The 144,179-nt window shown below is 44.9% G+C and overlaps 4 protein-coding genes across 4 annotated transcripts; 2 read left to right on the top strand and 2 right to left on the bottom strand.

Annotated features, from left to right (window-relative positions):
* Positions 1-12,790: 12,790 nt before the first annotated feature.
* LOC121838159 (ATP-binding cassette sub-family C member 3-like) lies at positions 12,791-16,682 on the top strand. The gene is made up of 4 exons (XM_042294242.1): positions 12,791-12,979; positions 13,674-13,928; positions 15,873-15,938; positions 16,461-16,682. Exons 1-4 carry the CDS (start codon positions 12,791-12,793, stop codon positions 16,680-16,682), a joined length of 732 nt encoding a protein of 243 aa, XP_042150176.1.
* Positions 16,683-40,054: 23,372 nt separating this feature from the next.
* LOC8028288 (ATP-binding cassette sub-family C member 2) lies at positions 40,055-60,824 on the top strand. Its single transcript, XM_040505274.2, has 6 exons — positions 40,055-40,265; positions 51,049-51,192; positions 51,785-51,943; positions 53,073-53,239; positions 54,549-54,743; positions 60,478-60,824. The coding sequence occupies exons 1-6, from the start codon at positions 40,125-40,127 to the stop codon at positions 60,635-60,637; spliced, it is 966 nt and encodes a 321-aa protein (XP_040361208.2). The 5' UTR covers positions 40,055-40,124; the 3' UTR covers positions 60,638-60,824.
* Positions 60,825-70,938: 10,114 nt separating this feature from the next.
* Positions 70,939-100,083, bottom strand: LOC8028287 (methylcrotonoyl-CoA carboxylase subunit alpha, mitochondrial). The gene is made up of 15 exons (XM_029985445.2): positions 100,022-100,083; positions 99,560-99,603; positions 98,778-98,947; positions 95,978-96,195; positions 95,212-95,359; positions 94,229-94,350; positions 91,982-92,093; positions 89,818-90,027; positions 88,440-88,623; positions 84,928-85,245; positions 81,021-81,107; positions 78,109-78,296; positions 75,515-75,694; positions 73,206-73,340; positions 70,939-72,166 (listed from the first exon to the last, which is right to left on the bottom strand). Exons 1-14 carry the CDS (start codon positions 100,060-100,062, stop codon positions 73,206-73,208), a joined length of 2,157 nt encoding a protein of 718 aa, XP_029841305.2. The 5' UTR covers positions 100,063-100,083; the 3' UTR covers positions 70,939-72,166.
* An 11,409-nt stretch (positions 100,084-111,492) lies between these two features.
* LOC8028285 (sushi, von Willebrand factor type A, EGF and pentraxin domain-containing protein 1-like) lies at positions 111,493-128,626 on the bottom strand. Its single transcript, XM_029985451.2, has 9 exons — positions 128,575-128,626; positions 123,206-123,502; positions 122,227-122,394; positions 121,621-121,740; positions 120,295-120,720; positions 115,713-115,874; positions 114,924-115,058; positions 113,426-113,626; positions 111,493-111,971 (listed from the first exon to the last, which is right to left on the bottom strand). The coding sequence occupies exons 1-9, from the start codon at positions 128,624-128,626 to the stop codon at positions 111,493-111,495; spliced, it is 2,040 nt and encodes a 679-aa protein (XP_029841311.2).
* Between the last annotated feature and the right edge of the window lie 15,553 nt (positions 128,627-144,179).

Here is a 144,179-nt window from a genome sequence, read left to right as displayed (position 1 = left end):
GCGGAATAAATACGCAGAACAAATGGGTTTTGAAATTGCAGTCTGTGGGCAGGCGAACTGGTGGAAGTTTCCCATAATGATTTTAACCCGAGATGATTTTAACCCAGGTGTGCGCGCGACCTTGAAAAATGATGTTCGACAGTTCCGTGGAGGTGGTGTTTCTGTATTTAAGGAGGGTTGTTTAATAAAATTATCAGCTGAGTTAGAGATGTCGTTTGTTTCTGTTACTTTCTCTTCCACTGTAATTTTTTTTTTCCTTCTTCTGCCCAGTCTCGGGTTAAAATCACCATGGAAAATGGCCCTGTCGTTATACGCGCGTCGCGCGCACGTCCTTCATGCAGACGCTAAGTAAACTTATCTTCTTGCTCCAGGGACAAGAAAGGTTTCAGGAATGTTCACCCTTCCGAAAAGTGCTGGGAGGCCGCATTCACCACGTTTTGTTATGTATAACCGCCGCGCGGAATGCCAAAGCATTTCTTCGAGAACCAGCGTTGCGACGACAGCAGCGAGTTCGGCCATTTTTATTTCAAATTATCTTTGAAATACAACTATACTCCGAACCCAATAGGTTGAGTAGTTGCTGAGAAGAAGGACCATAATTGCCATAGAAAATGCATGGGCCCATCTTCTGTGATATCCTCCCACGTCTAGGCGCAGCCGACGCTACGAGGTAATGGAACCAATTAAGCAGCATGAAAAGCGCAATTCAGTCTGCCTTTTTTGTTTAAGATTGGTTCAGCGATGATTGGACACGCACAGGAATATGACGAACACCGTGATGGTGGACTTATGACGCTGTCGGATGGGTCCCCTCAGCTCGTAGGGTTGGATTGCGCCTGCACTTACGGTAAAACAAGGTATACAGCGTAGTTTCCTGCATGGGACGACGCGTGATTAGACGTCCATTGGGCAAATTACATTCATCGAGCGGCTTAATGCAAGTGTCTGAAAGAATCAGTGCATTGAAGTAGAAAAAATGGATGACTAGAGATGTTGAGATAGAACCCAACATGTAGGAACTTCGATCGTGGAACGGCTTTCGCAGTTTCCCCAAAACTCGAGCGAATTCGGCAACGACGATGCCCCGCCGCTGTCTCCCTGTCTTCGGGGCACCTTGCTCTCGTGGATGCCTTGCAGCTACCTATGGCTCGCCGGTCCGATCGAGTTCTACCGGCTATCATGCTCCGAAGCGCCAAAACTTCCCTGGACGCTGATCAGCGGCTGCAAACTGGTGTGTTCTCTCTTCTTTCTGCAAGCAACGTGTATTAAGACTGTAGAGTGTTAGTACTAAGGCTGCTCTGGGCGTTCGCATCACAGGCGCTTTCAGCAGTCATGGTGGCTCTTCACTTGTACCTACTGATGCACGAGAACTTCTTTAGGGAAGAGCACATGGGCACCCTGGTCAAGCTGCTGACGCTGGTAACTGTTTTCCGTCATTTTTTTTTTTTTTTTTTACTTACGCGTATAGTCATTGGCATGTTAATGAACACGGGGATTGACCTGAGCACCTTATTATCGCAGCCAATGAGGCTGCGGCGTCATTCAGAACGCCGAAGAATGAACCCAGAAGCAAGAAACGTTACCATAATAAGTCACGCTCTAAAGCTGTCATTTACTACGCGGAAAGCAAGTTCCTGTCTGCTTGTTGCGCACGGGTAATGGTGACGACAGAGCGCTGAGTCCCGATTGACTCCGATTGGAAGGATAGTATAGGTAGACCTCAATGCAGCTATCACTGCCGTCTACACCCACTACCCTTCCTGCAAAGCCAATCGGAGCTCGACGTTATGACGTCACTGCAACCCCTGCACATCTAAGCAGACGAACTTACGTTCCGCATAGTCTCTTGCAACCCAAGAACTGCGGAAGAATCTACGCGCAGAAAAAAACCAACGTTCTGGCCAATGGCCAATGCACCCAGGCACTTGAGGCAGTTGGACAGAGCTTCGATTTTAAGAGCTCCATCCTTGGAAAGGATGGAGTCCAGGGTGTAAGATAGACAGGTGGGGAAACGAGAGTCAAATGAGCGACCGGATTGTGTCCCCCTCGGTTTTCTTTTTTTCTGTGGCGCCATGTATGTGGAGCACCGCGAACTCTCACTCCGGCTGGACGACCGGTGGCGACCGGCTAAACTGACGTTGATGGTTTCTCGTGTATTTTCAATGGAGGAGTGTCGTGCTCTTGGTTTATTTTGAGCACACTCCCATAGAGTTCCATGCAAATCCGATTCCGATTTTTTTCTTCTAGCCGCAGCGCCATCTGTCGCAAATCGGGGGTACCCTCAAGCAGACGAGTACACAATCCGGCCACGGCGCTGCGGTAGGCTTCTATGGGCCGTTTCCCCACCTGTCTATCTTACACCCTGCTTTTGACGCTGTTTGATTGGATCCATCGGAGTGCAGGGTCGGCTGCGGTCAGACTTAAAGTAAAAAGGAGTATACCCCTTGTTCATATAGACATGCCATGTTGTAGCCGGCGAGCGATGCGCAAGCGCACAAAGGATTGAATGCGTGTTCGGCATGCCTCCAAGTAGCGCTCTTCAAATCTTCCTCTAAAGCCGCGGGGCCGCACTGCTCATACCGTCACACAAAAGACAGTCTGCAAACACGAGTCGACGCAATATCTGTGGTTCGAATGCCACGCGCCCAAGTTTTCTCCTTCAGCTCGCTGCCATGCGGCCTTCGAAGTACGGATCTCGCGGTTACTCGGGTTCGAATCTGTTTGTAGACTTTCTTACAATGAAGCTGGCTATAGCTAGGTTCTGGCGGATCTTCGCCGGCGACAGATCGAGCGGAGACCAACGATTTTCAAACGCAACGATATATGCCCCCCTTTAAACTCCTCTTCACTGCCGCTGCCTCTTTCCCGAGTCGTGAATACCCCTCGCCACGCGCGGCGGCTCTCTCCTCCCTGACTTTGCGCAATGACGCGCGCTCTTCGGCGGCCACCTGTGCTGCACACTATACCCGTTTTCACCTCAAGAAAAAAGCAAGTTTTGCGCATTGTTCATACGCGGCGCGAAGTAGTTCTTCCGAGATTTGGTTGTCAGGGGAAAAAGCGATGCTTTTAGCATGCTAAACGCTTACGTCTTGGTAAGACAGCATATATGTAATCTAAAATTCACCTACATATATCTTAATTATGAAGATAAAGAGGGAAATTAGTAATGCTCCGCGAGGAGCCGGACTTTTTTTACTATGGTTCTTGAGGTGGCGAGGCTCCCGTGGTTGGCAGCCTCGCTATAATGAAATGTCATTGTTTCCACCAGCGTGCCAGCTTCCCCGGACTTTCCCCTTCACGGGGTGGAAGAGCTCTCGATTTTTGCACGATGCATAAGCATGTGTGACCCCGGTTTAACGCCTCCTAGTTAAAGGGCTCGTGGTGCTGAATGATTTACGTCACCTATAGGAAGACAGTACGGGGGCCGCAGTGTTCGGCTGGGACTTGTGTTCAATCGGTGAGAATACCACCCTCAGCCGACGCAGCATTTTTCTCCAATTTAAACCAGACCTCCAAAAATTTCCATCGAAAAACCTCTACTACAGCATGTTGAGGTTGGACTGGGCCACGCAACCAACCGTCTTTATTCCCGTGTGGATGCTTTGCTTTCTTTACAGCTGCTGGCGACGATGCTGCACTCCCTAACAAGGCTGGCCGGCATGTCTTCGTCGGCCATTCAATTCGGCTTCTGGCTGCTGTTCACAGCTAGCGCCGCTGTGTCGTCTGTGAGCGTATTCCGGGAAAACGCGGTGAGATCTGCGGCTATTCTTAAGTTGACCAATATTTCTTGACGTAAAGAAGACACCAAGCGGCGAAAGCTTGAAGTGTGATTGGCGTCCGGAAGAGGAGTTGTGCCATCTCTTCTGTCTCCTTCGCAACTGATCTTTGTTCTGCGCATGCTCAGGTTTTTTTCATGTAGCGGCGGAAACTCGAAATATGGTTTGTGTCCGAAAAAACAATTTAAATACCTCGCCTTTTTTTAATGGTCAGGATGTAGGAGAGGTATAGCGCAGGCTTTCCATTCGGCCGTAGTTCGAGCTTTTGCCGCTGCATGAAGAGAACCTGCTCATGTGCAGAACTTTTCTTGATAAAGGTTCACTGAAACCAGCTCGTGGTGGCTGATATACTTACACGTTTATTCGGCCACAGTAAACGACCCAATACGCCTATTGCAAAACGTGGAGCGTCCTACGCAGTGGCGAAATGAATTCTGGGAACTGGCTGTAGCAGACGACGGAGGCAACAGTTGGCTACACACTCTCCGTCTCTCTCTTTCTCTCTCTTTGTCTCTCTCTCTCTCTTGCTCGCTCGCTTTCTCGCTCGCTCTCTTCAATGTCACGTAGTGTAGCTGCCAAGTGAGCAAGAATAAGTGTACAGGACGTTTTCACATTATATTGCGCGTCTGGCCAACACCATTTGATATAATCAAAGCCCGGGCTCCAATTCGACGTCATCACACTAAAATCTAGAGCAGACACAAATTGAACCCGGGTGCTGCGTCAGTGCTTAGCTGGGCCTCGTGGCCCCGTCGTGACGTCAAAAGAGGGGCTCGCGCTCAATTGCTGAGTTGGCTCCATTGGAGTGTTTTGACGTTATCTGGATGGAGGGAGAGGATTCTGTAGTAGGGGACACTGCGTGCGGCCTCTTGAGATTTTCTCAACTGGTCTAACACAAACCTAGATGTATATGCGGAGAATGAAAAAAATTTTTTTTCTGATGAGTATGTTTTATCTGCAGGCCAACTTGACGTGGGCTGCCAATGACGACTCTCACGCGGCCCGACGCGCCTGGACAGAGGCTGGGTCCTCGCTGCAAACAACCGGAGCATTCCTTTCGGCAGTAATGCTCGTACTATCCTGCCTGGCAGACCGTAAACGTAGACATATTCAGGTGGGAATCTTTCTTTCTTTCTCTTTATTTCTCGTTGTTCTTTTGCCAGGATATGTTACTAGGAAATACACCTTGCTCCACGAAAATCCAATGGCCTTGGTGGCGCTGACAGCTCTTGCATATAGTTGGAACGGCTGGACGCACGCGGAGCCTCGGAGTCCCCGTCAATCCCCCCCTACCCCACTCTTTGAATTTGGACGGGTGGCTGCTGCCATCTATCGTCGCGGAAACGCGTCAATAGGCAGCGTTGAGAGTCGTCTTTACTACCCGAAAAAGCAAAAGGAATCCGGTATCGGGTGCGTCGTCGGTAGCCCTCTCCTTCGGCATAACGCGAAAGCGCAACAGCGTAGATAGTGCGATGCGCGTGCATTCTCTCAAACACGGGGTTTCCACTCCGGAGGATATGGCGCTGTAGGCGCGCTGCCCCTGACAAGGAAGCGGAGTAGAATGTATTCTCGTAACATTTTTTTTTTTTTTTTTGTTTCGCCAACACCACTGTTGCTTTTGCTATACTTCGAGTGTAGCCGATGTTAAGAGCCGATGATGCCGATAAAGCAGCGCTATAAACGCATTGTTACTGTGTGCTTTTGTCATTTTTCTGTGTGTCTTATCTCACCGGCTAAACCAATAAAGCGTAGCAACTGCGCCTTGACCTTCAGTTGTTAGTATGTGTGTCTCTGTTTGTAAATACTCTAGCTTTCGACTACGCGCTGATTTAAGCTGAAAGGATCTGTAAGCTTCTTTCTTTTTTTTTTATCTTTTTTTGTTTCGCGGGTTCGCCGCGTAGGGGGCAAACCCGCGAAAGATTTCGTCCAAAAATCATCTTTCTACCGGGAAAAAAAAAAAAAAAACTAAGACCTTTTGGCTTAAGAAAGATGGAGCTAATATGTCAATATTTACCAAAAAAAAAAGACTAACACTAGTAGATGCATAGCTACCTACAGCGAGAAATCAATTTCTTAACAGATTGCGTTGTGATTTCGCAAATAAATAAAGCAAGAGTTCATCTGGGTAAAATTTATAAAGACATTTTATTTATGCGCGAAGCCTATCACTGGCATGAAACTATCAAAGACATGGCGGGCCAGTGGGGCGTTTAGCGACAAAATGAAGGAAATAAAACGTAATCCGCATTTCTTTCCTTTGCCCTCTATCCGTATTTGTCTTATAATAAAGGCTCCAATGGTTCACAATGCTATTTGGTTGTTTCACAAAAACGTGGTTTACCGCACATTCGTCCATGGGTTTTTTTTTTTTTTCTCCCCCTCTTGCGATTCAAGTCCCCTATAATTTTCATAATTTTAAAATTACGAATGTGCCATCTATACACCGTTCACCCTTCAGCTGAGACTAGAAGCCCTGCTTTCAGAGCGAGCTTTCTGCCCTTGCTAACACAAGTATGAACGCGTAGGCATGAGCAACCAAAGCACTGCGGACTTCAGCGAGCTCACGCTGAAGGTGGGGCTTCTAGTCTCAGTTAAAGGGTGAACGGTGTATAGGGGTACCTTTGTTGTATTGCACGGAGCAATACGTTAAGTAACCAATTTCTGCGGTTCCCTCAAAAGGTTTTCTGAACGCGTTCTGGTTGCTCCTTCATAAAAAAAACTCGTCGGCGTTCGTCTCAACGCTAAATCTTTGAACCTGCTCACAGACGGCTGCTATGCATTGATTTGCAAACGCAGACCTTCCATGAAAAGATTTCGGCCCATGCGCAGATCCTTCTCATGCAGCGGCGAAAGCTCGAACTACTGGGTGACCCAGGAAGAGGCTAGGTTATTTAAATCGACCGCAAAATTCGTTTCTTAACCTATCGCGCTACGATTTTGTGCAGCCTTGCCCACAGCTGGCGCTTTTTTTTTGTAAAATTTGCAAAGACCAAACTTACCCAAGGAAAAAGTAAAAAAAAAAAAAAAGAAAGGCTCAGCTACTATGGAAACGCAACAAAGCCTCCGGTCTTCAAACCAAACGGCGCCGCTTCGCACGGGAGACTAGAGATGGCGCAAGCGGTCGCGATGCCAACTGCCGCCAACGAACGAGCATACAGCGCCGAGAGCCGGCGTCCTTAGCAGACGATCGTTTCGACTCAAAAGCGGCGTGAATTCCGCAGGCGGCGACAATTGCAGAAACGAAAACAGGCGCGGTAACAACAAGGAACTGCAAAGCAGACGACATCAGTACCCCGAAAAAACAGTCAAAATATCCCGACAAACTATTTTTTATAGATTATCTGTCCATTCAATATGTTTTATTAGTAAGGATGATAAAATAATACATTGGCAACTGATATCAGAAAAGCTCGAGCCGCTTTTAAGTCGAAACGATCGTCTGCTAAAGACGCCGGCTCTCGGCGCCGTATGCTCTTTCATTGGCGGCAGTTGGCATCGCGACCGCTTGCGCCATCTCTTGGTCTCCCTTGCGAAGCGGCGCCGTTCCGTTTGAAGACTGGTGGCTTGGCTGCGTCTCCATAGGAGCTGAGCCTTTTTCTTTCTTTACTTTTTCCTCAAATAAATTTGCTCTTTGCAAATTGCACAAATAAAAAATGCACCATCTGTGGGCAACGCTGCACAAAATCGTAGCGCGATTGGGAAACCGAATTTCGCGGTCGAGTTAAAGGGCCTGACCGCTCCTTGGGTTACCCCGTACAGTTGGCTTCGAGAAGGAGAGTTGCACTCCCTCTTTTGTCTCCTTCAAGAACTCAGATCTTCGTCGCGGAGGAGGCAGGCGTGGTAGTGCAACTCTCCTTTCGGACGCGCTAATCGTTCTTTGAGCTTCCACCGCTTGGTGTCGTCTTTATGTGTAAAAAGGTCCATTTCTCTCCCTATTTGATGCTTCGTCATCCCCAAAGAGTATCGCCTCGTAATTGTTTCGTTAAAATTCAAACCAGCTTAGCAAAAGCTTGTCTTGTAGAGGCATTCCGAACGTCCTCAAGTTGAAACCTCAAGGTAAACATATATGGAACTAAATATAGTGGACCGACCAACAAAACTTCTTGTTTTGTTTTTGTTTTTCCAGGAAAAGTGCTCGCCCGTGGTGCACAGCCCATTCTTGTCGAGGTTAACGTTCCACTGGATGAACCCGTGAGTCCAAAATGGCGCTTACCCGAAGGCTGGTTCACACATTTGCGTTTGAGCGTCATCAGCTGCGTAACAACCGCTCCCAACCGCTTATGACTATAGAATACCAGAGAGCCTAGAATGAAGAGAAGGGTTCATCAGCTCAAAACCACGGAGAGCGTTTGCAACCTAACGGCGGACACCTCCCGCGCCAATTGATCGCCAGGGCGCATGCGCTGCGTTTTCGCGCGGGAGGAAGAACGCAGGCAGAAAAGAGCAAACGTTTGCAGACGATCAAAGCTTCAGGCACCCCGCTGTAGGAATCCCAAAAAACCGCTAAAAACTGCAAAATTTTAGGCGCACACTTATTACTGCTATGGTTAGTTTAAAAAAAAAAACTACAATAAATTACGTTGTTCGATGCAGATCTCTTCCATGCACGGAGCGATGTCCATCGCATGATCTTACTGTTACCAGGCGTTACCAAGTGTTACCAGGGGTGTTGCCTGTCATGCCTGCCGACATACATACATCCTCTTTCTTATTTTTAGTGCACTATTTTGTGGCAGTTCAAAACTTCAGTGAAGAAATACTCCATGCTTTGCAAGAAGCGATATGTCCCAGTAGTTGTATCTGACTCGTCTAACGTCGCTCCCACTCAAAGCTTAGAACCCTATTTCCCCCGCGTTTTCTTAATTTTTGTGCAGTTTACGTGACCCATTTCATCTGGAAGACTCAGAAACGAATTCATGCATTCCCGCACAAATCAGTTGAAGGCACGTTTCGAGGTTTTTTGCTGTAATATCTCAATGGCGTCGCGTGCGTTGCCCTCGCTAACAACAATTTTGCTGCCAGTAGGCAAAAATGACGACCCCACGGCTTTAACTTACTACAGAAACTAAGTTATGTATGATTCATACATGTAATAACTTAATTTATGATTCATAAATTAAGTTATTCATGATTCACAATTTTAAATTCGTGAACATTTAAGAACGCCAGAAAAAACAAAAACGCTAACGAAACCGCTAGAAATCTCGCCACCCGCAAAACGGCCATTTATTCTGCTAGACGACTCAGAAAACCACTATATTTAGCGGTAAAACCACTAAATTGGCAACGTTGTTCTGTAATATAGTAGGCTTTCTAGAGAATACACTGCCACGCTATCAGGTAGTCTTAGAACACTTCCGATCTAAGTATAACTACATAGACTAAACGGCTTGCAGTATTTGCGAGATCGAATCTACGTACTAACTACGAGGAAGTTAATAGTCATACAATTTTCAGAATTGTTTCAAGCCTAAGGAGAAAGAATTGTGCGCGAAAAAGTACCCAGAGAGGAAGTGCTGCAGGAGTAAACGATAGATGCTGCCACTGCACTCTATCGTTGTAAGCGGCCACAAAAGTTGGAAACGCAGTCGATCACGCTCAAACGCGAATGCGTGAACCAGCTTTGAACGTTGAGACTCCGGCATCTCGCCATCCTTTGACTCTTATAGCTGGCCTGTCATCTCCTTCCGCAGCCTCATCCTGAAAGGCTTCAAGTCTACCCTTAAAGCGGGGGACATCCCTCCGAGTCTGGAAGAAATGAACCCGGCCGTCTGCTACAAAGAAATGACGCGGCACTGGAGGTAAGTTTCTTTGTTTCGTAATGCTCACGTCCAAAAAGAAAAAGAAATACTTGTATGCATAAAAAAAAACATTTATTTCTCTTTTTTCCTTGGATAACCCAAAGGTGCTCAAAATGTATGGCATTTATGGGTCTTTTGAGACGTCATAGTGTCAGGTGACGTCATGGTTTACCTGACGTCACAGTCACGTAAAAAAGACCCGAAAGTTTCCTTTTTTGTAGCGTGAGCTACACTGGCCGAGGTTGAGCAGTTTCGCGTGGCTCGCATAATGGAGCCGTGCTCCGTGCTGCGCAAGCGCGAGGAGCAGTGACATCACACGGCGCACAGCTGGCGTGCCGGAGCCGCCGCCGCCGCGGGCTCCGCCGCCACCGCGCGCGCCTCGCCGATCTTCGCATTCCAGAGTGACGCCATAGCCACAGCAGACGCACTGGCGCCGCCGCGTGCCCAGTTGTCTGCCTTCGTTGCGCAGTAGCCAAGTCTGACGCTGCACCGGAGCTGCTTAATCGCCCTTTTCATTTTGTGCGCATAAGTTCACGCTACGTATATCCTGGCATAGCCGAGCTAAGCCACCGCAATTTTTATGACTTGTCCCCGCTTTAACTCCACGGTCAGACAGACACTGTTGTGAGCACTGTGACATCATCATCGTGTGAGAGCGGAATTGGTGAACTTTACATGAATTATCGGTTCGAGGAGAAATGCAATGAACGGAATGGCAATACGTGTTTCTGAACTATGAGTTGCTGTGGTACATCACATGGAAAAAAACACATTCGGTTAATTTTGCGCCTGTTGGATAATAATGGCAGACCAAAATTGCGTTTTAAAGCGGGAAACTCTACTTTCAGAAAAGAAATGGTTTAGTATAAATCGGGCAGCCTTGTTTTGAACTGACTCTAATTTAGGAGTCATGTCATTTTTATGTTGATGCCATATAATGCTCGCATATTCTAGTTTAGGTCGAAATATTGTTCTATAGACCGGTAATTTAGTTGCTGTGGGGGCCAGATATACGATCCGCCTTAAAAAAATAGTGATTTTAGTGAGCTGTTGATTATGCGGCTTTTGTTTTGACTATATGCTTTGGACATCATGCTAAATGCACTAAAATGAGAATTTCAACCGAACAACAACAAACATCGCAATGTTCCCCGAAAATATTTTAGATGACAGTCATTAAATATTATTAAGCAGTCATTAAACTTTTCGACGGGTGTAGGTTTCATTCCACGGCTCTATAGTTTCTTTGCTTCGAATCCTGTTGGCCACATTCACGAAATTATCATTTCTGTTTGTTTTTTTTATAAAATATTGTAATGTTCTCGAGCATTGTAATAGCCCGTGTATCACTAAACGTCAATCAATCAAAATTTTGATATTTTGTTGAAAACTTTTTATTGCACGGATTGTCCCAGCAAGTTGACCATGCGTAAGGTCGGCCTGCCTTTGTGATGCGGCGACACTGGCTTGAGAGATTTAGCCAGTGGATAGTACCACTGGTAGTCTGGTTTCTTTAACGTGCATCGGGCAGTAGTGATACACGGCCGCACGCGGCTTGTCCTCTTTATGTTTATTTTATCTGTGTTCTTTTAACAAACATTTTACCACGAGGTCCAGACACTCAGAGTGCTTTCGTCGATCGTTTCTGGTCAAGTAGGGTCCTCTCCGCATGCGATACGGTGTTCCACTTTAGGGAATGATTGTCTGTACTCGTGCACTGTTGAATCCCATTCCCTTGTCTGATGTTTGTGCGGTGCGTATGTCTATAGAACCGGAAGTTAGCCAGCCCCAGTGGGCGTCCGGTGTCTTCGCTGTAGATGAGAAATTTAGCCAGTGACCACTGTTAGCCTGGGTCCTTTAGCATGCGTCACACAGTAGTTATATACACGTTCACACGCCGGTAAAAGGCTGATCCAGATCGAAAGAGGCAGGTTGAACCAACACTACCTAGAATAGTCGAGGCTTACGAAGACCTCTTCCTCCATGTGACGTCATCACAGTCGTATGGCGTCAACTCGGCAATTTGAACCGAGCACGATACCGAGCGTCCTTCGGCACGTTAATTGGACACGAGGACCAGACGAATGCTGAAGCAGCACTCGCGTCCAATCAGCGTCTTTGCTCGATCTCACTGTGATGACGTCAGAATTCTATTGCACAAGCTTTGATTATTTTAGGTAGCTTCGGTTGAACGTAAGATTTTTCGGTTCTGCAGAGCGAGCCTCTCGTTCCTGGTGCTCCGAGTTGCAATGTGTGTTAACGCAGTCAATCACCACCCCCCCCCCCCCTTCCCCTCTTTGTCAAATGAGGAAAAATGACACAGAAATAAAAGGCTTGCTCGGTTTGTGCAGAGTCGGCGGCGGCGATGCCGTCCAAGGAGCGGGTTTGTCGTCCAGCTCCCTATTTTGGGCCCTGCTGAAGTGTTATCCGGGACCGCTGTTGCTGATCGGTTTCCTGGAGACGATATTCTGCCTCAGCGTCATCTTGCCCATCTACTTGCTGGAGTAAGAAAGGCTGCAACCGAGGGGTTCGAGTCGAAGACTCGATGACGCTTTACTGGCGGGAACCTCTGAAAGATGTTACGCGCATAGAGTATCACCACCTTGTTTCCCTGCTGTCTGGTTGGCGCCGTCATTTCGGTAGAGTGAGGGTGCAACTGGACATAGTTACCATTCGAAACTGAGATTTTCTGAGATTTAGATATGGCGTTAAAAAGCTCAGAGCATTTTTTTGTAGCTTGTTTTAACTTTGTTGTAGGATGAAAAAGCGTTTTCTGTAATTTCAGATAAAAATTTAAAAAAAACGGCAACAATTATTTTAAAGAACCACGATGAGTAAAGTGTCGTTACTAGTTTATCAGTGGCTCTAGCAGGCAAGGTACCTTGAACGCATTTCTGACTGGTGGATTCAGCATCCTTTATATACGACAACCTGGATTAGTTTTGTGTAGCCATTCTGAGTTACGCCTAATTTTGCGACTAGGAGTTTATACTTTTCTCGGTAATAAAGGCATTACAACCTTTCTATGTGTTCAGTTTTACCGTGATAAAAATGATTCCAGCAAAACCCTTATTAAATAGGGCGTGAATCTAACATAAAACGTGACAACACCATAACCATAGGGCTTTGTCCGTAAAGCAACTGGAGCAGCAACGGGAACGGGGTACGAAAGTGAGAGCGAACGATGAAAGGTGCTTCTGCTTCTGACGAGAGATGGTACTCCGCAGGGTGATGATTCAGTTTGTCGGCGGGAACGAGCCCTACTGGAAAGGCTACAGCTGCGCCCTCTTGCTGGCCGCCTCCAGCATAGCTGCGAACCTCCTCTACTCCCAGATCTACTACTTCTCGGTTCGCCTGGCGCTCAGCGTCAAAACCACGCTCATCGCCTGCCTCTACAGGAAGGTACGAACCGCTTCGCGTTTATTATGAAATTTTCATGGAACGTACGTAAAAGCTTTACGCTGCATGAGCTCGTGTCATCGCTTGGAGCACGGACTAAGCACGCGCTCACAGGCCCCGCGACCCGTAGAAACGTTACAAGATCAAAGTCAGTTGACAAGGTTCCTAGAACGCCTGGAGCCTTTACGTGGCGCGTCCGCTCTGTTAAAGCCCCTTTATGTTTCAAAAGTAGCGATGCAAGAGGCACGTGCAGCGTGCAGCCCTTGGAAGATCATGGCGGCACAGCGCAGCACTGAGCTAGATTTTAGATGCTATGTTCTTCCTAAAAGATGAGCGCGGCACGTGTCTCGACCATTTCCACAACGATGAATTGTCAGCCAATCCCTTTGCGAGGATCGGTCTGCCTGGTGATCGTTGGGGGCAGAAAATTGGTTTAGAAGAATCAGAGAAATGATACGTATGTTTTTTTAGACTTAAGCTAGGTGGCGCAAGCTTAAAATAGGGTATAAAAATTAACATTCATCCATCCATCCATCTATATGTTAGTGTCTGTTTGTGTCCGGCTAGCAGGCAGAGAAGGCAATGCCGCTAAATTCCTGCAGGATACAGCGACTTCACTTTGACCCAAAGGTTCGCCTCCCGCCTTTCGAAGCGCCTGGCGACTTCGTTGGTGGAGATGTTTCTTCTTTTTGTACAGGTGCTGACCGCTTGGAGTACTGGCGGGGACCAGATGACCGCCGGAGAAGTGATCAACAGCATCACATTGGACACAGACAAGGTGGCCCAGACGTTCGTCGTCGTCGGCGATATGTGGGGTGCACCCCTGCGTCTGCTGTTTACCATGGCGATGCTTTGGCAGTACTTAGGACCCTCCAGCCTCGTCGCCATTCTTGTGGTGGTGATTGTGCTGATCGCGTCATTCGCCCTCGCGCGCCGAGTGCAGGCGGTTCAGGTGAGGCGATGCGGTGTCCCGGCGAAATCTTTTGGTGGCGCCCTCCTGTGGTTCCCTCTCATGACGTCATTACCTTGCGAACTACAAGTTCGATGGTGTTTTTAATGCGGAGAGAAAGTCATCTGCTTCTAGCACAGGAGTTTCTGTGACGTCAGAACGACGCCGAGCTTTGACTTTGATTGAAAGGATAGTGGGTAGACCTCAATGCTAGACGCCCTGAGGTCTACACACTATTTTTTTTTTCAATCAGCCAATAGGAGCTTGTTGTTCTGACATCAAAGAAGCAGACGAACTTGTGCTTCGCGTTAGCATGGTATAAATTTGAAATCATTGCGCTTTGAAACGAAGATTGCCAACATTGTCAAAATTGAAGTGCTTACATAACACTTATTTCCGTCGGTAAGAAATCTTTTGCTGACGTTATGGTAATCATTTAGTAATTGTGGAAGGCTGACCACAGGGGCGCTTTCGATCGCGCACGTCGCCAATACCCGCAGTGTTGTTTGATCCCAGAATCTGTTCTAGGGCTGAGTTTGATGGAAAAAAAACACGAACCGTTACGCTTGATTGTTACGCTCGCCCGTTGCGCTCAACCGACACACAGGTCAAGCAGTGTAGCCCCGTAAGGGCTCTATTGCTAATATGGCCTTTACGTCATGGGGTCACGGGACACAGTGAGTCACGTGGCACCGTGACATCACGTGATTTAACGTCAAGTCCAGGTGTTACGCGGCGTCCTAACATCACGCTATATCATGACGTCACGCGACACTGGCACCATGACGCCACACACACATACACAGCATGCGCCCAGCACATTTGCACCAAATTCTGTGAGTCTTCGCGTGTTTATCAGATATATTCAAAGCATGTTTAACATTTATACACGTCACGCGTCTTTGTTGCAACAAACCCGACCTCCCATATTGTGGTAAAGAAAACAACATAAAACGAGTTTGTCTGCACATACAATAGGCTTAAGAAGCAAGAGAAAAATAAGTAAGCGCAGGGCTCGACGTTTATGTGCACAATATCGCCGTTTATTAATTGAAGAATGCAAGTCATCTAGGGAAGCTTCATTAAACAATCCTGATAGAGACTGACCGCAGCTTTAATAAAGCGTAATTTATTTATACCGCTTATATCTAGGATTCCGTGTTTTCGGAGTTTATTTCTCGTGAAAGTTTGAGGGTGTTTTTCGGAGTTTATTTTTCCCTGGGGATTCAGGGTTTATCGGAGTTTATTTTGGTAGATTCTAATCTTCAAAATGGGAGTTTATTTTACTGGGTAAAATTTAAAGATTCGAAAACAAATAAATAAGGTCCGGGTACCATGACCCGGCATTGTCCTGAAGGAACCTCAACGTGCTAAAAAGCAAACCTCTTTTTGTCAGTATTTCCGAATTTCAGGAAACTGAAGTGGAATCTCCTCATGACCACTGACCTCCTGCTCGTATAAAGTTTAGTTGTGAAACTCCGTCTTTTTTGTTGTTTATTGTGTCGCTGTGACCTCGAAATTCGGAGTTTTTTCAGATAAATCCGAATTAACGGAAAATTTACCGGCGAGTCTTTTTCGAATTTATTCGGATTTATCCCAAAACACGGAACCCTACTTATATCACTCTACTAAAGGACACCTTTTTCTGGCATTTCTACATAAGATAAGACCTCCCGAGCACAGCTGCGATCGGCGCTCAATATGCGCGAGCGCATGGGTACCTATAGTTTTTGCTTCATTGGGAAGAAAAGTTGTCCTCAAGTACAAGTAGCTGGTACGTACTAGAATAGAACTGATCATGAAGAACAACTTGTGTTGAGCTCAAGTTAAACGCGAGCTAGTCGGCGCAGCGGGGACTAAGTAGCGATGGTGACAAAGACGAAACAGCGAATGCCTCATCTTCTGGGGGTTTTAACAGTCTATCTCTATCACAATCTTCCCTTGCAGACCGATCAGATGGCGACCAAGGATCTTCGCATCAAACATGTCAATGAACTTCTCAGCGGGATTAAGGTCAGTATTCCTGTCATTTTAATGCATAATTGTATTCTTACATAAGCTAACTCAGATTTTGCAAGCGTGCAAGGCCGCGGGTTGTGGCCCATTAGAAGGCGCCAGAGTTGGCCAGATGCCAGAATCTTTGAAATACTATAACACCAACAACAACAAAGAAGGGAAGGTGTAGAAAGAAGAACGAAGCGTATCTTCGAAAATACTTTGTCAGTTTCCAAAAGCTTCGGAAAGAAAACTTACAAAACTCAATAAAGAGGAAATAAGAAGAAGGTTATACGCTTTCAAAAAAGCCAGGGGCGCGTGCAGGAAGGCTGAGACTGGACGTAAACGTGGGCTGTGTTTCTCATAGAACACAATTATGCGTACAACGATTCTATCGATAAACAAAAATGCATCTGTAAATTCTTTTATGGAAAATTTTATCGAGACAAAGTGTTTTTGTGTACGCAAGATGATAAAAAAAAAGTTATGTACTCAATGACTGGCAAGAGGACATGGATCTCCCCTTGCTTTCCACGCCAGATATTGAAGCTGAACGCCTGGGAGCGGCCGTTCGAAGAACGCGTCGTCAACTCCCGCAAGAAGGAAGTCCAGATGCTGCACAACATCGTCCACTTGTACAGCGTCATGAACTTTGTCTGGAACTGCATCTCCTTCCTCGTGCGTAAATTGTTTTATAAAACTAAACTCATATTTGCGAGAAACCAAAACGGTCGTGACATGGCGATTCTTGCGCGGTTCTAGATTTACGCGTAGGACGCCGAACTCTGACCATCATTAAACGCACTAAGTGGTTTGTTGTCTCCAAATGTGATGCCTAAATAATCGCAAGTTTTTAGAATGACAGCTAGCCAATTTTTTAATATTGCTTCAGCGATGATAGAACACGTACAGGAACACGACAAACACCATAATGGTGCGCCTTGGACGCAGTCTGATAGGTACCATCAGCTCGTAGCGTCGGCTGCTTCTGGACCTAAGGTGAAAGGAAGTACAGTGTCGCCTAAATTATGGTTCATGATGCCTTCACGCAGGTGTCGCTAGTCACCTTCATGACATACCTGATAGTCAGCAGCAAGACACTGGACCCTGTCACGGCCTTTGTGTCCCTGGCACTGTTCAACACCCTCCGATTTTCCCTGTTGCTCATTCCAGACCTGGTTGTTCAAGCCGTGGTGGTGAGCCCCGACCACATATGAAGATCAGTTGCATGTCCAGCCATTATTCAAAATCGTTCCAGAAATGTTTTTTCGCTGCTGTCATCCCTTATGATGGGGCGTTGCTTGATGCTAGCTCCCACCGCTTGGTGGAGTGACATGCTTGCGCTGTAGGAATGGGCCCAACGCACGCTGGGTTGTTACTCTTTAATGAACAGGAAACTTGTTCATTGTCACTGACAGCTTTGGAACGACAGGAAGGCTTCTAAATACACCGATTTCACTAAGCGTTCGGCGCATGCGTGACGCCGCCATAACTTTACATCACAGATGGCAGACAAGCGTGCTTGTAAGGGCCCGTGCCGTCTCGTGCTCTACACACGCAGAGCTCCAGCGAAGTTGTCGCACGTGTAGAAAGACTAAAGTTCCCTCAATGCATTGCGGCTGAGGTGGCGTAGTCAAACTGACTGGTGAGATCGGTCTATTGTCTTCAACGGAAGCTTTGTACCTTTATTGGCGATCTGGAACTTCGTGAAATCGCAAAACGTTTGTACAGTCTGAGCAATAAAAAAACAGCATGTTTTTACTGGAGAAAAGACGGAGGATGAACACTTCTGTAGGTCAAGAGCTGTCAATGGCTAAAACACTTTTAATTTTTTTTCTTGTAGTTCATGCCGCTCTCATTGTTTTTCAGCTTCACCTAACAAACATTTAACTCCCTGTGTCAGGCAAAGACTTAACTCGTATGGACGAGCTGTCGAAGGTGGGCTGCTTGTTTGCAGTGTGCAGTCGCCACCGGTCGCATGAGGAAGTTTCTGCAGAGCGAGGACCTGGACCGTAGCCAAGTTGGACGTCAACCAGATCCAGGTTAGCGAACGAGACATTCTTCGCATACTGAAAGTAGCTATACGCACCAAGCTTAGTAAAGCCAAGGTTGTGAAGTAAACCTCTCCGGACATGAACAACCTCTGTGTAATCAAAGTAGAAAAAAAAAATGCGGGCCTGTGTTTCTTCGGTGCTTCGCTGCAGGCTACGTCGAAATGCAGGCTACGTCGAAATGCGATTAGCATTGCTTGTGTTCCCTGAAGGCTATATTTTGCCGATTAAATAGCGCCGAAACCAAAAAAAAAGGTCACTAAACCCGAAATGTCCGGCCATGTTCATTCAATAAAGGTGGTCATGCTCAGCACATCGCCACTTATGTTCAGCTATCTCCTTTTCAGTCTGCTCTTTCCTCTTGCGAGGCGTCGTGAAGGCTGCAGCTTGCACATCCAGGGAGCGCCTCGTCTCGTGACAGAAACAAAATCCTTTTTGGCACAGTGAATGAGCGTCGGGTCACAGGATCTGGGGTCCTGGGTTTGGTTCTTCTTGAGGGACGTTCAGAATTTTATTTTTCTTCTCAATTTATTCCCTTATCAGTCTCCAACGCATGCACATGTTAGCATTTTCCCGGAGAGGCTGCTTAAAGGGCAACTCCCCTCAATATTTTCAAATTTGGGGTTACGACTGTTTTTAGCTCAGTCAGTGTCCTGAATTACAAGGTACAATCTTGTTTTCCGATATCGTGTGTAGTTTATAAATATCCCTGCTCAAAGTTCGGTTTCGGGCGTCAACGGCAAAACAAAAACTCTCTGCTACAGAGGCATAGCAACACTGATCATCGGCTCTACGGCCACTGGGAAGTCTTTTATTGTGTGAGGCGAGAACGGGAGTTTTGAGGACAAGGACGTATAGGACTAAATTTCTGGAGACAGTCGCATTGTTTGACGCATGACATAATGAGAGTGAGACACTAGAGCATTCGGTTCTGAAGCGCTCGGGGCTGCCCTCTCTGAGGGGGTAACGGACTTGGCCGGGTCCCTGGGGTTTGATGGCGAGGACGGAAGGACGCAAGAAATATGGATTAGAGTCACAAAAGACGATTGGAAGATGGTGAAAATTTTCGAGGGAAAATTGAATGGTGCACAATTAGCTGGCACAGCTGGGAACAGGTGGGACAGAGGAAAATTGGGACTCTCTCCCGCGTGGCTCCGGCCCAAAATCTCAACCTTGTCTACTAGTGGGCCCAGTGTTGGAGTAACGCCGATTAGGTTTGATCAGGGGAAAATTGCCGACTCCCTCGCCGGGAGAAGGAGGGGGCGGGGGGTCGGAGGTGATGCTTTAGTTTCTTTTTTGGTCTGATCCCACAAAGGTCATCCTGGCAGGGGCGTAGCCGGGGGGGGGGGGGGGGGGGGGGGTGGCTTGCGGGACTTGAGCTCCCCCCCCCCCCTCCCGAAATTCAGCCGATCCTATAATATACACATAGATTTTGACCCCCCTTCCCTCTTTCCGCACTCCAAGTCATGGACATCCCAGCCACCTCAGCCACCTCAGCTCCCTCCTCCCCCCCCCCCCCCCCCCCCCGAAAAAACTTCCTGGCTACACCACTGCATCCTGGTGACAGTAAGGGAGGAAATTGGCTTAGAATGGGCAGGGGGAATCATATGTATGTGTTTTAAAACTTAATCCGGGGTCACACTGTTTATACATCATACGAAAGACAGTCTGCAAACAGATTCGAACTCAAGTCACCAGGCGATCCGTGCTTCGAATGCCGCATGGCAACGAATTCAAAAAGAAACTTGGCACGCGGCATTCAAACCGTGGATATATCGGTGACTGATGTTTGCAGACTGTCTTTTGTATAATGTATAAGCAATGTGACCCCGACTTAAGGCTAGGTGTCGCGAGCTACCGCCCGCTACGAAGGGTACAGTCGGGTTAAATAAAATGCGAACAGGGGAGCGCGTGGCCGTCCGTACATGCTGCGCCTCCTGGAGGCCTCTTGGAACTGATAAAACTGCTGGTTGGAGAGTATGGCGCTGCGAGGCATGGTGCGTCCTACTCCATTCCTATGTGTTTGACCCTCGCCCAGCGCAACCCAAGCTTCGACGCTGCGCCGGTAATGCGCTGGAAGTTCTGTCACATCCACTCACTTTTTGTAGAACCCCTGCCAAACATCATTTAGAATAATCAAAGCCCCAGCATGGCATTTTGACATCCTCGCAGTGGAATCGAGTGTAGACAAAGATTGATCAGAAGTGCTGCGTCAGCGTTCGGCTGGGTTTCGTGACCAATCAATGCGTCGAAGGACGCTCGGCGTCGGGCTCGGGTCCAATCGCCAAGTTGGCGCCATCCTAGTGTAATGACGTCACGTAGAGGTAGTTGAGACCTTTTCAAAGGCTTAGGCTATACTAGGTTGGGTTTCCTTGTCGCGCCAAGATGTTATTTTTGTAGCATTGCAAATGAGCCTGATGACCACATCATTTTTGTCACAGTTCCTAGGCTTCTTAAAAGTATAATAGGTTCATTAGTCATAGTTATTTGCGTGCGGTTCCAGGCGACGCAGTGACGATTCGTCAGGCGACGTTCAGCTGGCACAGGGACAAACGCTTCGTGCTGAAGGACCTGGACCTGCACGTGCCTCAGGGAAAGCTGGTGGCCATCGTGGGTCACGTGGGCTCGGGAAAGACCTCGCTGCTGTCGGCCGTTCTCGGCGAACTGCGCTGCGTTCAGGGTTCCATAGATAGAAAGGCGAGTTCTTCAAAGATTCCCCACAGTCTCTGACAACAGAAACTAACCATTAGACGAGGCAGTTCTAGGCGGGCATACGCAATTCGCTTTGGCGAGGCCAAAATTGCTTGGAGTAAGGAGATAAACAAAAATGTACTTGTTCTATTCCCTCTAAAAAAAAAAAAAATTCCTCTGGCCGAAGCGTGCTCAATTCCACCGCATGTACGACCTCGGTGAATGGGTCATTAATTTTGTGCAAGACTGTACTTTTTGCGACTTACTTGTCAGTGCCCGCGTTCTGGAAGTCTACGAAATGCCAAGCTTTCTAGAATGGTAGACTAGAAGTCACATATTGTTTTTAAACACCTCGCGAGTTACTTAGAAAAAAATTCTTTTTTCTTTTCAAATCAACATGGTTTCCGTCATGGCCTTTCTACTACGACTCAGTTACTTGAAACAGTCCATGATTTCGCAAATATCCTGAATCGATCCAAACAAATTTACGTCATATTCCTAGATCTTTCTAAAGCTTTTGATAGAGTATCACATAGTAAACTTCTCCTTAAACTTAAATCAATTGTTCAAAACGAAGGTATCTTTCGCTGGCTCGAGAACTACTTACAGGACAGAAAGCAGTATGTACAGATCAACTCGAGTGAATCATCATTAGTCCCTGTTTTATCGGGTGTTCCGCAAGGGTCGGTCCTGGGGCCATTACTGTTCTCAATTTTTATAAACGATTTAACCGCTAGTATTCCAGTACGTGTTCGACTGTTTGCAGACGATGTGGTTTTATTTACAGAAGTCAATGAAATAAGTGACCAGATTCTACTAAACACCTGCTTGTCCAAGATGGCGCACTGGTGCGACTCGTGGCAGATGTCATTGAATGTCAAGAAGTGTGTTCGAATGCATATAACTCGTAAATTAAGTCATCTTTCTTTCGATTATTCCATTAATAGTACTTCACTAGCCGAAGTTACTTCTTATAAATACTTGGGTGTTATTATATCGAATGACCTACGCTGGAACACTCATATCATGTCTACTGCGCGCAAAGCACTATCCAAATTATGGTACTTAAGACGAAATTTAAAACATGCCTCTTCCGACGTTAAATTGACAGCCTATAAAACTTTCATATTACCCATCCTAGAATACGCTTCGGTGGTTTGGGATCCGTTCACAAGTACCAACATAAACGTCCTCGAAAATGTTCAAAGAAAAAGTTTTCGCTTCATTCATAATAAATTCCAGCGAAAATATCCCGTCTCTGAACTGTACGCCCTTTCTGGGGTGAACTTACTAAAGCATAGACGCATGTTTACGAGAATAAAGTTTCTATTTGATTTATTAAACAACCGGTTCAAAATCGATATCTCTAAATATATTTCACCCGCACCTCAAGATTATCCCATGCGAAGTTATCATTGCAAAACGCTCAAAGAATTCAACTGTCGGATTAATGCATTTAAGTACTCTTTTTTCCCAAGGACTGTTCACGACTGGAACTCCTTGCCAGGCGATATAATAACAGCATCACCAGAGTCCTCCTTTTTTAATAAACTCCGAGATTTTTGTGATTCTTGTATCTGATGCTCATTTATTAATTTGTTGTTTTTTTTTTTGTTTTTTTTTTGTTTTTTTTGCGATGAATAGTTTTTGTATAACGCTGTTGGTGTTTTTGGATCAGCTAGAACGAATATCCTTGTGCTTGTTACCTGCTGTTTTTTTTTTATTATTGTTTTTGTGTACACATATGTTGTAAACCACTCCTACCACGTCTCCTGAAATAGGAGACAGTAGTATTAATAAACAAACAAACAAACAAACATCCGTCTAGATTTCATTGTAGTTGCATATTTTAACTACATATTTCGAGAGGTGCTGATACAGGTGGGCTTCCGAAAAGAATTCTAGTGTTCCAGAAAGTAATAAAGTGAGCCCGTTTGGTGCATGACCGTTGGCGAGCCCTTTGTACAACGCCACCTAAACAAACCCCACCGTGATGACAGCGGAGTTACGAGAACAATAAAACATAGTGTGCACAATTTAGACAAGCAAACATATACAAAGTCGATAGTTTTGAGGAGCACTTAGATTGCACCTGTGGACGCGCAGAAGACACTGAAGGCCTCGCGCTCATTGCTACGTAATAACTTTGAGTACGTCAGAGCGCTTATTTTTTTTTTTTCTCGTTTTTTCTCATTATTCTGATTTTGAGGCTAAATGTTAAAGTACATTTGTTTCGACAAAATGCGCCTGCCTCAGAATTACCCCCCCCCTCCCCTCTTCTTCTTCCCTCCAAAATAATAATAATAATAATAAATACATCAACTTTTTTTCTCATACTGAAAAAAAAAAAAAAAAAAACGAAGATATATTTTTTATACGAAACGTTTTGAACTCCTCGATGTTTTTTTGAAGACGGTGCTGATTCCCTTCCTGCGTTGCGCCATTTCTAGGGCAAGTTGGCGTACGTAGCCCAGCAGGCCTGGATCCAGAACGCGACCCTTCAGCAGAACATCCTCCTCAAGCGTGGCCTGCGCCCCTGCTTCTATCAGCGCGTGGTGCGAGCTTGCCAGTTGCAGGCCGACCTGGAAGCATTGCCCGCTGGCGACCAGACGGAGATTGGTGGTCGCGGGGCCAACCTCAGCGGAGGTCAGAAACAGCGCATCAGCCTCGCCAGGGCGGTCTACCAGAACGCAGACTTGTACGTCATGGACGACCCGCTGAGCGCCGTCGATGCTCAGGTCGGCGCTGCACTCTTCCACGGGGTCATCGGTAGGAGGGGTCTACTGCGAAACAAGGTGCGTCGGCGCGTTGATTGGTTTGACTTTCTTTAGGGACATTCTACAAAACCTCACACTGTCCGGGGAAGCGGCACCACAAAGCATTTTCAGTTTTCGATCTAATTTCAGACGCGAGTCCTCTCGACCAACAACCTGTCGTTGTTGTCGCAAATGGACATGGTGGTGATCCTGCACGAAGGTTTCGTCCGGGAAGTGCACACGGCACCCTTTGGACAGCACTTTGACCAGGTGACTCAGGCAGCGTTGTTATAGCAGTTGAATCAAACCATGGTAATATAGAGCCACTTCGCTCAATGCTGTTTCAATTGAATTTTAACGCTCAACGTGTATATTCACTCATCTCTACGTAAGAAAAAAAAATGTAACGCTCGATTGCCAAGCTCGACTGTCACACTTTGGTTAAAATAGGCCCATAGGGACCAAAATTAAAACACGATTACAAGAATGCTACCAACAGAAATTAAGTTGGGACCAATTGTGATTCCGAGTCAGACACTGTATATCCACTGATCTAGTGCGGCCAGCTAACGGTTGGATTATGAAGTAAAAACAAAATGCACTAGCTTGGCCCTGCTCACAAACGCCAGAGGATACAGATAGTGGTGAACTACAATACACGTGAAGTATGTGGACGCACTAGCCTTGCATACTTCAGTCTCGGCCCCCATCGCAGACCGTCAGCATGCGCAACTGACACTTCATGTTTATGGTGTCTCAACACATTGTGTCCCTGTTTTTATCATTATCAGCATGATCGAGATAGTTTAAATTTTGATATTCCTAATATAGGCGACAAGTCCCCACAAATCGAATGTGGTTGAAGCTAAAAGAAGTTATGCAGCTCCTGGAACCGTCAAAGTGGCAGTTCATGAAGAAACTAAGTCCCCTATCAAAGCATCGTCCATAAACTTTGACGACTCCAGGAGCGCCGTTTTTATAATTCAGAAAATGCGCACTATACATGTTCATTTTTTTTATTTATTTTCGCGCTACCTACAATGAAAGCAAAAACGGTATAATTTTTCGCTAGCTGGATTATGGAACTGGAAATCTAACCGGGTTTCTTGCTGGAAACCTGAAACCCAGTTTGCAAACAAAAGGTTATACTGTTTTTTTGTGTTTTTTTTTTGGTAGGGTAGTGATTTAGTGAGGAAAATATTGAGGGACCGCCGAGAAGCGTTACTCCACTCACGTCGAGTAAACGCGGGTACATGTTCTAACGAAACTTTGGCGTAATACGATTATTATCCATCTGCATCGTGGTGAACCCCAACTTGCAAATCCAATAGGTTGCTGCCCTGGATGTTTTGCCGCAGCCGTCGCCACCATTTCAGGTCGAAGCCGCCGTCGCACGGACCCACATAAGAAGCATCTATGACGAGCTGTATGTATCATCTCTGTCTGCCATCCACGCTCGAACTACAACTCCCGTATGGTGTTCTCGTCGAACGAACACATATTGAGTGATTCGCAGTCAAACGTTAAACAAGCTGCAGCCAGCAACCCCAATGCTATGTTGGTGTCATAAGTATAGTCAATGACAGGATTAGAACGGTAGAGAGGTCCTTCAGGTGTCCGCTCTTCCTCCAGGCCGAGTGTCCTGTCTTCGATGACGCTTCGGTGTCTCCAGAGCTTCGAGATTTTACGCTCATTCAAAGCACTATACAGATGGCAATGAGCGTGCATGCTGGAGGCCTGGCGTCGGAAAGAGACGCCCTGCCTTTGTTGTATCATATCTGTGATGTCACGTGACGTAGTCGCTTGTTATGACTCGACGTCACAGAGAGAGCCACTGCTCACAGATTGCACCTCGCGACTCATGCATAACCACACTCTAAAAATATTGGTTCTTGAAAAGATTTTTCGGCTCCCAAAAGCTCTTTCAGTTCGTGGAAGAACGGTTTTGCCTCAAACACTATCGCCCCCTGGCCCAATATAGAAAGGCAAATGGGCAATGAAGAACTTTTTCGCATCAAAAAAGGAGCTCAAAAGAGCCCTTTTTACATATTTCGTGAAGAACTCTTTATGGAGTTGTTAAAATAACTTTTTGGGTGCAAAATAGGGACAAGCCGAAAGAACTTTCACGACTAGACTTTTTTAGAGTGAGTTTTAGAGTGAGCCTTACTGCTTGCTCGCGGTACAGTTCTTATCCGCGCCAACGCTTCTCTGTTATTTCGTACACACTATAAGAGAGAAAGAGAGAGTACTATTAATTTCGCATGCGCAATAACTTTACAGGTCGTTCGAAATGACGGCCGGCGAGATGTCATCACTGTCCATGACGATGGCCAAGCGGCACTCTCGACCGCAGCCCAGCGTCGGCTTACCGAAGCCAGGACAGTTGATCGAAGATGAGGCCTTTCGCATCGGAAAGGTAAACACGCAATATTGCAGTCCCGCATGCAGAGCGGGGCGGCATAATTTCTTCCGTAGAATTATAATTTTTGTTGTGCGTGTTCATATCAGTCCGCAGCCAGAAAAAAGGGAAAGGTATTTTTCGTATACCGTGGGTTTCACCGAATGTCGGTCAAACGTTTCCACAAAGAAAAGCGATTGGTGTCGTATTGGTCACTGAGGGTTGGTCCATTTACAAAGGTTCATGGCGTTACAGGCATTTAGGGTTTTAATTAGCCTTGCGCAATCAACTCTCATGTAAGGAAAAACAAACAAATGATTCCAATTGAAAAATGGATGAGCGTCATCGAAAAACACAAGTCAGTGTTTTTTTTATTATTATTATTATTTTAAAGACTCGGAGAGCATTGGAAGCCTGGAGATGCGCAAACGTTACCGGTTTGTGCTAGAGGCGCAAGACTGATGGAACAAAAATGTGAATTGTAAGAAAAAGAACGCGCAGGCGAGTCAAAGTTGCAAGCATTTTTGGGACCCACAAAAACGAAGAACACGCCCCAGATATATTTAAAATTAGTTCATTTATAATTATCAATGACGCCTATCATTTTTGTTTTTGTTTAATTGAAAATACTTGTGCATTAAAAAACACGATGTACAATCCAATGCCTGCGAAGCGCCACGGCGCAGTAGCGCAGACTCTCACGCAGGGATGGGCAGTATTTCATAAGCAAGCATTGGAAATATGTATTTAATATGCTTTGAGTACCTTATATTTCGTATTTAATTACATACCAGTGTTGTACACGTTCCTCAAAAAAAGGAACGAAAGCTCGTTCCTCGTTCCTTCTGATTTTGGGAACGCGTTCCCGTTACGAGTTCTATCTGTGAAAAAGGAACTCGTTCCCGTTACAGTTAAGAAAATGGAACGTATCGTTACATATACGTTACATTTGTATTTTTTGCTAATTACCATATTTAGTTAAATCAGAGTTTTTTTTTTTTTTTATCCTTCTCATTAATAGTCAACATACGAGTTTGTATGTCGTTATGGAAGGGCACCAGGAGTAGAAAACACGCGGAAGTAGGGTTTCATTTGTTGATATATTCATGTTAAAAATCTCAGCTATTAACCATGTCCATGCTGGTAGTGGACAATTCAGACGAGCCAAATGTACTTTTACCCAAGATTGCACGAACGTTTTACAACAACCTCACACGCTTCAATTTAACAGAGTCCCGTGTTAGAACTTAACAACAGTTGCTTCTCGATGTTGCTGTCCCCAAGACGAGCAAGTAAAGGAGAGGGTAGGGCTTTTGGAAAGTCAGTTTTGAAAGCTACAAATACTTCGCTGCGAAGGTTGGATTAGTTGTTCAGTTTGAAGGTGGGGGACAAGAGAAGGAATAAAGATTATTCTTTGTGTATCTTTTAAGTGAATAATGTTCGGGATGCAAGCGTGAGTCCAATATCTGGCAATCTGTGATCTTGTTGTAATTGTAGGTCTCGTTATTGAAGTTCAAAAATGGCTGTAGTCGGAATAAGGTTTCTGGGTGTATGAGGATTCGTGAAACCAAAGAAAGTAGCTGAGTTTGAAACAACCCTCCTCTGTCTTTTCCTACGACTAAAAGTTTGCTTTTTGTACCGCAGTTTCGGGCACTCAAAAAAATATCAATGCCCACAAGCTCTCCTGCACCCGAAACTGTTAGCAAGCGGGGACCACACAAAATAATCCATAAGATTAGTAGCCACAAAGTTAAAGAGATCCTGCACTTCGTAAAGATATTGTTTTTGTAATTTCATACTTTCCCTGTTACCCTGTTAGAAACAAAATAAAAATGATTATAATGCAATTAAATGCAAAGGTGCAAGCGAGCTGGACAAGAGTGATGAAAATAAACCCTGGAGAAGGGGAACAAGGGGGACAAAATGACCCCACTGGACGAAAAAAAGGAACGCCGTTACTCTTTCCGTTCCAGTAAAAATGTAACGCGTTCCCGTTCCAGTTCCAGCGATGAAAAATGGAACGGCGGCGTTCCTTCGTTCCTCCTAAAAGGAACGCGTTCCAGGAACGCCGTTCCTTGGAACGCCGTTTCGTACAACACTGTTACATACTGGGGACTGTATTTGTCAACTGTATTTAAATTCTTGAAATTGAGTATATGAAATACAGTGCTTAATACAATTGTTTTGGTGCACTGTTCTTCGTAATCAAAAGTGATAGTGCATGGGCACCCTACGCGAAGGGAGTCATATGCAAAGAGGATGAAACTTGCTGCACATTAAGCAGAATAAACGCTAAAGAAAAAATAAAGAGTAGAACAAGGAATGAATTAGATTAATGAAATTATTGCTTTTTTTGTTTGATGGTTTAATTTTTTTAAAGCAATTAACAAGGTTATGTTTGAAAAGGAATTGATGCAACTCAGCCTCTTAAAGTAATCTTACACTGAATACATTGTTTTCCCTTATGTTGTATCCGCCTATTTCATTTAATTCCATTTACCTCACAAGCAGCTGATGATGATGGAGACAGCAAAAAGGGGGGAATAGTCATAATAGTAACGTACACAAAAGTAAAAAAAAAAAAAACAGAAGCGAACAGTGCATATAAAAATTCTCCAACGACAGACAACTAAAACCCAAACTTCAAGATGGATATACTAAGACTTCTCAGATAAGGCAATACAACGATGAGCACAGTACTAGAGTATAAGTTGAATGGCCAAGCTGTGATTGGCGTTAGGATAAAAACAAATCAACTAAACAAATTTACGCAGCTTTTATTACATCCCATAAGGTCGGGTTGAGTCCCTACGTGTGGGGAGAGACTGTTCCAGTCTTTTATACATAATGATAGCGTAAAGAACATAAACAAGTTAGTATGTGATTTAATTGGTTCAACGTTTTATGTGCGATGAAGCCTGAGAGATATGGACCAGGCAGGTAAACAGAACGATGTCCGGGAAAGTGGTTCACTGTAGTAAATTTGAAGGAAAAAGCATAAACGAGAAATCTTACGTTGATATTCTAAAGAGGATAGTTCCAGGTTTCCCTTCAGCTCTTAGACACGTGTTAGGGTAGCGCGCTCCCTGCAGATGAAACGCGTGGCCTTGTTTAGTAATTCTTCTAACTTAGGGTTAAATATTTTGATGAGGATTTCATATCATGCTGGCATGTTTGAGTTTAGGAAAGATAATTGACTTATAATCTAGAAGTTTAGTTTCCTGGTAGCGGAATAAATGTTCCTTTAAAAAAAAATCTAGCAAAGCAAAAGCAAATTCTTGTGAGTTTGTTTATACAGCCGGAAGTTAGTCTGCCTCAGTGAGCGTCTGGTGTCTCAGCTGCAGATGAGCAATTTAGCCAGCACAACCGCTAACCTTGGGTTTTTAACGTGCACCACGCAGTAGTGATACACGACCACATGCCGGTACGATGCTGGTCCAGGTCGAAACGGGCAGGGGTGGGGATTGAGGCCAGGATCCCTGGGTTCTGCGGTGCGAGCTTTCGCTCCACGTGCTCTGGTGTGCGTTAGCCCACTCGGCCACCCATCCTCCCAAAACCTAGCTTACGGGACTCATTATTCACTATACTATCTATATGCGCATTCTAAGACAAGTTGTTGGTGAAATTAACTTCCAAGTATTTATATGATGTCACGCGTTCCATTTCTTGGTTTAAAAGGGAGTATGAAAAGATGATTTTTTTCTTATTTGAGGCATTTACTCGAATTCATTTTCATTTTACACGTAACACACAATTGACTGATTTGATTAAGATCATTTCGAAAGATGACATGATATGTTGGAGATGAAAATTACCGGTAAAGCCCACAATTGTCAGCAAAGAGTCTAATGGTCGATTGAATGTTTGATGGGAGGTCATGAATATACTATATCAAAAATAGTAGTGGTTCGAGCACGCTCTCCTGGGGTACTCTAGAAATCACTAGTACCCGGGGGGAAACGGCATTGTTTTTATTTACGGATTGAGTTCTGTCGGTGGGGAAGGCTGAAATCCAATTTACTATGAATGGGTCAATTTGGAGGCGAGATAGCTTTAATGTTAATCATTCATGAGGTAACGTATCAAATGCCTTGGCGAAATCAGTAAACATAATATCCACCTGTACTCGTGCGTGAGTATTAATATGCAAATCATAGACAAATTCAAAGAGCTGGGTGTTACAAAAGTAGTTTGTTCTGAAACCGTGTTGATTAGAGAAAAAAAAAGAAGCTGATCTGATCCAAGTGTGACAAGACCTTTAGGCGGGTTTGATTTGTCCCCTGATTTGAAGATTGGTTTAACAATGGCGGAACGCCAATTGAGTGAGACACTTCCCGGGTGAAGGCTTTGTTTAAATAGTTTAGAGAGAGTGGGTGACATAAAACGTTTTATTAGCTTCAGAAACGTTCTTGATAAGAGATCCTCTCCCGGAGCGCTGCGAAGCGTTTCTATTAATTTTTTTATGGCGTCGCTATTGGATTTGATGTGGGGCCAGGTAATAACAGGGAAGTCAGGATACGGAGGGAGAGGGAAGTCTTTCTCTTTAAATATGCCCGAAAAAAAAAAGTTAAGAAAATCTGATGCATCTTTGTCATTAATTTGACGATTATCAATTACTACAAGCACATGGTCATTCCGAGCATGACTCGGATTGTTGGCCTTCCAAAACTTACGAGGGTGAAGTTATGACGAAGCTTTTCTTTAGAGCTGCGACATTGCTTCTAAGCACTTGATTCTTAGTGTATATAAACTGCATTCTCTCTTTCAGCATGGTCTTTAATACCTGGGTTAAATTTAAGTCTAAGATGACGGTTTTTCAGAACGAAATGTATTTAACAAAGTATTTTAAGATCATGAGATACGCTCGTCGTATTTGGACCTTCTATTGAAATACTTTTCTAAAAAGTGTAATTAAATTTTTAATTAAAAAGGAAGATAAAATAAATGAAGGTAGTGAAGAGATTGTGTAATTAAATACATTGTTATATAAGTATTTTGTATTTTGCCCATCCTTGCCCTGAGGTTATCCACTCGTTTAGACGCTTTGACCACGTATGCCCGGGGAAGCTAGCCTCTGTCTAAAAGTTGTTGACTGTTTCTCTCTTGCGCTGGGAAGGTGAATGTGTAAAAAATGCTTAGCGTAGTGCGAAATTTTCCAAGGCACCGTATCCGGCCAGTGATTAAAGAAACTGCATCTAGGAATATCTTTTATTTTTTTTTTAGAAAATATTCAATTAGTACGGTGCGCACTTAATGCGTCCAAACTCTTATTGTAACTATGAGCTTATTTGCAACGTCAATGTTATGTTAACATGTCAATGTTTTCTTCTCTTTCATTTTCTAGGGGGGGGGGGGGGCGTTATATTTGTGCGCGGTGTTCAAGGGGATGCGCTGACCTATCTGTTAAGGGCTACAATATTCGTGGAGTTGAATGCACGTTACGGGAGCGTTGTGGAAGCACATCGCAAGCTCACGCTCAGCAGCACCGGACTTAATTATGGACGCCAATGAAAACTACTAATTGTTTGGTATTGCATTGCATTGTACTGTTGTATTTTATTGTGGCATTTTACTTCACTGTATTATATGTTTGCTCTTCTGTAATATAACATATCGATGTATGATATTGTGTTAAAAAAACGATACTTCGTGCAGTCTCAAAAGTAGTACAGCGTGTACCCCCAAAAAATGTTTACAGTGCAGTTTTCATTGCAAAAATAAAGTACGCATCGCCGAATGCTCACTCTTCACCCAAATGTAGCGCTAATGGTCCGAACCAGGTGCCAAAGTTTGGGCACTAACCATTATTTTATTCGGGAGTGATGGAATTTTCTGAAATTTTAGTCTGAAAAGTAGGGTCCTTTTTTTTTTGTTTTTGGTTACTGGTTGTTCTATGTATTCGAGAGCCCTGTCGGCCACCATTTTCCCATTACATTTTTTTAAAGTGATATTAATCTTTGTGGGCACACTTTGCAGAGACTTCGACCTCGTCCGTTGCCGTCGCCACGCGCGCGAAGAAAAGAAAAACCTTTTATTATTTCCGCTCTTGGCGCGAAGCCAGGGAAGTCAGGTTTTCCCGTCGGCCGTGCAGCGCGCAAAGTGAAGAGCGGAAAATCCCGGTAGCGACGCGACGAAGGGAGAGTCTTGCTGTCGTCCGCTTGAAAGATTTGTTTTCAAACATTACTCGTGTTACGTAAAATCACGCTTTGGCAGTATCCAGTTGCTACGCGTAATGTTGGATGGTTTAGAAACTTTCACCGCGCTTACCCACTTACTTAACGAATCACCGAGTTCTCGTGGCGGTCGTCCGTGGCATCCATGATGCCAACCACGACGGCAATGAGATGTAACCACGTAGAACCTTCGTTTTCAGTAACGTGATGGCACCACTCCACCCGCATGGCGCGACCGTGCTGCAGCTTTCGCTTTCCTTTCTTTGCACATTGTGTGCAAAAAAATACGACTATTTTGTTTTTATCGCAGAACTTTTGAATAAAATAACAGTTAGTGCTAAAACTTTGGCGCCTGGTTTGAACCGCGTAGCGCTACATTTTGGCAAAGAATGAGCATTCGGCGATGCGTAGTTTATTTTTGTTGTGAAAAACTGTTTGTTTGTTTGTAAGCTGTTTATCTTTTTTTTTTTTTTTTTGGGGGGGGGGGGGGCATTTTGTATAACGTAACCGCTGTGCTCAATCCTTGCTTTCCCAGATGGATCCCAGGGTTTACCGGGACTACATCCAGCGTTTCGGCCCAATCATGGTCGTCCTCATGCTGATTCTATATTTCGGTTGTAGGGCCTTTGACGTGCGTGGGACATTTCTATTTTTGTGACTACTCTGAAAAATTTAGACGCATGACAGTACAGCACTTGACTGGTGTTTAGCTTTAATAGTTATGGTCTTCTTTTTTTTGACGTCGGTTTGCTGGCACTATACACAATCGTAGGTATACCAACCGAAATCTCTCTTTTTCAATGTTGACACGAGTTTCATTACAAGTTGCATTGCTTCTAAACGTACGCTCACTTCACCAAGTTAAGATTGTCATGCACCGTTCCGCTGACATAACCTCAGATTGTCCTTGCAGTATTTCTAAATATGATGTTAAACAAAATAGAGCACTAAAGTGCGTTTTGAGATCTTGTTTTGTGGTCCCAACTCAATCTACGAGCTCTAAGCATTTAAAAAAAATACACGAAATTACATTCATGTGTGGCCGATAATCGACCACGCACAAATGTAATTTCGTTGTTTGTTTGTCTTTTTTTTTTGTATAATGTTTAGAGCTTGTAGATTGAGTTAAGACAATTAAACGAGGACCTCAAAAATCAGATCAATGCCCCTTTGCTTTCAGAACCGATTATAAAGCAGAGTAGATAACGTCGTGCCTGAAGTTGAGAGAAACGCCTAAAAAAAATTCAATGAAAACGTCTTCATATCCAAGCCATCAGTTGTCCCGCCTCCAGTGCGAGCTTCCCAGCTCCAACAACAGCGCCGCCTCGGGCACCTTGAAAGCGTGCGCTCAGCCAGAGCACGGCGGTTGCCATGGCGCGCGTGCTGGAGGTTTTCATTCTGTCAGTGACTGTACGGTAGAGTTCCACTTTCCCTTCCGTGCGCAGTGTAAAAACGTTGAAGTGTAACGCGTCTTCACGAAATGGCCGCGTCCCACGAGGATGACGAACAAAAATCACTGTTTTGACGACATGCCTGGCGCTGCCAACCTTTCGCTCCGTTGAGCTGATACAGCAACAACAAATTTGTGAAATGGCACGTCTGTTGGAAATCAACCGGGTCCCCAGAGAACTGATTTGCTTACGTTGGCCATAACTGTCTGTTGTTCGTTTGCCTTTTGTGCATAAGACAGAACTTTTACGTGTGCACCGACGAAAATTGTAACCACGGCGCACGAGAAAAAGAAACGGTTTTTGGAAACTCGCAGCAAAAGGATATGGACGCTTTTATTGTGCGACATCTTTCTTTGGTGTACCTTTCCTGTTATTGCAGAGGTGAGCCGCTAACACTAAATTATTTTTTCAACAAAGTTGACAGCACCCTACCATTTTTTTTATATTCGTGCTTTCCGCTTTGGCAAAATCAGATCCTTGCTAGCCTTTGTTTACATGTCAGAATGATAACCTTTTCTGCGAGAGTTACCAAGGAATTAGGAAGTAGCCAAACAAGCCGTAAATGCAAATGTTTTCATAATTCATCTTTTTACGTAACGAATAACGAGTTTATTTTACTTCTTAATGAAATCTCTATGTCGATTTGCTTTGTCGTCTTCCCGGCAGATGCTTTCGTCACTCTGGATCAGCAGCTGGAGTGAAGACCCTGCCAGCGGGAGTGACTTTTCCAACACGGCGCAGAGAAACTGGAGGCTCGCCGTCTACGCCTTCTTCGGTGTCTGCCAAGGTCTGTCCAAACTATTTTCTTTTTGTCATTCAAGCCTCCAAAAGAAAGCGCCTTATGGATGGCGGCAGTGTGTTCGCTACTTGTAAGTGGCCACAAGGAAACAAATCGCACTCCGAGTCCACTCGCACGCAACCACACTGTTGGCAAGGGTGGCACGTGCGAGGCTCTATGCGAGGCTACCCGCGCGTGCACAGAACCCACTTTTGCACCTCTTCATTTTCATGTACAAGGTGTTTTATTTTATTCCTAAAAATCTATAAAAATTAACACGTAATATTGCTCTTTTTCTTTTAGTTAAAGTAGTGGGCTACTTTAACAAACCATATGGTTTGACTCCCCGGCCTTTACCCTTTCCGGTGTATTGTTTAGTTATTGTGAAATTGGCCAATAAAAGTGATACCAAAGTAAACGTTCAAATATACCCGCTTTTCAATGCCGTGATGTCACTGGCAGGAAGGCTTGCAGGTCGAGCGGGCAGTCTAAAAACTTACTTTGCCGAACGTTTGTTCCGTGTTCCTACGCAGGTGCTGAAGCTAGCTTCCACGGCATTCATTTGACAACGTGAAGCGGCGTTGCCAGTCGAGGATTTCAGCTCGAAAAAGGCCGTGAGGGCCGAAATTGCGAATTCAACGTCTTCGCTAAAAAAAAGTTATTTTTGCCTAATATTTAGTTGCTAGGCCAGCGGTGGCACACGCTCGCGACTGCATATAGCCGGAGAGGCTTAAAACCGGTTGTAAGCCTCTCTGGTTGTAAGCAGTCGCTAAATGCTAGTTGTGCAAACCAGCCTTAAACGGGGCTAACCGCCACAATAAGTCGGTTAATTAACGTTTTAATTAGTGGAAAATGAACTTATTGTTCCAATTCCAAACTTACTGAGCGTCATCTAAAACCATAGAGTAAGTAACTTAGGAGAACTTAAAGCACGTGGGAAGCGCAGAGGTACGCTAAAGCTACCACTCGTGTAACAGCCGCAAAGCCTGGTGGTACGACGAAAACACGGTCGTGTGGTTTTCCCGTTTTTCATAAGAGAGTTTTAGGGAACCGTTTTCGCGCGTCCGGTACGGTACGCTGGGTCCTCCGGTACGAACTGCGCATGCGCGAATGTTATGCGGCAGCATATGCGCGGTTCGTACCGGAGGACCCATCAAACCGTATCGAATGTGCAAAAACGGTTCCCTCAAACTCACTGTTATCCCCGTTTACGCACCGCCAGCCTTGCGTGTGGTAACTCTTAGCGCAATATCGCGGTTCCCACACGCTTCAAGATATTCTGACATTTACTGATATAGTGGTTTTCGATGACTCTCAACAAGTTTAAAATGAGAATCATATGTTTATCTTCACTCGTGAAAAAGTTACTCAACACATTTTTATTCCTCATCGGACTTTTCGTGACAATTTCCAGCCTATATTACGGCCAGACGTGTGCCTACTTCAAGTGTTTTACTCAAGATACTGTATTTCAAATGCTTTTGGTAGTATTTTGGTATCTTGTACATAAATTTCCTCGAAAGTATTTGCTACTCTATATAAATTACATTTCTCATTGTCTTGTAGTCATTGTATCAAATATATTTTTCAATCTTTGAAAAAACAAATTGTCCCGAGGTTATTTTACGGGAATTAGCGGAAGCGATTGAACACCGGATAGGAGACAAGCTACGTCCGACGACGCATGCTCAGAGCGTCAACAAAAGAACGAATAAAAAAACGAAAGGAAACACACACACACACAAAAATAGTTGTAATTGTTGTTGTTGTTTGTTTTTTTTGTTTTTGTTTTTTTGTTCCGCTAAGGCAAGAATGTCAGTGGCACTCCCGTGAACACTGTCTGTGGGGGGCAGGGGGATATCCCGATCTTTTCATGACGACAGGGATTGTATCAGCAAGGCACGAAACAAGCCAGGAGCAAAATGAGCTCTCAAAACGCTAACAGAGATTTCTCCCAAAGTTGTAGGCTTCTTTTTTTTTTTTTTTTTTTTAACGCACTTTTTAGTACGGGGGAAAAAAATTAAGGTATTGTCAACAACAAGAAAAACGGAAAGGTTCTGTCGTGATCCCTTATGCCTTCTTTTTCGAAGTTCATTCATCTCTGAATGCGGCGTTTGGTAAATTATTTGCGTATTCGTTTTGCTTGAACTCGGGATGTAGCGACTTCGGTGCTTAGTAATGCGATGCGTCCAAGGTGCGCATATAAAACCACCCCAAGTGTTTTTCTGCGATATGACCATATGTTGAGCCACCTCTGTTTGCTTTTTGTAACGGGTGATACCACTCCGTATACCGGGGCCGCATAGAAGAGCAATGAGATATTGTTTTACTTGCTACAGTTGCTTGCAAGTATAGCTTTTCGGTGTCATTGCAGTCCATACAAATTATGCAATGCAGAAGTATCTTCAAAAGTACTTAACTCGCATTATGAACTATTTGTAGTCTACTCGAGATATTTTGCAGCGAAAGTAACTTGAATAGTTCTCTAAGCACTCTTTTGAAGCAGATACTTAATAACTATAATCGTAAATACTTTTGTCGAGTATCTTGTCCAACGCTGATTACCCCCCCCCCCCCCCCCCCCCAAAGGTGAGCTTATAACCCACCTGCACAGACTCCATCAGTGTACCTTTTTTTTTAACAGATGTGCTCGAATCAATACCAAATAGCCTCTATTGTATATTGATATAAATTCTTCGATAAATCTAACTCAGTTGCTCTTGCAGGTCTGGCAATCTGGGCGGGCTCCCTGATCCTTGGCTTCCGCGCCCTGCAAGCCTCCAAGAGCCTGCACGAGAGCATCCTGTACCGCGTCGTCAGGGCACCCATGTGGTTTTTCGACACCACCCCGCTGGGACGCATTCTTAACAGGTGCCCCTGCAACACCCTTGAAGGATCCTTTTCCCCGCTCTGGCAAGAGAGTGATTTTTTTGTGCTTGCGTTCGGAGCCTCCTGAAAACCTAAAAACTGAGTCACACAATTTTCTGTTCTTCTTTTTTTTTTACGTAAGGAGTTGTTTTGATTCATAAATTATTTAGATATTTGCTACAATTCCTGTGGTATGAATGAATTAAAGGAACGTAGCCTATCTTGATACTTGTCATGCAACCACTTACGGTGGCTGCATTACTCACTCACGTTTGCTTACGACCGAGTTCTTGCGACCTCTTACAAGGAGAGGGCACACTGGCGCCATCTTTGAGGTGTCTGTGGAACTGCATTTCGCCAAAGCGAAGGTTTTGCAATATTAGAAAAACTCAATGTACGTAAATCCATGAGAAATGGTCGTGTAAAACATTCACAAACGGTTTTTCAAGTTGTTAATGATTGCATGATGCGGGAAACAAGTAGAAAATACACAGAAACCGCGTGTTCCATGGCTAACCGAGAGATGGCGCCAGTGTGTTCTCTTGTTGGAAGTGATCACAAGAAGTTTTACTGCACTCGGTCGTAAGCAGTCACAAGTGTCTAGACTACCGGCATTCAGAGCACCAGCCAAATGTAGGAGATTACCCAGGGCTGTCAATCTGAGGGGCTGTTACAAATTTCTGGGGAGTGCTCCGTTTCGGGGAAGGGGAATACTGGTTTGTGTTCTTTTTGTGGGCAATTCTGGGGGAGATCATACGGGTCTTGGGGGAGCGTGAAAGAAACAACACCCCCCCGACGTGCTTTCTTTTTTAATAATTGTGAAACGTTTTACCTTAAAGTTTCTTTTCAAATAACGTAAACTAAAACCCTCGCCCCTTTTCATGGAGAGACAAGTAATGCAAAGTACAGAGTGTTTTCTTCTTTTTTTAGACTGAAATATTATATCGCAGTGAATAAAAAAATGAAAGCCGTTTACAACTCCCAGTAACACCGAATTAGAGCGCAGCTCTTGAGGAGAAGGAGGGGAAGGTACGGAGAGGGAACTATGCCCCTCCTCCTCTCCTGCTTGCCTCCCATCTAAGGGAAATTTTCCGCTAAATTTAGCGGGGACATTTTTCCGGTAGATTTAGCGGGAAATTTTTTACGCTAAATTTGGCGGGAAAACTTTTCTGCTAAAATTAGCGGGGAATGTTTTTCGCTAAATTTAGCAAGAAATTTTTTCCACTAAATTTAACGGAGAAATTTTCCGCTAAATTTAGCGGGGAAAATTTTTCCGCTAAACACAGCGGGGAAAGTGTTGCGCTAAATTTTGCGGGGAATTTTTTCTGTTAGATTTAGCGGGGACAGTTTTCTGCTAAATTTAGCGGGGAAAATTTTCCGCTAGATTTAGCGGGAAAATTGTTCGCTAAATTCAGCGGAAAAAAATTTTCGCTAGATTTAGCGGGGAAATTTACCCATCATGCACCGCGCGGTCACGCCGATGGCGACGGCGACGGCGACGTTGACGCCGCTCAAGCCGGAAACGGGCGCCTAAGAGCTGCGCTCTAAAACATGTGATCATCCTTTCAATGGTTGAAATGTTTCGTGGGCTTCGATAGTTTATTTGGTATAAATATAAACGTTCTGCGGTTGCGGTACCTCCAGGTTCACCAAGGACCTCGACCAGGCAGACTACTACCTGCCCATGGTCATGGACGCGATGCTCGAGCACCTGACCGACGTGATAGGTGTCGGAGTGCTCATCACCATCTACGTCCCCTTGTTCATGCTGGCAATCCTACCCTGCGTGCTCATCTACTTCATCATTCAGGTGAACATGCCGCCGAGGATTACCAGAGATGAGCACTGAATGTACTTTTTCAAGTTGTAGAACACTTTACAATACATGTAAGTCAGTAGATCTGAAGAACCTAGTTAGAAATACTAGAAAACTACAACAGACAACTATCGACTGCCTCCTTATTTGATACAATTTCAAGCGGTTGAAGGGGTAGTGCAACGATTATGATGTTGAAATAATTTGCAGTTTGTATTCTTAAATTGTTTATTAAGTTACAAGTGAGAAAAAACGTCACTTTTCCCCAAAAACACTGCTACGCCTTAGCGTAATCGCCAAGGAAAAAAAGTGAAAGCCGTTTACAACTCCCTGTAAGGCCGAATTAGAGCGCAGCTCTTGAGGAGGAGGAGGGAAGGGTACTGAAGGTCACGCGTTCTCGGAGTGGGGCTGAGGCCTGAAGAGAGAATGCAACGGGAAACCACGTGGCCTCCCAGTCCGTCACTCGAAAGAGAGTTCAGAGGCATTTTGACCTTTGATTTGTTTTATTTTTAAATAAAAACTAGCAAGCAAAAAAAAAGTGCGGTATTTTTGTTCTTCCTTTTATAGGTGGCATATTAATTCCCGCAGTTAATTGGCCAAAGTCGAAAAACTATGGCACCACCCCCTTCAAAAATATTGAACTGCTTAAAAAGTTCGTGACTATGCGTGACCATAAAGTCACTCTGGGCGGTAAAATGGCGTCAAAGTATTAGACGCAAGCCACTCTAGCTGACAAACACCACGCCAAGTACACTTTGAAAAAAAAGAAAACAATGAGACAGTAGCGTTACTGAGATGTCATCTCTGTGCAACAACGCGGGTGTCTGAGGATACTCTTCGAGAGCTACCAAAGGATATTTGCATCAGCCGCCTAATACACCACTAACGAGCGAACATATCGGAGTGCACTATTTGTCAAAAACACTTTGGCAGTTCACCTGTAGCGGTTCGGAAGTCTGCCCCATAATCGCCTGAGCGGGCGGTTTCTAAGCGCCGGCCCCATAACGTCCCGCATGCCTCCTCCTGAGAAACGCAGAAGACGTACGTGAGGACGTCGAGGCAGCTGCAGCGCCTGGAGTCCGTGTCCCGGTCTCCGCTGTACAACTGCGTCTCGGAGACGGTACCCGGAGTGCAGACGATCCGGGCGTACGGGGTGCAGACGCCCTTCGAGGGCCTCTCGGACGCCCTGCTGGAGCGCTGGGTGGCCAGCTCGTTCTACCTCATGTGCGCCGACCGCTGGCTCACGCTGCGCCTGAACCTGCTGGGCACGGCCATCACGCTCGTCACCGCCATCCTCCTGGTGCACGGGCGGGAGACCACCGGGGCGGCCGCGGCGGGACTGACGCTCCTCTACGCGCTCAAGGTGCAATGCGGATTTCTCGTAACGCAGAATGTCACGTCTTTTATACGTGGAATTCTATTAAAAATATCGTCACGGCCGACCGTCACGAAGAACCACCGAAGGACCGTGCCGTCGAGTTACGCTATGGCGTCTATGTAATGTCATAACGTGACCTGACACTATGACGTCACCATGACGTAATTATGACACCATGATGTCACGGGACGTGATGAGGTCACGTGACACTGATGTCACTTGACATAATGTTACACTGTGACATCAGGTGACGCCTTCACGGCGTGTGACATCACACGCACGTATAGCATGTGCCCAGTGCATCCAGTACACGTTCTACGCTCTTCGGTCATTCTCAGCATGATGAGGCTTCATTTTTGTTACCTTCAATAAGACTCGAGCTGATTCGTTTGTTTGTTTGTTTTATTTGCTTTAGCTAATGTCATTGGTAATGCCATTAGAAGTGCACTAAAAACGTAATGTCTGTCTACTGTCGGCTCTAACTTAATAAATGTGCTGCGCGAGTGCTATGGTACTGAAAACAATATTGGCTGTTTCTTTTTTGGGGGGTCATTTTCAAAAGGCGCTATAAATACATTTCAGGCAGAAGTAAGCAAATGTGATCTAAATGTTATTAATTTATAATCTTTTTTTTTTTGTGTTGTTGCTATCTATGGTTAATGTCTTCGGTCATACCTTAGAAGCGCACTGAGGAGGTAATATCTGTCTTTCGGTGGCTCAAACTAGTGTACGTGTTTTGCGACTTCTAAAAAGATTTGCGGTTTTCGCCGCAAATCTTTTTAGAAGTCGCAAAACAGGTTCATTAGTTTGAGCCACCGAAAGACAGATATTACCACCTCAGTGCGCCTCTAAGGTATGACCGAAGACATTAACCATAGATAGCAACAACACAGAAAAAAAGAACGACTATAAATTAATAACATTTAGATCACCTTTGCTTACTTCTGCCTAAAACCAGTCTTTCGCGCACATTACAGACCGCGCCGAATGGACCTTACGAGAAACAGCTCTTGAACTGCCGGTCCACATCTACGTAAAGCCCTGCGCGGATAACAGTTTAATCATCCGCATCCGATCCGCATCTGCAAAATTCGAAACCGCACCCGACTCTCAATCAGCGCATTCCTTTTACATCATAAAATCAAGCTAAATAAAAATTAAAAAAACAAGCATCTGAGTGCTATTTTATAAGCCATCTGCTTACCTTTCTGCAAATAACCCTTCGTGTAAGAATGCAGTGAAAGTCATTTTATAGTATTCTGTTTGAACGTATTTATAAAATAAGTGATCATCCTTCCAGAGACGCTTCGCATTTCTCGGGATATGGTCGCAGTTATTATTTCGTCTTGGGAGTTCGTGACACTGACACTCTGTCCAGTCGATGCGCTCAAAAGGAACAAACTTTTTTTTTTCTTTTTGCTTTGTGAAACCGATTTCAAGCCTTGCATATTTTATAAACATTAAAATTGACAAAGGACAGACTAATACCAATGTGCCATTTTATTTAGACCAAACAGTAACAAAGTGGGAAAGAAAAGGCGGTCTCTCGCCGGAGCAAAATACTCATGTATGTGCGTTAAGGCGCGAGCACAGCACCGGGAAAATGTCACAATATTCAATAATGGCAACGCCTCCTATCGGTTACCGTTTTAAACACGAAAAGTCCACTGCATACTCGGAACCATATGCTTGAAAACAAAACAAAAAACATTAGTGCCAACTGTCGAGAAAAAGAAAGCGCACACACACGCACGGATTCAGACTGGTTCGCCTCTCTTAAATTAATACCCGCTTATGAGAAGTCTCTCTTCGTTGGTGCACTTTAAGCTGCGATGGCATGCAAGAACTGCGCTACAAGAATGAGGAGCGGAAACTCGTGCTGGCGCAAGTTCCGCCGCTCGAGAGGATAGAACTGAGTTTTTTTTAATAAACAGGGGGTTTCTACTTATTATTTCAGATTTGCTTAAAAAAAGCCGTGAAGGCTACACTTATGCGGTTTGTGCAGGTGAGTTATACGGCCAAGAGCACATAGTATAGGGAGATAATCGCAACTATTAGTCGGCTAATTAAATAAAATTTGTTAATTAACTTTTTAATTAATGCATGTAGACATAAAGTTCCAATTAGAAACTTGCTGAGCATCATCAACAACCACTAAATCAATTATTTCTAGAAGGTTATAACGCCGGGGCAGAATTTTACGGCGTTCTTTAAAAACGCTCCATTTGGACATGGACACGTTTCTACATTTCGGTTTCTAATCAGAGCGCATCCTTGCGCCCGCGGTCCTGCTCCGTGGTGCTCGCAACGCAAAGCCCCCCCCCCCCCCCCCCCCCCCCCCACCTCCCTCGTAGAATGGAGGGAAGTAGAGCGGATGTGTGTTGCGCGTCGCAGCCACTGTGGAGCAGGACTGCGGGCGCGTAGATGCGCTCCGATAAGAAACCGAAATCTAGAAACGCGTCCAAATGGAGCGTTTTTACAGAACGCTATAAAATGCTGCCCCGGCAATATATCCTTCTAAAAAGGGTTGATTTAGTGGTTTTCGATAATGCTCAGCAACTTTCTAATTGGATCTATATGTCTATTTGCACTAATTAAAAAGTTAAGTAACACATTTTACTTTATTAGCCAACTAATAGTTGCGACTATCTCCCTATACTATGTCCTCTTGGCCGTATAACCCACCTGCACAAACCGCATAACTGCAGCTTTCACAGCTTCTCTAAACAAATCTGAAAGAATAAGTAAATACACCCTGTATACTTGTAGGCGAAGGAGCCTCTTGCAGGCTTCTACTTTCTTGTGGCTTGTACGTTTTGAGTTTCCTTTGCCCAAAGAACAATTTCCGCTCTTTTCCTGCCAAACAAGAACACGCTTCCCGGGACGACTGGTAGTTCTGCGCTCTTTAGTTATTCTAGAAACAGCATTTTTGGCGAGATAGAAAGTTTTAAAGCGATCTTTGGTGAGAATCAAACCTTTATTGACGTAAAGCGCAATTTTCTCCCCGATTGGCATTTTTTATTTGAGAGAGTAGTTGGCCCCCGCAATAAATTCAATGACGCACTTCATAACATCACCCACTTTTATTTATTATTTATTTAAAATAAATAAATAACTCACTTATTCACGATACTTGAGCGGTCGCACACGTTTATGGGCCGCCTCTGCAAAAGTGAATCGGGACCCGCGGATATCCGCATCCGATGCGCAATCCGCCAAATATGATTCATTTTTATCCCAATCCGCCAGTCTACTTCGGATATCCGCGGATAATCTGCAGATATGCAGGGCTCTACATCTACGTAATGGCAGCTGGCTTCTTGTCACCGCTGGGCCGCGTGCCCCCGTTTCGCAGCCGAGTCCCTTGCTCTGTCCTTTTCACCTTTCAGCATCCGCCGTTGGCATTCCCGCGCCACTTCGATGGTGCAGAAAGCCCGCAAGCAAAAGCCTTCATATAGTACCCTTTGCTGCAGCCGAATGCACCCTGAGGAAAGTCTCCGCTTCAACAGCAGTCGCCATGATGGGGCAGTCGCGAGATGCGGACGCGGGAACCTGGAGCTGTAGTAGAGCAGTCGCAGAACGCAGTCTGCTCTCGGAACAGTCTGAGGCCCGCTCATTTAAAGAATACGTAAAAGGCCACGAACTCTCGTGCCTCGCAGGTGATAGTTCAGGGCAATTAGTACTAGTAATTGTACTGCTTCACGAAAGTAACGAAATCATCTCTTTGATTACTCACAGGGCACAAATGATATATCAAATGTAAAATTACTTATAGAAGTAATCAATTACTATGGGATCGACTGTATATATACAATACAAGCCTGGTGTATAGTTTTCGTCGCTGATGCAATGCAGGCTCTCAGTTGTGGTCTAATTTTAGGAATGCTTCGAGGTGCAGTAAGGCTAATGCCCAATTCACGTCGGAGCATTGGACATCCGAATTTTGTCGACGCAATATCTCGCGTGTGTGCGTGCTCGCATTGGGCATCAGACTTGGCGCTTTGCTTGTTTGTGTTTGTGTGTGCCCGGGGGGGAGGGGGGGGGGGGGAAGAGGGTATATGAATCTGCGTGCCTGTGCGTGTGTCTGCTTGTGGGCCTGTATCTGGGTAGAACCTCGTTTACAGTTCTGATGTTGCAACAGGCAGTATTATAAATAGGTCGTGTAATGACGAAGTGTACCGCAGGTCACCGACGCGCTCAACTCACTGGTCCGCTTCACGGCAGAACTGGAGAATGCTCTCATATCAATCGAGCGCTTGCATGAGTACACCAGCGTCCCGATCGAGGTGAGTTACAACTGTCCTCAAAGATTTCATCCACTTGACATTGTGAAGGCAGTGATTTCGAATATCGAGTGTCCCGTTTGATCAGGAGTGGCTGTCTGGAGAAATATTAGGACATGTCGAATGGACCCAACTCCCATTCTTCTCGCAACCGACCTGACAGTGGTGTAAGGAAATATGTTCCAGCACATTAGAAAAAAAAATTTAACGTTTAAAGCTAACTATTTTTTGTCGTTTATACAGTCTCGACAGCCGAACGAAGGGTCATACAACTTGGAAGTTCCCTGTGTTGTGGACGTTAATAGTGACTTGTTATTACTGCTCGACTAGCTCAGGTGGTGCACTCTCTTATCTAGAGCGCAAGCTTTGATCATTCAGATTTAGCGTCGCCTAAGTAGTTGAACACTGTGTGTCTTAATTATCAAAATTCCGTGGCTAAAATTATGAACGATTTATATAGGGTGTCAGATGGCGAATAACAGAATATGGCCTAATGTGACTTACAGCTGCTTCGTACTGCCTCCGCTAGAGGAAAGCATAGTCCTATACTCTGGCGCCTTGCTAATTTTATTGTCCTATTATAGAAGGCCACCGCGGTTTGGACTGGGGTTTGATAAAGCGCTGAATATTCCGACTTATCCCAATCGCGGGAGTTCCTATTGGATGTCGGTCACTCGTCGCTATTTTTGGTTCATGGCGCATCCCTTGATTATGCGAGGGGTCGGCAGGCCTTTACAGCAGCGGGGCCGTCGCAAAGCGGAGACGGAGCCGGCCGGACAGATGGATGGTTTAGTTCCAACGTATCGTGAGACCCTAGTATATTGCGCTTTACTGGATATGATTTTTTCACACAATTTGACCCATGTTGTCAAAGATCCCACGAGAATTCAAGGTTCGTCTATACTCATTTTCACATCAAGAAAAAAGAAAAAAAAAAAAAAAGAAGCTTTGCGCATTGTTCATACGTCGCTCGAAGTAGTTCTCACAAGATATGGCTGTCGGACGAAGAAGCGATGCTTTTGGCGTTTGAAACGTGTACATCTTGATAAGGTAACAGCTATATAATCTAAAATGCGTACATAGATCTTAATTTTCTACATAAAGGGGAAAATTATGTAATGCTCCGCGAGAAACAGGGCATTTTTTATTAATGTTCTCGAGGTGTAATCGAGTTCCTAGGTCGGCAACATTTTGTTGCAGCGGGCAAACTCACCGCAAAGCGGAGACAGAGCGGGCCGGACGAAGAACCGAAAATTAGCAAAGGGGGGAGGGGGGGGAAGGGGGGGAGGAGGAGAGGGGAAGGGAAAACGCTCTATATAAAAAATGAAAGTTTAAAAATACTGTCCAATGCTAAAGTGATATACAAAGATGTTATCATGATTCTGGCACACGTAACGTAAGATTGCTCGAATCCCCGTTCAGCAAGATTTTGGATCTTCAATATGGCTTGCCTTGATGGAAACGTTCCCATTAAAACTCTTAACGGTAAGTCGTAAACATTTTGTACGTGCTCATCTATCATTCGCAAAAACTATGTTTGACTTCACAGTCTTCATTCATCTTGAAAAAGTGTTCGCAGATATAAAAGCGCTGTAGCGAACACTTCGATCGAAGCCGCTGCAAGATTTCGTAGATTTGTAAATTAATACAGGGAGGCCAGCGGAAAACTTTACAAAGTCGTTTGCCACAAATGCATTCTTCAACTTGTTGCCTGTTTATGGATAAGCTGATCAGCAGATTCTACCCAGAAAATCTCTTGAACTTGTTCAGATTTAATGCGGCCGGTTGCACTGGGCTTACAAGCAAACATAGCTTTTGTCCAAAGGTGGCAGTAATGACATTAGTGTAATAAAATTAGACTAATTAAGTTACATTTTGTGGTAATGCGTAATTTAATAAAATAACTTTCTAGGCTGGTAATTTATCAATTTAATGAATTATTTTTAGTCAGTATTTCGAGAAAAATACTCTTTACTTTTGAAATTACTTTTGTCCCAAGTAAGAAAGTTCGTTTGCGAGCTTTAAAAATAATATTCTGCATGGTCAGATGTCGTCAAAGAGACATCAAAGCAAATAAACGACGGCCATCTGAACGCAAAGCCTTGTACGAAAAACTCGACAGACGCACAAAGGCGGGCTAGAAAGGCGAGGGAGAAAAGCTTACGTGTAAAGACATCGCTGGAAGGCCACGGCTCACGTGTCCAGGCAAGACAAATTCACGGCGTTACGTCATCACGATGATACTATACTTCGTTTATCCTTAAGTTGACAGTGCGTTGAGAGCTACGAGCTCACCAGAACCAACCAACAGCCTTCATTTGGTCACCTGACACGACCCTCTCTCTGAGGATGGGTGTTAGCGAGAGCGTGGTTACGTGGCGAAAGCTAGATGTGTGACTGTAACAACGAGCACATGGCTTCCACTGCACAAGGAGAAGGGCACATCAGCAATGAGGTCAACACATCAAGACAGAATTACTCGAAACGAACAGCCTTGTCCTTCGACAGCTCTAATGCTTCAAGAACTGTATTAAATATTGTCAAGAATGACAGGAGTAGAAGCGATGAAAAACTTGTTTCAAAATGAAAGTTTACTGGGGCGAACTTGGGCCAGACAAAATGAAGAACGAGCGTCGAGACAGCATAAAAGCCGGTGGCGATTCGGCGGCGTAACGGCAAGCGAGAGCAAGACTGACTCGAAAAGGTCGCGCGCAGCTCCTTATCTAGTCGGCATCTCGAAACTTCGGCCCAAAAAGGTTCGACCGTCGAGCGTTCAGGGTGAGAATGAACAGGCACTTTCGAGAAAAAGAAAGTAGAACGAAATTATAAAAGTCACGTCCCGAGCAGGAATAAATATGAATCTTCTAGAAATAAGAGTTAAGACGCAGGCGAGCTGGTGAATATTAAGCAACATAATAAAACCGGAAACATGGAAACATGAAGGACACACACCACCCCGTCTCAGACACAGCTAAAATGTTTTATTCACAACACCCTTCCCTTTCTAGTAAACAAACCTCAGTCGACGCGGAACTGAAAACACAGCAATTGCTAGTATTAGCATCGCCGATATCTAATCACAACCTACGAAGGCAACCACAACAAAAAATTGGCACAAGAAAATCTAAAAACTACATCAGCAAAAACGTCCGCACCTGTTTATCAAGAACAACCGAGGGAACGCTAACACAATTCCCTGCTGACGTAATCCTAATGGTCTCCTTCATAACAGATGTAAACGAATCCAATTTTTTGCAGACTATATCTGTCACTTTCCACTCGGGGACGCAATTGTTACACGAATCTAGATGCTTGACTATTTCGGAAATGGGCGATTTTGATAGCACTGCCCTTTTGACCTCTAGAAGCCTTTCATTACCACAACAGCCAGTCTGCCCAACGTAAGAAAAGCAACACGTCATAGGAATATCATAAACGACATCTTTTTTGCACGCTATGGCCGGATCTTTGTTCTTTTTGCCACACTGTCCATCTACTTTCACAAAGGGAGACAACCGACTCAGGCGAAAGTCATTTTTTGAAAACCACTCTAACGCTAAACCGCGCTGCCAAACCTTTCAAATTGTGAGAGATGGCATGAAAAAACGGAAGGCACGCCCACTTCTCTGAGTTCTCTCTATTTTCTTCTCCCTTAATTCCAAGGTCACTCAAAAGTTTCCTTGCAACACTTGAAATAAGGCCTGGGTAATACTCTGACCGAACCAACCACGAGAACTTGACCGAAATGTTGTTACCCAAAAAATGGCCACATGACTTTTCCATGACATTTTTAAGGAGGGATGTCACAACACCCTCGTGACAGTCTTTGGGTGGCAACTTCGGTACGGCAAAATCGGTTTCGGCCCGTCTTTTCAGTAGTGCCAACACAACCACCCAGAAAAAGAAACTTTTAAATCCAGAAACTGAAGAAAGCCCCTATCTGCCCTCTCCGGTGTGAAACAAAGTTCTGGAGCCTAACTTCTGATGAAAGCGATACCTCCATCAACGTTCAGCCCTTCAAAAACAGAAATAAAGATATAATCAACATACCTTCTTACTATCGCGCATCCAGGCGGCACCGACTGATATTTCGCATGTACCCTTTGATCCAAAAATCCAAGGTAAATTTCTGACAAAATGGGAGCCAACGACGACTCGATGCAAACGCCCTGCTTCTGCGCAAAAGTGTGCCCATTCACTTCGATCGCCGTCGATCTAAGGTACAGATCTACCAGAAGGACGCAACTACCTACATCAAAGCCCGTCTGTGACTGAAACCTGACAAGGTGTATTTGGTTGTTCCCTAGCAAGTTAGGACGGAGGCTTGCTTTTTTGGACACTATATGTCTGCGTATTCATTTGGTGCGTCAAGAAGAAGTACGTCGATCCAGCACGTTGTAACCACTTTTCGGCCATCAACAGCAACTGGGCTTCCAAGCATACGATTCTCAGCGCCTACAACTACGTTGAAATCCAACAAAGGAAGGACTTGAGTCAGGTGGGTGACTTAATTTGTACACTTTACAGGGGAGTTGATTTCAATACTTAGTTTGAGCTCGAACTCTGGAACAAACCGAAAAAACAGCAGTTCCGCTCTCCTTGGGCAGAAGAGTCTCGTGTAATTCGCTTTAATTCTATTTATTCATTGCGTCTTACGACGCATCTTGTTACTTGTGAAATAAAATAAACAAATAATCAAACATTCTGTCGGTTTTTTGTTGTTTGGATTATTGCGTGCGCTTTGCTCCTGTGTTATTTCATAAGCTATTCTAACTTATCGTTCAGTAAAGTATCGCGTGATTGATTGTGTCAGTTCTGCCAACCCATCTGAAAATCTGTTAACACATTTCATTGTTTTTCTTGTTCCAGTGTGTGTTGCTTTCCTTTTTTTCTTTTGTATAATGCCAAAAGGTGTATTTGCCCATTTTTATCATAGTCCCATGTGAAACTGACAGTACTTTTAAATAAATTATTAACTAAAAATTCTAGTAAGGGTGGGGATGGGCGGTCAAACAACTGTAACAGGGGCAAAGTAATATGCAAAGTTGTTTTCTTAATTTTGGTGGACGCAACGTGGTTGCTCTGTAACAATTTTGGTATTCAATGCTGCTAGCCAATATGCGAACGTTCTGATTAAAGTCACTTACTGAGTGTTGCGAAACTTATTGTACATGTCCATCTTCAGTTTTACTTTGACCTTACGGTCTTCAACTGGAAAAATAATGTTCGCAGTTAAACTTGCTGTAGTGAACACTGTGATCAAGGCTGCTGCGAGATTTCGTTGATTTAAAAATTGTTATTTAGGAAGGTCAGTCTAGAACTTAACAAAGACGTTAACAGCAAAAGCATACTTCAAGTGAATGTCTGTTTAGTGATCAGCGAGATTCATCTTATAAAGTTGCTGTACTTGGCCGTAATCTTGATTGAATCAATTATTTAAAAAAATATGGATTTTATTCAAGCATTTCTCAAAATCGGCGAACCCGACTTCAAACTTCGAGTTAAGAACTAACCACATGTTTTGATTGCATACTTTCTCATGTAAACCCTCTTTGTGGAAGTGCGTTTATTTTTTTTACATGCATTTTCTGAAAAAAAAAAAAAAGATGATTGAGATGTCTCGTTTATACAAACATTGTGGTTGCTAATAGAGCACAAGTTTCAGCTCGAAAACTTTTACGTCTGAAAGCATCTTCGTCACAAGTTTTCTTTTACCTTGTAATCTTACATTTAGGCTTTTAAAGTGATGTGAAATATCAGCCAGTAATGGACAAACCGCCCACTCAATCAAGGTCAGGGAGTTCCTGCAAGAACTTCGCTCCATAAAAAAATGTTTTTTTTTACAAAGGTAAAAAATAATTGCAAACCTCGTGCATTGCAAAACTCTTGCATTTTTTATTTACCAGATTTCTATGTGGCATTGGACATCACTTTAGTAAGCTTCTATATGAGACCAAAACTGTTGAAACTGACGATGGCGTACAAGCCGTGACTTCGAACAAAATTTATGCTATAAATATCGGAAGACCTTAATCGATTCCCTATGACCTTGACGCACAACAATTGCTGAACGGTAATAAGAAACAAACTCCCAGGTGCACCAATTCAAAGTTAATACGTCCGATAACACCAGGTTTGCAGCTTACCATATTTTGGTGCCATTCGTCCCGGAGGCTGGAGAGAGGGTACGTGTTGATGTGCGTGTGTGAGAGGGAGAGGTGGGAGGACACTTTTTTGGTAGCGTGCTGGGGGCCGAATAATATAGCCTCACGGGCCGGATCTTGTCTGCGGGGCGTCGGTTTCCGACCCCTGCCTTATGCGAATGCGCATGCTCATATTGGTCTGCTCTGGCCAGCGGCGACGCTCAACGCTCGTGAACGCGCTCCAGTGGCTGCCGTCACGTTTAACTGAAGCGCATCTCATCGTGCACCACTTAGGCGGTCTATAGAATTCATTCGGCGCTTTATGCTTTGTCGATGTCGCAGGCCCCTTGGCGAGTGACACCGGCGCCCAGTCCCGATTGGCCGAGCCACGGTGCTGTTCGGTTTGCAGGCTTCAGCACTCGCTACCGGCCTGAACTGAACCTTGTGCTCAGGAACGTCAATTTGAACATCGATCCGTCCGAGAAGGTGTGGAGTGTGCGAGCGCTTCTATACTCCGTTTCAACATAATTTGGCAAAGGAAAGTTACGGCACACGTAAGCCAATCAGAGCGACAGAGTGAAGCACGTGACAACTCTGCATAGAGGGAGTGCATTTCGATGGTGCGTACAATCTTACGTGAAATCCAGCTCCTCATTTGCCAAGTTATGCTGAAACAAACTATAGCCGGAGTCTTCGAAGTTCATTATTTTTTGCTCCGTCATTCTGATTGATATTCTCAATTGCTCCTTGATATACAGGGTAACACTAGACATTGTAGGGGTTCCCATGACCGATAACTTTTTTTTAAGCAAGCAACAACAAAATACAACTCTACTTAGGCAATAGAAAAGCACGGCTCAATTATTTTTTTTCTTTTTGGCAGCTCTGTTTACGTAATGGGCGTCTGAGAAAAGAAAACAAAAGTTTGTACGTACAATGGCGGCACTGCAGTGTTCGCAATTCCACTCGGAGTGCGAAATGTGCGATTTTACGGCTGTATCAAGGTCAACTCCAGGTTCGGACACGAAACCGCTAGGAGTTCAATAAAAGTATGTATAAAAGAAGCCCATTGTTTCAGGTGGCCCTTGTGGGACGCACGGGGTCCGGCAAGTCGTCGCTGACGCTGTCGCTGTTCCGCATATTGGAAGCCGCCACGGGAAACATCTTCATCGACGACGTCGACATCTCGGCGCTGGGGTTGCACGACCTGCGCACCAAGCTCACCATCATCCCACAGGTGCGAGGCGCTCGAGTTCCAAGTTCCAACCTCAAACGGCAGGATTATTGTCACCGCCTGACCGCGTCTTTTTGCGCACGAGAAGGGAGGCATAGGAAAGCGGGAGTAGTCTCTCTGTGCGTGAAAGAGAGGGCGCGAAAAGACAAGAGGGAGGGATCAGGTGTGCAACAAAACTCTAACCCAGTAGACGCTATTCTATTTGGTGGGTAGCAAACAACATCTTGGTCATGAGTTATTCGTTCTTTGTAGTGCGTCTGCATAGCTGTTAGTCGACAAAAATAACATATCCTTCGTTCTTGAAGCAGTAGAAAGGGCAAGGCAGCCAAGTAAAATCCGCTGCTCACCGCCTTTTACTCCTGACACAACTGCACCCTCTGCACAAGGAGCAGACGACAGTCTCGCTCGCTTTGAATGGAGGATACTGGGTAGACATAAAGTAGGAAGCCTTTTTATCTACACGCTATGTCCTTTAATCAAATCTCGGCGCTGTGACGTGACTGTACATCTATCCAAGGAGCAGACGAACTTGCTCCCCGTATAGCCTGTTGCAACAAACAAACTGCACGGTAAGCTTCGTCCCCGAATGCTCACGAAGAAATGACGTCCCTAAAATTCTCAGTACGAATGCACAATTATTTGTTTTTCTTTCATGACTGAGGCCCACAGACAGAAAACTCCACTGCATGGAAGTGTTCCCAATGCGCCTATGTGTATTGGGCAGTGAGCGGGGGTTCCCTTTAGTGAGCAAGTCCTCTCTTGCAGTTCGTAATAACTTCAGCCGTAGCACTGCACTATGTTGCGACATGGAAGCTGCAAGAGAAGGGACCACTCTTTGCTGCGATCTAAACTGTATTCATGATGCGATATTTTTATTTGCTTTCAAAATGATCGCTGGAATCAAGTATTGGCAGTCATGGATTTACAGCCCTTGCACGCATTTTCGCTTGTTGAATAAAAAAAAAATACAAGAAACTAGTTTTGAAGACATCGATCCTTTCTGTTGCGAGAGCAAGAACCGGAGGTATTTCGTTTGTGCGAACCCTTTTGCACTGTTCATGTACTAGGAGAAAAATATTCAATTTTGGCTCACTGCCTTTGTGCTGAAGAAGGCGGGCGGTGTGCTTGGCAGGACCCTGTGCTGTTCGCGGGATCGTTGCGCATGAACCTGGACCCAAATGAGGAGTATAGCGACGAGCAGGTGTGGGCGGCACTGGAGAAGGCGCACCTCAAGCGCTTCTTCCAGAACAAGCCGGGGAACATCTCCTTCCTCGTGGAGGAGGAGGGACAAAACCTCAGGTGAGAAAAGGAACGTTCCCTTGAGCGGGCAGAGATAAAACAAACCCTCAAACTTGACTTTTTTCTTTTAATTCACATTGCTATTACCGGCCATTATAACCATTAATATTATCATCATCACCTTCACCACTTTCGCTATCGAGAATGGAGACCATAAGGTTGGCGACTGGCCGGACTAACCTGAACCAAGAGCTTAAAACGTTTGCTTGTTATATATACCCTGTTGCAGATTAAAAAAGACGAGACAACCGGGATGCATGGATGGATGAGTGCTAACGGTTGTACCCTTTTAACGGGAGGTAGCTTGTGCCACCTAGCTTAAAAACTAAAAACCAACAACTCACCTCGCAAAGGCCTTTTTCGTTGAGCAAAACGAACGCTGAAGAGGAGGCAACTCCACTCGCCCCCTCACCAGCGTTTGATCTACTATAGTGGGTGACAGGTCAAGAAGGAAGTGGAAGCACCCCCCACCTCTCTCCCCTTCGGTAAAGCGGACGCTGGGGAAGAGGCGACCTCCTCTCCACCGTTCGCTCTGCTAAAGTGGAAAGAGATGGGAGGGGCTTCCACTGCCTTCTTGACCTGCCACCGACTATAGCTTGTCCCGCTTTTCTTAACTTGCAGCAGGGTATAGGCTTGTCTGCTTAGTAATAGACCGATGGATGGATAGATGGGTGGATATCGCGCCATTTACCAATTTTCAAATATCCACACCATCTACTGTACTGCGCCTCTAACGCGCGCTCGTTGCTTATTGACGTCCTTTGCCTGCACGTACGCGCCAAAGTGTTCTCAAAGGCAGAGAGCTCGCACTACAGGTGGCAACTCTGCTGTACTTTACCAGTTATCCGAGGTTGCTGTATCTTGGGGCATGCATGCACTCTGATCATGTATTGGACATTATAATGGGTCAGCGTTCGCCGTAGACTCGAGTTCAATTGCGTGCTTCGCGCTAGAAGCATGGCTAGAATATGTCGACCTTCACTGTTAAATGATATATTGATTTCCGACGCTGCAAACGTTGTCGCAGACACTGAACTTAGCGAGCGCGACACGGTTAGCATGAAAAAGCGATCGCTGATTCTTCCTGTGCCTTTTTCTTATTGAAAGGCTGTCATCGCGTATATTGTGGAGAAAAGTGCTCGTTTGGGGCACTAAGTGAAACGGTAAAACTTAATAATCGCAAGTATTTTGTCCGAGTAACATTTGAAAAAGAAGCGATTCCCGGTTCCCGCAGTGTACAAATAACCATAATTGAACGCGAACTGAAAAACTATACGGTTTCGGTCTAAAAACCTTCGCGCCCGTGCAGCGTGGGCCAGCACCAGCTCATCTGTCTGGCCCGAGCGCTCCTGCGCAACACCAAGGTGCTAGTGCTGGACGAGGCCACAGCGTCCGTGGATCCGGACACGGACGGCCTGGTACAGCGCACCATTCGCCGGGACTTCGGCCACTGCACCGTCATCACGGTCGCTCACCGCCTACAGACCATCATGGACGTGGACAGGCAAGACCATTGGCCCTGATTACGGTGGAAGAAGAGAGACGTGTCTGAACGATGCCACCTCGCCATGGAACAAGTGCACGTCGACGATTCGCTCGCATTTCTGCCAAACGCTGGAACGGGATCGCGTCTTGAACTGGTGTGTTAAGCGTCCTCTCCCTCAAGTACTTTAAAAGTGGTCCAGAAGTGACCATAAGTGGCGTCATATAGAAGCCGGCGTGTCATATGCTACCGGATGTCGCGATCCTGGCGGTTGGGGCTAGAACTCCCGGTAAAAAGCACGAGCGAACGCGAGTGTCTGTGTCGCCGCAGAGTCCCAACTCCTGGCTGATGAAGCCACCATGCATGGACAGTCAAGCTTTAGAGAGACCTGCAGAATAACTGGCGTCTGCCACGGGCGTCTGCCACTTTTGTGACGTCATCAGACGGAAATCGAGGGACCACGTTTTCGGACAAGGTGAACACACCAGTCGGAGACGCGTTCCAGACACCATAATACAACTATGAGCCTCGAGGATTCATCCCTATTCACGCACTGGTTTTCAAAGCCGTGCGGCGCGTGACAGTTCTAAACCGTCAGTGCCCCTGCCGGGAAATGCGCGAAGCCCGAGAGAAATTTGGGCCCGCTTTTTGGCCTTGTTCAGACACCCCTCTCTTCTGACCAACACCGTCTATTTTTCGAGCTGATGGGGCCAATCAGACATCGTTAAAATCACACCATCATTGGTATTCATCGTGTCTCTGTACGTGTTGTATCATCGCTGAACCAATCATGAACAGAAAAGGCTTAGTGATTTGCGCTGCATGCTTGATTGGTCCCTATCCCTAGTGGCGTCGGCTGCGTCTGGACTTACAATGAAACGAAGTATAGACCTTTGCATCACTTATCGTCCGGGAGAAAAATTCGGAGTCACTGAGCTGTGTGTGCATGCGGAGGGTCTGATATACCGCACAGCAGAGCTACAGCGCTTCCTCAGAAAACCTTCAACAGCCCAACAGACAAGGATGGCAGTGCGCAGAAGGTGATTTTCGCAAAGGTCTATAGACAACAAAGATTGCTTGAATCAAGTTTTATTCGCCGCTCAAGACAAGACTGTACCGCGCCCGATAACAATTGGCTGTGCTGGTGCCCTATATGCTACACGGCGCCACCCAACGGAACCAAGGGATCAAGACAACGTCGTTTGCTGCGATTGAACAGCGCTGTGCCGCTGGCTGCGAAAAATGACTTGTTAGGACTTGTTTTGGGTAGTACCAACTCGAGCGACTCAAACTGCCCCACATATAGAAGAGTGCCTGCTCTGGCGCGGAACACGATAACGAGGAAAATAGAAAAAAGCGAAAAATGCTAACGCCGTCGAAGCACAGGCCAAAGCTAGGGCGATAAGAGCGTGAACCAAGAAACGCCGTATCACGCGTCCCAAAAAAGCATACAGGGGAAGAAAAAACAAAAACGTCCGAACGCCAGATGTTCTAACGTCACAACTTAGAGATATGAGATGCGTACCCTAGCGGTGGTGGCATGAATCCGGAACTTTCGATTGTCTTGCGGCTTTGAATGTAGCCGATTTTGACGTCAAGAGGTGTTTTTTCCGTTCGTCTGCACTATACAGAAGGAAAAAAATCACGGCGAAGGCGGCAAAATAGTGGGAGTCTCAGCCAGGTGAGCTTGTACTACCCAAAACGAGGGCGCCACAGCTTGTTCAAAGCTTCAGCGCAGGAGGCCCATTCGCAGCAGACGACGTTCTCCCGGTCCCTTGGTCCCGCTTGGTCCCGCCGTGCATAGGGTCCCTGCTGTATTTTTCACGTCACGTATTGCGGGTCATCGCGGGCACCGATTAGACATAACAGTGACGTCAGAGTTCGGCTGGAACTTGTGTTCTCCCTGATTGGACACGAGTCACGGTCGAACGGTGACGCAGCACTCGTGGCCAATCAGCGTCCCGAGATGGCCTTCAGTAGGTGACGTCAACAACTTTGCACTACGGCCTAGCTATCTAGGCGGTGTTAACCCAACTTATACTCCTTTTTATCGTCTTTTTAGGGTGCAAATACAGCTACGTTTTGTTAATATGGACACCTCCGTTTCCCTGGGATAGCGTCCATAATGTGAGGTGTCCAGAATAAAGAGTCAAGAAGGGGGCGTACAGTTCCCCAGTTCGTCCTCGAAAATTGTGCCTACATTGCGGAGTATATATATTAGCAGCGTCCATATTAACGAGGCACGACTGTATCAAATATTAGACAGCTGTGGATCAAATGGGAAGATGAAAATTAAATTGAGAACCAAATTTAATGTTGCTTTTTTAATACGAAGATCTTAAATTTACTATGGGAACCGAGAATAAATAGCTTAATGAGTCGCGAACGGAAATTCTTTTAAGCGAACATAACTATGAAAAGGAAGTTTTATTGCGTCCGAGACATTTCATTTATTTGTGTCTCAGAAAAACTTCCCGCTCGAACGAGTGGGGTGAGGCATAATGTATCACGGCAAGCACAAAGCAACTTGTGCCACTCTTCTTTTAATAAATTTCGTTCGATCTATAATCCTAAACAAGCTTTTCTTGCCATCGGTACAGCAAGGTATGCTCTGCCGCGTCTTTAGCTTCTCCGAGCACACCGATGCAAGGCGGGGAAGCTGACACAGGTGGCCAAGTGCTCGTGAGTCGTGATAACCCACGTCGCGCAAATGAACCGACGCGCGCAGTGAATTACAGGAACGTCCTGTAAGCTCCTCCGTGCCCCCGTTGTGTCGACCACGTAAAACTGAGGATGACGAGAGAGAGAGAGAGAGAAAAAGAAAGGGAGAGGGAAGCGAGGTTGCTCGCCTGCCCCCACCTGCTCGGCTCTGTATCTTCCGCCGCCTCTAATGCTGCCGCCGTCATCTGCCGCAACCAGTCCTGTGCAGGCCGTTCCCGGCTTTCCTTTCGGCGCCACGGACGGTGCATCACGTTTTGCCAAGGGGTCTTTTGTGTTCGCTGCATTGATCGGGATTAACTCGCTCGAGCACGACAAAAAAAAAAAGGTGCTGTTCGTGCAAGGTCAACTCGGTTCTAAATGTCTACTGGACCAAGAGTAGGACGATCTTAGTCCAGCACGCTGTTCACGAACCAGCCCACACGAGGAGCTGGCCAACGCGCAGTTCCCAGAAGGGGTGTGCGCAGATTTGAGTGAAGAGCTTTTTATCTTCGATAACTCTTCGGGGCACCTGCAGTCAAAGCATGATGGAAGGCAACGACCACGTGTAGAAGGTGGAGTTAGCGCGGCGTGCTAAACCGGAGCGCGAGGAGCACGTGCAGTACCAACCAAAGTGAGGATTGGGAACTTACAAAATAACTTACTGTATATGGTTTTTCACAAAACCATAAGTAAGGTTCCGTGTTTTAGGAGGTTTTATTTTTCTTCAAATTTGGGGGTGTTTCTGCGGGGTTTTATTTTTTCACGCAGATTCGGCGTTCTTCTGTGTCGGTAAAGATATTGGCGCTTAAAGGCCCGTCGAAACAGGATACTTCGGAAATTGTGAGTCGACACGACTCTGACATAAGTCGTACGGCAATCCGATACCGTGCGGCTTTTTTATTTTTTTTTTCTTCGGCGAGAGGTGTTTTTTTTTTTTTTTTTTTTTTTTGTCAAATTTCGCCTGCGTCTTTCACGGGGGTTTTCAGCATGCTCATCGCTTGGGTCCGGACAGCCACTAACAAGCTCTGTTGGCTGTCGGTCAATCGCCCAAGGCCTCTGCAGATCCCAAAAACGGGAAAGGGAAAGGCCTTGTTCGAAATCTTACCCAAACAGATCCGATCCACTCCAGCGGGTCGTGTCACGTGATAACACATATAGAGCGACGCTGGACCCAGGTTGGCTTTCGAACGGACAGGCACAAAACCCTTACCCTGGAGCAAGATTGAGTCAATTTTAGAACACGGCCCAGGATACGAGGGCCCGGCAGAACAGATGAACAGCATTGGCAGGTGGTGTGTGGAGTCAAGTCTAACGAGCACCGCGGTCACCGAAAAGCGGAGGAAGCGAGGAGGAAAATCGTGATGTCTGCTTGGTGGTGTGCAAACAGACATCGTACTGCCGGACGCATGAACTTCCACGATATTTGACAGAGTGGTGTCGCCTCACGATTTCTGAAGTGTCCTGTTTGGACACTTCAGAAATCCCAGCCTCTTGTGAACGTGCACGTAATCCGAGTACTTAGACAACGTCCCGGTATCATTAAGAGAAGGAAACGAGATGAGGAACTCGCGATTCCCAAGAAAGTTGTACAGTAGTTTCGCGGTCAGTTCAATGAGGGCGTTCTGTTCACGGTTAACACAAAATCAAATTGTACATAAAATCCGATTTGATAAAACTGTCTCGGAAGTTATCTTTCGGGGTTTATAGGTATTTACCGAGAACACGGAGCTCTGCAGCTATAAGTTGTCTTACCCCTGTAGCCCTTTACCCTCTATTGCTGATGTCGGTGGATCCACGCCGCTGCGGCTAACTTTGGTCAGCGTGTCACGCAAAGCGCAACGCGACGACACCACGACGGACGCGTTTTTGTGCCATTTTGAGGCGCCTTTCTCCAGGCTCAGCGTGTTTGCCGCTTGGGTCGGGTGACGTCATGAATGATGACGTCATGCGCAAGCCTTCTCGACTATTGTCGGCGCGCCTCCCACCTCTTTCCACTTTAACAGAGCGAAAGCTGGAGAGGAGGAGACCTCCTCCTCTCCAGATTGCGTGGTGTCAAAGTGAAAAGAGGTGGGAGGAGCTTCCACTTTACCCTTAGCATGTTACGACTTTATGGGTAACATTAAACTGCCCCATATGGGAGCAGCCTATAACTATAGGCCGTATACTTTCCGGTGTTTATTTATGTCAGAAATAGGCGGTTGCTTTACGGAGTATATTTATTTCCAAAATACCGGAGCATTTCGGTGAACTGTATCAAAGCTAGTCATGACCAAGCATGACTAGTTTCGGGTGGGTGCCGATGGGTGATGCAGGAATTTTAGCCTTTTTATGCTGTTTTTTACGATTTTTACGATGTGTATTTTTATCTTCCTAACTTGTTTGTGTTGTTGCCGGTAATATATACCGAGCTGCAGCGGAAATAAAGTTCAGTTGTAAGTAGCGCTGTGTCTGTGTCTCCTTCTGTGTCCGTTGTCGTGTCGCGCTTTTTAATCATTATGTCTCAAAGCGCCTTTTATCGACGGAAAAAATCGCGAAAAGGAACGAACAATCAAGACGAAAACGGTACTATTTTTATTCACATCTGATGCACAATGTTCTTCACACCTAATTATTGTAATATATACTTCGACCCAAGCAATAAGACAGACACTTCAAACCACCCGACTAGGGTTCATAAAGAAGGAGGGCAACATTCAACGGGGTAACCCACAAAAGGGCAAATGAGGCCAAACTTTGGAGACATAAACTGGAGACCGAACTAACCAACACTGACATAAAAAAAAATATCTGGATTACTAACAGACCTTGGGCGACCTCTGCTGACACACAACCCAAAATAACAACCGCAAATAAGAAAAAAAAACGAGTTTTGATGAAGCAAAAAAACAAAAAAACTGACGCTCGTACGAAAATATTAAAAAAACGGTATTTTTCGATTTTAACCGATTTTTTTTTTTTTTTTCGACAGTGGCGGGGGTTAATTAGCGTTTTTCGGTTAGAACTGGAAAGTACACGGCCTGCCTCTAACCAGACCCTAATCTTGCGTGTTGTGCAGGATCGTGATGATGAGGGACGGCGAAATCGTGGAGGTCGGGTCGCCCGAAAAGCTGTTACGCGACCGTGAGTCCGCCTTCCACGCCATGGCCCGGGAGGCTGGACTTACCAGGACGGAATCCGACGCTGCCTCGGGAACCACCGTCGTCCTAGACGCCTGACGACGACGCCTTGTTGGAGGCGTAAAACAAGCTATTGAAAAATCACTTCTTTTTTTTTAAGTATGTTTTTTAGCAGTGCAGCTGCATGTATACGTGTTCGGACGAAACTCGTTTGAAAATGTAAATAAAAGTAGCAATTAGGAAGATAGACAAATAGCACCGTTCTTCAGCCCACGTAGAGGAGGTTGCAAGCCAATGAACGGTGCGGACGTTTACTTTGAACGAGAAGTTGTTCTGAAGTTAGTGATCAGATGACAAAATCCATGGCCGGGTTTAGTAATTTTGGGGCCTTGAGCCAAGGCTGTTGGTGAAGCACCTAATGATGATAATATTTTTGACTATGATGATGATGGGGGTGGTGGTGGTAGCGACAAGGAATATGTAAATTTCACCCCCTTGTAAAATACAAATGTCGCGGATAGAAAGAGATCAACAAGCGCAAAACTGAAAGTAAAGGTTTAATCGGGGAACTTGTGCCAGAAACAGAAGAAAAAACGAGCATCGACGCATCGGCGTGACAGCTGGCTTCAGCAAGACTGACCCGGCAAAGTCATGTTCCTCCGCATCATTTACACTCGGGTAAAAGTAAACTCGAATCTTTTACAAGTATGAAAAGCGTTCCTCCTCGGTCATGCACGCGGCAATATCGTTTATTTTATGATACATCTTGGGCGGTTTCTGTATCGGTATATTCGCGATGCTTAGGAAATTCAGGTTTTGCTAGATGGAAATGAAGCAGAGGCAGTTGTAGATTAGAGGCTGCTTTTGTAAATAGTCGATCGTTCTAGCGCTTCTACAGTGTAATTTTGAGGTATAAAACTCAAAGCAATTGACGATTGAGGAAAACGTTAACAGGTGTCGCGCATAGTGAGCAGCCCCATGGTAAGGCCTCGTAAACTTAATCTGAAAAGGTTAACTCTGTGTTCCGGTGAATTGTGTCTGTGCCGGCTTACATAAATTCATCATAATGCTGAGCTAGAGAGGAGGCACATCTGTCGAGTAACATGATTACTCAGGCACAACTTGCATAACGCAGTAACCAAAACGACACTCGCAAAAATTCGCATAAGAAAAAACAAATTGCTTCCCCTGGACACATGCCTCGCAACTCGAAAACTCCCAAAAATCTCGTTTCTTTTTTTGTATAATTGTTTTGACTGTTTGGAGCTTGTCTAGCAATCCCTTTCCTAATTAATTACTGACGTGAACAGTAAAGAAACAGGCAACAAGTATATTTCGGTGGGTACCGGAGTCCACCCCCTTCTAATAACTGGACCGTCGGTCACAAACTGAGAGACTTCTGCATTCAAATAATATAATTAATGCAATTGAAATGTAGCAACCTCTTCCATTTGGGCACATGTCAAGAAGATCGAAGAGATAATTTCAAACTCTCCCCCTCTTTACATGCTGTCTGTTAAGTTTTGGGAGTGGTTTCTTTTCATTCCAGTAATTTAAATGTTCGCCGCCATTAAGACGTATTACTCTGTGCTAAAACTATGAGTCATACGTCAGAGGTTCGATGCAGCGCTCAGATTATTCGATAGAAGAGAAAAAATGTTTTTGTTCATACGCCTCGGATATTCACACTTAAAAGGGGTGGTGTAACAAATAAAATTGTTTTTGTTCTTTTTTTCACTTTACACGAGCTTACTGGAGCTAGTGCGACTCAACGATACTCGCATGCAACGCCACTGGACAAGACACTCCTTTGCTGCGGTGCGATTTCATGGACAAAAGCGAGCGTTTTCATTCAATCTCTCCTTCGCAAAACTTGATAACGTGGCTGGGCGGTCGCAGTACCGCCCTGTGACGATATTTGAATGCGGCTCATAGATTTGACCCGAGCATTGCGTGGGCTTTAGATTTGGGCTCGTTATACTTACTAGCTCGAGAAGCATTCGGGTTGGGGGCCCGTGTCCAATCGCTGCAACGACGACCAATAGCCGAACCATAACAATGTCTGGAACTCGGCGCGTGTCCTCTGCCTTGCCAACCCCAGCGCGTGGCTATGATCAACGTGACGCGACAGCAATTAGGTTGCTTCAACTTGCTCCTCCGCTCTCTATTTAAAAATGAATTACTTGTGTGGCGGAGGATTAAAAATTCCGAGATTGTGAGGATGATATTCTCAAAAGCAATGACAATATAATTTAACTGTTTTCTGAATGACAAACTTTTACCGGACAATCCCTCTAAGAATCGACGTTTATCAGCTTTTTTTCTTCGGCCTCCCCCCATTTTCCTGTTAATGGAAAAATTAACTATTTGATTTGATTTGATTTGATGTTAAGAATTTTTCTATAACAATTTATTTTGCCCTTTATGAAGCAAAATAAATTGGCTGATATTCACACGAACTTTGACTTAGTATAGTTACAAACACAAAGCAGAAATACGACTGAAAAACTTTCAGCCTTTCCACTCTGGTGAAGAAGGAAGAGCAGTGGAGCTGTACTATGTGCCGCAATCTATGAGCGCCGGCGGCAACCAGACAACCAGCAAGCCGGTTGTCTGGTTGTCGCCGTCGCTATAGATGGCGGTAGCTGTCCAGAGTGTCGTGTCGACATTCAGTTGTCCAGCTCCGCTGTAGAAGTTTTGACAAGCAGAGGCAATGTCTTATAGGGATACTTCAACGAAGCAGGGCATCTGGACGCCGCCATGTCTCTGCTCGTGCTGGCAAGGGCGTGCAATTACAAGCTTGCCAAAGCTACGTTCACGCGCGCGCTGCATATGCTTGCGCGCATGGAGGGTCAGTGAGCCGCCATGCTTGCAATTGTCTATATCCGTCGTGTTCAAAAATAGGTTAAATATGATCCACGATATCCGTAAATGACAATCGCATGTTTGTACTTCGAACCTGGTGGCTTTTTTTTCTTTTTTTTTAACGGCCTTTTTGGGTAGGCGCTTAGAGAAGGCCAAGCTTAGAGCACGTGACATCCGACGCAATCGTGACGTAGTTCGTCTCGGGACGAGCAAAGCTACGGCGAGGCTGATGTCGAGAGCATGGCCTAGTCGTTCCAGCCACCGAAACGGCTGCTTTTGTATGAATTTTGAGTGGCGGGTTGATCTTCAATAATCTTGTAGAGGGACAATAGCGACTTCTGGGACACAAAAAAAAAAAAAAAAAAGATTCTCGTGAAGAGGGGAGTTCCTCCTTCCCCTCCTCTCGTCGTGGCCGGAGGCGAGACAGTTGCCGTCACTACCTCTCAAGGTTCCTAGACGGGCATTAGAAACGAGGCGTTAACGACATCCACCAGGTGCTCTTGGCTAATCGTTTAATTCGTTTTAAAATTCCTTTTCGTGTCTTTTTTTAACAAGATAATGGTGTGTCCGATGTGATACTGCTCCTTTTAACACATATAGAACACACATAGACCATAAAGTAAGCTCCGAAATTTCGTTGTAGTATCCCTTTAACGCCAGGTAGTAAAAGAGCAGCAAGCATCGGTGCTTGGTCTGGACAAAAGTTAATGGAAAAGTCAACATTGCTGTGATAAAATCTATACAAGGTGTTTAATTTTAATTCGAACATACTCCTTCAAACATGAGGGGATAATCGTCATGGTAAGGTAACCAATTAACTAAAGACTTAATTAACTTCACATATAATGATTTTAGGGGTCATGTTCGAATTGCAGTATTCATGGCAATTACTATTAGAATTGAACCAAATTTAAATAATTTGCGAAAAGATAATGATTTTCTAGACATCAATCAATCGATTTTTGCATTTTTTCTCGTGATTTATAAATTGCGCTCAAAAAGTGTTGCAAGCCCTAACCACAATGACGCTTAGAAGAATGATGTCGTAATATCAATCATGTCGTCACTATCTCGGCAGCTGGGTGCGCCGACGACACAAGTGACGACGTGACCTAAACGACTACTACAGTGCTACGTCACCCTCCTAAGCGCCATCGTGGCCTGTGTTTGATAAGCTCTTTTTGCAAGCAATTTTTGAATCCGTTGAAAAACACGAAATTCATCAATTAATATCTTAGAAACCATTACCTTTTAAACAATTCTTTAAATTGGTCTGGCCTCTAATCGGGCGAGACCAATGGCCATATGGGAAATGTAGACCGCCATCCAGTAGCGCGCCGAGAACTACGTCCGCCATCTTGTTAGCGGCGAGAAAACGAAACCAAAGACCCGACCAGCAAAGACCCCATGTAAACAAGCGACCGCGCTTCGTACGAGAGATACGATGCCAACGATTGCTGCGTTCCGCTGCGGATGCAGCGATAAACCTTCGATTCGTGCGTGACGTGAACGCAAACGTGAACAGGGTTCACCTTTTAGAACGCTGCTCTTAGGCGCCCGTTTCCGGCTTGAGCGGTGTCGGCGTCGGCGTAACTGCGAGCACCCCCCCCCCCCCCCCCCCCCGAGGACCTCGGGATGACCTCGGGTTCCTTCGCAGACCTCGGGGAGGGGGGGTCACGTGACCACCCCTCCCCGAGAACACGTGATCCCCCCCCCCCCCCCCCGAGGTCACACGACCCCCCCCCCCCCCCTTCAGTACCCTTCCCTTCTCTTCCTCAAGAGGTGAGCTCTAATTCGGCGTTACAGGGAGTTGTAAACGGCTTTCACTTTTAGAGCGCAGCTCTTAGGGTCCCGTTTCCGGCTTGAGCGGCGTCGCCGTCGGCGTAACCGCGAGGTCACGTGACCCCCTCTCCCCCGAGGTAAAGTGACCCCAAGGTCACGTGACCGACCCCCCACAGAGGTCACGTGACCCCCCTGACGTCACACTGCGGCCCTGAGGTCGCGTGACCTCAAGGAGTCACCTATCCCTCAGGTACGCTTCCATCCTCTTCCTCAAGAGCTGCGCTCTAACCGGCGTTACAGGGAATTGTAAACGGTTTTCTTTTTTTCCCCTTATTTTTATGTTACTTGAGACGCAGCTTTTGACAAACAGATAACGTCCGCATGTTTGAAGAAACATGCGGACGTTATCGCGTGGCGTGAAGCCATTTACAACTAACGAACTGTGCCCTAATCTTTTCACGAAGTTGCACCAAATTTGTTTGACCTTCTTTTTTCTTTTATGTGCGTGGTAGTGTCGGCCTGTCTTTTTTTTATGCGCAAGCAGCTCAATGCATGCGGACGAGACCAAGGCTGTTAAGCGAGGCAAAAAGATGGCAGTTTTAATAATCTAAGCCCCGAACCATGATTGAAGATACGTACGGTTAACAGTGGTAAGTTAAATTCATGGGCGTACCAACCCTAGTTCCCATAGGGGGGGGGGGGGGGGGGGGGACAAGGCATGTGTTTTGCCCAACCTGAAACGGCCACCACTGGGTAGGGCAAACACTGGCCGGCGGCGCCCAAGGAATGCCAAGGGCACGCCACCCGACCCGCGCGGGCATATTTTTAACGCGCAGGCGATACACACCCTAGCAACGGCGCTCACGCCGATTGGCTGGTTCGCGGAGATAGGCGCTGCCGCCGTCAACATAGGCAGCGGATACAATGCGAGTTTCCGAAGCGGTAGCATAACTTAGTGGTAAGATGTCTGCCTCATACGTATCAGACCCGGGTTCTATCCTAGGTGTAGGCTTACTTTTTTTTTTTCCTCTGACAGTTTGTTTTCTCGAGGCATTCGGCGATATTTATATTTCTTTTTATACAATTAACATTAAAAAAAACGAATGTTGTTGATGAAACATCGCTGAACTAAATCGTATGGGACTCTATTTACGGAAGTGCATGGGGGACAGCGGAGCTTGGGTTGACACCGCTTTGCGGCGTTCAGTCGGCAACCCAAGCCTCGCTGCCCATGCACTTCCGTAAAGCCCATGTTAAGTAACGAAGGACTTTGTTAGAAATAAGTAAGATTTGGTTTGGAAAAGACTATCTTTCTACAGTTGCGTCGGCAGTGTTTTTTTTTATCTGCCTATGTTTGTGTCTGCATTTTTTGGGCGTCTTCCGCCCCCACGCGCGGGCCACTTCGAGCATCGCAGGGGTCGGTGGAGAAGAGTCGGACCCCGGTCGTTAAGAAACGTCTTGGGTTTCGAGAGGCGGTGCTGGGAGAACACGTGTGCGGAGATGCTTGCAGCTTTTAGCCGAATGTGCCTGTATATAGAGGGTTTTGCCGCTTAGTGTAAAATTGTCACTTTTTGCGCGATGTAATAATTTAGCTGTTGGCCCCAGCTAGTCTGAGAAAATTGCAGAGAACAACTCTACAAGGAATTTAGGGTTTGCGCGGTTGGAGCGCCAGGATGACAGCTCGCCGACCATTGGATGACAGTGTACCACGTGGGAGTGGTGAAATTTGAAGTGATTGGTCCATCTCTGGAGGGAAAGGCCTCTACGAGTCTAGAAAAGGGCTGCCGAGAGGATTCTCGAGAAATTCGGCTCTTGAGACTGGGGACTAAAGTATGGGGTTTTCATTTTGGAAGTTTTGTATATTACCGTTGACTTGTCGTTTTGTTTTCAAATAAACGTGGCCACACTGGCCATTGTAAACCTACCAACGTCGTAATGTGTCCAGCGGGATCGAACAAATTTTAGATTTTTTTTTTTTCTTATTCGACTTTCCGGGGGACTTGCATCGGGCGAACGTCATCATCGGTCGTCACCATCCTGACCGGCCCCCTCTACCCTCTCCCCACGGAAAGTTGACTCCCATGCACTTCCGTAAAGCTTAGCGTAAAGCGTAAAGCTTATCTTTGTTGATAGGCAAAACAACCACTAAAATTCGAAAGTAATTTGTAATTTGAGTAGAAGTCACTCGGAAAAGTAGTTAAACTACTAATTACCAAAATAGAAATGTAATTGAAAGTTACTTAACTACCCAGAAAATTAGTTAAACTATACAGTAACTTGAGTAAAGTAGTTGAACTACGTAAAAGTCTGGCTGATAGGCGCTCTGCGTAAGGGTTTTCGCCTACCTACCTAGCCCCGCGCACCACCACATGGGCCCCTTTCCAGTATGTGCAAATGAAATAATAATAATAATTATTATTAATATTATTATAATAATCCTGTTTTCGGCTCACAAGCAGTTTGTGCCAAAAAAAAAATATCGCTTTTTAGCTCGCGTTATTTCGCGATTTTTATGTATCTGCCTAAAACTAAACGGAACTATCATGCCCTCGACGTTGCACATCCGACATTCCTAACTCTCCCGATCTTCCTAAACGTCCGTGTGTGTCCTAACACCAGAAACCGGAATTTTAAAGGTTAAAAACGGCACGTTGCGAATATGGAACGCACACTTTTATGCAAAGCTGACGTCAAGTGACTCAAATCGAAAAACATGCATATTTACAATATTGTTATCTCTTCTGGTGAAGGCTTAGTAACCGTTGCATTCGTTTTCGCGCACGAGACGGTGACTTCCAGAGAAAGTAAGAACGCAGGGATTGCCTTTATTTTAACAATGTAAACACACTTGGCAGGCGTGCGCTGATGAAGCCTTAAAATCAAAACTCTCGTAGCGTGATTCGTGACTGCGCCGGCTACTACCCAACCTCGTTGTCACGCCACTTTCTGCAAGCAAACACTAAAATTGCCAGTAAACATACCAAAGCGACACCGATACAATTATCTTTTATTATATCACCTTATTCAGTCATAACTGTGTCAATAGGCACTACATGTATTTATGTTAAGGAAAATAAAAACTTTTTTCGTGAGAAAAAAATAAATATATCAATGTTAAGTCTGGTAACTGTATTTTTGCCGAATCATTGCCAAATATTCAGAAAAGTTCGGCAAAAGTTGCGCCAAATTTTCGATCCCTCAAAAGTTCGGCCCCTCACTAGTAAAAAAAAAATGAAAGCCGTTTACAATTCCCGGTAACACCGGATTAGAGCGCAGCTCTTGAGGAGGAGGATGGAAGCGTACTGAGGGATAGGTGACTCCTTAAGGTCACGTGACCTCAGGGGGGGGGGGGGGGGGGGTCACGTGACCTCGCGGTTACGCCGACGCCGCTCAAGCCGGAAACGGGCCCCTAACCGCTCATTCACACTGGAAGCGGATCCGCGTTCGCAAAGCGGTTGCGAACGCGCACGCGCACTTGATGTCATCGAGTGCGCGTGCAATTGTACTGAATCTTTATACAACCGCGTTCGCAACCGCTTTGCGAACGCGGATCCGCTTCCAGTGTGAATGAGCGGTAAGAGCTGCGCTCTAATATGCGACCCGGGGGGGGGGGGGGGGGGCGGGAGGTCAGGTTTGCCCCCCCCCCCCCCCCCCCCCCCCCTCAAAAATAAGTTGGTACGCCACTGGTTAGGTTCATCGCAGTGGCTAAAACTTCGATGTCGGCGACGGCAAAAACTTACGTTGCGGACGTCGAAAAAAGCGACACGGGCGGTGCCAACTTCATTTTACACCTTTTCTTTTTGTCGCAGCCGAGGTAGAAATTTTGTTTTGTGCAAAGAAACTCGAGGGCAGTTTTGAGAAAGTCACTGCAGTTATTCTGTCAGGGTTGAACAAATCTCATTAATAGAGCAACATCCGCCAACTGTGCTTGAGGTCAGTGCTTTTTGAAACCAATTTTAGCCCTTCGCAACGCTTGAAAAATATTGCCCAGGGGACAGTTTCTTTTAGAACACAGAGCGTTCCACCAAAAAACCCTCCGCCAGTAACAAATAAAAAAAAAAAAAAAAAAAAGACAAATTTTGAGTCATTGATTTGCGTGGAGCAGTATACCGATAAACGGTACGATTTCAAGCCTATTCGCATCGAAAAAAGAATTAAAAGTGTTCTCAAAGACGAAAGGCATGACGGCCTCGTCCTTTCGGAGGCCTGTGCACACGCTGGCGACAACAAGCTTCCACGAGTTCCGGAAGAAAGGTCCCCGGAAAAAACGTCCTCGGAAAATATGTCCCCGGAAAATATGTCCCCGGAAAAAAAGGCCCCAGGTGGAAAGTAGGAAACAATGTCCCCAAAGGAATATTTTTTTCCGCTTTCCTGGGTTTTCCCCGATTCTCATGGCTTTTAGGGAGGTCCTGTCATTGTCATGCGTGCCGTCAGCCGTACTATCCGCTTTTGACTTTTTTGTGTGAATATAGAATGTGTCATTTCATTTCTGATTTTGTAACATTGCATCTCAACTGTTTTTGTTTGTTTTTCATTGAGAAATACATTTATAACACTTCTAGCCAAAACCAAATGATTGTGTTTAGGGAAATTTGAGAGGTACTTCTGTACCCTTTCCAAATAGGTAAAAAGCGCGACACTGCTAGCACAAACAAGCGATCGCTAGTTTTTTTTTTTTTTTTTTATAGAAACGAAAGGTGAGTTGCCATTAAAGTTATCATAGGTACTGAAAGTGCTTATTTGGGGATATAATGCAGACGGTAAAATTCCGTTCCCACTAATACTCTTTCTAAGTAAAATGTGAAAATGCGCCGATGTCGTGTTCGCGCTAGTGTCGCGATGTTTACCTCGGGTAATCGTATATTTCCTTATTTGTTGGGGCCGTTTTTCCCCACTTGCCACACGGTGCCTTTTTGCCCAAGAAAATATGACCGGAACGCCCGAAAGCCATGAGAATCAGGGAAACCCAGAGATAGAAAATACTTTGGGGACATTTTTTCCTACTTTCCACCTGGGGCCTTTTTTCCCGGGGACATTTTGTCCGGGGACATTTTGTCCGGGGACTTTTTTTCCGGTGACTTTTCCGGGGACATTTTTTCTGGGGACATTTTTTCCGCGGACATTTTTTCCTACACCCAGCTTCCACAGCGAAGGCGTAGGACTTGGTCCGCTTCTTCGACGAGGTTGTCGCCAGCATGCACAGACCCCCAAGAGTTTCGTCAGACAGCTGCGGTAGGTTGTTTAAACTCTTTGTCCACATGGTCGGAAGGCGGAAAGCAGTTGCTGCGCCATCGCACATTGCCCGTACGGCTGTCTTTGACGCCTCCACCATGCTTCGGTACCGACAACGCTTGCCAATGCCAACATTAAAATGGCGATGCTCTCAGTGTTGTCAGACCAAAAAGCGATTTCGCATAAGGTCTAAAAATAAAACAATAAAAAGGTTAGGTTAATTAACAGATTCTAGTTAATTAGATAACAAACTGTTACGATTATCCCCTCATATAATGTCCGCCGAGCCTGATAGATACATACCCCCCTTTAAAGAAAGAAATGGTCCAAATTAAAATCAAACACATTGTATATCTGCATTACTCAAGGCCATTCTTTTTTTAACATACTAATCGATTTGTTTTGACTTCACAACTGGCACTACGTTCTCAATTAATTATTAAAAAAAAGGAATCAAACTTTTGTTGGTGTTTTGCTCCACCAACATTTGTGAGGAACTCCTTTATCTTACACAAGAAACGTGAACGCTTGATCCAATGTTTTATTTTTAGCCTTAGCAGTGATGCCAACTTGGCAGACGTAAAAAAACAATACAACTCAGGGAGTAAAAATCACTCGAATTGAACACTAACTCACAAATAGTACCGCCACAAGGCAAGCTAGAAATGCTTGTCTAAAAAATGACTTTTGCGAGAATCACCGTCTAAAAGAAATAAAGGAAACAAAGAACACTTTCTCGACAGAGACTGAGACAAACACTAGGAAAGTTGTTTTTTACGCAGGCCAACATAGGTGGACAATGTGACCCGAAATGACCGAACGACAACCTTGAGGTACTAGTGGCGCCTTTCCGAGACAAGAAGTTTAACTAAATTGAAAAACAGCATGTGGATGAGAGTAGTCCATGTTCTGGGGTGCACTTCATTTGCTTCAATCCTCCACATTATTTGCTACCTCCTGCTCGTGCACTGGCTTAACTATAGAGCGTTTTCACCGAGGTCACTTCATCCACCATTTTGTTGTTATTATCAGTCAGTGAGTACTCCGAAGATTCACATCGCACCCTCAAATTGGTGGTGCACAAAAGCTTATAAGTTTTATCATGCTGACATCTAACAACAAAATGGCGGATTGATGTCATGTAAAAGAAAACACATCTGGGCAGGTAACATTGATGCTAGCTACAGTCGTTTGCAGGATCGAGCCATACCAGATACTAGTAGTGCTGCATGCTCATTTCCACATTATTTTCTCTCATCTAGTTTAACTTATCACCTTGGGGCGGGATTGCCGTCATCTTTCGGTCGTCGCTCAGTCTTCTCGGCTTACACCGTCGGTGCCGGTATTGTCTGCCACTTCAGCTTATGTTCGTCCATGACCGTACCTACACACCGTAAAGGCACTCAAGAGCACTTCTCTGTAACGGCACACACTGTTTAAAGTGTCTAATCTCGTAAAAAATATCAAAACAATCACGTTTCTGAGGTTGCACGCGTGATACGCCTAATTAAGACGACTAAGCTTCACGCATGCTTCAGCTTCCACCACCTAAATGCTTTTTCTCTGCACGCACCACAGTTCCGGGGGCATTGCGCCAAAGTGCTTGGTTATGGCAAGTTTCGAGGGCACGTGACGAGGGGCCCTCTCCTTGTATCTTCACAGACTGCGACTAGCGACGTGGGCCATTTCCTCTTTCCCTTTCATGGCACGCAGTTTGTGATCGATAGGCAAGGGAGTTCCTAACAAAGCCTGAAAAAAGAAAGAGAAATGGCAAGGGTAGCTCAATTGATAGTCATTTCAACAGGAAATGAAACCAACAAAAACAAACTGCTGGGTTGCCATCGAGTTTCATGTGTGCATAATGGAAGGAAGCAAACAAAGGAACAGATAGCATAAAACAGCACTGTTCAAACCATCTATACTCACGAACGACTTTCTTTTCCGTTTCGAAAGAAGTGAAGAGTGCACATGCGCAGCTTCGACGGGCGCTCAAGGTGCGTAAGCGCACTTGTACCTATGGCCGCGGAAAGTTACCTGCGAGTGTAGCTTTTGTGGCACTGCTGCAAGGGAGGTCACCTCCAGTGACGTTTCTTGAAGGGTAGTGAAAATAGTGCTTTGAATTGAATAGCATACTAGTGTCATCCCTAGCTTCAACACTGTAAAGAAAGATTGAATGGTGTGTCTTACGCTTACTTTGTGAAGCCTAGGAATGACGCAGTGCTATTCGATTCAAACCACAATTCGCACACCTTATTGTTTTTTTATTAGTCAAAATAAAGTTAGTGATGACATCACCAGAAGCTGCTTCATCAATGTGATTTCTTGCAACCAATCAGTGGTTCACGCATGCATGTTTCCCCTGAATCACTCGTCACGCTTTAGCCTCGTCGCAGTGCGCGTCGCTGAGCCACGGAGCCAAATCTTGTTGTTAACAAAATATTCTCGCAAGTTTGGGGAAGAGATAAACCGTGTTTTTACTGTAAAATTATGATGTTATAAACCTGTCAAACTAATAGATATTGGACCTACAAAACCTGAACAATACTAAGGTCCAGAAGGCTGCCCAGAATTCATGTCTAACATATATATACTATGACCTTTTTATTAGCAAAAGGTTCTCTTATGTTCGATAAATAAAAATATTCAGATGAAGTGAACATCAGCAAAAATGAAGCCAACCAGGTAAAAGACGTCTTTCTAGCATATGCTGATAAAAAGAATTTAATTTTTGCTAATGGAACCCCAATCATATCGTAGTAACGGACAACAAAGCTCTATTATGACTCACCTATTTCGCATCACCACCGCTGCTTTCGGCTTCGTCCGACTTGATCTTAACCAGCTGAGCATTCTTTGGCACATTGTCGCCAATCTTATAAAGAAGCTTCTCTATGACTCCAGTCGAGGGTGCTTTGATGACATACTATTGAGGAGAGTAGAAAATAGAATGCCTAAATGAGCATATCATGTTTCATTAAACTCCTAATATGGAACCAGTCTGAAATGACTATGTATGTTGTAACCTCTTAATTGAAGTTTACACTTCCAGAGAGATGGACTGACAATCTTCAGTATACATTTTATGCCAATAAAACTAATCTTTTTGTTCTGGGACCAAAAGACATGATTTAGACCTTTTTAACTGTGTCATTTGTAGTGAGCTTCAAGTAGGTGCTTGCTTACAATTTAAATATAAGCAGAGGTTCCAGATGCGTTGCAACAAGTAAACAAAAGGTCTTTGCCTCTCGGAGTGCCTCATAAAAAGTTTGTTCCACTACACAAAAAACCGAAACAAAAGATGACGCATTCGACTTTCTTACATGTACATATTATGGCAATTTCTAATTTACTTCTAAGTAGTTTCATCAAGAAATAAAATGGTTCATATTGCTGGCCTTGACAGTGACAGAGGCAACTAGAAAATGTCAGTGCATAGCTCCAGTCACGCTGCTGCACTGCAGACTACAGTGAAACCCGTTTAGAACGAACCCACGAACAGCGAATTATTGTCGATATCGAACTCGCAGAAATATGAAATAAAAATGCATGTAAAAAGTACTTTTTATAACGAACAATATATTGGCTATATCGAACTATTTCCCCTGGGAAGGCGAATTCTAAAAACGCGCTGACGATCGTCTTTTAGCCTGTCCCTTCCCACAAAAAAAAAATTAGGAAAAAAAGATAATTTTAAAAGCTCAAGTTGCAAAGAAAGTTGAGCGAAGAAAACCGATGCAGAAGGAAAAGAGGCTAAAAAATACACTGCACGCACAGAAAAATAAAACAAATAGTATTTTCATCCCAAAGCGTTTGCTCACGAAGCGAAGCGATTCAGAAGGGAAGATAAGCAAAAAAAAAATTTAAAACAAAACTGCACACATGCAAAAAAAAAAAAAAAAAAACTTTACAGCGCGTTGTTACAAGGCGGAAGTGAGGAAATGAGAAAGAAAGACAAGCTCACGCCTTACAACGAATGCATCCTGGATATTAGTTGTAAACGGTTTTTGCTATACCGAACTACTTGCTATATCGAACTGATTGTAGCGTTTCCTGCTGTTCGTCATAAACGGGTTTGACTGTAGCACGATAGAGCACATTATGTCAATCTATAGAAATCATCACTAACATTAATTTGAGTGTTTTATACCAAAGTCCAGAAAGAGAGAGTGCTTGGCATTTCGAGAAAAAAAGACTCTCCCCCGCACTTTACAGGGACATCTTACCAGCCTATATGCAACAGGCACCCACTTGATCTTTCAAAGCTGTAGCAACCATGTCAAAAATATTCGGGATGCAATGAGCAGCAATGCTAACAAATATCTCAAATGGTGTTCAGGCTGGAGAAACCCTTTACTGAGAGGCTGGAATGGCTCAGAAAATTTGGGGGATCTCCAAGGGGTTCTTTAGAGAACACTTGGGTTCCTAGGAACACAGGAAATCCCCAGAGTGGCCTCACAGGTTCCCCAAATTTTTTAAAATTTTCCCGGACGTTCTTGCCCGCAAGTAAAGTGTTTTGCCAGCACTGTATCAGCAGATGTGAACCACTCATTGATGCATACCAATGAACAAAACAGTGATTCCCAACCATCGATGTTTCCTGCCCCCTACAGCGGAAGTGATGGTGGCATCCACTGGGAGGAGGGGGGGGTATTGGTTGACTAAATTCACAAAAGGGTAAAATGAAGATAACTAAGTGCTTGCAAACTTTCTTTGGAGCTCTGAAACACAGAATAATCGTCCCTACTCATTCAGCGCACATGGTTTGGTCAAGTTAGCTTCGTGAGACAGCTAGCATCAATTAAAAAAGAAGTTTTATGGCTCGGCTTGACTGACAGTCAAGGGGTTCGAGGACCTCAAGAAGGCCTTCAAGGACCCCAAAGGGTCTGCCGACATCCATTTGAAAACCACTAATCTAGTATGCAGATTACTGTTTCTACAGTCTATAGCATCTTCAGTGTTTTACTGCATCAGTGCTGGGACTAGAAGGGGTGTTTTCGGCTTCAAGTCAGAAAACGGTTCCTTGAGATCAAGCAAGTTAGAGAGCTCCCCACCTATAAAAGATGCAGGACGCCACACCAATGAGCTCAATGTGCCTACCTCCATCTTCATGGCAATCATGACCACGACAGGGTCTCCTTCCTTTACGGCATCCCCTTCCTTGACAAAGAGCTTTTCTATGACCCCCGGCATGGGTGCCACTGCCCCCAGGGGACCAGAGTCCTCGTCAGCTGCACTCAGGTACGCCGGCTTGGCGATGGAAAGCTGCTCCAAGCCATCCTGGAAACAGCAACATCATCCACGCTTGCACTCGTTTAATAGACAGATAGACGATAGAAAAAACTTAATTGTACCTTAATCCTGCATGTTCGCCACATTTACGTGATCCCACTGGCAAATGAGAGCGAGGCACCACCTTCCGGGTGGTGCCTCACCATCGGCTGGCATCACCATCACATGACGTGATTTTGTGACGTCATCCAATGGGACGGCATCACAGTCATGTGATGCCATACCATTGGGTCAGGCGACCACGATGTCTAGCATCGCAATCAGGTGACGCCATCTCATTGGATCGAGTGATTGTGATTTCAGGTGACGTCACTTCTTGCATCGCAGTCGTGTAACATCATCCCCTCACATGATCACATCACGCTAGAGACAAGACATGTGTCGCTCCGAAGACCTTACATGACAACTGTCAGCCAAATTTGGCAGAGCATGTCTCCCTTGCCAAATTTAGCAGATCCTTGTTCCTACGACCGGTTTTCACAATGTACTTTGGTCATGTTGAGCTAGCGTTGTGTGAATATTCAACATTTCAAATAGTGGTTTCGAATAATATACCTACTATTCAATATTCGCTTCGATATGAACTGCAATATTGCCATAAAATACCGCGGAAGAGTCCACTTCGTACCAGCACCCACTATTAACATTTACCAAACTTGAGAATTCTGCAAATTGTATGTCAAGTGCCCACCCCTTCCAAAGCGCCGGCATCAACCGAGAATATTCAACCCGTTGCGGCGGCTCCAAGGGCGATGACGGGGATATCATGTAAAAATAAATGCCCTTCCTCTGATTCAGTTCTGCCTGCCTTCAAAGCTCTTTGTGGGCCGCCATCTTGGTTTTTACCCATTTGACCGAACAAATGTTTTTGTTTTTTTATACATACTGTTAACCCCCTTTTGGAGGTTGTGGCAAGAGTGGTTAAAAGAGTTATTTGCACAAGAAGTTATACAAAAAAAAAAAAAAAAAGACGCGGAAATTTTCTGTAGAAATATACGCATAATGCAATGATAATCCTTTTCACAAACAACTTTTCAAAGCGCTGACAAATAAATCAGCTGATGTCAAATTTACATGTGCTTCAGAAAGTCTATAACCCAGTTTTCAGTGAAAGAGGAATAGGTGCTTTTCCGGTATTTTATGGTAATATTTTTCTAAGGTTGCTTGCGGCAGGTTAGCTTTGTTGAGTGCCCTGTTTATCGAGCACCAGTGCACTGCAGAGGAGCAACACTCGCAGAAGCGAGCTCTGCGGATGTTGCTTCTCCACAGTACGCCGGCGCTCTGTATGAAGAGCACTCAACAGGGTAACCTGCTGCAATCAACATTTGAAAAACTATGAATATTACAATGGCATGCTAGAGAGAAGAGTACACATTCAAAGCCGAATGGTGCACGCACACACCCGGTGTATCTAAAAATAAACTGAAACTTTGCGAATGTTGATATCTACATCGTAGTAAAAAGTTCAAAATGAAACTGGCTGTTATGCAAGAGTATATGCCAGGCAGAGATGCCACACCAACCTGCATTCATCTTTTGTGATTATTTTTTTTTTTTTTTCAAATTTGAGATTGAATAAGGAATACTTGCGTATAGCAAGATTTACAAGCCCGCTCAATTAGGTGTAGCTGGGCATTCCTATAGGTTTAATTTTATGATAAATCCGTTGTTTCCTTGCCATCCCAAGGCATCACACTTTCTGAGGCAACAGTTTATAAATATAGCTAGATTAAAATGAGCTTATAAGTGGACAAGTGGAAGCTCAGGAACAGCCTTCGTGAGTTCAGCTGGGTTTGCATTTAAGCACGGTGCTACAGTAGCAAACGTTTTGGGAGTAACTATCTGATATTCGATTTCAAGATATTCAGCCAAAACCACTATTTGCTTTGAACTAAAAATCCACTATTAGCACACAACTACATTATACTCATCTCATGAAAACCAGCCCAATGACTAGATTTCTGTGTTATTAAAATTTACCGGTAAAAAGCCACAAAATCAACCCCCAGCTGGTTTAACCAAGATCAGAGAAAACCGACAAAACACCGAGTGAGCTGTCCTTGAATAAAAAAAAAACAATCCTTTTGGAAAGAAACCTTTATCTACAGCTGTATCTTGTGTTGAACACAGTCCACACTGAACCATCCATGAGGCTGCTGTTTTTTCTGGGGACGACACACCTCATCTTGTCATGTTTTCTTCAACATAGGCTCCTATAAATGCCAACTGTCTCTCCGACGCCGGGAGTTGACACTAAAAAACACTGAATTTGTGAGAAAAAAAAAAAAAATAAGCCCCCAAATATGCCCCCGAACTCAAAGCGAAATAAATCCCAGAAAACACGGAACTGCATCCATAACAACTTCCTTGTTAAGAAGTGGTGACAGAAATCTATTGCGTACCCTGTCGAAGACGTGAAGCGTTCCATCGTGGAGAACTGTGCGGAGCTTGACGCTGCTCCCGCCCACGTCGCACTCGACGGTGGCAACGCCATCCTTGACGGTCGTGCGACCGTGGACATCCAGAACCTCGTCCCCGCACTTGACCCGGTACGACCCGCAGTCCAGGTACGTCACCAGCAATTCATATTCTATGACGACGTGGAAGAGAAACATCGGGAACAAATGCACGCCGTCACGCCACTCGAGGCTGGTTCACATGTTTGCAATTGAGTGTGACCGTGTGTGTTATGACCGCTTGTGACCACCCATGACGACAAGACAAACTGCAAAACTGCAAAACCTCCGGTCTAGTTATATGCAGATCAAAAGTGTTCCAGGCCTCCCCGCTACATGGCACCAGAGTACCAATCTGCTTTCTTGTCCTAAGCAGTCGCAGGCGGGCACGAAGCATTCGGTGACACTTGTACGCAAATGTGAATAGATTCACATCTTGTCTGGTGATTGTTGAGTGCGAATGCTGGCAGTGAGCGACCAGTGTGGTCCGATCGTTCTGGCGGACTGCTCTTTTATTAGATCCGGCCAATCGACAAAAGCAAAGATGAGAAAGAAAAGGAATGATGTTGGCTTAGAAATATTTACAACACTAAAGAAGATGTGAAATCGGAATTAGGTGAACAGAACCTTTCTCCTCTTTCTTCCCCTTGGCTTTGAAGAGAAGAATGAAAAGTGGAATATATATATAGAAGTGACAAATTTCTCGATGCACAATTCTATTAAAGTGCATTCGCCTGGAAACAAACAATTTCAAAACTCATCACTCGAGTTCACACAACCCAAACATACAAGTTCCATGAACTAAACAATGACAGTTTCCTTATATATACACAATACTGCCAAAGTGCTCAGGTGGTCGCTGGCTGTGCCGTGACCGCCATCATCTCATCATGATTTTCCACGTAGAATTTGCAGAGGACATAATAAGTGACCTCAGTGCGAACACACTCAGAAGGACACCAGGCGTACTATTTGAAAAGTACCATAGTCGGTGACAGGTCAAGAATTCAGCGACGCATTACCCTGAGAAGAATTCCTATCGCTTTGCCAGCCAATCGCTTCCACTTGGTTCTGTGACATAATGGCTCGAAGAACAAACTTCTTTCTATGTGGCAGCATGCACCTAGCAATGAGATTGTTTGTGACGCCAACTTTTTACTGAGTTTTTTTTCTTTTCACCACGGTCTTTACCTGCCAGAGTTTGTGTGAGAAAGTCGTGACGGCACTTGCGCCTCTTCATAATAATAAAAATAATAATAATAATAATCTTATTTGGCCCTGGAGAGCCGCGGCACCGCGGAAAGGCAGCAGCCCGTAACATGGAGGCCTATGCTGCCGCGCCTAGTGAACATGATAATGTGATCAGTTTAGTATACATGCAAGATGAGTCATAGTCATTTCTGTGCAACAACATCAGAATCCAACGGTGCTATCATTATTGGTTAAATATGAGCAGTAGCTGCAGTGGTTAGGCTTGATGCAGCTGACAAGGCATTTCGCTCGACATTGTCTACTTCCCGCCAGGCGTCTTTCGATGATCCCTTCCTCCAATTATGTTGCAAACCCGTGGCGATGTCAGCTTTTTTTTTTTTTTAGTGAAAGCATTAATTTGTTTTTGGAGCGAACCGGCGTTATCAGCTTTTGAAGCTGCACCAATCGGCACCTAAACTCCCCTGTCCCAATGGAGCGGAGCCTGTCATGCGTAGCAGCAGTCTGATGAATAGGCTCCCATTGGTTGCCGTGCATCATAGTTTCAAGGAACAAGGCTCCCATTGGCTCTCGTGCAGCATAGTTCCAAAGAATGCCACCAGAGAAGCCCTCTCCATGGCAGCACAGCGGCCCGGCTGCTGGTAAGAGAGAGCTGCTGGCCATTGAGCCAGCAGAGCCCGCACGGGCAGACTCCGAAGAGGCTACACGGCCGAGCTCAGTGCAGTGCAGCCACTTCACGAAAGCGAGCGCTCGGCCGTCGGCAGCAACCTCGGCAGTAAAGAAACGTGGCCGTCCACGCCAGTATGCCACAGATGAACTAAGGGAGCGCAAGAACGACATTCATGCTTTAGCATTCACAATTCATAAGAGCTTAGGTGTCCTCGGAATTTTTTTGCAGTGTTTCTGTGCAATGCACGAAGACAATGCAGTCATCACCATCAAAGTGATGCCACACATGACGTGCTGGAGTGATGCCGCTACGGCCAAACAACATCGATGGGCTCGGTCTGCTTCTTATATAGAGCAAATAAATGAAGGCTTCCCACTAAAACGACACCTTCAAAGTCATATTTATTCACCTTCGGAACGCAACGCCCTTGCTGAGTCTCGTCAATGCGATCAGTCGCATGGTATGCCAGTGTTGTCCGGTGGACTTATACGCCATTTAAAAGCCTGGTAAGGTCCAGAAGAGGGAGAGGCAAGCTGCGAGCCCGGCAAACATGTCGCCAGCATGAAAAGGAACAGCGCGTGGGGCACGGCCCGGGTCGAAGGCACACGTCTCGACGCTTAATAATTGAAGACGACGAAGTCACATCGGAACAGCCAGTTTAGTAACAATAACTCCGTCTTACTCTGCAAAGCGTCACGAAACAAAGTAATCGCCGTAACCTGCTATCACCCATGTCTCGCCGAATCGGAAAGCCGAACTAGATGACAACATTTTCATGCTAGACCAGCATCGCTCGTTCTCCTTCTACATGAAGCCCATGACGCGGAGCAGATGACACGCTGTTTTTTTCGACAAAGGAGGAAGTTGAAGCGGGCCCGATGCCTGAGGACAGAGCTTTTCCCGAGTTCTTTACGTGTCACTGGCTATGGCAAACCTAACGTGGACGGCGCAACAAGAAAAATTTCAAAGGTGAACTTACTCTTGTCACGGCAGCTGAGCAGGAATTTCCGTCTGCAGTTGGAGTTGACTCGGAATGGTATCACGAGGTCGAGGGACTGCAAGTCATCTGGAGATAGTTTTTTTTCTTGTAGGGTCTTCTGTTTCTTTTTCTCCCCAAAAACTGATTATCCCAAATGTATATATTCTAGAAATATAAAAGCTGTCAATCAGAAGTTTTACAGTGTCTGCAATGGCCTCTGGTACAAAATGAGTGTAAGCACCAAACTCCTCTTATGACTAGCTTTGAGTTATGAACAGAAAAAAGTTTCATTCTATTCTCTATTTCATTTTTTTTTTTTCTCTTGATACAAACCTTTGACCCTATGATTCCATCATGACATTCCTGAAGATTGGGTGTTTGCTGATATGTGGTGTGTTATCTTACGTGGAAGTACGAGCACCCTCAATATCCACGAATGTTGTTGTATAAGCATCAATCTGTAGCATAAACAAAGTGTAGAATCGCAAAATAAAAAAAAAAAATGCATGCTACTGCGGGGGATGTGAACTCAATGAAGCTAGAACAGCAGTATGTCATAAGAAATTTGTAAAATATTTGAATCTAGTACACCAAAATTTTACAACATTCACTAATGTCTGTTAATTTTAGATAAGCCATGTTGGACATGGTCAGCAAATACAATGAAAATTACAAAAATGTTACCATTTTCCATAATCTACAGTCAAACCCGTTTATAACAAACAGCAGTATGCTACGATCAGGTCGATCTAGCAAAAAAAACATTTACAACAAACTTCCAAGATCAGTTCGTTGTAAGGCGAGAGCCCTTCTCTTTCTTTCTCATCTCTTCACTTCCGCCTTGTAACAACGCGCTGGAAAGTTTTCTTGTTTTTTTTGCATGCTTGCAGAGTTTTTTATAGCTCATCTCCACTTCTGAATAGCTTCCCTTCGTCGGCAAACGCTTTCAGATGAAAAGATTTTTTTTTCTTTGCATGTGTGCACCGTGTATTTTTTTAGTTTTCTCCCTTTCCAATGCTTCTGTTCGCTCAAATTTGTTCGCAACTTGAGCTTCTTGATTTTTCTTTTTTTCTTACTTTTTTTTTGGGGGGAAGGGACAGGCTAGAAGACGATTGTTTGCGCGTTTTTGGAAGCCTTCACGGGGGGGGAAAGTTCAATATAGCCAATATGTTGTTAGTTATAAAATATACTTTTTACATAGTATATTTTTATTTAAATGTTCCGTGAGTTCGATATCGACAATAATTCGCTGTATGTGGGTTCGTTCTAAACAGGTTTCACTGTATAACCTTTCCCCCTAGGCATCTTATATGGGGAAGTGCCATCTGGCAGTGCTGATATGGTAGAAACAGTAACATAGTTAACGGCTAGTCTGATGAACTATATATATACAACAAAAAAAAAAGCTTTCACATCCTTTACTTTTTTTGTGTGGTTGGCACCAGGCACTTTTGAAACAAAAAAGGGTTGGTAATCGAATTGTGCTTTCGAGTTAACTTCTTTCTTTCACTGAGGAAACCAGTTCCAGCCAATTGCTGACACAGCCCCTGCGAGGCGCCCCTTCTGTTACAAAATTGCGTTAGAGGAGGTGGCTAGGAGCTGTCCATATAACACATTCTGTGTTAAAAGTTTCAACATGTGCAGCTTTTCCATCAGAGGTTGAACCAGTTGAACCTCACACTCTCGCAAAAGCAAACTAAAAAGGGCTAACACGTCTGGACACCTTAACATTCCCCAGGCTCATAATGTACATGGCCAGCGACTATTGCAATCTTGCGGTACTAAAATCTGGAATGCCCTACTATCGTTGGTTACAAATTCACACGTGAAAGCACCATTTTGTTTTTAATAGGATATGTTTTTTTATTATTTTGATGGTCATTTTCATATTGCATAATTATTCTTCATCGCTGTTCACCCCTTAACCGTTTTTAGTTTTGGGGAATCTCTGACCCTCAGCTGCTTAATTGTTGTCTTGAAAATTAGATTTGTCTCCTTCAAAATAAAGTTTCTAGCCCCAAACAAAATGGGAGAAATTTTTGAAAAACTTCAGTGCTGCAATTTGTTGGCACAGCCTCAAACTAAATAAGCGAGCCTGGTTCGTCCAAAACGGTTCAGTGCGTGAACCGGAAAAAGCAGACGAGCCATCCTCATCCTAACGGTTTAAGGACGGCTCCATGTTGATGTGCTGAGCTCGTCCAAAATGGTTAAGGAATTAAAAAATTGTTGCTTTAACTTCCATCATGGGTGCCGTTTTCCACATTATAACAGTATTTGCTTAACTGGCATTTTGTTGATTTTGTGTATTTTCCATGTTTCCATTTTCAGTGGCTCTCATCCTAATAATTTATTAAAATGGGCCCGAACTAGCCAAAATGGCTATGGCCCAGATATTTTTTTTTTTAAAGAAAATACAGTTAGTGTGCAGATGAGCTGATGAAATTTACCATAGAAATATTAACCAGAGACCAGGGCAAAAGGAGGAAAAAAGTTTGTTAGTGCTCTTTTTTATGTTGCGAGTGTGGTCTTTGGTGAGTGTCCTTGCAAACAGGACATTCTGCGGTTTAGCGGCACTGAAGTGGTGCGCCTACAAGGAGGATGGTTAAATAAACACATCAGCTGAGTTGGAGACACTGTCTGTCCTCATTTCTTTCTACAACCGTAAACTTTTTTCCTCCTTCTGCCCTGGTCTTGGATTAATATTATTATGTTAAATGGTTTTTCTAGTGACCTGTGACAGATATTTAGAGTCACCAACAGAATGAGAATGATGGGATACCTTCAAAGCAAGTTTCCTGCCTTCAATGGTGCTTCAGCGTCTCGCAAGACTCAAGCATGCACACACAGCCAAGGCATGGCAAAAGGCGTCTGCCATTCTAACTTTGTCAATGACTTCAGCGAAAAAAAAAAATCCCATCGATTTAAATGTTTCTAGGGCAGTGTCCGGACACCATGGAATTTGTTGCCGGGACTGTGGGCGCACACCCGCTTTTGAGAAGTGTGCGGTCATTAGTAAACATACAGACAAGCTAAACCGCAAGATAGGGCAACTAGGGCCAAAATCTGTCGGCGTCCCTTCACTATTGCCGTCGGATAGGGAGAGTTCCTTCAGAAATCAGATAAGGCCACCACGTGCAAGAGACTTTGTTCGTTTGTGACGCATGTCAGTCAGCACCAATGAAGTTTAGTTGTAAGTTGACGTTGCTGTTTGTTGGTCTTCTTTTACTCTGGATCGTAAATAGTTTAGACAGATATCTGTCCACCATAATATACCAAGCATCCACCCATTCTACATTAAGCACCCACCCCTCAATTTTGTAACATTCGGAAAATACACAAAGGACATATCTTTACATATTGTTGACCTAAGGAGCCCCCATCCCCCAGTTTGACATAATTATCTCAAAATGTTGAATGGGAGCCTCCTTGGGATTTTACAGTAGTCGGGTGTAACTACAGTAATAAAAAGGGACTACTCCAACCAGAACCTAAGACGGCGTCCCAACGGTTGTTTTTGGCAGACGAAGAAGAGAGCTGCTGCTGCCCCGTGCCGCTTCCCCGTGCGATTTGGTTACCCCTAAAGAAGAAACCAAGGAGGTTTCAAAACGTTGGGAAACCTTTTTAGCACTTTGGTTGGAGTATTTTCTTTTTATTACTACCGTAAAATACAGAGCATGTGCACCCCCCCCCCCGTAAGAGCCCCCTGCCATTTTATAAAAATTTTATATATTTGTGGCCGCCATCTTGAATGTTATTTTTGAGCCGAGTAAGGGACCCCTCCCTGTTTTGATTGGATAATCTCTAAATTTGAAGGGGGCGCTTGCTCGGTATTTTACAGTATTCTCTTACTCTGCTTGCACTTTTATGAACTGAACCCGACCGAGAAAATGAAAGACGACCATCCCACCTGGTTCATGGCTCCTGAGGAACTCCGCCCTCTCATGGCCGATGAGGGAGAGCACGGCCGCGCAAAGGAAGTCCCCCTTGATGTCCCGCTGGACGAAGAGCTCGTCGTGGTGTAGGGGAATGAACTCCGTGTGGACGTCGCCCAGCTTGAAGCTGGGGTGGGAGGCCAGCCGCATGAGGAAGGAGATGTTGTTGGCCAGCCCCACCAAAGTGTAGTCCGAAAGCGACTGGTGAAGACGGCGCAAGGCCGAGGCCCGGTCGGGGCCCCACACCGCCAGCTTGGCGATCATCGGGTCATAGTGCACCGACACCTCGTCTCCTGCATCGAGGGAAGGTTCGGAGAGACGCCGTGACTACAGTAAAACCTCGTTATAACAAAGTTGAAGGAGCGGTCGTAATTATTTCGTTATAACCATTAGTTTGTTATAGCCAATGTCCATTTCTTCCCACTATTAGCAACCAAGGGGAATTATGATTGCTTTGCTATATCCATTAGTTTGTTATATCCCGTTTTGTTATAACGAGGTTTTACTGTAATTATGATAAATTACAGAATACATATACCGTATTTACTAGCCGCACAATTCATGAATAAGGCCCGTGCGTCTACTTTCCCACAGAGCACATATACAGCCAATCATCGCGCTGCGCATAAATAACATAGCGAATATCTAGATAGAGAACACAGTTCTCCATACAAATGCAATCTTCACAAATGGTATCTTCGCACGAAGATGTTTTCTCTGTCCTGTAAACAGCTGGAATCATGCTGTCGATCGCGGTGATTGGCAATCTGCGTGCTCCGCTGAAAAGCGAAACCTCAGGTTTTCTTTATAAACAGCACGGCTATTTCTCAAGTAAATTTGGTAAAAAATCTGCACGTTTTCACCACAGTGTGCAAGGAAGTGACAGTTGTTGCTGTGCAGAGTAACACACATTATTATGCATATTCACTCTTTATTTACTCAAATCACGCACAACACAGCTTCCTGGTTACTAAATTATGTAGGAAAGAAAACGCGCAGCGCACCTGAGTCGACGTCCCCACCTAAAACTTAATCAAAACGGGTATTGTTAAGGAGGGCGGGGCGCTTTACGTCTGACAGTGCACATAATTCGGGTTATAGTATAGGGGCGGAAGATGTAGCGGTGTCCCCCCGCCAACTGTAAAAGAAGTGGAACACACTACCACCTGGCAAGAGCCAAGTGCGCGCATTTTGCCTGGCATCGCGGGGCGCGGTGCATGCGCGAGCACCTGCGAAACAATCTTTCTGTCTGCACCACGCAACACCACAAATGCAGCTGGGAAGGCCCTATAACCGCTATCGCTTTAGAAGAAGAAAATGAATGCTGCAAATCTATTAGGTTCGCTCAACACATCTGCGTCCGAGTGCGACCAGAGCATGTTGTGCCCGCTCGTGTCGAGAGAATGCACAGGTATGCCGGCGCCACCTGTCAAGTAGTCCTGGAACTCTTTTGACTTGTGTATAAGTCAAACCCGTTTATAACGAACAGCAGTAAACGCTACGATCAGTTTGATATAGCAAGTAGTTCGATATAGCAAAAACCATTTACAACGAAATGCCACGATCCGTTCGTTGTAAAGCCGAGAGGTTCTCTTTCTCTCTCATCTCTTCACATCCACCTGGTTACAACGCGCTGTGAAGTTTTGTTTCTTTTTGCTTTTTTTTTTGCATGCATGCAGAGTTTGTTTGTTTAGCTTATCTTCCCTTCTGAATCACTTCTCTTCGTGGGCAAACGCTTTGGGATGAAAGGTTTTTTTTCTGTGCGTGCGTGCAGAGTGTATTTTTTAGCTTTCTCCCCTTCTGAATCGCTTCTTTTCGCCCAAATTTGTTCGCAACTTGAGCTTTTGGAATTTTCATTCTTTCCTACTTCTTTTTGGGGGGGAAGGGACAGACTAGAAGACAATTGTCTGAGCGTTTTTGGAAGCCTTCCGCGGGAGAAAAAGTTTGATAGTATAGCCAATATGTTGTTTGTTATCAAAAGTACTTTTTACATGCGTTTTTATTTAAATTTTTCGAGATCTCGATATTGACAATAAAGGCCCGTTCACACTCTTGCGACCGAGTACGACCGAGTACGACTGAGAGAGACGAGGATCTCTTAAAACTTCTTAAATGTTTTTAGAATGAGGGAACACACTGGTATTCTGGCGCCATCTATGCGGTGACCCTGGAACTGCATTTCTCAAGAGCGAAGGTTTTGTGGGATTTCCGAGGTCAAATGTGCGTAATAACCATAGAAAGGCTCGTTTATAACATTGACAAAAGTTTTTCGAGCCAAGAAAAAAAGGATAATGCGCGAGAAATAAAAAAAATATGCCGGACCGCCGAGTTTACACTGCTTCCCAATAGATGGCACCAGTGTGTTCTCTGGTTTAAGAAGTTTTAAGGAACCTAGGTTTAAGAGGTCGCAAGAGTGTGAACGGGCCTTAATTTGCTGTACGAGGGTTCGTCCTAAACGGGTTTCACTGTAACTTCACCTAAATTGTTACGCTAAATTATATGTGTTTATCCAAACAAGATAGACACATACAGGGTGCCTGGCTTCAATTCGAACAGATTTTTAAAAAAAATATAGGCAGTGAGAGTTAGACAAGATTCGTCTTCGCCTTGTGTATATCAGGCTCAACGGACATTAGCCGAGGGGATAATCGTAGTGGTAAGTTGACCAATTCACTAAAATCTTTCGATTAACTTTTGAACTATGAATTTGAGGGGCTAATGTTAGAATTGCAGTAGTGACAGCAATTACTATTAGAGACCAGACCAAATTAAAGAATTTGCAGAAGGTAGTGGTTTTTTGGGGTATCAGTCGATCAATTTTCGGATTTTCTCGGCCGATTTAAGAATTGCATTGACGAAGAGCGTCAAGAGCTCTGCCCACAATCGCGCTATCGTCGTTTGAAACGTGTCATCACTATCTTGGCAGCGTGTCGGCCCTATCTTGGTGGGTGTGCTAACAAAAAAAGTGGTGACGTGATGTAAACAACTATGTCGCTCTTCCAAGAGTCATTGTGGACAGGGCTTGACGCGCTCTTTTCGCGCACAATGTTTTAAATCGAGCGAAAGAGTGCAAAAGTTGATTGATTAACATCTCAAAAACCATTACGTTTTTGCAAGTCCTTTAAAGTCGTCTGGCCTCTAATACCAATTGCCGTCAATAGTGCAATTCCAACATGACCCCTAAAACCGACACTTAAAAAGTTAATTAAGAAATTTTAATTAAACGACTAACTTATCGTGACGATAATCCCCTCAACTAACGTCCGCCGAGCCCAAAAAATATGCGGTAAAGACAGAACTTGTCTAACTCACGCTCCTACTTTAAAAAAAAATCTGCTTAAATTCAAGTTAAGCATTCTGTATATATCTTTTGTCTCGTTATCACGAACGACCCGCATCATGCATGCAAGATTTTAGGGGCGAATGGAGGTGTCCATATTAATGAGACACAACTGCACTCAGGGGACGTCGAGCGAGCAGCACCCACCCTCTCGCACCCCGGTGTCTATGCGAATCTCGCTGGAAGGAAGGGGCGTGCGCAGGTAGTCGAGGGAGCCCGCGCCGGGCATGAAGTTGTTGTCCGGGTCCTCCGCGTAGATGCGGGCCTCGAAGGAGTGGCCCCGCACCCGGAGCTGGTCCTGGCTCAGGGGAAGCGGCTCCCCTTGGGCCACCTGCATGCGCCGAGCGCGTAGAAACGGGTCTTGCATCGTGCGACAGCTCTGCCTTACGCGACGACTATATACTAGCTTTGTTCAATTTACCTGCCCTTCCTGCAACGGTGCAAAAAAGTGTAGGGCAGTGTACTTCCAGACGTATCTCAATACCCACACCAGAAGTACACTGTGCGCTACAGTTCTCTGCACCGGTGCAGGAGGTACAGATAAATCAAATGAAGCTACTGTTATCACGCATTACTGCTTTCATACCTGTTTGAACTAATCTATCATATCTTTAGGCATATTTTTTTCTAAATTTCTGTCAGTGCATGTTGGACAACGGTGCGACTTATAACTCATATGCATTTCTTTTTTGAGCACAAACCTTCACTGAGCAAGATGCAGGCCACATCAACATTTACGACAGAGGAGGAATGGCAGAGCACCCGCTGGCTGCCTGCTCTTCGACATTTTTAATTTCGTAAGATGACACGCGAGCACGTAGCCTCTCTATAGCAATGTTTTGTCGTAGCAGGTCTAGATCCATCAGACGTTGCCTTCAGGTACCATGGACCAGCTTTGTTATCAGCTGAAGCAAGGCGTACTTAACGAAACTTTGATGCACTTATATGAGTCTAGCGATCCCACGCTCCTTCCTAGTGCTCATTGGAGTTCTAAGATTATGAGCTTTACTCTTCTTCTTAGCAGTACCAAAAGGGGAGATGGGTTTCTAGCTGTCTTTTGAAGGTTGCTAGACCTTCCCCAAGACTAAAATGTTTCAGAACACCAGGGTTAAATTCATTGTATAGCAACTAATAAATTTTCGTATAGTAGGTGTTAAATTTTCAATTAAACAGACAATATAGAAAATTAACTGCAATGCACTGCACAAAAAGAATGTCAGTTAATGATGCATTATGTATGAGTAACTGCCAAAAGTAATGCATTTCTCTCTAAGGCCACTCATAATTAAGGTTTTGTGCTTTCGGGGTTTATTTCTTCCAACCAATTGAATGTTTTCTATGTTAGACAAAAAAAATCGGCATTTATTGAGACTTTTGTCAAAGAAAACAGGACATGGGAACGGGATTCCAAAAGAACAAAGATAAATTCCTCTTTTAAAGAGCAGCACTATATACACCTCGGTCGAACTTGTGACAGAGCCGGAACGTTCAACTGGACGAGGAGAATGGAAAACGGTGGAGAGACCTTGATCTGCCATTCGACCAGGTCCGTGCCAGTGATCATCTCGGTGATGGGGTGCTCCACCTGCAGCCTCGTGTTCATCTCCATGAAGTAGAACTTCTGGTCCACATCCATGATAAACTCCACCGTGCCGGCACCCACGTAGTTCACCGCCCGCGCCGCCTTCACCGCAGCCTCCCCCAGCAGACGACGCGTCTCCTCCGTCACCCCCGGCTGCACATTGCAGACGCAGGGTCACGGCAAACTCCTACAGAAGTACTATCAAGATTCACATTGCCTGTCACCCGGCCTTTCTCAGTGTCTGCAATCTCCACAAGCTCTATTACCTCTCGATTCGTCAGAGTCTGAAGTATGAAACACCAACTTCACATTCTGTTCCTAGTTAGGGTCCCGACTCTCTCGAAAACTGGCAAGTACGCCAATGAAGCACGAAGGACTGCTTCAGCTCACATTGGATGCGATGGTACACCGACGCTCACCAGCCCTGGTGAAAACCGATAAAACTTAACCTTTCTCTACTTGTAGGCGCGTTGTCTCGTTCTTACTCTCGTCCTCGTCTTGAAGCGCTGTCATGTTCTCAAACTTTTTATACACGCCTGCAAGTACGGCCTCTGGGCACTTCCATTTGCAGCTGGTGTGTGTGGATCTTCTGATGCTCGAGTCTTGCTAAGGTATATGCCTAGAGTTGCCAGACAGGTACCCCAACAAAGCATTTTCCACCCCAGGTGGCCCGACTAGATTTTTAAAGCGTGGCTGCTTGCAAATATGAATAGGGATATACACATTTTTCTGCAGCTTCTCTGCTGTCCTTACTTATGTACCTAGGGTAGGTCAATTATTTTTTTTTCGAATTTGTGCTTGTGTTTTTGTAGAGCATACAGAGAGTAGCCTTAACATCTGGTAACAGATATCAAAGGCTGATGCTCGCTTTGTGAATACTGCTTTTGCTCACTTCCTTTTCAAATTCTCTGCTCCTTCACTGCTTCTCTCGGGAATGTTCTGATCCCCTCTCCTCTCGGCGAGCGCGCATAGCCATTTCCCCTCGATGCTGAGAATTATCTATTTCACTGAAAATCAAGATTGCACATAACTGTTTGCCCCATTCTTTTACTATAGGGAAGTTCCACAAAACAGCTTGTTTCTTTTTTGGTAACCTGCATTTCACCAAATTGATGGTTGGCGTCCGCCACTTTCACCATTTGTTTCACGCAGACGCTTAGTCATTGGCGTCGTTTTCAGAGTTGGTGATACGCCGATACGTTGTAAGTGGCCCCGTCGACGACACAACTCAGTAAGTATAAACAGCTTAGTGTTCTAATTTGTTTTCTTTTAAATTCGCCTCGGTGGTACATACTGGAACCATCTTGGCCGCCAACGGGTTGACTTCTCTATTGCCTGTTCATTTCAAGTTCGATTAAAGACCGATAGGTATAAAAATCGAGTACCAGATGATGCTATTTTGTGTCGCAGACTGCTCTGGCAGACGCAGTCGATCATGATGCAAAAAAAGATTAATCAAACTAAGAAACACTGCCTCCGCATATAGGAAGACACACGGCAGAAGTTCATCGACATGGCGTCCGGCAAGGTTTCAAGCTGAGAGTATGTCAAGAAAAGTCTGTCACGGAAAACTGCCCAATATTCCCACACCATCTCTGCATGCACATTCGAAAGGGGAGTCGAGTATGTGTTCTAAAAAAAAATTAAAGACATTTACAATTTTCTGTAACACCGAATTAGAATGCAGCTCTTGAGAAGGAGGAGGGGAGGGTACGGAGGAGAGGGTATGCCCCTGTTCCTTCCCTGCTAAATTTAGCCGAGAAAATTTACCACTAAATAAAGCGGGGAAATTTTATCCTCGTGACGTCACGAGGATAAAATGTAGCGGAGATTGCCAATATCCCCGCTAAATTTAGCGGGAATATTGGCAATATTAGATATGTGTGACATCACACGTGACGTCACGTGTGACAGAACCCTCGTGAGGGTAAACCTCGTAACCCTCACGAGGATAACCCTCGTGACGTCATTATAGGAAACGTCCCATAATACAACGCGCAATTATGCCGACGGCAACGGCGACGGCATCGCCGCTCATGCCGGAAACGGGCGCTTAAGAGCTGCGCTCTAAAAGACAAATGAAGCATGAGACCTAGAGACGGCTTACGGCAGGGGCTTCTTCGATGACCTTCTGATGCCTCCGCTGCACACTGCAGTCCCTCTCGAAAAGGTACACATAGTTGCCGTGGTGGTCTCCAAACACCTGCACCTCCACGTGCCTGCACATGGCAAGACAGCACAGAAGTAAACACATAAAATTATGTTCACAGCGAAAATGCTGCTATTGAAGGTAGTTTCTGTTCAGTAGAAACAATTTGTTTTCTTAGAATTAGTGTCGTGTCTTAAATACTTGCTTTTGAGTAGTATTTGCAAAGTCAGTGTGTGAACGTCATGTGCACCCTTTGCACATCACGAGCGTGCTTTAGCCGTTGTTGCGCATTCCAAGACTGTGCCTCTATCATGTCCTTTTCTGCAAATTTAACTTTTATATTTCATGCCCTTGCTTTGCTTTCTCCAGGTAGGCTTTCATGCTACATATCAGTCTTATTCTACACATTATCAGAGTTATGCACTCATCTCAATTCAGCTGTAGTATGCTCCTTAGAGTGCCCTTTGGGTGAATAAAGTTGAAATAATTTACTTCAATTCCATTTTCTTTTTTTTTCAATGTATGCCTAGCATTGAATTACATCAGCTATGCAATACCATTCTCTTCTATGTAACAGATAAATAATGTCTGTCCTAATATATCACTGATCCATTAGGATGCATCAAATGGTCCGTGACAGTATTCAGGATTCCAACCGAGACCTTAATCACCAACATACTCCATTCCTAGTTAACAGTGCTGGAAAGTTGTTTAAGCACATTGTACTTAAAGTACTACTTCAAATATGTTTAGAAAACTTGTACTTTACTTGAAGTAAATTCTCTTGAGTATATACTTGAATATTACACAAAGTATTTTTTTCTGGTACTTTCCAAGTAAAGTGGAACTCCCGGCTTCAAATTACATTTCTCAAATTTGGTCTTATTAAATTTGTATCGCAAAATGATGCTTTGTCAACTCTGAAAAAACATCAGGAGGGATATTCTACTCTCACCAGAAACGCGAGCGGACGACGCATGACTCCGTTTGTATTGGGGGCGGCTTTCCCAAAGCATTTAAAAATCTCGCTATTTCTCGCTCGGCCAGCGCAAACGAGGAAGTTAAAAAAGGACATTTCTCCGCAAGGGCTGCTTGCAGAAGCCACGGGGCTGACGTCATGCTCTCTCCTAGTACGTTTACTAACCCCCTTGGGTATGAGCTAGTGCAAGAGGCACTAAATTCAAAAGTCGGAAGAACTTTTGAATGATGTGCCATTTCCGAAAATAACTACTTTGTGGCCACCTGACGTTATCCAATAATCGCCACCATTTGTGAAAATAACTGATGCACTCCCGAATACCACTGGAGCAATGCATACAAGTTTTAAAAAAAACACAGTGTGGGGGAATTGAGGGGCATCACGAAAGATTGTGTTAAAAAGAACTTGTATACTTTACTTGGAACGTACATTGTATGTACAGTACTTCACTTTAATTTCATTGCACCCAATGTACTTACTGCTTTACTTGAAGTACGTAACCTCTCATTTAGTACTTTGTGCTTTACATCCAGTACTTTTTAGGTGTACTTTACCCAATACAGCTAGGTAATCATGCACTGACTTGGTTAATATAAAGAATTGATGGCAACAGCAATGAATTGAAGATCTCATTCATTGGAATCAGAAAGGTGGAAGAAGGGGAATGTGAAAAAGTGGCAAAGCTGCACACATTAAATCTATCTCAACATCTCAGCGAAAGCCTATTCAAGTAACTCAAATATTACCAACCCTGGGAACAAAACAAATAACACATTTTACTTGAACAACCAAAAATGAGACATTATAAATAGAAAGACATTTTTGGAATTGAGATGATACAGTAGAAGCAAAAAAACGAGATTCTAAAAGCTTGCTTTACAAATACCCCTAATAAGAGCTCTCTACCATAATGGAGAAAAAATAAACCTTTGTTTTCAAAACAACAGGCAATGACAGAGAAAAGTGGTTCATTCCCCCTAGGCTCATCGTCCTTTAAGAAAAAAAAAAGGAACATAAAGGGAACTTTAATTGGTTCCACGAAATAATGCCCACTCACTCATTTACAACAATCAGTCCCTAGATCTGCACATTTCATAACCACGGCTCCACGAGGTTTCGAAAGATGTCCGGAGCATGAGTTGTTCAGTTTGAAGGAAAAAGAGGCAAGCAATGGTAAAACTAAGGGTGTCGGCATACTTGAAACCCGGCGCTCACGGAAAACTTGCCTGGGATTGGCGACAAACTTCTCGATCAGCATGTTGTCATCTCCAAACGACTTCATGGCCTCCCGCTTGGCTGACTCCAGTTGAGCGTCAAATTCTCCTTCATTCATCACAATCCTCATTCCCTAGAAAAAATTAAAGGAGAGAAAGAGATGCTCGATGTTTCATTATTGACTTCTCACCATACTTTTACTAGATTCCTGGACACGAAACAGAACATACACACCAGCAACATAGTTGCAATACATTAAGGTCAACACCGTAACGTTACATGTCGGTGTCTGTGCACTCTATGCATGAGAGAGGAGAGGCCGCCGCCCCGCCAAAGTTGAGGTCCATACTCTGGCAGTAGGTGTCACATTATGTGCAGACATTTAGGCCAGTGTTACAAAGACAGACCTTCTCCAAGTCCACATCGGTGAAATTAGAATGAATTGAAAATGTGGAACAAGGCAGCTTTGCTTACCAATTTTGTTGGGGCTTAGATGCTACATTTAAACAACACTCCAAAAGCAAGAAGGTGGACAAACTAAATGTTACATCTCGCGCTTTGGATTTCAGCAACAAAGAGTGGAAACACGAGAAAACACGGGCAAAGTCTTCTAAAGTCCTCAAATATAAAAAGCATAAATGACTAGCTGCACACACACCTTTTTGCATTTTTGTCGTTTACCAAAATGCCGAGCTTAATCGTGTCCCTATTTTTTTTTTTATTAAGTTTGTCATTTATCATTTTTAAAAATGCCTATCCAATACAAGCGGGAGAGGGAGATAATGAACTATATTGCTGGCATTAGAACCTATAAAAAATAATAGGTCACTTCCAAAATACCCAAAATAATATGCACATTTTCAAAACCAGTTAGGTACACTGAAACAAATAAACTCTTCAAAAGAACACCAAGATAAAAAAAGATAAACTTATGCCCACATAGCAGCCAGAGAGCAAATGAAAGGCGGCTACACAGAGTTCCGGAGAGACGCACCTTTCCTCCTCCTCCTCGGACGGCTTTGGCCATGACAGGAAAGCCAATGCGGCGAGCTTCTTCCTTGAGTTTCTCCTCGGACTGTTCCTCGCCGTGATAACCCACGATGACGGGCACACCGGCCGCTGACATGATAGCCTTGGATGTGCTGCATCAACCAGGTTCACCGACACACTTGGGAACACACACAAATGCCAAAAGAACCAAACCCCAGAGCCACCATTAGTCTGCATCTGGAACCACCACTCCCTAGATAACAAAGCCATAGCGCCGAATTTTCAGCACCACCTAAAAGAGGCCAACCAGGGTCGCGTATTGAACACGAGCGCCGTGTCGGCGTTTGGCCCATACTGGCGTTTGACCGTCTGTGTCTCGGCTCGTGTTCACGAGTCTCGGGTTCTTTCGCGCCCTTTTTTTCCCCTCAAAATTCGGGCTTTACGTAGAACATTCTAAAAAAAGATTACGATTATCAGGCAACCCAACTGAAGGTTGCTTCATTCCGTTCGACCTTCCTGCCTAACCTCTCTACCTCTCCCCTCTCCTTCAAATCTTCGTCGACAACTATATGCCAAAGTTGAAAAATAAATGCCCCCCCCCCCCGAAATCACAACCGCGGTTGAAAATACTCGCGGTGCAGTGCCCTTCGGGACCACTTTCGATGCGTGGGCGGAATAGGATGCTAAACACGTCGGTTTGAAACGCATTCCGGGCAATGTAGGTTCGGTACGGTCGGTTGAAGTTTGTGAATGAGGGGAGTATGGCGCACCTCTTGATGCCCATGTCCCGGATGGCCGACGCAGGGGGTCCCACGAAGATGATGCCTTCCTGGGCGCACATCTCGGCAAACTCTGTGTTCTCCGAGAGGAAGCCGTAGCCCGGGTGGATGGCCTGGGCCCCGCACCTCTTGGCGGTCGCCAGGATCCGGTCGTAGCGCAGGTAGCTCTCCTGCGACGCCGCCGGCCCAATGTGGTACGCCTCGTCCGCCTGCAAGCGTCGTTGTCGAACGTCACATACAGCGTGCCCCCGAAAACGATTGACACTGTTTTTGTTTTTTTCGCAGCAAAAAAGAAACTATGCATTGTCAAACGCTCGGTCTCTGCGAAAAACGTGGCGCTAGCGGTTCGGACCGGATGCCAGAGATTTAGAGCTTGAAAGTGCAGTCATGAATTGTTAATATGGAGACGTCTGTTCCCCCCAAAAATTGTCCATAATGTGTAGTAATTAGACGAAAACGCGCGTATTTACCCAGTTTGTGCCCAAGTATTTTGTCCCCACAACGAGGTATCCATATTAATGGGGTTTGTATAAGGAGACATTATTCGAAAGTTACGAGCGATTTTCTGAAACTTCATGTGGGAAAAAGGGCCCATTCCCAGTACCATACACCATTCTTCTCGGTGTATTTGTAGGCTACATAGGCCACCGTTTTCCCATTGAAAATTTCCAAAAATAACTTGCAGTAATATCCTGAGATAGCCCACCTAAAAGCCAAGTAAATCGGGTGAAAATATGGAGCAAGCTAACTTTCGGTGTGCGATCAAAAAAAGCTGAAAAATATACTAATTTTAGATTCTGGGACCTGCGAAATTGGTGATTGCAGGGAGGTACGATGAACCAAAGATGACTGTTCTCCCTAGTCAGCAATGTTTGCTTATCTCCTGTCTTGGCTAAGTAACACCATTTCTGCCGAGGTCACCATTGGCCACGGTTCCACAATTACTAGAAGTGAGCTATCTTTCGGTGTTTTTGAAAAATAGCAAATCTTCCGAAAATAGGGGTGGGTTATCTTTCGGGGGTGGGGCATCTCTTGGGATATCACAATATAACTTTTGAATAAGATCACGGTTCATTCTGAAACTTTGGCATCTCCTTTGGACCGCTAGCACTATGTTTCGGCAGAGACTGAGAGTATGGCGACGCAAAGTTCAGTTTTGCAGTGAAATAAAAAACCGATAATTATTTTTGTTTTATAACAACCTTATAAATATTTTGGTTTCATTTGGTTGTCATGGCCATTAGGTGAGTATCTGCCACCAATAAACACCGATTCCAGCACAGGCATTAGGCACGCGATGCCAGTAAGGAACACAAGCGTTTCATTGGTGAAGACTGAAAAACATAACTAAGATTTGTACAATGAAATACAGAATGGGAGATCGGTTGACATTGAGTAAGAAATGCACCCAAATTTCTTACACAAAATTTTGGCTCATTCCAAGCGATTCTCAGAAAAAGAAACTAAAACACTGCTGAACTTGTGAAGCAATTCTTATAAAAATGGCAATGTGGCCAGTTCGGTTCACGACTGACAATAACCAAACAGCGTGCGAAATAACCCAAAAAAACCAAGAGAAGCGAAGGGAATACACAGGACAGCGCTCGTCCTGTGTAGTCCTTTCACTTGTCTTAGTTCTTCTTGTGCGCCGTTTAACAATCCTTAGGTCTGAGAGTATTTTTCCAAGACAGAAACGGTAGATCCTCATGCTTTACAGAAAACAGTATAATCCCAGCAATGGTAGGCACCAAAGCCAATTTCAAACAATGCCCGGAGTAGATAAAACGTGAGGTGTTTCTATGAAAGGAGGATAATATGTTGTGTCTGGATGCCCGTCTTATCAGTTCTTTGCCAAGGTGGCCTCACTCAAGATAGAAGCCAGCCTATCATCCCCCTTTCCACATATTGCACAATCGTTTTCGTACAATGCGTCAAGTTTGTTCACCTGAGAGCTGCAAGGAATGCATCGAGCATGTTGTAAAACATACTATATTAGATGCTGTCAGGTACAACAAACATTTACATCAATAAAAATTTTTAAAAAATAATGCACACACCAAAAACATCAATCAATGTAAACGATTGTTAACAGTTATTGAAACTAGACAGGGCTAACATATTCTCCTGCAAGGGATCTACACTGACATATTAGCTCCCCCTTACATCACATGCTACTGCAAGAAATATTTTGTCATTTGCCTTTAACACAAAAAAAAAATTACTGCCACGAAAATTTTATTCAGGGATTCCACACTAAGCTTTTTATCGTTGACTATAGCACTAACATCTTTGCGGCTATAAACACCAACCTTGTTCCTCAAAAATACTTATAAAAGTGAAGGCTAACAATTGACAAAAAATGTCAGCAAAAGCAATCAAACAATAACTGGGAGAATTTCGTTGCTAACCAACAAATTTAAGCAGAAAGTGCAGTAGTAGAAACATGAGAGGAACGATGAGAAGCTGAAACACATTCAGATCCTTCCGGTATGTTTTACGCCTCACCAAGATTGTGTCATTTAATCAGAATACTTAGTGCCCCAAATTTGAGGACTGTACAGGCATCACCATCGTAAACCTTGGTGTCTTATTTACGCCGATTTTGGCAACATCATTTAAGTGTAGTGACTAGAAAAGGTTTCAGTTAGTTCCTCCGAAGAAAAGAGCACTGGTAACGTGGTAACCTGATATTGCTATGTTCTAACCTCCCGTTAAGAACACCAACAAACTTACAGCTTCCTCTGTATGATTACTATGGAGTCGCATAGATCTGAAGAGCTGAATGACATACCATGGTGACGTGCATCGACTTTCGGTCGGCATCGCTGTAGACTGCCACCGAGCGGATGCCCAACTTCTTGGCAGAGCGTATGACCCGACAGGCAATCTCACCACGGTTGGCAATTAAGATTTTCTCGATGGAACCCCTGGGAATTTTGCTACCACTGTTTGTGCTCGCCGCTGCAGAGAAATGTTGGGGGGAAAAGAAGAGCGAGTTAGTTGTCTGCTCTCTGTTGCTGAATTATCTTGGCCACTCAAAAACACAGACATACCAAGAACAGGTCGTTGGACCAAGATCTCATGTCGGAGTTTATAGTGGATCAAAAGTATTTTCGTTTCTTGAATTGTTTGATTAATACCCTCCCATTTTCACATTCAAATGTAAACAAAAAAGAACAAAAAAAACTATGCCTTTTTAGATTAAAAAAGAAAACTTCAATTTAAAAAGCTTAACTCTCTCTCTTTCTCGTAATAAAAAAAAAAAACAATTACTTTTTTTTTTTTTTTTTTTAATAAGCACACATATTCGAAGTTACATGACTTGAAATTTCTGAAAACATTAGAAGCTGGCATCTGATACACACTCTCAAATACTACAGTTCCCCGATCAAATTCTTGCCGTCGTTTTCAGCATTATAATGCCAGTATCATTAGGATGCCTCTAGTAATAAAACATTTTACGCACATTATGAAAGGTGTCCAACATGACCATTCATATGACATTGAATATAAGCAATGGGGGGAGAAAAATTAAAGTCTCCTATGCGCCAAGTTGGGACTCCAGTAACTCACCTAATAACTGTTTGTAAAAGACGTTCCAACGTACTGCAGACCGCCTGTAAGTTGGAAGAAACGATATTACAGGGAAAGTCGATGACCTGATTTTTTTTTTCTTTTTTTTTTTTTTTTTTTACAACCTTTGGTTGGATTGGGGAGAAGTACGAAGATATGATGTAACTAGAGTTCTTTTTTGTGCGAGGTAAATTAAATCGCTATAAAAAGCGCACTTCCGAATTCATTTTTTTTTTTTTTTTTAATTAAAACATCAGAATAATTTGTTCCAGAAAGAAAAATCACCCGACGTGCCAAGTCAACCATCGAAGTCAACCATCGGGTGATCCAGCCAGCCCGAAAAATAGACGATCAAAGAGTGTAACTTATAACAGGTGATATTTATGTTACAATAAGCTTGTAAAGTGAAACACAGCACGCCAATGAAAGCCAAAATTTAGTTTCTCGCTTATTAAAACTTACTTGAAGCATTGCAGACGAGCACAGCGCAAGTGCGCGGCCATGTTGTACAGTGCTGCCAGACGGTGGAGAACACTCAGTCTGAAACTAACCGAGCTACCGAACGCATACCTGAATTTACATCAGAGCAATCGAATGTTAGGTAATCAACTAGACTTATTTTACAGCAAGATTAATTCGAAACAAAATTTAGTTATCAATGTTTTCGATTTATTTTAATAAAAGACAACTTGTAAAGTTTCTTTATTATAAGATAAATTATGTGTCAAAATGCTTTTATGGAGTTCAAAAGATCTCATAGGTCAATATTTACACATAACTCTATGATTTCTTAACATAGAACATTAAAAACGAGTTGAAAAGACATCATATGAGTGCTCAAAAGGGTAACCAGAGTTTTAGTTTCGTTTTCGATGAACCAAACCACTGGGTGATTCAAGCAGCGGCCAGGCTCTTTAAACTCCGCAACTCCACGCGTGCCCACTCGCAGCGTGGAGCGGGTTCGTTTCATAGAGTTATTATAATGTACGCTAGAGTATGGTGGCTGGAAGGGGGAAGTGTGGCGGCCGGGAGCGGAGGGCTGCACAGAGTTGCGATGAAAATAATAGAGGGCGCTGCGCGCAGCAAGCGAGTTAGCGCTGGCGTGCGGAGCATAGGAACAAAGAGCGCTGCGCGATATTTTCCCCTTGCTGCGAATACTGTAAAATAGTGGATACGCAAATAAAAGACAACTAGACGTTTTCTTCGAGAGCTGAATCTACTGACGCCTTGTTACGCAATAGAAAGGAAAGAAAAACAAAACTATTTTTGATTTACATTTAGAACAAATGCGCTGGTGCAGGTGAACGTCCACTGGGGAAATTGGACTTTTTTTTACTTGATAACTTTATTAATCGTGAACACTTCATATGCTTCAAAGTGCAACCGAAGAAAAATTTGACGAACAAGGCATAGAATGTAGAACTCACTTTTATTTACTGTTTCAGATATTGCGTCAAGAATACAAGCCAAAGGAAGAAACTACTTGTTTCTGAAGCAGCCTTTGTTTTGACCTTTTTCTTTCTCTGAAGAGTGCATGGACAGGCGTTAGTAAGCGCGCCGAGTATTTTATTTCAATAAGTTAGCAAAAAATGTCCAGGAAAGGTGCGCATGCAGAAAAATGTTTGATTGCCGCTTGATCTGGAGATGCCGCCACACCGAACTACAGGTTTTCCCGCTCATCCCAATCCAAACGACGTCCAATTTAATCCCAGTACCACCCAATTTAACCCAAGCGCCACACAATTTAATCCTTGCGCTACCAACTTTAATCCCGGGGTCAGTCATTTTAATCGTATATGCACTAAGCGCATTCAGTGGTCGTGTTTTGCTTACACATTTGGTAACTTATAATAATTGTTTATACACTTAGATTTTGTGGGGAACAACTGATCATTTGATCACTATTGTGACTAGTGATGGGGCGAATCTTTATCCGAATCGAGATTCGGAGCCGAATCTGCAGATTCGGAAAGATTCGGAAGAGTGGCCGAATCTCAAGCGATTCGGAAAAGTTCGGAAAGATTCGGAGCGTTGCCATGGTTGCTAAATCACGTTGATGTGTGTTTCAACTTTTTTGTGACATTAAATTCACTAAATTCTACAAAGTACACGAAAGATTATTGTAATATAATATCACAGTAATAAATAAAATGTTCCACTTTGTTTATATCATTTTGGATGTTTATCGAGAACGGTAGCCAGACATCGCGGGAAAGTTGGTTTCGGTTCTGGATTACGACCCAAATAGGCATGCTTGATGCATGCACGTGGAAATACAAGCGCATGTTTTCATCGCCGCAAGAGATCGATGCCGTAAGTGCTGTTCGGTACAGACACATTTCGTGCCGATAATTACTGTCAGTGTGGCACACACCACACAAGTGAGTATGTTCGATTCGATTATCTCCAACGATCGAGTGTCCACTGAGGTATTGCTATCGGAACACGGGAAACAATCTGAAACTTCGTTAATGCATGCTATCTGGTTTAGTTAGTGTCTGTTTACGAACAGTGAAGTTGCGTTAAACACCCCTGTATTGTGTTTTTTTTTTTTTTTTCATCAAATAAAGTTTACGTATACAAAACTTACGGAGAAACGACAGTGCGACGTTTTTCTTTGCCACCGGTATCTCGCTCTCGCGCCTTACAGGTACAGACATACGCAGCTCTAGAGAAGGAGACGAATCATTTCCTTGGCTGAATATATATTTATTCATTTTTCGTTGCGCCACATTACGTATAATACACAACGTTTCGCTACATTTTACCGATCACCGCGAAATTGCACAGAAAGCGAGACCGTGCATGGTTAGGCCTACGTCAACCACACCGATCAGCTCAGCTGGACCTGGGCGCGTGCCAGAGTCTAGAATGACAGTACAGTACATACCATACGTTGAAATAAACAAGACGAAATCTGGTTATATGCAGTAACAGTAGCTAGAAAAGCACAACTGACCGCATTCGCGAGGTTTACGACAAGGTTCATGCTGCCGCCTGCACAGCGACGATTCAGACGAATCTCCGAATCTGCCGAATATTCGTCACGGGAAGTTCGGAAATTTCCGAATCTGTCCGAATCCGAATCTCGGGTGATTCGTCCCATCACTAATTTGTGACTACTAGGAGCTACTGTCCCACTTTTGACAAGGCAAAATTAATATGTTTATTGCTCTTTTTGTAACCTGGAGTTATTATGGCGCACTCGAATTTATTTTAGCTTGCAATTTATGATTACTCTTTTGATTACTTCGTGCTATTATTGCTCCAATTGATCTATAATAAGCTCAGTTGACATTGTTATTCCTCTTTTGATTACTTCGAGTTACTTTTGACCCATTGGCCATAAGTTCAAATTAAACTCCATTGTAATGACTTCATTACTTTCAGCTAATATTCAGCAAATTGAATTTTTATGTGATGATTATTGACATTATTATTACTCTTGATTACTTTGAGTTACTCCAAATTCAATTGACAATTTAATTCGGCCTAAATGACATTTGGTGACTCTTGTTTACTTTGTATAATTATAGCGCCAATTTATCGGTTGTAGCTCAGTCAGTTTATTATTAGTCTTTTGATTACTTCGAGTTACTTTTATAATTTTGGGGGCTAAGATTTAATAAAATTATTTATTATTTGCTCAACTAACATTGCAATTATTTGTTTTATTACTTTGAGTTACTATTGACCAAATGGACTTTAATGCCGCCTAATTGACGTTTTGGCTACTCGTTTGATTACTTCCTGTTATTATACCTCCAAATGATCTATAATGAACTCAGTGGACATTATTATTACTCTTTTTATTCCTTTGAGTCACTTTTAAACCAGTGGACTTGAATTAGACCTAACTGACATTAGGACGACTCTTGATTACTTTGAGCTTATCTTAATACACTTATTTATTATTAGCATAATGTATATTATGATTACTCACAGCCAAAACAGCAGAACAACCAAAACAGCAGAACTTGTAGCAGCCTCAGAAGAGCGCCGGCGCCCGCGAACCAACAGATCACCCGAGACCGCTGACTCGCCTGCAGACTGCAGCGCCCCTCGCGGTGGCGAAGATTTTCATCGCAACTCGCGCCCCTCTCTGACACGGCGCGCATACGGCGCCCGTCACACTTCCCCTTCCAGAGGTTCAACTGACTTCCGTGACGCAAATTGAAGCAGACAGCAACCAGTCTACTTTTGCGGTGCTCCTGTGCATTCCTATGGGAAAACGCGCGTGCATTTCGTCTCTTCGCAGGAAAATAACATGGAACACTTTGGTTATTTCGGTCGTACCGAATAGTATGTGTCTTAATTAACATTGTAAAAGTGTAATTGCTTTAGTTAGCGCATTTTTCTTCTTCGGTGAGCGATGTTTAACTTCGCTGCATTTCAGTCCCAAACGTGTGTTCCGCAGCAGGTGTGTAAAAACAAGCGACGATTCAAAGCAAAATTACGATCGAAACGAATATAGAGTGTGTTCAAGGCTCGCCAGCATTCCGGTGACGCTTGTATATTGATAATATATATATGCCAGTCCTGTCACCATACGAAAATTATCCCGTCGTGCATGGGCGGATAAAAACCTTCAACGTAGAGAATAAAGTCCTTGGGATATGAAAGGTGTCTCTTCGTATTGTTTTCTCTGCCGGGCAGCTTTTATCGCGCACTTGTTCTCAAAGATGTCTAGCGCGCGGGTGATATTTTGAACGTATACACGCAGCTTCGCTCAGGACAGAAAGAATAAAGCGGTACTCACTTATTTAAAATAGGACTAGATTACGTGGCCTTCAATTTATTTTGGTCGTACATGCACTGCGAGTTACTGATCCGGTGTTGCTGCGTAGTTCTTGCCGTCGCTCTTGATTTTCCAGATGTCCTTAGTTCGTTTGACATGTATATCCCCCATGCTGAAAATCGCCGACGCCGCGTTCGCGCTAACAGTGTCCGACAGTGCACATAAATACACGTACGAAGCCGTTTTAGCACCGTTTTTAATGCGAAGAATTTGAAAGAAAAACGCTGTAACTGACCAATTATTTCGTCGGCCTGACCGAGAACTGTTCCAAGCTACTTAGTACGTACGAATTATTTGGGATATTTGCTCTTATGATCGAGCGCGGGGAGAAAATGCACTCACTTTTTCCCATAGAAAAGCATTACCGGAAGTCAATTTTCGACTGGTTGCTGTCTGCTTCAATTTGCGTCAGCACACTAGCGCCACTTGAACCTCTAGCGTACATTATAATAACTCTATGGTTCGTTTCGGCCGGCACTACACGAGTGGTTGCACTCTCCAAGTTCGTTTCAGCGCTGACACAGACACCCCACGCGTGCATGCACTCGCTGCACCGAGAAAATCGAGAGTGCGCCAAAATGCAATCCCGTCATGCCTCACTCCGGCGAGGAGCGGGAGCAGACGACGAGGGTTTGTCTGCTACGATGTGTCGCGGAAAGACAAATAAGATTTTCTGATAGAAATCGCGTCTCGCGGGCAACAGAATCAAACGCGAGCTTAAATTGTGAGCGTCTGCTATTTCATGAAGGAAGAAATTGACAAACCGTGCTTTATTTGCAGGTTTTAAGTGGCTCTGTTGCCGTACAGACGCTGAAATATACCAGTGTGTAAAGAAATGCTCAGAACAAACGCTTCAGCGGCATCATCATCCGTGTGCGGGTGAAATATTGAACATTTGTAGACAAAACTCCCCCACCAGAAACCTGTGACTGCCCAATAAGCATCAGAGAAAGCCAAACATAGTGACTTTACCCGAGGCTTGGGCAACATCATGATGTTTAACATTTACCTACGTCAGTTTCCCCCTCGTATTCTGTTCGAGAAAGCTCTCGTTCTCGACGCCCTCACCAAGGCTAATCTCTGATTCACCTGTAATGACGATCGAAATCGAAAGTCCCACGAAAAGTTTGCTGGATATTCCAACAGACGTTTTAAGCCGTACTCTTTCAGTGGTTCAGGCATAATATCATGCTCAAATGGATCAAGCTTCTGCTCGACAGCATGATCAGTTTTCTTCAGTGTAAACGGATATAAGAATTGAAAGATCGCAACCAGCTGCTTTGTAGACAACTGGTTGCGGAAATTTACGCCGTCTGTAACTATCTCTACGACAGCCGAGTTGCTTGAAGTCATCGCAAATATAAAATACAGGTCGCAGCGACCAACGTTTGTAGATAAGCGTTGGTAACGACTGCACTGTCGCATTCCCACCCATAACATCGAATAGAAAGGCGTTAGTTTCGGTTTGAGGTCGGTACCTTTTCTACAACATAGATGGCGGCAACATCAGTCTTCTGCCTCTGTCTTCTGCACCCGGTGCATTTGGCGAGTTCGTTCATCAGTGAGTTCGTTTGAGTCCAGGGGCCCTAAACTCGTCAAACACAAAGTTGGAGCCGAAAGTTCGCGGAGCGCGCCGATTGAACCTCTGAGAAAAAAGCGCGAAGTCGTCGTCGTGATAGGCCAATCGTGCGCTCCGTCAACTTCGGCCCCAATTTTGTGTTTGACGAGTTTAAAGGCCCAGTTCTCTGTGCCATACACTCTGCTAGTGCGATGCATTCTGGGAGAGAACTTGGTGTGAAACGAACTCGCTATTAGCGCGTACGACTTTGTGCAGCGTTGCCCACAGATGTTTTTTTTTTTTTTTATGTAAAATTTGCAAAGAGCAAATTTACCTGAGGAAAAAGTAAAAAGTGAAAAAGGCTTAGTTCCTATGGAAACGCAGCGAAGCACCGCACGGGAGACAAGAGATGGCACAAGCCGTCGCGATGCCAGCTGCCGCCAATGAAAGAGCACATGGCAACAAACAGTGAAAATATCCCGACAAAGTATTTTTAATCGATTATCTGTTTATTCAATGTGCTTTATTAGTAAGGATGATAAAATAATGCATTGGTAACTGATATCAGAAAGGCTCTCGCCGCTTTTGAGTCGAAAAGATCGTCTGCTAAAGACGCCGGCTCTCGGCACCGTAGGCTCGTGCGCTGGCGTAAAGCACTGGATGGAGTAAATACGTTGGCGGCGTTCGTTGCGCCATCTCTTGTTTCCCGTGCGAAACGGCGCCGTATTGTTTGAAGACCGGTGGCTTCGCTGCGTTTCCATAAGAGCTAAGCCTTTTTCTTTCTTTACTTTTTCCCCGGATAAATTCGCTCTTTGCAAATTTTACAAAAAAAAAGTGTACCATCTGTGGGCAACGCTGCAAAAAGCCGTAGCGCGATAGGTTGTCTGGGCACTGAATTTTCAATTCTCCAAAAGTTTATCACCTCTGAGTTTGAAAAAAAAAATGAGGTGTCATTAGGAGTTTTGAGTAGGCAACTCACAACTTTGCCTTACCCATTTCAAGGATCGCTTGACCAGCTGAAACCGAATTTTGCGGTCGATTTAAAGGGATACTTCAACTAAATTTGAAATAATCCCGTCGTGTTCAAAAATAGGTTGAATATGATCCGCAGTATCCGTAAATGACAATTGCACGTTTGTATTTTGAGCCTGGTGGCTGTATTTTTCGTTATAAACGACCCACTCTGGCAAGCGCTCGGAGAAGGCCCAGCGGAGACCACGTGACATCCAACGCAATCGTGACGTAGGTCGTCTCAGTTCGAGCAAAGCTACGGCGAGGCTGACGTCGAGAGGATGGCCTAGTCGTTCCAGCCACCGAAGCGGCCGCTTTTGTACGAATTTTGTGTGAGGGGTAATCTTCTATAATCTTGTAGGGGGACAATAGCGACTTCTGCGACAGCAACGCACAAAAGGCATTATCGGGAAAAGGGGAGTTCCTCCTTCCCCTCTTCTCTCGTCGTGGCCGGAGGCGAGACACTCACCGTCACTAGCTGTCAAGGTTCCTAGACGGGCATAACAAGCGAGGCGTTAGCGACATCCACCAGGTGCTCTTTGCTAATAGTTTAATTCGTTTTAAAATTCCTTTTCGAGACTTTAACAAGATATCGGTATGTTCGATGTGATACTGCTCCTTTGAGCACATATAGACCAAAAAAGAAATGAGCGCCGAAATTTTGTTGTAGTATCCCTTTAAAGAGCCTGGCGCTCCTTGAATTACCCAGTATACCGTGCATCTTGGGGACTTCCGACAGTATGATGACAAGTAAGCGATCGGCTTCACCAATGTGGGCACTATTCGCTGTTTTGCGTTATCTCCGTCTTTCGGACCCACAATAGCTTGTGCGTCAAAACTTTTGTTTATTTTGTATTGAGTGCTAGCAGGAAAGAGAGAGCTAAAACTACCCGTGAGATTGAAATAAAAAAAGAAAAAATAGGTGTCTCAGATCTTATTTTTAGGGCATATGAAAGCGACATTAGTCAATGCCGCCTATTGCTCTAGCACGTACAATAGACCCATTTCGAAATGGTGCATAGACTATGTGCGGCCGCCATTAGTTTGTCATGCACTGCGAGCACTTGGACACGATCGAGCTTCGGGCATTCGAACTGTACTCGGATCGAAACGCATTCCACACGAGTGTTGCGTCAGTGCTCGACGCGAACTCGGAACCACTCACGGTCTTCACGCCGGAAGCGATGAGGCCAACTAATGGTGGCTGCGAAAGGGTCTATTGCAGGGGAAAAAAAGCTCGACGCACACCTAAGCACTTCTTATGAGTTGTGAATGCGAAAGCATGCAAGGCCGCTCGTCCGCTCCCTTTGTCGTCTGCTGCGTACTTTTCGTCGCCGGTCGGCGCGCGTTCTCCCCTGTGCACGCTGACCTTGGACGCTCCGTGTTGGGGTGCCTCCGTTTGACGGCCGCTCCGCTGACAGGGTGGCGACACCAGCCATTTTGTGGCGAACTTTGCGATGCTCTCACTGGCGTCATATTGCGTGTATCTTTCCAGAACTTTCGCTAAACACAAAGTTTTTGCACCACGACTTTGTCTCACACACTCTACGGGACCCGCCATAGAGTTATTATAATGTACGCTAGAGGTTCAACTGGCGCTAGTGGCTATGCGACTTCCGAAAGGCAAATTGAAGCAGACAGCAACCAGTCAACTTTGGCGGTGCTCCTGCGCATTCCTATGGGAAAACGCGCGTGATATTTGTCTCTTCGCCGGAAAATAACATGAATAACTTTTATTATTTCAGTTGTACCGGATAGTATGTACATTTATTAATATTGTAAAAGTGTAATTGCTTTAATTGCATTTTTCTTTACCACTGAACGATGTTAAGCTTCGGTATATTTCAGGCCAAAACCTATGTTCCATGGCAGGTATGTAAAAACGAGCGACGATTCTAAGCAAACTAATGATCGAAAATAATGTAGAGTGTGTTGGCAAGGTTCGCTAGCATTGCGGTGGCGCTTATATATTGCTAATATGCCCGTCCTGACACTCTATGAAAATGACTCCGTCGGGCATCTTTACGATCGGTTAAAAAACGTTAGAATGTAAGAAATAAAGTACGTGGACTACGAAAGGTGTGCCTTTTTATTATTTCCTATGTCGGGCAGTTTTTATCAGGCGCCTGTTCTCTGACTTCTCCCTATTTGCAAAGATTTTGAGCGTGCATTTGATGATTTTAACCCAGAACATGCATCTTTGTACATATTCGTGAGCAGAAAAAATAATTCAGCACTTATTTATTGCAAATCGGACTATATTACGTGGCTTTCAATTTATTTTGATCGCCTGCAGGAACAAGGAGTTACTTATCCAGTGTTACTGCGTAGCTCTTTCCGTCTCTCTTGGTTTTCCACATGTCCTTCGTTCGTTTGACATGAATACCCCCCATGGTGGAAAACGGCGATGCCGTGTTCGCGCTAACAGTGTCTGACAGTGCGCATAAATACACATGAAACGGTTTTAGCACCGTATTTCATGCCACGAATTTCAAATAAAAGCACCCTAACTGACCAATTATTTCGTCTGCGTGACTGAGCAATGTTGCGATGTGCCAGTACGTACGAACTATTCGTGATATTTGCTCTTATAATCGAGCGCAGCGAGAAAATGCGCTCGCTTTTTCCCATAGAAATGCATTACGGGAAGTCAATTTCCGACTGGTTGCTGTCTGCTTCAATTTGCAGCAGCACACCACTTGAACCTCTAGCATACATTATAATAACTCCATGGGACCCGCACCCAATGTGGAGCTAATACTGAGCTCAGGCGCCATATTGTGGCGCTTCATTTGCTTCATTGGTGTCTCCACCCTGTCAGCGGAAGCGGCCGGCAGATGGAGGCACTTTAGCACAGATGGACACGCAGCGCCATGGGGTGAGCGGTCGTGGAAACTGACGAGCGCAGGGGCCAACGCCGTCAACGCACGCCAGCCAATAGAACCGAAGGATCGGAGAAACTAGGTGCCGTTTTTGCGCTTCAAACTAATGAAGTCCGCTCGCTCCATGGGACAGTTAATGCTTTCGCATTAAAAATAATAACATCCCTGAAAAGCGAATTTGTACAAGGTGTTTCCACTGACGTAATTTCGTCCAGCGTTTTGTTGTTATGTGCTCTCTGGAGAGTGCCGAAGGCGAGTATTGCAAGGATTCTCATTACACCCTCTCACCCCGCTGACACCTAACAACAAAATGGCAGATTACCGTCGTGTGAAGACGAGCATTCTGTTATCTCAAATCTCATATTCTCAGAAAAGCAACGATGGCGTTTTCTTTGCACGCGAATTGAATTAACTCTCAAAATCTACCATACCTGTTTTTTTTTTGTTTTTTTTTTCTTTTTTTCTTAACACGACACGTACGGTAAATTGCGAACACCCTCTCCCCGCGACCGAGCACACATGAAAAACATTAGGGAGTTTGAGAATAACGTACGCAATCTTAGCGCAAGCGCTAAATTTAGCGCTTATGTTAGCGCACGCGACGCGAGTTTTTGCATTTCTCCGCCGCGACGCAAAAGCCCAAGCATCTCGCGCTTGCGACGCCACCAAGATACAGTCCGAATTTTTATTTCACACACAAAATGCTGTAACTTAAAAAAAAAAAAAAAAAGTTTTTGGTTCGGAGTGTCATTTTAGGTTTGTTTAGACATGAGAATGAGACGCGAGCGGTTGACCGGTCGTGTCCGCTTGTGTCGCCTCGGCAAGAGAGGTCTCGTGTACTTACCTTTGCACACTGTACCTTCGCCGAGAAATGTTCGCGTTGCAAGCATCAAGCTGCCGGTGATCGTGGCCAAACCGAGTACAATGTCATCCCGTATTAAAAATCGCAGTCGCGAGTATGCCGCCGACGTCGCACTCACGACGCCGCCAAAGCAGCCGCTGACATAGTCCTGGAAGCCGCCATTTTTTAACTCTGCCTGCCTCGGCTTTAGCCAACTTCTCATCAAGAATCCTCCTTGGAGGAGCGCACAGACTCTTTGCGTACGCACGCAATTTCTGAAAATAGTGTACGCTAAAATAGCGCACGCAAAACGGAAAACGTGGTTAGCATTTGGCGCATGCGCAGTAGCGACGACGTTATTTGCGTGCGCAAAGCTTTAGCGTGCGGAATTCTAAAACTCCCTGGTGAGGAGTGCACACCCACAGCACGTTATTTCCACGCGCCTTGCTCCACGACGCTCACACTCGCGCCGTCCGCAGCAGCTTTCCCAATAATACTGAAAGTCGTCTACAAACAAGTCCGTATTTGTTCTGTTTTGTTCTCACACAAACCAGATTCGCGTGAGGCACGTGAAGCGTCTGCCTTCGCTCCCGGCCAACAGCAGTGCTACCGCTGCGGCGAGACGTCCTGAGCCACGCCTTGGTATATGCCTTTTCAACGCTTATCAACCGGGAAGAAAAGATGCCGAGCCACTATAGGCTGTGGACGTATGTGCAGCGTCTGATATTCTTCAGAAGAGGGCTGCTGCATGATCATGCTCAGAACGCGTTCCACTGCCTAATTAGGCAACGATGGCAGCGCGCAGAGTGTACTCAGGAACACAGTCGCCAAGCAAAAGTTGCTTTATTCCTCTTTGAACCCGAACAAGAGCAAACGTTGTCTGTCCCTGCATGCCTTCAGCTCCTGGGCGCTCCGTCTGCAGATCTGGAGGTCCAGGCTGAACAGCAGACCTTCTGGACATTGCAGGATGCGGGGCACCCCCGAGACGCACTGCATGAACTTGCTGCAGTGCAATGGGTAAGGGAACGTGCCGTCGGGCGAAGGGCACTTCAGCGTGATCTTCTTAGGGGGTTCTCTTGCGCCGGTGTCGGTCATGTTAGCCGCATATTTCCTCTCGATGACTTCCATGTGTTCTCGCATGGGTACCTTTGCCACGTGCTTCAGCGGAGGACTGTCCTCGGGAGTGGCGACAGGGTCCAAGTCTGGGTTCAGCTCTGTGTCCACCTCAACGTCGGGTTTAGGAGCGGCACCGACTGGGCTTTTGCGGTCGTCCCCAGGCACGTCTTCGGATTCTGTTTGAGCGTCAGGGTCGCCGCCGGGCTCTGCAATGGGATCAAGATCGGGAACGGGAACAACGATAGGTGCAGGTTTGGTGACGGGACGGACGTCGGCAGGCGCAGGACGAGGTTTGGGAACGGGGTTGGCAGCGGGTCGGGGAGGGGTAACTGGCCTCGTTCCCGCACCTGTACGAATTGGGTCATGAGGAGATGCGTTTAGACAGTACTCTTTTCAGTAGAAGTATTCTTTAGTTTCCATAGCCATGCGTGTTATAGACTATAGTACATACACATAAAGTTTTCATTATATATATATTATATATTGCAATGCTGGATTGTGGTTAGCAGTAGTACTTGAAATAACGAATACCCAAGTAATTTGTTGTTGTTTTTCTTAGCAGCGCTCGGTAATTAATTGTGCGTACATGATAATTCAGAGGCAGTCCACAATGAACCGCCAAACGCAGACGGTTGAATGGGTCGATTTTTCCATAACAGCTAGGAACCGATAGAATCCCGCGAGCATCCCTTGAGACAACTTTGCTGGTCCATTACACTTCCCGAAGCCTTCCCATGCCTGCCAGGAACTACTTGTGGTCGACTTCACCAGCCCTCTCGTATATACATTACCATGGTATTATTAAAACAAAATGAAAGACATTTACAATTCTCTGTAACGCCGAATTGGAGCGCAGCTATTGAGGAGGAGGAGGAGGAGAGGGTACGAAGGGGAGGGTATTCCCCTCCTTCACCTCCCCTCCTCCTCTCCTGCTCCCCTCCCCTTTAGCGGAAAATTTTCGCTAAATTTCCCGCTAAAAGTAGCGAAAATGTCTCCGCTAAATGTAGCGAGGAAATATTCAAACTAAATTTAGCGGGCAATTCACCAACATTTTTCAGCTAAATTCAGCGGGAAATTTATAAACATTTTCCCGCTAAATTTAGTGGGGAAACTGAATTGGCGTTGAAGTCACGTGACGTCAATTTCCCCACTAAAATTAGCGGAAAAATTTTCCCGCTAAATTTATCGTAAAAATTTTCCCGGGTTGATTGGCGTCACGTGTGACGTCACGTGACGTTACTTGTGACGACATTATGGGAAACGTCCCATAATGCAACGCGCGGTTACGCCGGCGGCGAAGGCGACGCCGCTCAACCCAGAAACGGGTGCTTAAAAGCTGCGCTCTGAAAAGTGGTTAATTCTGACAGGGAGGACCTGAAAAGAAATCTCCTGGAAGTTACAGAGTGCCCGCCGATGTCTTGACTTCTTCCCAAAGGCCTGAAGAGGTTCAGGATCCGATATCGGCTGTCACTCTACAAGCTTACAAGATCCTTCTCAAGTACCATCAGGTATGATTGTAACAATTCATCTTCCATGGACCCATTCATCCTTAACTCTGAAGATTGCGGCACCTATGGTTGTTTACTACCCCCGTTTCAAATATCCGGTAGTACCATTGTTTATCTTCGTTTGTTCCATAGCGACGCGCCATCCTACTCACCAGTACCACCGCTGCAGGTGGTGTTCTTCGTGTGCGGGTAGACGCATCGCGGAACAGGGAGATCCCACTGGCCGAAGGGCTGGCACTGCAGCAATGACCCGCCGATCAGCTGGCTCGGGGGGTCGCAGCTGAAGACTGCCATGTCGTAGTTGGCGCGCACGCGCAAACCCCGGGTGCTGGAGATCCCGGGACAGGCACGTTCTGCGTGAGCCCCGAAACCCGAGAGCGTATTTACGTCTAACTGTGAAAAGGCCATGGTTTCTTTCTGTTTTTCTTCTGTGTGTGGATGTATATACGTATACATGACTTGACGTGAGAAAAACGGCCATTGAGGCGGCCTTGCTGCTAAAAGCGTACCTTTTGCAGCACACATTTCGCAGCACAATTTTTGTTTTAAAGCGATAGCTTTATGGTCGACACTTTGCAGAGATTTTGTCCTCGTTGCCCGTCGTCACCGAGTGCGCGAAAAATGTAAAACCCCTTCTTCCCTCGAGAGGGAAGTCGGGAGCCGGGACTCCGTCCACCGTGCCGCGAGAAGCGAGTGAAGGCGAGCGATGGCATATGCGCTCCGCCCTAATAATCGTGTCGTCTGCTTGAAAGACTTGTTTTCAAACTTACTCGCGTTATGCAAAGTCCCACTTTGGCAGTATCCAGTTGCTACGCGTAATGTTGGATGGTTTTAGAGACTGCCATCGCGCTTACCCACTTACTTCACGGATTACTGGTGGCAGTCGTCAGTGGTATCCACGACGCCAACCACGACAGTTATAAAAATTAACCACGTCGCACCTCCGTCCTCAGGTGCGTGGCGGCACCTTTCCACCCGCATTGCGCGCGTGACGGTGCTGCAGCTATCGCTTTCGTTTCTTCCTACATTGTGGGCGAAAAAATACTTTTCATCTCTTTCGGCCAGAACAAATTACCATTAGCAAGATGCAATAACGTCACGTGCAAGTCATTATTACTTGTAATTAGTTTTCTAATGACTACATTTAAAGGTATGTGTGAACCGAGCGTACGAAAGCACAGCCACACGCCGTTATCACTAAGAGAAAAAAAAAGAAGCCTGAGCATCCTCGAAAACGACTAATTCAACACATACTTTACAAAAACAAACAAACAAAAAAAAAAAACAAGGATACAGCATGTTACAAATTAAACAAAAAACAAAACGTTAATATGGGCGTGTTTTTTAAGTTACGGTTTCCTAAGAAAACACATTTCCGCGCTGGCGCTGCGCAGCATGTTTTACAAAAGGTATATTTTTACAATTACTGACCAGAAGCCGACTTTATTGGACACTCTGCTCGACTTTGTCGTGGCAGCCAAAGTACACAAAACGCGAAAGTTTCAAGTATCCAATACCCCTCACCCATACAGATCTCCACCCCTTTCTCTCTCTCTCCGATTTCAGAAGACAAAGGATAAGAGAGAAGCCTTTTAGTGAAGACATGCTTAACAATAATAATGTTTGTTGTTTTTTATCGTCTGCTCCTACCTGTGGCCATGACGTGTATCGTACGTGTGTCGGCCCACCGACTCTCAGGGTGAGAGGTGCACGTGAATCGGACGTCGGTGCCCGGATTGGCCGTGAAGGTCAGCATGCTGGTGGACATCAGCATGTCGCTGGATTCTGCGTCACCAAGGAGACAACATTTGCTCTCAAGATCTGTAATGAGTAAATACTCTGGCGTTTACAGAGAAGTCCATACGTAGATGTTTCGAGTCATTTTTTTCATATATCTGAACTGTCATAATACACACAATAAACTTCCTAGCATAGCAACTCCTAAGGTACGAATCTTTGACATTATATATATATATATAGTGGGCATGGTGGCATAGGAGCCAAGGGGCCGAAGGCGTAAATATAACGAAGTGAAAAACTCACGGTGAGAAACAACAAACAGCGGAAGTTTAATCTAGCTTCGCCGAGAGACTCGGTTTCGTCAGGAGATGACTTAAGGGCTGTTTATACTCCGACGTTTAGCGCAGCGAACGCAGCGTAGCTCAGAACGCGCGCCTTTCATTGGCCGGCAACCAGGAACTTCATATCTGCAACCAATCAGTATCTGTGCGTGCTGCGCTACGCCGCGCCCGTCGACGTTACGTTGGAGTATAAACGTACCTTTAGAAGTTTTTCACTTCGATATATATATATATATAGTTTAAGAACTCGAAACATTGCAAGTAGCTTGTTTTTATTATTGTTACTATTGTTTTTTTGTTCTATGGTTAGCTCTCGTCTCTTCGAACTCCGTAATCAATCGGATGGCATATACGGCACCTCTGGCTGTGACGTTGACTTCGCCGTCATGCATCCACTGTGGCGGCAGGCTCTTGTCGGTGCTCACGCACCGCAGTCCGACTTGGGCGAAGGGCAGCACGTGCACCACGCCACCGGGAGCCACAGCGTGCTGAGACGTCATCGTCACTGCCAGGCTGTTGGCTGCAGATGGAACGGATCACATGCGCCACTTCACATTGCAACATGAAACGCTCTTTGGCTAGTTGCTCAGCATTTCGTGAAGCCCAAAACGTGACGCAACCGCGAAGCTCGACGCTGATTGGTTGACGAGGGAGGTCACGTGGCTAGAGGTTTGTGAGGAGGAGTTCGACCCCCTGAGCACCAACGGAGGAGAAACTTGACGCTTTAACCCGGGCCCGGGGGGGGGGGGGGGGGGGGGGGGGGGGTGTCTAGGGGTGGGCGAGGAGAAGGTATTTACGTGATTGAGGGAGGACACACTAGTAACTGAGGGGTGATAAGCGGTATGGTACGCGTTATCTCACGAAGAGTGCCGTGAACGTAGCCGTTTAGCTGAGCGGAATCTCAGTGACGAACAGCGCGAGCAAAGATGGTAGACACCTGAGTTTTAGCACTAGGGACTAATCCCATACTAAACAGACTAACGTCGGTGTGCTTGGCTATAAAGTGTAACTGCTGAACGATTAAGCCAGAATGTCTCACGTATGCAATACAATTGCCTAACAATTTGCCATACATTTTTTTATTTTGGCTTTCAGCCTAAGCTTGTCACTGCCAGACAGCCTTACGCGAGGGTAGCAGCCTAGAAGCTCGGAGTGCTTTCTACTGGTTCATTAAAACTTCAGCTTAGAGACAACGAAAGATTCGCTAACGTGAGCGCTCGTCCCATTTTGTTGGAAGGCTAAGATAGCGATATGTCTGTCATAATTAAACACTCAGATATGGATGTTTCATTTGCTTTTCCTGGCTATCTTTCCAAAGTTTATCTTCATAATATATTTTTTTAAATACTATTAGCAACACCTATTAGCAACACGTATGTGTTGTTAAAGTTCCGGGAGTGGTACTCCCGAAACCGAAACTTACAAGATAAAGGGCATTCCGAAAAATGATGAAAAAAACGCATGCATTTAATCAGTAAAGTTAGAGAGCTGGTGGGGGGCAGATTTCCAATTCAGATGTCAAAGTACGCCACCCTGTGCCAACAAGGAAAAGGACGATCCGTAACGATATCGTACAGTTTGTACATACCCACAAGCGTGACGCGGTTCTTGAGGAGGCAAAAGAAAAGCGATTGTCTGCTCGTGATTTAGGTTTCGTTATTCTTCCTTTGTCCTGTAAATGAGCAGTTGTGTCCACTTTTCAAAATGCTACTTGGGATGACCCGGACTAAGATGCAAGAATGGCAATGGCTCTTTGTTTGAGTATGAAGCTGCAAAATAATGGCACGTAAATCGGTTGTCACTCCGGTTGTCACAATTTCCCATGATGATGATCTTGTTCAGATTTGTTATCTGGTTATAAAGCCGTTACCTTGTTTTTTTTTTTTTTTATACACTACCACTAGTTAATTTTGTCATCTAATATCAAAATTTGTGTTGATGCAAAATATATTTTTGTTTTGACGCAAGACGGATGACATTTGGTGACTCGTAACGCCCGTTACGGTCCATCATACGGTGAAACGGAGTATAGACTCCCGAGGTGTTTTTGTTCTAGCACTATGCGTGACTAAAGCCCCTCGATCTGTTGGCGTTTGTCTTGCAAGTAGCGTCAAATGCGTCAGTGCACGTGGCCCGTGTCGCGAGCGGCCCTTGGAAGCAAATGGCGGCGCAGCACTGAAACGAGCGGCCCTTGGAAGCGAATGGCGGCGGAGCGCTCGCTCGTGGCACGTGTCTTGCGCGTTTCCACAACAATGGTTGGCGGTACTTGAAAGCGTGAAGTTTATCAAGGGACTTTATGCGTGACAGGGCGCCCGACCGACGCACAGGTCAAAGTCATACAAGTAGAGGTTTGCGAATAGTGAAATTTGAACTCGAATCGAATTTGAAGGGAATTTTTCCGAATAGTGGCCAAACATTCGAATATCAAATCGAATACTATACAAAAAGTTTGTTGTAATGTTCACAAGACTAAAAACGGGTCTGTGTTTTTGGGGTGTTTTGCTACAGACTACGCCGAAATGGTCACCGCTGGTTATATTCCGCTGATACGAAAAATCAACTATCTGTACATTTTTGTTTCGAATAATGAAGACGATTCTGTTCGACTGTTTCCCCTTCCTCTCATGAGGCATTGTGAAGAGTGCGGCACATTCCGCGAGCGCTGCATGGTCCCGCGACACGCTTGCGCGCGATAGTATAACAACTACCGCTTCATTTGTCTCCCCCTTGGCACAGTGTTTGAGCTTTGTGCTCAAAGTATTAGGATCTTTGATTTGATTATTCCCCTTTGGGGACGTTCGGAAGTAATTTATTCTTTGTTCTCAATTTATACGCTTGTCATCCTCAAGCGTATGTGCATCCATTTTGTGTTAGAGATGAGAAATTTTTTGTACAGGCTATCTAAAGAAATTCTATCGCACTTAATAATGTATTTCTTAAAAAAAAAAAAGAAGAAAAAAAAGATAGCGAAGGGTAAGCGGAAGAGACCGGTTTAGTTATTCAGTTATTGGTGCAATTCGATTTTGGATAATGATGTGATATATTAAAGGGCGTAAAAAAACGATAAATAGACTTGTATTGGTAGAGAGTTGGGTGCAGGTGATGCGAGATCCTCGTATTCAAAGGGGCGACGTGCATGGATTACGGGTTCTCGTCGTGCGCGTGCAAAAAGCATGGGGGCACGACTACTTCGTTCGAGGAGCTCAAGAAACGAACTACATTCTGTGAAAATGGTTCGTTAATCAAGGCTTCTTAAAGCAGATACAAGCCCGTGAGGACAATTTCACCTTAGGAACAGCGTGAATAAAGCCGAATTTTATCCAGCAGTATACTGATATTCGATTAATCGAAATCTTAAGTACAAGGAGGGGTTCAAAAGTCGAATCGAAATATTTATGCAATATCATTCGATTCGAATTCTAAACTTCACTATTAACCCACATCAATGTGTAAGCAATCTCACCGTTTGTCTACGCCACCTCTGCCGCTATGCATCTTGGGAACTATAGTCTCTCTGCATGCGCGACAACCCCGCTGGGGGTCTACGCGAGCAGAGCACGAGGCGGCGCGAGGTACCTCGTGCATTGGTTGTGAACTGCACTAATGGCGGCGTCATGCATGCATGAAACGCTTAGTGACATCTGTCTATAGGGGGTATTCACTGGACGCCATATTTGTGGGCGTTGATTAGGGCGCTTGCTCAGAACGAGCTCACATTAAAGGGGCTATGAAACGATTTTTTTTTTTTTTTACTTTCGCTAAATACTATTTTGAATCACTCCCTAACGTTAATAACCGAGTAAAGTTGCCTTCATTTTTCTTTATAAGTAATGGCAGTCGGTAAATAAATTCGAGAAATTTGAGCATCGTTCATTCCCTCAACTCGGAGCCAGAACAAGTAGCCACGTGGCCTGGTGCCTGTGCTACGCCACCTGCATGCGTTAATTAACCATAGCGCTGGGGTCGGCAAAGTAGAAGACGCGTGTTGAGCTCCAGTCATTGATAGAGTTCGGCTATTCTCACTAGCTCAGTGGTTGGACGTCGCTACATGACTGTCCGCCGATTCACTGTTACGAGCCACATTCGAGTGCTCACGCGGCGTGTCCAATCCATGAGCCGCGCTCAACTGCCGTCAGGCGGGTCATTTCGATCTCACAATTACTTCATCAAAATTTACGAAGGCAAGACTGAAAGAAACAGTCCCCCTTTATCCTCGCACTTTCACCGCGACTAAGTAGCTTCTGAATCAGTGGCGGTCCGCGTGAGTATCGTTTCGTGACCCCTTCAATAGCCTGCCAGGACCGGCAATCTTGATGGTGTGGAATGCACGTTACAAAATAACTGCGGAAGCTCACCGTCAGCACGCATTCAGCAGCCACGCACGCAGCTAAGGCCGCAAGTCAATACTCCCTATTAAGGTGACACGAGTCATCCTGACGTCACGTGATATCACCCGTGACACCATGACGTTGCGTGACATCATCACGTGACATTACAACATCAAATGACACCATGACCAACGTTACTATATTACCTCAGTTGTGGAACTCCCGCGGAGGGGGTATACCCCCGTTTCAAAGCTGTGTTCCATTGAGTACGCTGAAACGGCATCTAGATGCTGTGCTTTGAAACATAGTCCATAGAATACGGTGCAGTTACTGTAGCAGCCGTCCCCCCAAAACGGTGGCGCGTCAAACGAGAGGAGGCTACGGAAGGCGAGCTGTGGAGGTGGGTACTGCTCGTGCAAGCAGCTTATTTCTGTGAGCAGTTCTGTGACTGAGCTAATGTAGAGCACGTCTTCGCGTGACGTCACAAAGTCGCGTGGCCTCAAGGCATCACATGACGTTCCCAGACACAGCATGCGCCCACTTTACCAAACACCATTGTGTGCGTCTCCAAGTTTATCAACTTTGATTTTTTGTTTTGTTTTTTTTACTCACGGACTCCGAAAGCGCATACGGGCATCTGGTCGCTCCAGACGCCCTTGACACAGTGCAGCTGCGACGTCCCGACCAGCATGAAGACCCCGACTGGAGCGCAGTGGAAGCGCACGTTCTCGCCCGGAGCGACCACGTCGCCGGACCTGACCTTGCGGAACCCACTGAAGGCTTCCAGGGCCCCGGACAGCTCGGGCAAGGTGCAAGGGAACTCTGGGGCCCGGACCTGGCCGTTTTCGTCGACCACGGGCGCGGCGCATTCGGGATACACGCACACCGGAGGTTCCCTGTCCCAGCGACGGAAGTGCTGACACCGAACGCTCACTGGCCCCTGCAGCAGGGCGGGCGACTCGCACGCGAAGTCCGCCTTGATGGAGTTGGAGCGCATCTTGAGGCCTCGCGACAGCGGGATGCTGGGGCAGCGGTCACCTGCAACGACGCGGCTTTGCTGCGTCTTTCGGACCCTCAACATGCAGCTGCACATGACGGCAGCATTGTGGGGCAGAAACGTGCACCGTCCCGTGATGCCAGTTAAAATGTGCGCACAAGGCTTTCTCGCTAGGTAGCAGTGTCCAATACGGTTGGCGGGGGACGCCGCTTCATATTTCTGACCGTAAAACTCGGTTTGCGTGTTATATCAGACGTAAAGCAACCCTGAACTCGTAACGGTACATGTCTCGATCGGTGACTATAACGTGTGCAGTGTGTTCCCTTTCCTGCATGTATAAGTGATCACGGGGCCCTGTTGTGTGTGATCGAGTAAATAAAAAAATGGACATATGCACACACAAAAAAAGCGGATGTATGCACAAAAAAAAGTAGGTGTGTAATAACAGTTATCGCTATCACTTCTTTGCACACAGGCGAAAAGCTGCGAATTTTGTTTTTGTGTATATGTATACACAGTGAAGACCCAACCTCTACAGTAACTTAATCTTTACCGTAAAAAGGTAGGTGTTCTAAGCTAAAGATGCCCGCGCGATTGGGTGAAATAACTGGATGAACACCCACACATAGGCTCAAAGGGAATACCGCAATACCGCTTGCTTTCAGAAATTGGCGTTCGGAATTTTACTAAGTTTCCATTTTGCTTGAACTGAGTAGCACTGCTTGATCGTTTTCTTGCATGGCAACGGCAATATACAAGACGGTAAGTGTAACTTGGGCAACTTTTCGGGATGTCGGACTAACATTGTTCTGCGTCAGGTCTCCAAATTATACGGAGGTGAAACACTACTCGGGTAATAGTCGCTTTCAACTCTCGTCTCTTCCTCCTTTGAAAAGACAAACAAACGTGAATTTGCATTTCACATGCACGGCACGGCTCACCTCTGGCTTCGAGGCGAAGAATGACGTCCTCTCGACCGTCGTAGCAGATGAAGACGCCCTTCGTGCCTTCTTTTGGATGAAGGCGGAGCACAGACGTCGGACTAACCAGGAATGTGCCCTCTGCGAGCACGCGACCGTTCCGGAGGGTGCGGTTGAGCTTTGCCGGTAACTCCTTTCGCAGTCGCGCAAGACAAAATCTCGGCTGCATGTGCCGCATTCATTGACACGTTTGGATACAAAATAAGAACATATTTTTAGTCGTATTACCGCAATAATGTTCTATATTATGCAAATCAATATATTAAAAAAAACGGAATATATGCATTAAGAAATTACTACATGTTTAATTATGTCAAGAGGCGTGCGTCTTCAGTGACATTCTGAGCCAAATCATGTGCCGCTACACACTGCCCCTGAAGGTGCTCCCTCTTTGAAAGAGGGGCAGCAAAACATCATTCGAGACATGTTGCTAATTTGTTAAATGAGTAGTAATTTAAGATGTGTGAGTAATAAATATAATTGGTTGGATAGGAGATGCAACTTTCTAATAAATATCAGCCACACACGTGCACCCTGACAGTACCAGAAGACAAGGAGTCCTCCTACCTTTGACGAAGACGTTGGTGTTGACGTCCCACTGCCACTGGGGAGCGTGACCTCCGGGCTCGAGAGTCCTGCGGCAAGTGATCTCGACTGGGTTGTTCGGAGGCACAACGAAGACGCCCCCTGGCGCAAGCACGTAGTCCGCCTCGACGTACGCCACCAGACGCTGTTCTGCCGAAGGATATAAGGTCCATTAGGTAGGGCCGTCGAGGCGGTTGCAAGGAGACGGAAGAAACAAATATGAATCTCCTGCGAGGTAATAGCCTTCCTCTGGGTAAAGTCCACGCCTTTGGCTCCGGAATAATAAACCGCCTGGCTGCGGTAGAAAAAGAAAGGAGGAAGTCTAGCAAAGGTGGAAAACGACCGAAGCCAGCGCCAGAAAAATACCTAGCGTCTACGGGAGAGGAATTTCCCTTCATTTCCCCAGAATTGTTAACTTCAGATGTCTGCAATGTCTTACGACGCCACTGCTAGAGCCACTAACTAAAAAAAAATATGCATGACTTACATTGACCTCACATCAGCTGCCATTGTGGTGGTCTTGGAGCAGAGCACGTACACAGTACACTATACCTTTTTCAGCATGCATTACACACAACCAAATTTGTTCTTCTTGGTAAAACAATAGGCACGAATGATTATTAGCGTTATTCGATGACGCCATGTGTAAGCAACGAGAACGGCAGGAAATTTATTTTATAGGATCGGCCTTCCGCCGTGCTTTAGTGCGCGTGCATGCTCGAGGCTCACGAAACACCGAAGTGTTATCGAAGGTAAGAAGCTTCCGAGGGATCAACCTCTCATTGACAATATATTCAGAGCTACATACGACTAAGACGATGATAAAGTGGACTTTTCTAGTGTTCCAACTTTGGCCGCGTCTCCTGCACCCGCTATTGTGCAGGGTTGCCACACCTTTCAACAGAGGGCACAAAAGGCCAGTACACAGACATCGCTGCATGTGGACGCCTTCAACTCTCACCAAAGAGCGCCTTGTCGCAGGTAGGTAGGGACTCGTTGAAGGTTCCGTCTATACACTGCACCACTGGGGCACCGGCCAACTTGTGGAAGCGCTGCATGGGACAGTGGAACCGCACCAGTCCGCCATGGGGCACCACGGACCGCTCGAAAACCAGCCGGTTGTTGTGGTACGCCACCGGGCCGTGCACCGGTGACGAGATCGGGTACAAGCAGCCAAAGCCCAACTTGCTACCCACGGGCATGCTGTCTCCTGGTCTTGTCCTGTTGTAGGCTCCTGGAGTCTCGATGTATTCTGGCTCTGAGCAAGGAGGTCACAGTTACATGCTGCACTGGCTAAATCTACCCTTTTGTTGATGACGGCACCATATACTGCGCCCCTCGTCCCTCAACCTTGAAAGATTGAAGCTTGATATACAGTTTCCGTCTGCGACCCCTGCATCAAGTACCTTATTTCGTCCTTAGAAACAGTTTAAAACAAATCGGCACGTTTCATACTTTCTAACTACCATTGAACTGCTAAGATAACCTCTATGAAACCTTCATTATCATTACAGAGTTTTGTTTTTCGTAGACAGTGTTCCCATTTATCACTATTTCCCGAAATCTATCATCATCCTTCTCTGCACTATCACGTACTAGCACCCACTTATATATTTCCAGTCGTTTAGAATTCAGACCACCAAAGCAAATCGCTACTATCCATTACCAAGCTACTTTCAAAGATGCTATTTCTAACTTTCTGTTTTGTTATAAACCATTATTGTGTTGTTTCTTTATTGTTGTTGTTTTCCCCCATTATATTCGTTGTTTCTTTTAGCACTCCACTCCGTAATGTCTGACGATCTTGAAAGTAAATAAATAAATAAATATGCCAAGCTAATATCACTCCAATTATTTATGCACTCAAGAACGTTAAGGATTTCTATCTTGAATGCAATTACTGTATTTTCCAGGTTCTAGTCCCCACCCAGTGTATAGTCTGCAGAGACAAATTTCGGTTAAAAAAGAATTAGATTGCCGCTCGGTGCATAGTCCGCCCCCCGGTGCATAGTCCGCACAGTCAGTGGCGTACCAACTTGTTTTTGAGTGTGTGGGGGGGGGGGGGGGGGGAAGCAAACCAGACCCCCTCCCCCTCAGAGCCGGGTGCGGTACCCTTGGTATCCCTTGGGCGCCGCCGACCAGTGTTTCCCTACCCAGTTGTGGCTGTTTCAGGGGGGGGGGGGGGGGGGGGCAAAACACATGCCTTGTCCCCCCCCTCTGAGAACTGGGGGGGGGGGGGGGCGCCCATGCACAAAGTGTCTAGTCCGCATGTGAAATATTCTCAAGCATAGTCGACTTTGACAAATGCTTATTTGATCAGCTCACAAAGACTCCTCTATCAGACACAAGTCATCATTAACATAGTCTATCATTCATGAAAACTGTCACGTCTCGTCATAATGAGCGATCTAAAAAAATAAATCCTCGTATAGTACGCACCTGCAGGTATTTCGCACCACGTGCGAAATACCTACAGCTCGGCGTTCTGACGTCTCCACGCGCTCTTGTCTCCTCATTTCCCCCAAGTACTCGGCGCAGAGTCCGGAAAATACGATACGTTTTGTTGCAAAAATACAGCTTCTTTCTTTCTTAGTGCTTATAGTTATACTAAATAAAATATTTCTTTGCACTATTATTTGAGGGGAATTTTCAAAACGTGTATGAAAATCACTTTCTTCTTAACTCGCTTAGTATTCGAAGTAATTTTTATGGCTTAAAATTTTGAGTGTTGTATATAGCGTGACATTGATGGCGGAAACAGCGGTCACCGGCCCTTGTACTTTTATTTTGCTATCAGCATCGAAAGACTCGAATATATATTATAATCGGTGACTGGTGTTCTGGGGTAGCTAGATCCTTCCCCTTCTCTCTACTTCAGCAGAGCGAGTGGCGACCTCCTCTCCAGCGTTCTCTCTGCTAAGGTGAAAAGGGCCCCAACGTCGCGACACTGCATGCGGTGACGCTGCATGCTGTTGCCACTGAGAGGACCCTCGGACGGGTCCACTCACGCGAATCTGGTTTGTGAGCACGCGCTGTTTGCAAACATGTTCGCGTTGGCCCCTGGTGTGAGCAAACGCGGTCTTGCTTGTGATCAGCCATAGCCTCCTCTATACTCACAAGGCCTGGAAGTTAGACGACGGAGCCATATAGAGTGCCCGGTCGCAGATTTGGAGTGCGAGGATCTGGTAGCACAGAGCATCAAAGAGGCATTTCTCGGGGAACCTGGACGTCAGCGAAAAGCTTTTGCAGCGGCGAGGACCCGAAACACGCTTGTTCGCTCTAGAGAAGTGTGTTTCGGCGTCTCGCCGCAGCGGGGCGCCAGTCACGTGGCTCTCCTCACATCCGTTGTCTGCCGCTCCACCTTCTCCATTTCGGTGGCCGCTTCTCGTGGCGATCTGCCAGACTTTGTCAGTATATAGGAGGCTATGAATCAGCGTATTGGGGTCTCCAAACCCCGGCCCGCGGAGGCGCTCCGTCCGGCACGCGGCACTGCTGCTACAAAAACAAAACAAACAAAAAAGCGCGTAAAAAAAAAAAAAAAAAGAATGCTGCGACGCGTTTTAAAAAAGCGCTATCGAAGTTACAGAGAGAATTAGAGAACATCTGCATGATAACGTGGGTTCTCTAGCCATAATATTTATTGTGCATCGCCATCACCACTATTTGAATTACCCTGACGTTCTGTACCGATGATCTGTGTCATCATAACCCTTGCGAAGCGCAAGTTCGTCTGCTTCTTTTGCGGGGGTCTTGGTGACGTCCGAACGCCGAGCTCTGATTGACTCTGACTGAAGGACAGAGGGTAGACCTTAAAGCAAGCTGGTTAGGCAAGCTGGCCTGAGGTCTACCCAATATCATTCAATCAGAACCAATTAGAGCTCGGCGTTCTAGCGTCACCACAACCCCCGCAAAAGAAGCAGACGAACTTGCTCTCCGCATTGTCATCATCCGACCTATCGTTCTCATTAGTATTCTGTCCTTTTTCAAACTTCATATGCGCTTTGGTTTATGCCTGGTGAATTCTCTGGGTCACAATTATTTTGTGATATAATAATTAGCAACATGTGGTATTTAAAAATAAAGCGTATAAATATGTATTCATCGACCTTAATTATTTTTTGCTTTAGTTTACGGTGTTGTATTTAAATGCTTATTCAGGCTTGTGTATACTTAGTATCTCCTCAGTTATACTGTCTTATACATTTCCTGGCCCTCGAAACTGCGGCAGGTCGCCAATCGGGCCCCGTAGCCAAAACGTCCCTGGTCTATACTGTGGTGGGAATCAATCATTTGGGGGAGCAACGCGTAACTTGGTGGCCAGCGCCTGCCCCCCCCCCCCCCCCCCCCCTACCTCCCAATATACGTACATCTTCGAATCAAATGCCTAAAAGCACCGACCTCGGTTCTACGCTAACAGCGTCACGCATTGTATAGTCTACAAAAATGAGGAAACAACAGAGGCAAGACATGATGTTGGAACTTGGGAATTTGAACCACCCATCCGTTTCTCATGCTAGATGTCGGTCTTTCTCCAGCATTATTGCTTTATTCTCATAAAGTGAACAACCAAGACAAATCACTCGCTCAAAGAAAAAAATAATAAAAGAGAGAATGCGTGTTGATTGCAAAACCTGGATTCGGTGGTTATTATGATTTATATATCAACATTTATTGCTTTCAGTGACATTATTTAGTACAATCAAACGCGTGACATGGATGATCGATTTCAAACAAATACGACATCTTCTATTTTTTGAACGATGCTTTTAAAACAAAACAAAAAAGCACGTAAAGCATCAGAAACAAAGGCAACTAGACATAAACACAGCAATACACTTGTCAAGTACTCCTTTAACAGGAACAGTTTTAGGCACTCTTTTTTTCCTGCTGCAATAAGAGATTGAAGTAATTGTGACCCACATTTTTTCAACTATATGGCAGTGTTGAATATTTTATCGAGGCAGTTGAGGCTCACCTTGTAAATGGTTCATTAGTGTCGTTTTTGCTATTGTAATCAAGATGTAAAATGTCATGGAATTTGTTACTCCTGCCCCTCATTTTGTATTTATTGTGTATTTCCAATGTCTGCTATAATCCCTAACAGGTATTGGCAGTATCTTGAAATAAATAAAATAAACAAATAAATATTATCGCCTGTATGTAACCGACCTTGCTCGCTTTACAGTGACCGCATTTGCCTCAAAGCTCATGTTTAACGAGCGGATGTATCTTCTGAATATTAACTTGATAAAAGAAAGAGTGAACCTTTCATATTTATTATTTATTCGCACATACTGCGACCTCATTTTAGGTAGTTGCAGGGTGAAACAACGGCTCCCAGTTATGGTAAAATAAATAACAACAATAAGACAAAACATCCTAGAAAATAACAATTCAAACAACCACACATTAAGACCAAGAGAGATGTATAATTTAAGAATAAAACGTATGCAAGCATAAGCGTAACTCCGTCGACAATGTTCCACAGCTCAACCAGACGTGCACATAAGGAATCATTTAAAACAATACAATCTAAAAAAAGGGATATAAACTGCGCTGTTTGTTCTTGTTGTTTTTAGTTTTTATTTGATTCTTGTACAATGCTTAAATGATGCAACCGTCTAGTGCGTGAGGTAGAGAAGAATGCAATGTATTTAGTACGCTCAATGCCATTGTCATGGACTGCATGAAAAAATATGGCTACACAGGCGAAATTATTTTACGCAGCCATTAACACTACTTTCGCTAAAGCGGTTCGGGTAGGTTATCGCCCCCCACACTGCACCGCAGCACCCATACTTTACACTCTTATCCTACCTTTAAAAAAAATACAAATGGCGAATTACGTAAGAAATAGGGAAACTGAATGTCTGTAGCCATCGGTGTAAGAAGTCGAAGCACATTTTCTATACTCATAAAGGTGTAATACACTCTAAGAAACAATCTGGTCGTAAAATAACTCTGATGGGTTCTTCGGCTTGTCTATATTTTGGACCCTAAAAAGTTTTTTTTTAAGCACCCCTTAAAAGGGTTCTTCGTGAAAAACCTACAAGGGGTTCTTTTAAACCTCTTTTTTGACGCGAAAGAGGTCTTCATCGGCCAGTTGCCTTCCTCGTGCGCCCAGGGGTGATAGTGCTTGAGGCAGTACCGCTCCTCACAAGCTAAAAAAATTCTTGAAGCATAACATTTTTTTTTTTTTTTTAAGAGTTTATGTGTAGGACATTTTCTTTCTTTTTTTCGATCTTGTGGCGAGAAAGAGAGTCGGCCTTTGCACTTGGACCCCCCGTGGTGATGACCGACTTCGAGAACAATCTGTCCGTTGCAGCTCACCTCCGCAGGCCAGGGCGAGGAACAGGGGCAACAGGAGCAGCTTCAGCGTCATGATTGCAGGCTGGATGGACGCGGTCTTTTGAGCACTGCGACGACGGACAAAGCTCATCAGAAAGGTCTGGGGTAAACAATTCATACAAATTGGGATAGTTGTATGCATTGTACTCCGAGCATCAAGTGCTCACAGTTACAGTCAGTGACAGTTTAAAGAGCACAGGGCATGGCAAGTCCCGAGCATATCATTACCTCTCCGTAGCGAATGAGATTCAAGAACGCCGAAAAGAACCAATCACAGAGCAAGAATCGTGCATTTTCCATAAGTCACACAACCCGTTCCTCAAGCTGCCAGCCTGTATCTAACATATTTTATTTATACTAGTAGTTAGGGTGACTACCTTCCTGCAAGCGAAATGCGGGAAAGCGGGGCAGTGGGGGAGGGAGGGAAGAAATTTATTAACACGCACACCACGAACCGAGGCTCTGTTAACACATTTAATATCTTGTGCTGTTTATACACCTTCTAATTGTTTTGCAGGCTCAGCAATTCAGCTCAAATATTTTTTTTACTCCCAGTGACATACTTTTTTATGCCAAATGTGCTATTAAATGTGTCGAAATTGAAAACATAAAAATCAACTGAAGCAGAACTCAACTCAATGGAAATAAGAAACCGTAATCCTTTTTCTGGTTATTAGGGCGTTTTAGTAGACCGTGTTTCCCGCTCCGCTAGCCCTCCGCTACGAAGAAACCGCCACTGCGCCTGCGCGCCGATGGCGTTGGCTGTAGAGTTCCGGGTAGCGGAGGGGCTTAGCGGGGCGGGAAACACGGTCTACTAAAACTCGCTATTGTTTACTGTGAACGCTTACATATATCGACAGGGCGCTCACTCTAAAAAAAAGCCCGTGCATCTACTTTCTTGCACTACACTTGGAGAGCCAATCACCGCAAGTTACAGAGGCAGCTCAGCGAATGACGACGCCAAAACATATGTTTAGACCGGAAAACGCAGTATGAGTTTGTGCTTTAAGCAATGCAAAACGTCACGCTTGCATTGCGTAATGTCACAACTCAAACTGCGTTTTTTTTTGGTCTCAACATATGTTTCAACATCGTCATTCGCTGAGCTGCCTCCGTAACTCGCGGTGATTGGCCCGCCGAGTGTTGTGCGTGAAAGTAGACGCACAGGCTTTTTTTTAGAGTGTACACAAATTTTTAACAGTATGTTCTTTTTCGACCCTTGTGAGTTGCAGGCTTTTCCCCTTTCCCCTCTTCACGAAAAAATAAAAAAAAAATTCACAGCAAACTTTTTGCTGTGACACAGCGATATGAAAATAATTACAGTATCTAGTATTTAAAAGTTTGGCGAGCAATGTTTTTGACAATATTTTGTCACGAAGGGGAGAGGCGCAATGGAGCAAGCGCGTCGGTTCTACTGCAAGAATGACGGTTGCTTCCCGCAATGCTTGTTCAGAAAATGGAGTGTCCATGCGATTCACACGATTACAGCGACCTCCGCGCTTCCCCGTGCGCCGTTATTCGGCAGCACCATGAGTTCCAGAGTGAATTTTACGACAGTATGAAATGCGGGACATTTTAAAGATTTAAAAATTTCTTGCGGGACGCGGGACACGAGCCCTCAATGCGGGACAGTCCCGCGAGTCGCGGGGCGGGTGGTCACCGTACTAGTAGTTCAGACATTGAAATATCCCCTGCAATGGTATTTGTATAGATATATTTAAAAAAAGATTTCTTGAATCAGCATTATACAACACATGTTTGCTGTATCTTTATAAAAAAGGTATGCGGCAGAGTTAGTGTACACCATAGTTGCGCACACTTTTTCGGTCCGCGACCCCTGAAATGCCCGAACGTGATCCGGCAACCTCGCCCCCCCCCTTTCCCCATTAGAGAAGCACCAAAGCTATCAGCGGCTCGGCTTTCATAGGCCCCCGCGACCCCCACTTTGCGCGCCTCTGGTGCAGACCACTTGAGACTAGCCCATGGGTCCACACTCTATGCAAGCCAGACCTTTCGCTCTGTAAAGGGTGCTTTTCCTTATGCACAGAAGCGCAGGGAGGAAAGCCCTACAACGGAGGAGTGCACGTGTCGTGCCGGGGTGTGCACTTAAAAAAATGAAAACCGTTTACAATTCCCTGTAACGTGGAATTAGAGCGCAGCTCTTGAGGAGGAGGTTGAAAGCGTGCTGAGGGATAGGCGACTCCTTGAGGTCACGTGACCTTAGGGGGTCGTGTGACGTCAAGGGGTCAGTGACCTCGGGGGGTCGCGTGACCTCAGGGGGTCACGTGACCTCAGGGGGTAACGTGTCCTCAGTGGGGTCATGTGACCTCAGAGGGGTCACGTGACCTCCGGGGTCGTGACCTCAGGGACCACGTGGCCTCAGGGGAATCATGTGACCTGAGGGGGGTCACGTGACCTCAAGGGAGTGTAACGTGTCCTCGGGGGGTCACGTGACGTGGGGGGTCACGTGACCTCGCGGTTACGCCGACGACGACGGCGACGCCGACGCCGCTCAAGCCGCGAACGGGCCCCTAAGAGCTGCGCTCTAAAATAAAAGACGTTTACCACACCCTGTAACGCCGAATTAGAGCGCAGCTCTTGAGAAGGAGGAGGGAAGGGTACTGAGGGGAGGTATATCCCTCCTCCCTCCTCCTCACCTCTTCATCGTCCCTGATACTCCTCCTCCCCTCATTTTTTCTATTCCTCATCCTCCTCTTCCCCTCCTACTCCTACTTCACCTCCTCCTCCCCTCATCCTTCAGGCTTCTCCCTCTCGCCCCATCCTCTTCTCCTCCCCCTCTCTTTTCCCCCTCCCCTCATCCCACGTCCTCTTCCCCCTCCTCCCCCTCCTCCTCCCCTCCCGCGGGGTTACGCCGACGGCGACGGCAACGGCGACGGTGATGCCGCTCAAGCCGGAAACGGACGCCTAAGAGCTGCGCTCTAAAAACACGATCTTTAAACAAAAATGACCTGATCGCCAGAAATGTTTTCCATGGCGTTTCCAGTGTACACTCCGAGCACGTTTTGAGCGCGTTCATGACGTGTTCAAGACGTGTAGGGAATGATGCTCGTTTTAATCTATTTAATTTGCTTCCTGGTTCGCTGCAAAAACCTTACGTAAAGCACAACACCCCGATATCAGAGTGTTGGAGAAATAAAAATATCCGCAGGATACGTAACTCCCTAGTCGCCGAGTTCACAAGTGCTGCGGCAAACTGCCGCAGCACTTCGCTAAAAACAAACAAAATTCGTTCGTACTGTTTCATCTCTAATCGACTGAGGGCCTTGTATCTGTTGCGGCCGCATACGCGCATTGAAGAAGCTAAAAGCTGTGGGCCTGTGCTGGAGATATTTGCCGAAGGCAGAGTTCTGTAGGTGCACAACCTTCAAGGAGGCCTCTTCACAATGCGCCGCACATTTAAAAATTATTGAACTTCTCCTAATATTATTAACTTATTTGTTACCAAACATTACCACACTGGCGGTGCGCGCAAATGCGAGGGTCCGCCTCTTTATAATAACCTACGTATTTTTGTGTATGTATGTATGAAGCATGTTTTTCTATACATGTTTGTGTTTTGAACATGGCTACAGACAGTTTTTGTATGACCAGTGGAACAGGCAAGGAACTAGCATGCCTCAGACAGTGCCCGCAGACTGCCTCATGTATGATATCTACTAGCAATGTAGATATCATGTAACAGACGGTAGCTTGCGCCACCTAGCCTAAGTATAAACCTAAAAAAAAGAAAAGTATTCTTTTCTTTAGGGTGGGATTCAAAGATATGGCTTCCTAAACCTCAATGTTGATTATCTATCGATGGTTTTGACTTATCTCGTCTACGGACGTTGCCCCGGCACATTCCTTTGGCGGACCGCACGGACCTTTCGTTTGAAGCCCGTGAGAGCGTATGTAGCCTTGCCTCTCGGCTCTTATCGGGCACGTTTCCGGTCGGGGCACATTCGTTTTCTGTCTCTCAAGGCCGGGTGCTCCCTTGCAATGTCTCGCGCCCGTTTCTGTCACGTTTTCGAAAACACCTGGACCAGTTTGGGCACCTACACCGGGCGCGCTGGCCAGCACACCTGGTCTTGCTATTTTGTTCGGATTGTTTCTTGGTTGCTCGGTTATCTACGAACGCCACGAAGGTTGTCCTTCGCACTGGTCACCGACTCGTCCACGTTCTCTTTTTCCTTCACCGAAAGCTCCTGACCCGCTCAACTACTAGAACATTCCTAACCAGTACGCCGACAAGATATCCTTCAAAATGGCATACCTCAAACGCCGCGAACTTTTATTTTCCCAGGAAGAATTCTCAGTTGTCATATGTGTCATTTTAATGTGTTTAAATATCTACATGCCTTTTTGAACTACCTTTCATGTACTTTAAACGGCAACTGAGATTCCAATGACAAAGTGATTCTTGATTTTTTTTCTACTTAGTAAATTAGGTTTGAAGCTTCAACATGTCGAAACGACAATGTGGAATAAACCGGTGCGGGGCAAGACAGATCATTAAATATTTTCCTAAGGGGGGTGGATGCGTAGAGGGAGTGCTGGAGCCAGCGTAATACATTGGTGGTAAAGTATATACACAACAGCAATTTAGCACATGGGACGAAATCTTGCACTTCAAAACTCGGGAACAATCCCACCCCCTCCCGTTTCAGCGGAAATGAACATTCTACGGGCAGTCGTATAATCACTTTGAGGATTCCAGGTTAGCAGTGATATGACTTAATTGTTCCTATACTATGTTGAAACAATTCCACATTTTCTCAGAGGCCACCCGACTTCTCGCTGTAGAAATATTCGCTTTTTTTTCTGGCAAATCATGGATTTGGAGGGGGAAACATTTTCGTGGCTGCTTGAGCACCAACCTAGCTGAAAGCATGTCTCGAGACCGCTGTTTCCTTAAAGTGCGTGCCTGAAATATTATTATGACGCCAACTCCATGCTCGAACCGAGACAAAAAGATACGACAGAAGCGTTTAACTTCATACGCGTTGATAGCCAATGCGGCAGTCCTAGTGCTCCGAAACCAAATTGCATTTCGCCAACAGAACATATATGGTCTAATCACTGCCATAACATGCGACCGTTTTGCAAGACCTGTGAAAATCTTCCGATCAGCCTTTTTGGAGGAGCCCCCAATCCTCTTGGCTATATGCTTTAGACTTGTCCGATGACGTTTCTACCCTGAATACTAGTGCGCGGCTGAATGGTTTGAAGGGAGCTAAGCAATATTTCGATAAAAATAAATAAAACCGGGTTCCTTGTTAAATTGTTTAAAAGACTGATTGCTCAGGGCTTATCTTATTTTCAAATTTGGTATAATGCCACTTGCAGGCGTCACTGTGTCTTTTACACCTGAAGTTCCAGCTGGATTGATGCGTTTCAATATAATGACCGGGGAACTCAACGTTGACGCACAAGTTCGCAAGCTGTTTTTTTTTTCTTCCTTTCTTTTTATGATGGACTGCATTTGAAGTTAGAAAGGATCATCAAATCTTTGTGAAGAGGCATACCTTTTTCGTTATGAATCTGAGCGGTAATTGACGAACGTTCCACCCTTAGCAGTTGTCGGCCTTGACCAACATGTTGTGGTAGTAGACACTCATATGGGTGAGGTTGTGCAGCTCGCGAGGACTCGAAGTTTGCCTGACTACTGATGCCAAGCATCCTAAATTTTGTGGGAGTTTCACGGACACTTCTGCTGGGACAGCCATATGTTTAGGACTTACGCTTTGTTCTTTGTTTTTCTGCAACGTTACCGGCTACATAATATTTCTCTGTAGTTTTTCGCGGTTAAGAACAACGTCGGCTCCGCTACATGGGACAGCTAATGCTTTCGCATTAAAAGCTTGCATAATTCTGTAGGAGGCAACAAAAAGTCATATCTCTGGTTCATTTTAGCTCGGGAATTCACCTTTTCAGCGCTTATCAGCCAGGCAAAAACCGTCAAGGCTGTGGACGCAAGCAATAGCCTGATATTCCGCAGAAGAGAGCTACTGCACATGCCCAGAATGCGTTCCACAGCCCAGATGGCCGCGCGCAGGAGTGCCCGAAGGCGATTATGGGTGTGGTACGTAGAAATTTTTCAAGGGAATCTTATTAAGAGGGACCCGAAGCTACCGGTCGACAGAGACCATCGTGCGCCGACGCCCCTGGTTGCCCAGAAAGACCCGCCGGTACACGCTTGCCCTAGGGTCCATAAGGGTTCAACCCGAATATGGACTAGCTTTTTCTTTTTATACAGTGATCAATGGAAGTCGATAAACGCTGTAAGCTCTAAGTTCGCAAACTGCTTACTCACAAATGGTGCCATATCTTCATACCAAAACCAGGATGATAATGACGAAGGTAAAGAAAACAGAAATGGATCTAGCTCGCGTTCGCTTCCTTAACTCCCCCCCCCCCCCTTTTTTTTCTCTCTCTCTCTCTCTCAACTGTCCCGACGCATTTATTAGGGGATCTGGCAACTTATCCTAAAGATGACATATGATTACCCCCAGAAACTCAAATGTTAACCCGCTTAACAATAGCCATAAGGAACGGCAAGTCCAACAGTAACACGAGTGCCGCGAAGAGCCCCCTTAATAATTTGTTTCCATTATCTTCACAACGACAATCCAAAGCACAGAGTGTCGGCGGTCTCTTCCAGGAAAGCTCTCATCTCTTGATAAATTAAATCCTCCACATAGACGTGGAGATCTGTTATTAAAGAAGAAGAAAATAATTATAAAACGCGGAGTGTATCGCTTTTTTCTAGCCAAACAGACGACATCATGTGTGGGTCCCCAAGCTAAATCAGCGCTGGCAACTACACCTTACAGCGTGTGACGGCAAAGTGGAGTAAAGGGTTAAGTAAATCTGTGTCTGAAAAGCACGAGTAGAGATCAGCACCCGGCCGCCTTTCGTCTATAAAACTAGTATATATTTATTTTTTTGCATACGGTGCCGACATCACAGCCGCACTCAGCGCCCCGTGACTAATCAAAGAGATTAATGGTAGAAGGGCAAACGCGGTCTTGATGCGCGCTCGCCCAGAAGATTCAGAGGACTTACCGTGGGCGGCTTGGCGACGGCAGCGAAGAACAGACGGGACGATGAAGGAAACGCCGCAAGCGTGGCGTCCTTATGTCGCTCGGCTCTTTCAAGTCTGGATGGTCGCGAACTTGCGCGGGTCAGCGTGCTTGCAAATGCGACGTCCCAAGGAGAGGGACGCGGTCGACCGGTCGCGACTGCTCAGAGCTTGGGCGCGACAACCTCCCCCGTCTTGTTTTCGCCTCCGCGGTTGTTCAGTGCGCGGTTAGTGCAGCGTATGGATGTGTCCGACCTTCAGGCGCCTGCTTTGTAACCTCCGTTCACTCCTAAGTCTGACACTGATGTGGAAGCTACGTGCTCCTTGGACCGGTCACACATCTGCCTTACGCCACGTGATCACGCTCCGGATTATGTCCACGTACACAGGGAGCGGGGTCAGGTGATGAAAGGGAGGCACTGATTGGCCTGGCGAACGCGTAGCTTCCATCGCACTGTCAGCTTAGGGATGAATGGAGTGTAGCGAGATGCCGATGGATAAGCTGTATCCATAGCGACCCTCTCTTGCTGAGACTGACCGCCTCGGGCACTTTGAGTAAACAAGGCATAACACCCGCAGACCTGTCTGCCCGCTGGACCCGCCCGCTTGCCTTTTGGTTTTGTTAAACCGTGTCCTATGGGCAGGTGCATAAGCAGGTTTTCCTTCGGTTTAACTTTTTAGGTATTCTCTAGGATTTACTTACTATGTCCCTATGCTTCGGTTCACTTTTGGGCTAAGACGTACGATGGCGTATGAAGCCCTTCTTGGCACCTTATCTTCTGCTCAAAAGCGGCTTCTTTGAAGCTTCAAATCTACAGCCGAATTTAAAAAAAAAAAAAAAGTGACGTCCTCAAAGGCAGTTTGTTTAGCGTGTTGTCAACCTTAATTGACCATAATACATAGAGTATGCATACGTTAGAACAAATTCTGGATGACCCGATATCTCCATCGACCTTTCACCTACGAAAAGTCAATTGTCGCAATTTTTTTAAAATAACTAAAATGGATGTTGTTCGACCAGGGCTGGTCTGCTGGTGAATGCGGGTATTTCACAAGACAAGCTCCTCCTCCCCACTTCCTCCTCTCCCCTTTCTACCCTGTCCACCATTGCCTGTTTCCTCCTCCCCCAGGGTGAGAACTATTTTCTGCCTAGCAGAATCTCTTGTCTGGTCGTCGGCCTTTAAGTACGTCCTCGCTACGATTATTCGAGTCCGATCTTTCGCGCTGAAAGAAGGAGAACAGGTTTAAAGTCCAAGTGCAATTAAACGTATTCATGCCCTTTGAGAACGGCATGTAAAGTTATTTTCGAGGAAGTTTGTGTTAAAAAAAAGAAAGGCGACTTTCACGGCTTACGTCTGCTGAGCGGAATCGGCTGGAACGCTAGGTACTTCCTTCCCGCAGAGCCGACCGGAGAAGATACCAGCATCCAGAAGCAAACCGGCTAAGAAGAGATACACACGTAAAATACTGACGTTTAGCAAAATAAAATAATAAAAAATATAAAATACTGCAGGCTGAGTTTAGTTTCGTGCAAAATAAGTGTCAGCGTCTTTGGTCGTAAATCTTCAAAGCAAGAACCTAATAAAATTACGGTTGTACAGTGCGAAGGAAATCGCACAAGGTGGGGAATAAAAATCAAGGTAGTTTAAATTGGGATTTAAATCATGATTCAAATCGTGATTAAGATTGCACGTTTTACTCTGATGATATAAATCAAACATTCTGTTCACAAATAATTCCCAAAATATAATCGACTTTGTTCGTCTTGATCATTTGAGGCTTTCTATGTGCAGTTGTTTTGTATAATCAAATAATCATCAAGCAAGAAAGACTAGAGCATGCCGAACACGAGCAAAAAGCAGTGCTCTTCTGAGCAAATTAGAACGTTGAGCTTTCTTTTTACCTTCCCTTCGGTCGTCAGTTCCGTGGTGTTTTATTGCAAGCAAATTATAACGCGAAGGAAAGAAACTAAAACCAAAAAGTAATGCTCTATTGCAAGCAATATGGTATTACTCCAGTTGGTTTTGCAAACCATGCTGAGTCAAAGAAACCGATAGCGTTATCTTTCTATCATTTGAACGTCCGATCAGCAAAACATGACAACCTTCATCTGCTATTTGATCCTGTTAGTTTTTTTTTTTTTCTTTGTCATCATGTTTTCAGAAACTTGGTATTCTAATGATTCATGTATTTTTCGTATGCCGGGGAATAGACCTTTGCATCACTTGTCACTCCGAGCGAAAAACGCTGAATCACTGAGCTGTGGAGGCATGCTATTAGGTTCCGAAAGGAGAACGCAGGAACGTCGAGCCAGGGTAGGGTTTTAGATGACATAATTAAAAAGAGGAGAGGATGACTTGTCGCTCTCGGCTCAACCAGACCTAGCGTTCCTCTGGTCGCGCGCTTTCCTGGTCCCGCGCTCCCTTTTATATCCGGTCCGTTGATTTACGTCACGGCTTGCGCAGCCTTCGCTCCCGTTGATTGGTAGAGCGGGAGGTGGTGGCGACAGCAATTTGGCTGCAGCCTGTTGTTCAGCATGGCGCGAGCCTTTGAAGAAGAAGTCTCGCGCCGTGGCATGCTTGCGCATGGTAAGTGCCTGGGTGCTGTGGTTTGCAGCGCAGGTCAGTGGTTCCTTAACAATGCATAGCGTCTGATCAACAACGCATGTTTAGAAGGCGTTCCACTGCCCAGCAGACAAAGATGGCCTCGCGCAGAAGGCGATTTTTGCAAAGGTCTATAGACACTACCCCCTTTGTCGTAAAAAAAAAAAAAGAAGAGGGGTGGTGGTGTTTTATAGCTAGTGCATATCAATTTCGTGTGTGAGTTTGTACAGTAATTAACTCAGGTTAGGGATGGTTTTGAATTCTTATGTCTGCTTCCCGGGAGATATGTCTTTGCGGTGGTTTATCGTGCGTCAACCGGGATGGTGCAGGGCTTTACTGATTTCTGTGATTACTTTTTGAGTTTCGTAGTGGAAAACAAGTATATTTTTTTTACTTGGGGAGATTTTATTATAAACTTGTTTGAGAGTTCAAGGCCTAAGCGATACCTTTAATCAATAATTGCTTCAAATGATTGTAAAATGATGGCGACAGGAGCAACAAGGAATACATCAACAATCTCTGCATTGATTTTTTTTGTTAGTAATCGGGATACATTCTCAGTAACCATTGACGTTATTGGCACTGATCAGCGATCATTTGCCGATATTTATGCAAGAAAACGAAAAAGTGCGAAGAATCGTACCTGCAGAATTAAAAATATTAACAGAAACTGCGCCAAAAAATTTTAAGACGTCTCTAAAATTAGATGACTGGAATCCTATTTATCTGTAAACAGGCGCAACCTTGGCGTATAAAAAAAGTCTACAAATATTTCGAAGACTTATGATGTAAATGTTTCATATCAGACAGTCAAGCGATGCAAAAAAGATGCGTAAGCATTAAGTGACAGAGAAGACCTTGACGAAATGTATAACAAAAAAATGGCTCGTATCGGCATTTCCGGGTGATCAGGCCCGGATTATCAGACTTTTAAGACTTATCGAAACAAACTGGTAACTTTGCAGACGCGCGCTAAGTGTACTTATTATATGAATCTCTTTTGCGAGTGAAGATAACAAACATGCAAATACTCTTTGGGAAATAATTAATAAGGTAATCCATCCAAATAGTAACCATCCTAGAGTAGAGGAAATAACTTGCGATGCGAATATTCTTTCGGGTTGTTCTTTGTCGAATGCTTTTAATCGCCACTTGGTTAACATTGCAGAATGCGTTGAGGGGCTGCAATTAGAGTCTTATTCTTGTAGCTACATTGAACGGCAATTTATGAACTCCCTTTTTTATGCCTGACAGATGAACGTGGGATACTTTCCGTGTTTAGAAACTTCAGACAATTGTAAAAGTAGGTACGTTAACGGTTTTATTAGGCAATCAAGTACGGTTCGTGAAATAATTGTATCCGTATTAACGTACGTTATTAATGCATCGCTTTCTGCAGGTGTTTTCTCCGAGAGAGATGCGAAGTGCTAAAGTTGTAATGATATTTAAGGGCGGAGCTGCAAATCTTTTAAAAAATTATAAACCAACTTTCTTATTGTCAACCTCTTCAAAAGGGCTAGAAAAAATAATACAGCTAAGACTTTCATGTTACCTGAAAAAAGAAGAACACTGAATACTGTCCGAATTTCAGCATGGCTTAAGAAAACAGAGGTCAACGAAAACAGCACTCCTTCTTGTAAAAAACAAAACAAAATAAATCTTAAAATATTTCGAGAATAAAGAGCTTATATTGGGTGTGTACATCAATTTTTCGAAGGCTTTTGACCTCATTAACCACACTATGCTGTTTAAAAAGTTGGTCTGGAGCGTTTACCAGCATCTTTTTGTTTGTTCTAAATTCGTCTTTCTGGAGTTCATTCTACATAAAACTTCGCTAAGGTTGAAAGAAACAAGTATTATATCTGTGCTGCTCAAGTAGTACTTTGCAACACTTGCTTAATTTTCGGCCCACTACTGTGCGCAAAACACGCTAAGGGGGCCCCAGTATGTAAGAGAACTCTAAGGCCGTTCCTCCATCGAGTATCCATCGAGTATCAATTAGAACCATAGTAACCCTGAGACGTAGGAACCATGCTATAGAGTTCGTGGCACAGCCACTTAAACTTTTCAAATCATATTTTCTAAATCATACACAATTTGTTAGCATCAATTATTATAATTCGTCCACAAGTAAAATCGGGACTAGAGTCCCACAAGGAAGCGTGCTTGGACCGCTGATGTTTATGATATTGAGAAATGTCATTGAGAATGTGCACCAGAAGCCAAGTTTGTTTCGTATAGGGACGGTACTGTTCTTTTTTATTAAAGGTCATGCATCTTGTGAGGTTAATACCAAGGCAAACGCTGCCAGTGCCGGATTAAGACATTTTGGGCCCAGGGCTAAGGCTATTATGGGGTTCCTACTGATGGTGGTAATAATGACCATGGGAACGATAATGGTAGTGGAGGTAACAATTCGACGATGCCAATATGTAAATTTTACCATCCTGTGAAGTCTACATTTTTGTTTATAATTTTTTCGAGCCTTTTCTATATTTGTATATTCGATGGAATTCAAGTTTACCTTGCTGACAACAAGGCGGAATCGATTAATTAAAAACTGTTTCGCAGTTTTTAATGGACGTCCCTTCATTGAGTATCAATTAGAACCATAGTAACCCTGAGACGTAGGAACCATAAAAAACGGACAGAACAGTTAGAAGTTACATCAACGGAACCACCACCGTCGACGGCTTTTTTCCCTCCGTAACAAGAGGCATTCGAGGCCGCGTTACATTTTGTCTTCGCCACGCGCTCACAGAATGCCAGTTTCTCTAAAGACGGGAACTTTGCAACATACCTATCTCTCCGTTAAAAAAAAAGAAGTGGGAGGGGGGGGGGGGGGGGGGAAGACGGGAAGGCGAATGCTCTAAGGGCCCTTTTTGGAATTCCTAGTAATTTTAATACTTATTTTCTTTCATTTTCAGGGGCCAGCAAGGGGCCTTATGGCATCATGGAGCCCAAGGCTGTAACCCCCTTGGACCATACCTTAAACCGGCCTTGAACGTTGCCCTTGAGCTCCTTCATTTATGGTCTCAAATAAATAGTTTAAAAATAAATACAGGTGAAACAAAGTGTGTGCTCTTTAGACCATGAAAGCGTCAAATCATCTTGCTTTCGAATATCACGCTTCAATCGACCTCATTGCAGATTGCAAAATCTGTAAAGATACCTGGTGTAATTTTTACTGATACGCTTTCTACACGTGGTGCATAATCGCTAGAAAGTCTGCAGAGCGATTGGAATTATATCTAAAGGTCGGTATGAATTCCCAGTGCGAGTAAAATTTCTTCTATATTCTTCTCTGGTGTACACGCACTACGTGCACTGCCACCTGGTTCGGGGACTAACAACAAAGTAAAACCTGACGCAATGGTTTTTAACACAAAAGGCACTTCCTACTGTAGCAAACATTCCATACTTGCATTCATCGGGAGAGCTTTTTGAACTGTATAAAGTTATGCCAATCTTTCTCTTGCACAATTATTGCTTGATATGGGTATATTTAACGGCACTAAGACAAAATAATCACACCTTTCTTTCTGTATATGCCACTCAACATGGCGAGAGTTGGTGTGTTAGTACTCCGCGCAAATTATGGTTTGGTATTTTTAATATATGCTTTGTCATATCTTCTAAATGAGCATCAAAATGGAAATGTTAATGTTATTTATTTATTTATTTGATATACTATCGGTCCTACACAGGACCAAGATAGGAAAGGATTTTTTACAACACAAAAAAATACACACGCTCAAAATGCACAGATTAATAACACGAATTTAACACAATGATGAAATGACAACTCTAGGTACTGCTGTCAGAAATCTCTGAAATAAGGGAACTAAACTCTTCTCGAGTTTCAGCTACATTATCGAGATTTATATATATATGTTACGTAACGTAATGAGTGAAACGTAGTGACGTCACTTTATCCTGTTGTAAGGTGTTGACTTCTGATAACTTTCTTCTCCGTCATCTTTTATCATTGCGCTATTCTCTTTACTAAGTACAGTCTATGAACTAATACTCATTTCTTTGTGTTCTTAAAAGTTTTGCCTTGTGCATTATTTCCGCTGTTTTCTGCCATCGTGTGATGGAGTTAGTGCCTCGTCAAGATTAAAATAATCAGTTTTTTGTCTTGCCTTCCTCCTTTTGTATAGTATGCAAAATGAAATAAAAAGGTTATCATTATTATTTGTAGTAGCAGCTAGTAGTAGTAGTAGTAGTAGCATGATTAATAATAATAATATTATAATAATTATTATTATTAAATCAAAACGTAATGCTAAAAATGTTTTTATTAATTCAAATAAATCAAGCTGCTTTTGTTCTAGTATGGTAGGATACATATAAAAAAGTTGTTTATTAAAGTGTACTTTAAATATCAATTAACTCTTTCGTCCGCATTGCTTTTAATAATCTGATGGATTGGATAATACGTCTGCCATGTTTAAAAATGCATCTAGTTATAAACAGCTACTATATCCTAGGTACAGTGATTTAAATCAAAATAATCATACCCAACTCAAATAAATCAGATTTAAATAAAACAAACGTCATTTTTTATAACTTTATCGTGATTTTTTTCCTACCCTGCAATTGTGTGACATAATTCATAAGATAAAAGCACGCGCTGCGTGCGTAATTACACAGCGCGTACCTTGGCTTTCCAAGCATTTGGCAAAGTGTGTATTAAAGTGCTACAACAAGGGAGAGCTTGATCAATTCCGACTTTATAGAGACGAGTCTATCTAATATTGTGACACGTACACTAGTCTGCGACAATATATATTTGAATGGAATACAAACCAGGGTTGTACCAAAATTGCAATTCAAAAGTAATGGGAGAACGTTTTTATCAACTGACACACGGCACTCAATTTGCCAAAGTTGTAGGAGTTTTTTTTTCTCAATTTTATAAGGTATTACTTAAATATTGTATATATCACACGCAATGCATTTGGGTCATCGTTGAACCTCTAAAGCGCCGTTCACACACTTGCAACCGAGTACGACCGAAAGAGACAAGACCGGTTCTTAAATCTCTTGCTACGGCGTACGACCAAACGCGCTGCTGCGGAGCGGGTCAGGTCTTGTCTCTCTCGGTCCTCTTCGGTTGCAAGTGTGTGGAATGGCGCTTAAAGGCTTTTTCATACACTGGCAACTGAGTAAGACCGGCTGAGGCGAGACCGGCTTTTAAGCCTCTTGCAACGGCGTAGGACCTGCTCCGTAGCAGCGCGTCTGGTCCTACGCCGTCGCAAGAGGCTTAAAAATCGCTCTCGTCAAACTCTGTCGAACTCAGTTGCAAGTACGTGAACGGTAACTCTCGAATCTTCTAAAAAAAGAATTAGGTGTGCACTATTGCACCCATATCTTTACAGTGAAATAAAGAAGAAGAAAAAAAGATCTCGAAGGAATATATTTTTTTTATTTGAGAAGTCTTTTTCTTTTGTTTGTGTCTGTGTGTGAAACATTTTGTATACATTGTAAACGACTTAATTTTACCCGCGGACCTAAATTTCGCGAATTTCGCGAATCGCCTACCATTCGCGAAAAATGGTTCCCGCGAACAATTTCGGTGAAATGTAAACACATTGGAATCTATATATAGAGATCCCACCGCGTCGAGAAAATTAGAACCGGCGAATGATCCCAAAACTTCAGCTTTAACCTCAATCGCGAAATATTGAGCCCCTGAAAAATAAGTCGTTTACAGTACATATTATACTGAATGCAAGTCATTCACACTTACACACACACACACGGAAAAAAAGTTTAAAGATCGAGAAGGGGGGGGGGGGGGGGGGGTTGCTCATGAGAAGTACAGAACGGCCCCTCCTCAAGCCAACGCAAGTTTTTCTTTTGCGCCTCAATTACACAGTAAGAGTCTACAATGGGGT

The sequence above is a fragment of the Ixodes scapularis genome, unplaced genomic scaffold (assembly GCF_016920785.2).
Source record: "Ixodes scapularis isolate PalLabHiFi unplaced genomic scaffold, ASM1692078v2 PGA_scaffold5__190_contigs__length_132052651, whole genome shotgun sequence".
NCBI classification, from domain to species: Eukaryota; Metazoa; Arthropoda; class Arachnida; order Ixodida; family Ixodidae; genus Ixodes; species Ixodes scapularis.
This window is presented reverse-complemented; position numbering and strand designations above follow the sequence as displayed.

Coding starts and splice junctions, on each gene's coding strand:
- LOC121838159 (XM_042294242.1), top strand. CDS start 12,791: ATGGTACTCCGCAGGGTGATGATTCAGTTTGTCGGCGGGAACGAGCCC. Junction 13,929..15,872: donor GCCGAGTGCAGGCGGTTCAG/GTGAGGCGATGC, acceptor CTTCCCTTGCAG/ACCGATCAGATGGCGACCAA. Junction 15,939..16,460: donor AACTTCTCAGCGGGATTAAG/GTCAGTATTCCT, acceptor TTTCCACGCCAG/ATATTGAAGCTGAACGCCTG.
- LOC8028288 (XM_040505274.2), top strand. CDS start 40,125: ATGTGCGCCGACCGCTGGCTCACGCTGCGCCTGAACCTGCTGGGCACG. Junction 40,266..51,048: donor CGCTCCTCTACGCGCTCAAG/GTGCAATGCGGA, acceptor TCGATGTCGCAG/GCCCCTTGGCGAGTGACACC. Junction 51,193..51,784: donor ACATCGATCCGTCCGAGAAG/GTGTGGAGTGTG, acceptor CCATTGTTTCAG/GTGGCCCTTGTGGGACGCAC.
- LOC8028287 (XM_029985445.2), bottom strand. CDS start 100,062: ATGGCCGCGCACTTGCGCTGTGCTCGTCTGCAATGCTTCAA. Junction 98,948..99,559: donor CTTTTACAAACAGTTATTAG/GTGAGTTACTGG, acceptor ATTTCTCTGCAG/CGGCGAGCACAAACAGTGGT. Junction 92,094..94,228: donor AAGTTTGTCGCCAATCCCAG/GCAAGTTTTCCG, acceptor TGCCATGTGCAG/GCACGTGGAGGTGCAGGTGT.
- LOC8028285 (XM_029985451.2), bottom strand. CDS start 128,626: ATGACGCTGAAGCTGCTCCTGTTGCCCCTGTTCCTCGCCCTGGCCTGC. Junction 121,741..122,226: donor CACCAACGTCTTCGTCAAAG/GTAGGAGGACTC, acceptor GCGTGCTCGCAG/AGGGCACATTCCTGGTTAGT. Junction 115,059..115,712: donor AGTCAACGTCACAGCCAGAG/GTGCCGTATATG, acceptor TTGGTGACGCAG/AATCCAGCGACATGCTGATG.